General features: G+C 40.9%; 2 protein-coding genes and 2 pseudogenes across 2 annotated transcripts; 2 read left to right on the plus strand and 2 right to left on the minus strand.

Moving 5' to 3' along the window:
- Positions 1–24578: 24578 nt before the first annotated feature.
- LOC147612710 (T-complex protein 1 subunit zeta 1) lies at positions 24579–68902 on the plus strand. Its single transcript, XM_086783284.1, has 15 exons — positions 24579–24944; positions 25854–25917; positions 26232–26367; positions 36254–36405; positions 36720–36767; positions 37004–37096; positions 59674–59780; positions 66298–66412; positions 66503–66589; positions 66756–66960; positions 67129–67223; positions 67394–67462; positions 67867–67974; positions 68336–68454; positions 68573–68902. Exons 1-15 carry the CDS (start codon positions 24811–24813, stop codon positions 68643–68645), a joined length of 1605 nt encoding a protein of 534 aa, XP_086639410.1. The 5' UTR covers positions 24579–24810; the 3' UTR covers positions 68646–68902.
- On the plus strand, positions 30726–31472 carry LOC147612711 (uncharacterized; annotated as a pseudogene).
- Positions 68903–74454: 5552 nt separating the features above from the next.
- Positions 74455–75021, minus strand: LOC147612712 (pentatricopeptide repeat-containing protein At5g56310 pseudogene; annotated as a pseudogene).
- Positions 75022–141929: 66908 nt separating this feature from the next.
- Positions 141930–142286, minus strand: LOC147612713 (uncharacterized). Its single transcript, XM_086783562.1, has one exon. It carries the CDS (start codon positions 142284–142286, stop codon positions 141930–141932), a length of 357 nt encoding a protein of 118 aa, XP_086639688.1.
- Positions 142287–144179: the final 1893 nt, after the last annotated feature.

Below are 144179 nucleotides of genomic sequence, written 5' to 3' on the forward strand. Positions count from 1 at the left end.
GGTCTTCATGCCTATCATTTCCATGTGAAGTGAATCTACATGGACGAGGAAGTTGAGGCCGGGTGTGGTGCCGTGAGGTCAAGGAAATGATCTTCCTTAGTAAATAGTGTATAATTCACGAGTGGGTGGCACCAAGTGGCATGATTGGAAACAAGTAGATGGGATTCAATAGAGTATAAGAATGTGGTGTGTCCAAGGATGATATGGCTTGGTCAAAGAAGAAAAGGGTGGCAAGGGCAGTTATACCACGTTGTGTTGATGTGGGCTAAGATGGTGTGGACGATGGGGGTTGAAATGGGGTCCAATAAAAAGATATTGAATAGAAGCAAGTTAAAGGGCTAGGGTTTGGTTCAGTATCTATGAGAGACCAGCTCATGGTTGGCAAGGTGTTGAGGTTAGTGGCCCATGAGAGAAGCATGTCTAGCTTCCTTTGGTCATGCCCTTCCAATGGGGTATCATCCCCAAGGCAAGGTTTCCATCTTATGAACTTCGACATGTGCATGGGTAATAAGGGCTTCTTTGTGGTAGAGGAGGTCTTGGTAGGCTACTTCTTAAGCAGTTGCTTTGATGATTGCATGATTGTACTCCTTATGTAATTCAATGAGAGCTTTGGTGGTAGGCTACTTCTTGAGCAATTGCTTTGATGATTGCATGATTGTACTCCTTATGTAATTCAATCAGAACTTTGGTTCATCAATTGTTGTGTGATGAGGGCAACATCACACTCTTTTGCAAAATCAATTAGCATGCACCCACTTGGGCTTCCTTCAGCTTTAGCTTGCTTAAGCTCATCTAGGAATTGGTCTCTTTGGGATTCATGCATCTAGGCTACTATAATCTTGGTGGTCTCTAGTGCTTGGTATTGAAGTCAGAGGAGGTCCTGCTTATGAGTGTTGGGCTATCTCCTCCTTTGAGCTTGGTATTAAAGTCAGAGGGAATCCATGTCCTACTCATGAGTGCTAGGCTAGCACCTCCTAGGTGGCTTTAGCCACCACCATGAGCTCATTCTAAAGATGATGGATTTCACGTGTTGCTCTCTTGAGCTTGGTATCATTTGTCCCTCTCTCCCTCTCTCTCCAAGGCAAACATGCACACAAACATTCACACACACACTCACATGCCTCGAGCTTGGCATCCTTCTCATGGGTGGCTTGAAGCAATTGTTGGTATGGCTAAGCTCTCGGCACTATTCATCACTACCCTGGCTCTTAAGCTCTTCTTACCAAAGGATGTGGCACTAGGAAGTCTTTGAAACATAGCCCAATAAGCTTGACCCACCAGTTGAGTTGTCAATGTCTAAAGTGCTTGGAGGAGCTACAAAGTCATGGGTCAATTTTGGTGGAATGAGATGGTCTAGGAGAGACTAATCTATGGCATACCTTAGTATTACACAGAGGTGGGTATGGGATAGTGGTGATAGATTTGGGGAGGGTGGTGGGAACCTACTCATCATGGTTCACTTAGTGATAGATTTGGGGAGGGTGGTGGGAACCTACTCATGGGTCACTTAGTGACTCTCTTAATGGGAATCTTTGACTTGGGCTCCACCTACCTCTTATGAATGGTAGAAAGCATAAAGTAGACATTCACATTCATATAGATGAAGATTATGCACTAGCAAAACGTCCATATGTTAGGCAACCATTACCTAATTCAACCATGTCCACACTAAGAAATGAGGGAAAGAAGAATGTTAATCTTTAGGTGGATGAGAATCTCTTCCCCTATGATCCTTTGACCTTGTACAGCTCACCATTTTGTGATTTGACTAGTTTTATTCGATATGTAGGTGATGGGAAAAATGAGCTCTTAGGTTATTGTAAAAGACTTTCTATTACTGGTGGTCTTCATAACCAATACTTACACTTAATTAATTTAAGTCTTCAATCAAGTATTGAAGATTTGAAAAAACATTCACATGACCTAGACATGAAAATAATAAACAAGAAACACTCAAAAATAATCAAAGAGATAAATTGTTTATGTTACAAAGGAAAATAAGGAGGTTGAAGCACACACCAATTGGTGCACGTGATGGAATTTTTTGTTATATTTTTTATGTACGTGTTAATTTAAAGGTTTTTCCTGATAGATTTAATGGTGGTTTCGTTATGTCGTCCCAAGAATTTCTTAGCTGATGCATCTGGTGTGGGAGATACTATGCACGTTTTCAAAGCCTGCATGAAGAACAAAGAGATAACATCAATCATCCGTGATCCAAATTACAAGAGAGTCGTTGAGGTGGTTATTACAAAGGACATTATGCAAGACATCAAGGGGCTTATTAGTGCAAGGGATGTACAAGATGCACATGATGAAGTCGGCATCAGTCACCGCAAGGGTTACGAGGGAATTTATAGAGTCGTCAAAGGAGCTCTTCGTACTTGGATTATCACCGTTCATTGATTACCATTGCAATTGCTTACTAAAATTCCATAAACAGTTGTCTTCATCATAATTTCTTACTTGGACATTTTTTCATAACACATTGTATATGCACATGGACCGTACTTTCTACAAAAATATGGGTCCTTGGATATGTTCAGCACCCAAGGCATAGAAAAATCACATTACGCAACCAAAGGAGTAGTGTACTTCAAGAATATTCAACATGGTGGAGGGAAGACAGGTAGCAATTATCTTGTGAAGATATTTAATTGGTTCTATTGCAATAATCTTGCAATAATCTTGCAAGAAATGTTACAAGGGAAAAGGCTTGAATGTTAGCAATTGCTAAAGCCGCACGACTCAAAAGGAAGGAGGCAAATATAGAGAAGTGGAATGGAAGTTCAAGATCAGGCCATGTCGCATGGCATGCCACAATGGCAAGACATGGCAGACATTGGGTTAAACGTGTCTAATTCAGTGGTTTTGTAATTTTTGGCCAGTTTCAGACTATCTAAACACATTATAAATGACTTTATATAAAGGTGTAATAGTGTCATTCATTCTCATTTCTATATTTTAACTTCACTTTTTGCCATGGCTCGCACAAAAAGCACTGCACGTAAGCATCCACCATCACCTCATTGTCCTCCACCGTGCCACCTCCCTCTCCCCCCTCATTTGGACACCACTGACCCGGCCACCACCACTAACCCTGATCAAGAGACAGGGAGTGATAGTTACCCTGATGATGGAGTGCCATGGGCTGATATTCCTATCCCCCAAATACGTTCCACAATTGGGGGGAAGAGCTTGCATCGAGGCATGGGTCCATTGCCAACATGAGAAGAGGTGGCAGCAACAGCTGAAAGAAGCTCCATCAACGTGCACAAGATTAGAGTGCTCATGCACATCCTCCTTGACCACCCACAAGAAACTCTCCTCCTCATGCCCCTAGGAGGAAACAACGCAATGGCATGGCACCTCTAAAGGAGATTCAAAGGTTCCAAAAGAGTGTCAACCTCCTCATCTCGAGAGCTCCTTTTGTATGTCTTGTCAAAGAGATACTATACGATTTAGGGGGCCGAGACAAGAGGATGCAAAGCCTTGCCTTGGCTACAATCCAAGAAGTAACGGAGACATTTTTGGTCACCGTCTGAAGATTCTAACTTGTGTTCAATCCATGCAAAGCGGGTCACAATCATGTGTAAAGACATGAAGCTGGCACACACCATTCGACGTGATAATCTCTGAATATTTTCCCTTATTGTGTACATGATTGGACAATGTAAAACTTCACTTAATATATTCTCTTTTTATTGCTTCTCAAGTTGTCCATCAAGGCCTTGATTGCATGTGTATCTGTATCAAAAAAATTTAAATGTATTTGATTTGTATATTCCATTTACAAGGGTGATTTGTATATTTCACTTGTTAGTATGTATATTCCATTTACAAGGGTGATTTGTATATTTCACTTGTTATTATGTATAGTTTGAAGGCTTAAAAAAGTTAAAAAAACCCTAACCTAAACAGGGCGACTTTTGCCTAGACAGGAAGCCTATCTTGGTGGCAAAAGTCGCCCTGTTCACGTTGGGGGTCTCTTTACCTTTGTAAACCTTCCTCTCGACCATATGTACTAATATTTTTTTGTTTTAATATTATTTAGTTGTAAATTGCTTGGTGATAGCAAAACTTGCAATGTATGATAACTAGGTGATATCAGTGTGAAGGCACATCTTTTATGATCTTAATACTACTTTGTAAGGCAGTGTATATCTTTAATTTTAAGTACCTAATTTATAATAAGGTCTATATAAATGCTTATACATGATAATTAAAGGCTTAAAAATGCAAATAGAGCCCTAACCTGAACAGGGCAACTTTTGCCTAGACAACAAGCCTGTCTGGGTGCAAAAGTCGTGTTGTCTGGGCAAAAGTCGCCCTATTTAGGTTGGGGCTATTTTTGTATTTGGTGACCTCTAATTGTCATGTACAAACATTTATATGTATTCATATTCACATATACATAGGCCTTACTATCAATTAAAGCTGAGTATTGGACTAAATTAGATAAAACTATTTTTGGTTGGGGCTATTTTTGTATTTGGTGACCTCTAATTGTCATGTACAAACATTTATATGTATTCATATTCACATATACATAGGCCTTACTATCAATTAAAGCTGAGTATTGGGCTAAATTAGATAAAACTATACTCATGTAAGAACTACACTCATGTTAAAACTCTCTCCTTCCATGTGTAAGAATTCTCTCCTTCCATGTTAAAACTCTCTCCTTCCATGTGTAAGAACTCTCTCGTCATGTAAAAGAGTATCTTTTATGATCTTAATATTACTTTATAAGGCACTATATATCTTTAATTTTAAGCACCTAGTTTATAGAAAATCTTATATGAATGCTTATACATGACAACTGAAGGCTAAAAAATACAAAAGGAGCCCCAACCTGAATAGGGCGACTTTTCCCCAGACAGCAAGCTTGTCTGGGTAAAAGTCACCCTGTTCAGGTTGGGGCTATTTTTATATTTGGTGGCCTCCAATTGTCATGTACAAGAATTTACAAGTAGTCACATTCACATACACATAGGCCTTGCTATCAATTAGACTTGGGTGTTGGCTAAATCAGACAGAACTACACACTCATTATGGTCAGAGAAGAGAGGGGGGGACCATGGGAAGTTGGCCCAAATTAATCATTACTGATACCTTAAACTAAACATGCATGCAATCCAGTGTTACATCCACAATGGCTCTCACTCTCTCACTCTCTCTCTCTCTCTCTCTCTCTCTCATATCATGAAAACTTACATTATTCAAACTTTATGTAGACATTATGTATAAAAAAGCCCACTTGTATTAATAAAAAGGATTTACATTAATTGTCGAACACAATATCTAATGATAAATTTTCAAGCTAGCTCATAATGTTCTTGAGATGCCTAGCTACAATCTTGTGCCTCTTCTTGCTAAGTGGAAGGGTCCCTGACAATATGGTATTGATGACACAATCTGGGTCCTTATCACCAATATCTCCGCAAATGCAATGTGTGAGAGCATTTTAGAAGCGTAACCCCCTTGGCAGGCAGTGTACGCTGCAGCCTGATGTTGAGTACTACCTTGTTAGCGTTTCTTGGAATCATTGACAAGCATAGGACCTTGCTAAGTGCTTTGAGGGCTAACATGTAGAAGCTTGCCATGGGGCTGAATGCATTGTGCACCACAACAAGGTGTTGAGGTGCAATACGACCCATGTAATGGGCCAACGCAGCATCTCTTCCAAAACCCTCACGTGTGCCACCTTTACGTTGAGCCCAAGCATCTATAGAGACTATATGCTACACATAAGAAAGAGGATTAGTGGAATTCTAGTAGTATTATCAATTATATTTATTAGATTTATACATAATTTATCTTACCGTGTGTTTGAAATCAAAGCTAACCATCTCAGGCTTGCAAATGTCAATGGAGGACTTGTGTTCCTCCAATGACACTAATGTAGTGTCCTCAGACTCTCTAGTGGGCGACAATTGTTCCTAAGCTTTTCATACTCCTCGTCAGTCATCACAAGGCTTTGATTAGCCTCTGTAATTGTGCTGATTTCAGGATCATCACCACTGACTCATGCACACCACCCTGCACCAGAACAAGCCATTGTTGCAAAACCTCCGAGCCCTTGTTGTCAATGGGAAATTCATCATTCAGCTAACAAGGAGAGGCACTCGGCTTGGTTGAGCTTGTAGACCTTTTATAGGTCATGTAAAAAGAGGAATTCCTTCCCTTCAGTCACCACACAAGCTGATCTTACTAAGCTTAAGCTCCGGCATCTCATGTGTAGCCTCCTTTCCCTTGCCCACATCTGGTACATCTAGGGTACCCTCTATAGGACCCTCCTCCACCTCTTCTCCACCCTCTATTGTGGCTGAGGCACTTGTCTCTCTAGAGTATGGCACCAGTGCCTTTGATGAGGATGCTTTGCTAGATTGATGTGCCTCAATTTGGAGGAGGAGATCTTTGGCCATAATGGCCTCAACAAGCTAGTTCAGGGCCTCGGGTTTAGGATCCTCCTCCTTGCCTTGTACCATGCCTCCAATTGAGACATCCTCCACCTCTACCTCTTCATCAGAGTCTTGCTCACCATAAAGGTATATGAAGGTGGCAACCCAAGAGAGGAAATCAAATCCAATCTTCCCCCTCAGAAGTGCAAGCATCTCCTCCTTGGTGATCTGCTTGTAGTGACCATCAAGGAGCACAATATCTTGGAATTTTTGCAACCTCCTAAGGGCATTTGTGTAATTCTTGTTGATGTATCATAGGAGATCGCATGGCACCCAATCACCCTCATGTCTTGATAGTCCAAGGCCTCATGTACTCCTCCATGTAGTCAAGAGTACCTCTGTAGTCCTCTTCTGCCACAAGAGGATGGTTGTTCCAAAGTCAATCTCACGAGAGAAGATGAAGAAAAGTTCCTCTCTGTCAGGCCACTCGGTCGTCTTCAAGAACTCGAGAAACCTCTCGTATGCCATGTTTGGGTTCATGCTAGAAGGGAGTGATGAATGCTAGAAATGGAGAGATGAGTGGTGAAATAGAGAGGAACTTCAAAACAAAGTGTTAGAAAATGAGAGAGGTCCTATATTTATAAACCTCAAAATTAAACATTGGGCATTTTAGACTATAACATAAGTGACCAAATAACCCCAAATTTATATAAAAATATAAATTAAATCAACAAGACATAACACAAGTGGTCATTCACAAGGAACCATCATTTTATAATAGGTTTGATACAAAACGATCTTAATTTTTTTTTTAAGACAAATAGCCCCTCGAACGACTTGCGACACTAATTCTAAAGTCTAAATTTGCATCCCCATAAGCTAGGGCAACCCCAATAATGCATGACCTCATGGGTGAGCAATCGATGTGGGTGGTGAGCCTACCTTCTCCAAGCCAAGTATTAGAAGGAGTACTACTATGCTTCAGGGTAACTCATGCCTCTTTACTTCCCAATCGAATTTAGATGGGCTTGGGACCTCTTTGAGCAAGAGTTGGAACAGAACCCAAAGCTATGATTCAATTTCCCTTGGATATACCTCTACCACCACATCCACCCATCCTTCTGAATGAAGAGTGGATACTTCACACAATGCGCATATCATCGAGAACTAATAATGTAGTGCCTGACCCAGACATGGAGTTCCTTGATTGGAATGCATTTGATGAAGGACAACAAGGCATGGACTTTGACATCAAATAAGGATCTAACACCACCAAATCCTTGGTTACTATAAGCAAGTATAGTGGATATAAGGGTGGCATATGCTCACAGTCTCAGCCTTCTAGACATCCTACAAAGCCTTTCATCACACCACCTAGTTCACAAAGTCCTACATCAACTTCTACTAGAGCTTCACTAGCTTTAACCTCCCACTGAGATTCACTATTGATTTCAAGGAAGAAACTGTGATTAGGGAGGGGGTATGTTAACCACATTGCCTGACATTATTATGAACATGTAGCAACACTTTCAACCATATTTTTGTACCGCACAATACACTTGGAAATCTTTGAGCTTATGATTTGTGTAATGCCGAAAGATATCCAAACACCAAGCTTATGACTTGTGTAATGCTGGTAATGTACAAATAGACTAGCAAATTAGCCTAGACTAACTTATTAGGCCTTCGAATATTATTTGGGTGGCTGGGCATTATATAAATGAGCCTTTAAAAAAGACATTTTGACAAATGAGAAAACACATAATCCCATTCTCACAATCGAGTTTGAGTCTTCTTGCTCTTGTGGTTGAAGTTGCTTGCATGCTTTCTCTTCTTCTTTGTTGGATGCATGCTTAGGGATTGTGTGGGTGAGTGATGGTGTTGATGTATGTTCTCTTCTCCCTCTCTCCTTCTCTGGTTTACTCTCTCATGCTCACATTCATCGTGACATCAAAGTAGAGGTTGAGCTTTCCATACTGTCCTCTCTACCAATTGAAAAGCTCCTTTGTGTGGTGACAACAATGAAGGAGGCAGGGTTGAGGACCCTAGCTCTCTACAAGGGAGGGTTACTCTACCAAGAGTGGCAAGAGGTATAACCAAGAAGAAGCAAGCATGCGCGTAGAGAATCAATAAAGCATTTGGCAAACCATCATCATTCTGGCATGCAAAGCTTAAAAGCAACACCGATGCTACCATTCTTCATAACAACCCAATAAGTGAAGCTAAAACATTTCTTAACCCTCTTTTTCCTCACTGTGTGGTTAGAGTGCTCCCCCCTACAGAGGGTAGAGCACTCCTCAATAAAGACATCTAGGTTATCTTGTAGATACCTCTCTGGGGGAGCACTCCCCACCATGGAGGGTAAACATCTGAGTTAACTTGTAGGTACCCTCAAAGAAAGTCCAAAAGTGTACCTAAAAATCCAAGAGAGCTTACCTAAAAATCTAGAGGAGCCACTTGGACCCCATTTTGAACCTAACCAACTCATCTTGTCACTTCACACAAACCAGGCACTAACTTAGCACTGCCCACATAATAATTATGCAGTTACTTAAAACAAAGGATTTAATCCCTTGCACAAGGAACATGCACACACACACCATGGTTGCAGAGCCACATCCACATCATCTTCACCACTATGTACAGAGCATAGAAAGAGGTATCTAGTTCTTCCAGATCCATTCAACAAAATGTCGCTGATAATAAAGGACGATTCCTACTCCCTAGATGCTGACATACTCTCAATGCATGACCACCAAGACGGTCTCCATTCTAATGGGGCTAAATTTGATGATATCATACTCCCCAAATGGGTGCCCTCGACCCATGTCCTCGCCTTTTTCTCACTCACCAAAAAGGCTTGGGACCACCACAAAAGGGTACCTTACCATCCTCACCAAGCTGCTTTTTGGCCAACTAGCAAATTGGGTGGAAGTCTTTACCACTAAACTAGCAAATTGGGTGGAAGTCTTTTTGGCCAACTAGCAAATTGGGTGGAAGTCTTTACCACTAAACTCCAAAGCTCTAAGAACCTGGTAGGCAAGGTACACTACATCCATATGCTCACAAAGATCCTTTGTCATGCCATTGACAAAGATCTTCCACCCACTGTGCCTCATCCAACTTGTTCCTAGCTTATAGCATAGTAGTGTCTCACGACGATAACCCCAGGCCCCAAGCTCCAAGCTCCAACCTTCTCTAAAGAAACATAAATAGGATACATTCTGCAACCCATCTGTGTCTTCCCTAAACCTATCCATTAGGGAGGACTATAAAATGGGCCCTTTACTAATGAAAAAATTAGTGCTAATCGAGATATCCACCAATGGGAAGGGGGAGAGTGCACATTCTATCCACTAGCTTTAGCTATAAAATATAGGGTAGTTATTACATTTCTTAGCCTTGTCCCCCTATCTTTCACCTCTCTCTAGAGGTCACACCAAAGTTCAAGGCAAGGGTCAAATCTCCTTTTTGAAATGACACGGGCCAACATTTTTAAATAAAAAAGTGCAGCTCGGCCAAAAGAAACCCTAAAAATTTATAATTTTGGTTTTCCTTCCAAAAAAGTGTTTTTACCTCAAAAAAGGCTATCTAATTATATTCTATGGTGGAAAACCCATTTTTCAAGCTCATTTCAGCTCTCTAAGGTCTTAATCTCTCTCTAATCCTCTTCTACAAGCTTGTTTAATATTCTATTATTGCATAATCATCTCTAAAACTACTGTACTCTCCCTAATCTCATCTTGCTCTCTCTTGCTCACCCATACCAAACTTTAATCTTCTATTTCTTCATAATCTTCTATTTCTTTAATCATTTCTTAAGCTGTTGTGCCCTCTCTTTTCCTCACTCTTCTTCACCCATACATCTTATTATGCCTACCTCTAGTAAGAGACCAAGTGATTCCATCTTTGAATACCTTATCTACAACACTACAAATGATGAAGGTGAGTGGATTGAGCATCCATTTAGGGTGAAAGATTGGGTTTATATGCAACCAAGTGCCACAGGGCCACATCAAGTTCTTAACCGTGGTGTTTTGGAACACCATTGGAAGGGAAGGATTCTTTATTTCAAGAAGGATAAGAATGGATAAATCAAGGCAATAATACAACATGTCTACATGGATGTAGACATGTATCTTCCTCCTTTCATGGAGAGGAATAGGCTCCCTTGCAACTGTAAGTATGTGGTTGTAATTTTTTTTTGGAAATGGCTTGTTTTGTTTGGGTTGTAGACATTTTCCCATCAAGCTATATTGAAGAACAACCTTTGAGAAGCCTCACTGGTGTGTTTAGTGCTTTTCATAGTACAATAGGTGAGGTTATGTTTCTAGGCAGGAATCATAGATCCCTCTTCAACAAAAATATATTCTTTTACACACACTCTTACAAAGTCCCTTCTCGGCCTACAGAATATGGTAGCCTTGAGGAGATCCCCATGGAATCTTTACATAGTGTAGAGTGGCGAGTTCCGAATAGGTGGAGTGTTAATGCTTTCAAAAACAAGATGTATTTTGACATACACTCCTCTTTAAATTTCTCTAAGGCCTCTAAGTCTGTGGGGCTTGGATGGTTTGCCCCAATCCATCTATTTGTATTTATGTTCTCTAAGCTTTCTCCACAACCCACCCCAACAATGTTCATTTGCAAGAAATTACAAATTGAACAAATTAACAATGTCTTGGGAATTGGATGGAATATTGTGGAGGGGTTTCACAAAGGGGACATCTACTCATGTAAAGTGGTGCCTTTAAGTGTGACCTTTCGATACTTGAAGACTCTTTAGAGCTTATCCATTCGATTTTTCTATAAACGATGGATGAAGAAGAATGGGGAGTGGGTTCCCTTGTAATCAAGTGAGGGTGTAATGTTCCATGATCCTAAGGGCTCTATCAATGTCAATCTTGTTGAGAGGATCATGCCAGATGGAATGGGTAGCCGAGGGGATGCATCTGTGGTTGCTCTCTGGTAGGGGGTGCTGGGTCTCGCCTTCTTCTAAGATACATGGTGGGAGGGAGGGGTAATCGGCTTACAAAGTTGGATGCCTTGGTGAGGACATCCTCTAGAGGTAAGTGGTAGGGGTGACTTGTGAGACAAGAAGAGTGATGTTAGCATAGAAATGCAGGGGGGTAATCCAAGGACGAGTGGCATGTGGTGAGGAGAAGGCGACAACAGGGGGAGTTGATGTTAAGGGTTAGTCTAGGAAAAGGGAGGTCGAGGCATGTTTCTTTCCCTTGCCCCCTTTGGTGGGAGCATCTAAGGCATGTGGAACTAAAGACGGGCCTGATGATGAAGGGTCACGCGGGAGGCCGCACCACGAGCATCATCATCATCCTTGTTGTTGGCAGTGTCGGTTGTATCTTCTTCATCTTCCTTCACAAAACAAGCATGGACTCGATGATGACGGGTCACGTGGGAGGCCTCACTTATTAGGCCACCACCAGCATCATCATCATCCTTTTTGTTGGTAGTATCGGTTGTATCTTCTTCCTCTTCCTACACAAAACAAGCATCGGCTTCATGGATTGATAAAAGGCATGCGCCTCCATATATTCATCTCATCTAAGATGTCTTGGGGGTAGGCCACAAGCACAATGTCGAAAAGGTGGCATTTGTTGGTGCTCATAAGTTACATCTACTTATAAATTCTATGATACAGTATGAGGATGCCAATGGGCATGTAGACAATGCTAGCCTCTGCGCGGTGAGACAGTGGTAGGCCTCATCCATAGCATGCCAACTATGTGTCTGCATCGAGTGAAGTGCTCTACTTGTGCTAATGATATCCATGGATTTAAGGGGTAGGGAAAGAGCTTAGTGGGAAAAAAGAGCTTAATATAGTCGCCCCCGTCTAAGCAATCATAGAAAAGTTAAGGACCTGGCACCACCAAGCCTAAAGGTTTAAGCATAGGGCTTGGTGGGGAAACAAAAGATGGTGGAGGGCTCAGTGAAGGAGATTGTGTTATAAAAGAAGAGCATTGTGAGAGTGGTGTGTGCGAAGCATACAGAACTTTATAGCGGACTATGGAACAAGTGGTGGTGGTGGGATTCTCCTCGTCACTCAATGAAGATGTTGTGTTGGAGGAGGTTGGCCTGAAGGGTCTGTTGTGCTACTACAGTTTGAGGAGGCCTAAGGGTGGTTGGGGAGGGGTGGTGAGGTTGGTAGGGAGGGGTGTCAAGGTTGGGTAGTTTGATAGCCGCATTCATCAAGCTATCCACCTTCCTCTCTATTATAGATGCTCTTATTGGGACCTAGCCTTTAGCTCTGTAAAAGTTGTTCGAGTTAAGCAATGGTCAAGTCCTTTGCGTCGATGGCCTTGCAAAAATCCTTATTTACGGTGCTCAAACATCTTTTTGTGGACCTCATCTATTATTGACTGGTTGTGGACCTCATCTATTATTGACTGGTTGTGGACCTCATCTATTATCGGCTGCATTACCATGGTCTCAACTCTCAGGAGTGCTACTATGGTAGCTAAAGTGAGTTCTTCCTATGTTTGTGCTCTAGCTACTCTAGCCCCCTCGACTTCAGTGTGTAGTACCTGTAGCTCTTGTTGTAGATGAGTGATTTGGGAGTCAACTTCAAGGGCTTGCACTTACAGCCTATCATTGAGGGTGATGGTGGCGACATTCTTCTGAGTTTCCAGCTAGGCAATGGCAGTATGCGGCTAGGAGGAGTGCTTGTTGGGCCGCATCCACATGCTCCTTTGTCACTCCATGAAATTGGTCATGTGCCTGCTCTGCTGGCAGTATTGTGGATCATAGAAGAGAAGGCAATGGAAAATTTTGGAAGGTGATCTTAAGAGTTTAATATGGCCTTGAAGAAGCTTTCAAGAGAGGTGAGATTTCTATCCTAGATCCACCAGTGGTTTTCCACAATATTATGGGCTTCTTATGTACTAGAGAATATGCTGCCCTCAAAGTGAACTACATGCCTAGTACTTCCCACCGTGTCATCCCTAGGGAATGATCCATGGGGGGTAGCACCAAACTGGCTCTTCTTTGGGGTCCTAGCCTTCCACTTGTGCCAACTGCATATCCTATGGTCCATCATGTTTGTTTGCCAAAATTATGCAAAGTCCTTTGTGGTAGTTGTCTCCTAATCTAGTCTTTACTTCTTGGGTCTAGGAGAGTACTATACGAGGGTTGGTTGCTTACTCGGGTGGCCAAACCCTAGTATGGTTCAAGAAGCTCTTCTCGCATGGTAGCATAATACAAGACCTTCATGAGAACCATGGCCGCTCCAAACATGCCGATTCGGTGCGCATAGACACTATGGAGTTTGTGGTAAAAATGGTTAGCCCAGTTCACTAGCAACCGCTATTTGAGACGAGTGAGGGAGAGGCTACACATGTTGTACCTAGTGAGGACTCGAGCTAGGGTAAGCAAGTCAGGATCAGAAATATTATCCCATTTGACCCCGTCCTTGTTGATTGGGCCTCTAATGATGTCTTTGACCATGCTGTGTGCTTTGCTTAATTTCTAGTAGGAGCACCTATGGAATTGCAGACTATGCCAGTGTTGAGGTGGGTGTCATAAAAGGAAATGAATCTAAAGTGGGTGGTGAGGTCTGGTCCCCAAGCCCAAAGAGTGGCTAGCCCCCCAAGTCCGAGTCTGTCTAGGTGTTCCATGACTTCTAGTCTCTTAGCAACTTGGTAGCATTCTTGTGTGTGATAGGTGAGCTCGTGGTCCACCTTCTTCTCGGACTAGATTTTTTTGTGGATCATGTGGCCTCTGACTTTCCAAAGCAACTCCACTCTCAACGGGAAGACATCAAGATCTTGTCTACCTGGTGGCCTTCCTCTTCTTGGTGGGTGTGAGCAAGAGTATATCTGAGGAGGTCTGATACACCCCTGCTGCAATTGCCCATGATAATAGTGAAGGTGGCAGAGGGTTGGGAGAGGCAAGGAGGATTCTATAGAAAATTGGGAAGATTTTGGCTAGCTGGAGACTGATTACTAGAAAATAAGAGGAGGGCCCCCTGTTTATATAGTTTTTATGTAGTGACATACGTACGTAAGTGGATACATATGTTTGTAGACCATTCTTGGGAATGTGCATATAGTGTACATTCATTCATAGCTGTAAACAAGGGTGTGGAGATGTGAACATGGAAACATGTATACATAGATGAGAATGTGTAGATGAGAACACATTGAATCCACATATGAGAACATGGAAACATGCATGCGTAGATGAAAATATGTGTGCACAAATGAGAACGTGGAAACAAGCATGCACAAATGAGAATGCGTGGGCATCTTGTACAAGGTTTTTTTGTGAGAATAATGGAATGCCTTAGTTAGTGGTGTTCTTATCAATAGCAATCAGGGTGATGGGTTGTACAATGGACCATGTTTTCACTCACCATGGCCCCCTATCCTAAGATGTACCTAGAAGGCCAGTGATTAAAGAACCATTTTAAATAAATAGTATTGGCCCCTCCTTGTGGGCTCTTCTTCACAAGTCTCCATCTTTATGCTTTCTTCTTTGCTCCCTTCTCAACTACTTTGCTCAACTCTTTTTTTGGCTTTCTTTGACATTTTTCATTGTTTTTTCATTGAGACCCTTCTTCGTCTAGCAAGGGTGAGGGATTGTTTTTAGCCCATTTAGTGAGGCTTAAGAGGGGGATGACAGTAGTTGGGCAAGGAAATGGGTGGTTCATGGCCTTCAATGTATCATAACCTTCTGAGTTCAAGGTGGAAGTAATATCCTATGCATGGTGTGTTTGTTAGCGGTGGTCATGTGGCTAGGTTGACCTTGCCTAGGCAAGGCTTTTAAATGGAGCTTGGTCACTTACCCCTGTGGTTAAGTATAGAATAGAACTCTTTTTAAGCAGCTTGGTTGGAGTGTGGGGTAGTACCTTTTGATGTTTGATAGGTCGAAGCACTTGTTTGATGGGAGAATTGTTTTCTAGTGTTGAAGTTTGACAAGAAATGGGCTCCTCATATGTTATTAGGATAGTTACATGTCCAATAGTAGTAGTAGTTCATGAGTTCTATTCTATTTGGCTTCAATTATGTCCCATCCATCCTCATCCAAGAAGCACTTCTTTACTCATGGTACCTACAACCATAACATAAAACTTCCCTTCCAAGGGTTTATGTCCAATGTGAAACATAGCAAAGAACAAACCTATCCATAAGGTTTTGAATTGTTTACTCCTTCAACTGTCACTTTTGTGGATGTCAACAATTGTTTTTGCATAAGAAGTTGCATGGGACATTAGGTTATGGTGGCTAGCACCCATGTCGACGAGCATGAGCTTATGTTCTAGACCATTTTCATGGTCATGCGCAGAGTCTAGTGGGATTCACCTTCCAATCCTCCTCTTCTTAGTCAATGAGTGACGGGCCATGTTAACAGAAATGTGGTGGTTATTGTTGCAGTCTAGCCTTAGCTTCACCTTCCAATCCTACTTTTTCTTCTAGTGAATGGCCTTTAAGGCATTCACAGTTAAAGGGCCATAGTAGTATCTAAGTTTGCTACCATTTAAGAATCTTTTCATTTCCACTCTTTATATTTCAGTAAGGCCATAGTAGCATCCCTTTATACTTTAGCTTGCATTTTTGGTTCTTTGTGCTATTCATGAGAACCATGTCCCCAACTTCAATATCGTTGTCTTTATACTTTAGCTTGCACTTTTGAGCCTTTGTGCTATTCATGAGAACCATGTCCCCAACTTCGATATCTTTGTCTTTAAGGTTTTCATCTAACCACTCCTTGTGCCTCAACTTTTCATCTAACCACTCCTTGTGCCTCAACTTTTCATCTAACCACTCCTTGTGCCTCAACTTTTCAACCATTGTTTCATAGATAGTGCATAGTCTAGCTTCTTCAAGCATTCAAGTTCAAACAATCGGTCAATCAATACATTTCCTGTCAACATCTCCTTCACGATAATTCTTAAGCTTGGTACTAAGAATTCCATAGGCATGATGATTTTTTCCATATGTTAGCCTCTCCTTGACGACTATTCTTAAGCTTGGTACTAAGAATTCCATGGGCATGTTGACATTCGTCCCACATGTCCAGTTGAAAGGTGTCATATGGATGGCTACCTTATATGCTATTTTGTAAGCCTAAAGCGTAGCTAGTAACTTCTGTTCCTAGTCATTCCATGAGGCTTCCACTATGTTGGTAAGGATAGCACGCATAATCTTATTGGTGCTCTCAGCCTAGCCATTGGCTTCGAGGTAGTAAGGTGAGGATTTGTGGTGCACTACCATGAATTCAGTAAGAACTTGATTACATCATTGATGAAGTGATCCCCTCTCTTGCTTACTAGCTTGATGAGTGGACACCCAAATCTAGTAATTATATTTTCGTAAAGGAATTTGGTTGTTACCTTTGCATCAACCTTTTTAGGGTAGCACAAGCCTCAGCTCATTTGGTACAGTTGTCCATAGCAACAATGATAAATTACGTTTGAGTTCCTGAGCTACTGGACTAATTGGTTCCCAACAAAGTTAATTCCCCATTTCTTAAATGGTTACAGAGACACTATAGGGTGTAGGGGCATTTTGTCATGATTGTTGTTTGAGACCCCAACGAATCGCTAACACTCATCATGTAACATTTTACAAATTTAGCTGCATCTTCGAACAATGTAGGCCACCACAAGCTTGGTAATAGAACTTTTTTAGCAGGTGATGTCTACTGAGAACCGCCACATTGGAGTGGGCTTGCTCAAGAACATCGACATATTCGAATTCCTAAGGATAGCTCCTCATGATCATGTCTTGGTCTAACTTGTACAATCGCTGCAAATCAATTGGTAAGGGACTACCTTTTTTTATAAGGCATAGTGCTTTATCTCAATTGAGGGGTCACTCTTTGGAAAACTTGTTAGCCAAATAATGGGGAATCTCTTCGACCCATTTTGAAATAATACAGAGTTTGAATAGTGGGGCATCAGCAGCACAACAGGTAGTTCATCCTCCACTCTGACCGATGGTTCTCTATTGGGGATGCATGATAAGTGATTGTCATGTACATACTCAAGCCTTTTTGCATAATCACCAACATGAAATCAAACTCTAGTAGGATCAAGAGCCATAGGCTTATCCTTCCCATGGTGTAAGGCTTATTAACCAAGTAGAGAAGCACCTGATGGTCTATAAAAAACACAAATTTGTTTGCCAAAGAATAATGTCAGTATTTCTTTACCGCAAATACCATTAAGAGTCCTTCTGTTTCTGTGGTGGTGCAAGCACTTCAGGACCTTCAGAGATGGCCGATCGTTTTGTACAATATGACTCGGCCCAAAGAACCCATGATGGAGAGCCAGGGACCTCTTATGATGGTCCACCCAAAGTTAAAGAAGTTAACCTAGCAAGCCCAGGTGAGGATCCAAGACCCATCTACATAGGGGAAGACCTCTTAGGTGAAGAAGAAAAAGACATGGTCACTCTTCTCATAGAATTTAAGAATTGCTTCGCATGGAAGTACACGAACATGAAGGGTGTACCTCCAAAAGTGGTCAGTACGAGAGAAACTCACATGAAATCTCCTGAGCTGTCGCCTTTTCAAACTTGAAAAGCTCGATGAAACACGCCTTCTAGCTATGTACAATATGATTGTGGAAAAGCTAAGGCGTAAACAGTGGTTTGACGACCAACTCAAAGACAAGGAAATGAGTGAGGGCGATATGGTCATCCTCTATAGCAAAAAAACCACAAAAAGAAACTTAAATTAAGAGGCCTAGGACCTTTCCTAGTCACTTAAATAACCTCGCAAGGCACAGTGTGCATAGAAACACTCGACAACGTTAAGATGGTGGGATATTTTTTAATGGTAGCAAACTAAAATGCTACTATGGCCCACTCATTGAAACCACATTAAGAGCCATTCATGCCAAAAACAGCAACAGCACAAGATGATGGGATATTTTAATGGGGTAATAAACTAAAACACTCAATGGAGTCAAGATGGCGGGATATTTAAAACTAAAACACTACTATGGCGCACTCACTGAAACCACATTAAGGGCCATTCATGGCAAATGAAAGAAACAACCCAACACAAAGCAAAAGAGTGGTAGGCAAAACTTAGGGGCAAAAACATCATGGTAAACATGGCCCAAGTAGTGGCCTCGAAGAAGAGGACTGGGAAGTGAAACCCGTGCGGTTGTTAGGAATGACCACCCTGACGAGTTTCACACAAAAATTGGCTCTCATTAATACATGAGCTAATTGGAATTTGATGTCCTTTGACATGTGGCACTCCCTTAGGAGGTCACCATTACTGAACACCCCGGCCACGATCACTATTGTTGCTTCACAAAATCGGTCCAATGTTTAGGCACAATTAAAAGTTTGTTTCACACAAGAAATAACCCCTTGGAAGGGAAGTTTTATGCGATTCTTGCAGGAACAATAAGCAAAGAGATCCTTCTAGGGCGTGGATGGATGGGACACAATCAATGTCAAGTTAATTGGGATGCAAGGATGGCAACCCTGCCCAACACAACTGGCCTCCAGCCAAGTTATAGTCTTGATAACTAATGAAGAACCCTTGTCATCCAATCACCCACCCCAAGTCGATCATTCCCTTCCACTGACTAGCACAAAACATGCCACCCAAAAAGAGGTCTCTCCCCATGGTGAATACCCAATTGCCTCAACAAATCTCACCTATACTAAGCTCTATCACAATCCAAGCCCACATCAAAGACACCACTTCTACCACTACTAACCCCACTAATAAGACTAACCTAACCCACGTATAACTTTGGCCCCGTTACACAAAATCCAAGACCCCTCACACCTAGGTGCCCAAGAAGCTCCTTGTAGCCCAAGGCTATTATGTGGGTGCGACAACTATGTGGATTCCCCGAAGAACCACTTCCCCAACTCACACCCCGGCACAACCAACTCCTCGTACCGTGCACTGACCTCCAATTCGACAACCACAAGCCCATAGGATACAGGAGAACCTCTCGCGCACAGACCTTCAATGTAGCCCAACCATCATTACCACCAACCTTGTCCTCCCCCCGCCGCAACTACTTACGGGTTGATCCCTAAGCCTCTGCTACAAGCTCAACACTTCTATGAAGGTAATTGGCATATATGGGTCCCGCGACAACCAAGGTACATCATTCCTACTCTCCTTTCCCCCTTGACTTCTGCCCCCCTAGGAAGCTAACGACACTCGCACCTTCTTCTACTCAAAGTGCCCCAACAACAACTCTATTGACGAGACGACAATGATGATGGCAATGACAGAGGAGCCGATCCCAGCAATCTCCCCATCGATCCACCTGCACCGTTGTCCCCTCCTCATCAACCTCCACCCCCTCATCTGTCCTAACCTCGCACAAGCTCTCAACCTCCACCAACCCACCACCTCTAAGTACCCAACATTGTACCTCGGCACCCCCCCCACCACCTCCACCATAACCCTTTCCCTATTTCCCCCACCATCCTCTACACCCCCTCACACCCCCTCACACCCCCTCTGAGTACCCAACATTGTACCTCGGCACCCCCCCCCCCCACCACCTCCACCATAACCCTTTCCCTATTTCCCCCACCATCCTCTACACCACCTCTAAGTACCCAACATTGTACCTCGGCACCCCCCCCACCACCTCCACCATAACCCTTTCCCTATTTCCCCCACCATCCTCTACACCCCCTCACACCCCCTCTCCTCCTCCATCACCAACACCTCCTTCACCACCCACCCTCCATCTTCGTCTAGGCCTCCCCACAAACCTTAAAGATATACCCTCGACATCGACAAGGCCCCCACCTTCCTCGATGCCACCCTCTCCCACTCTAAACTCCCCATTGAGGATTGCTCCTCTCCCCCCAATCGCAATCACTGCCTGACCTTCCTTCCCCCACACCTCTGGAGGAAGGAGAGATTCCCTTGCCACCACCACCGTAGGAGCACGAAGAGGTGGACACCCCCCTCAACCCCCTCAACTGGCGTGACCCCATTGGATCGCATGGAGTTTGAGTAGGCCATCAATATCCTGCTCGGTCAACAACTCCAACGCGCCCTAATCAGCATGATCACAGACCGACTGGACATCCATGTCCTTCGCCCTTATCTGCATGCCAAACACAATGCCTAGAAGTGCTAACACCCACCTTGACATCGTGGCAGTTACTAGTGGCCCCCCCCTCCGGTGCTCGCCCCATAACCTTTGAGCTCATGGGCGAGCAACCTGTTTGGCATCGGCCTTTTCTCCCGAAGTCATACATTTGGGAGCAATATTGCAAAGCACCCCACCACCTCTGTGGGATAAACCCCACATACCTACCTACTTGCCTGCAGACACTAGGCTTGGGACCTATTCCAAAAGGAGTAGACCGTGAACCCCACATACCTACCTACTTGCCTGCAGACACTAGGCTTAGGATCTATTCCAAAAGGAGTAGATCGTGAACCCCAAGCTACATTACAACTTTCAATGGTTCACCCCACTGACATCCCAGAGCCCATGCACAAAGGCCACCATGTTGACCAGGATGCATGCCTTCATCTCAACAAATACGATTTGGTCCCCGACCTAGCAATTGTGGCCACCATCCGCTTCTTCAACTTGATTATCACACTTATGGAGGCCTTCTTGGATTGGAACCACTACCACGAGGGCAGCCAAGGCCTTCCCTTTGATTTCAACAAAGGCTCGACCTTGAAGCAGTTGTTTGGCTACTACAAACGCATCCAATGGATGTCTGCATGCCTGCAGACTTTGGAAGATATGATGGAGACCACCTTTTGGACTAGCTATAAGGTCTTCCATCGATCCCCTGTATATCAAAGTGCAGTACGACTTCATCCCAACCTACTCCATTTACTACCGCTGAGTCTCCTTTGCCAGCTCTGAGGACGGATCTAAATTAAGGAGGAGGGTATGTTAACCACACTGGTTAACATTATTTTTAACCGTGGTTATGCTTCTTGTAACTCATTATTATGTAACCACGCTAAGCACTTTATGTAAATGATAAATGGGATGACCGAGCTTATGACGTGTAATGCTAGCCCACCATAAGAAAAGCCTAGGTGTACATAAAGCTATGAAATTAGTTTTGGGCCCCCAATTGTTAAATGGGTGGCCGACCATTGTAAACCACACTGGTTAACATTATTTTTAACCGTGGTTACGCTTCTTATTGTAACTCATTATTATGTAACCACGCTAAGCACTTTATGCAAATGATAAATGGGATGACCGAGCTTATAACGTGTAATGCTAAATTAAGGAGGAGGGTATGTTAACCACACTGGTTAACATTATTTTGAACCATGGTTACACTTCTTGTAACTCATTATTATGTAACCACGCTAAGCACTTTAAGGAGGAGGGTATGTTAACCACACTGGTTAACATTATTTTTAACCGTGGTTACGCTTCTTGTAAATCATTATTATATAACCACGCTAAGCACTTTATGTAAATGATAAATGGGATGACCGAGCTTATGACGTGTAATGCTAGCCCACCATAAGAAAAGCCTAGGTGTACAGAGGAGGGTATGTTAACACACTAGTTAACATTATTTTTAACCGTGGTTACGCTTCTTGTAACTCATTATTATGTAACCACACTAAGCACTTTATGTAAATGATAAATGGGATGGCCGAGCTTATGACGTGTAATGCTAGCCCACCATAAGAAAAGCCTAGGTGTACATAAAGCTATGAAATTAGTTTTGGGCCCCCAATTGTTAAACGGGTGGCCGACCATTGTAAAAAGAGAGCTCGTATATATAAGTGACTTATGAAATATGAAAAGGGATAATCCCATTATCACAAATGAGTTTTGCCTTCTCTCTCTCTCTCTCTTGTGGCTATGGTGGTAGACTTGTGTTTGTTGATGATTGCTTGCTTGATTGGGGTTGTGTGCATGTAGTTGATGGCTCTTGTCTTGCTTCCTCTTCTTCCTCTTCTTGTCTTCTTCTTGAGATCACTCTTGCACACACAAAGGCATGGAGTAGAGGTTGAGCTCTCCATAGCTGCCTTTCTCTTTGCTCTCTACCTAGCTCATGGAAGCTCCGTTTGAGTGACACGAGTTAAGGTGGAGTGAGCCCCTACTAGCCTCACACAGGGGCGTTAACCCTCATTAGTGTTGGATATTTGCTAGTTCTCGAACTGACCCTTGCATGGTCTTCCTTCTCTTGTGCAAGGTAGCATGTTGATTTGGTCAACAAAGCGTTAGAAGGTGGCGAGGGCTTTGATCAAGCCAAATGGTAGGTTCACGTCTATAGTCTCACCTGAGAAAATTTCATGCCTCATGTATCAAGGTTTACGTCTCTAAACTCACATCTACAAGCTTGGCGTGAACTTTTGCATGTATTACTTTGGTGGAGCCCAACTTTCTGATGGTAGAACCTGAGTTCTTGCTTGTTACTCAAGTGGAGTATGAGATACTTCTTGTTAATTGCATGGAGGGGGATTTTCTACTTGCTTCTTGGGTGGAGCTTGAATTTCTCCTCGCTGGACCCTAAGATTTTTTGTTGCTTGGGTGTACCTTGAGTTTCCCCTTGTTACTTAGGAGGAGCCTGAATTTCTTCAAGTTGCTACTTCTTCCCCTAGTTGCATATACATTTAAAGTTTGCTTGTAAATTATTATAACTAAATATCTCTACCACACCTTAGATTGCTCTCGCTAATTTCTAGGGATTGGGGGGTGCTTGTTGATGCTTTACATGGACGCTTCATCACCATGTAATGTATTGTTAAATCCATTCTCATCACCAGTGATATTTTCTCTCCTCTCCTTTAATGTCTTCCACATTATCTTCTACTATCACATGAATGGTGAGCGGGATGGCTTTTGACTTCAGAGCTTCTTACCTTAAGCAAATTATAGAAGATTATATATATTAATATCTTAAGGTGTGAAGTGGAGATGCACCACAATATATTCCTTTCTCACATTGTTAGCCTCCCTATTATTTGCATGCTGTTAACACCACTCTCTTGGTTAACATGGTTTCACCCGCCGGACCTACCATAAGGTGCTTTGCCATCTTACCTACTCGAAGAATAGGCACTTATCCTTTATAAAATTGTAAGATAGTGTTGGAATATATAAATTGGCCTTATCTTGTGCTTAATGTAAATAGGGAAAGTCTAAGGACTCTGTGTACATACTTGCATAAGACTAGTAATAGAGGTCAGACCGTTTTTAAGTTTAGCCGATCTAGTGTTAAAATTAGTCACTTGCAATAGAATACTTATGAGCTCCCCAAACAAAATGTACAAAATAATTTTACTTGAAAAGTACAATGTATGATTGGCATATCCAACTTATGAATTCAAATACACATTTATGAAATGAAGTATTCGATAGATAGTTGATTATATACTAGAAATAGGGAAGGGTATATGCATCCAACATTTGCAAAGAAGCTAATTTAATAAAGAGTAGATCTAGATAGAATGTAACCCTAATTTATCCATGCATACACTCAAAATCTCTCCTACTGCATCACTTGCTTTAGTTGTCCCCCACAAAGAGAGATCTCTAGCTATAGTCTAAAGAGTTGGATAGAGCAGATGACCAACCTAACCCATGCATGGCACTCAAAGGATAGCCATAACTTGGTTCATACTGATACTAACATAACGACCACCCATCCTCAAAGACAAACTATGCCTTCTTAAGGGAAGCTATAGATTCAATCTTCAGCAATTGGCCCACTTAGTGCTCAAGGGGCAAGCCATTGATTGGGAACTAGAGAGAGATGGGATGGGGACATACTGGATTGAAAAGATGGCATCAAAATGGCAAACCAAGGACCTGATCTCTGCATGGCTGTTTGGAAAGTAACTCACTCGATACAATTTGTTATTGTGAAGAGAATTGCAATATAAGCTCCATTCAAAATTGCATAAAGGTTCAAACCCTCTCTCCATTGTGCAAAATTGACTCGTAAGTGTCTTCCACCTCTTCGAGAAATGCTAGTTGGCCCTATATGAAAAGGGGTTCAAAGTTGGCTCGAGAGTAGGCACTCAAGAAGTTGTAAATTGGAACAAAGCTTTGTTAGGAGACACATAGGCCTCTAGTATAAATACTTTAATGAATTATTTATTTAGTTCAAAGTTGGCTCGAGGGTAGGCACTCAAGAAGTTGTAAATTGGAACCAAGCTTTGTTAGGAGACACATAGGCCTCTAGTATAAATACTTTAATGAATTATTTATTTAGATTTGAATTCTAGGGTACACGTTTTACAAAAAAAAAACAGAAATAAAAGTTACATGTGAGAGGTTTGGGGTTTCTTTCCCGCATCCCCGACAAAGCGCGCGAACTCTCCCGAACACACACGAGCACGCTGTGTTGCTCGTCTTCCTGTGTGCTAGGGTTAGGGTTAGGGTCTTCTCATTCGTCTGTGTTTCTGTTGCATAGGGTTCTTCCGACCTTTCTGAAGCAGCAAGAAGATGGCGATCCGGCTCCTCAATCCCAACGCAGAGACTCTCAACAAGGTTGCTGCCCTCTCCATGAACATCAATGCTGCCAAAGGCTTGCAAGAAGTTCTCAAAACCAACCTAGGCCCCAAGGGCACCATCAAGATGTAAGTGCTGTTTATGTCTTTTTTTTTTGGAAATCTTTCTGGTATCAATTGATGTGCTGCTTTTTAGCTTCTGGATGTTGTTTTTCTGGACCTTACGATGTGCCTGCTTTCTGGCACTTGCTTTTTTAGTTCTGGTGGCCTGACGTGCATATGGTTGTTATGAGAAGCCTACATATTTTTACCTCAAACATGTTGGGTCTTATCTACAACCTGTGAGCATTTGCAACTGGTCAGTGTTGTGATGATGACGGATGTCCCGAGTGGGTCGATCCTGAGCATGCGAAGCTTTGTAAGAGCCTGCAATAAAATCTCCACATGCAAGTGATAAGATCAGCTTTAGATCTGCCATAAAACCCGATTTTGAGCAGTCCAATTCAGCGAGTATAATGCCTCTGCGTTCATGACAAAGAGACTAGTATTTGAAGCTTCTCAGCTCTTATTCTGATGGGAGGGAGGAAAGCAGCAGTTTAGAAGGACAAACAGAAGGCACAACAACCACCAGGGTACAGAAGCCAACACCAGAATACCTACCAACAGAGTGTCAGGGCACCAATTCCACTATATGAAAACCCCAGTTTTTAAGCACTTTGTGAACCAGAAATCGCATAGAGCTGCTGACGTCTTGGGAGATCCTTGGCTTAAATCATATGTTTAAGCTGGCCCTTACTTCTCCTCCACCTATTGTCTTCTATATTGGAGCCATCACACCATCAGACTTGCTAAGTCTGCAAAACAGCTGTCTGCTATGCATGTCAAGGATCGTAATGCGGGCATGGCTGAGTTTTCTAAAGCTTCACCATGCATTTTTACCATTTACGATTGTTTCTCAATTGTTGATTTAAAGGTGCCTCGTCATGGTTCAAATCTTGTGAAGCCCTTATGGTTTTTATGGGACACAATTTTTTTCAGGTTAGTTGGAGGTTCTGGAGACATAAGGTTGACAAAAGATGGAAACACACTTCTTAAGGAAATGGTATGAAGCATTGAACTTTCAATCTTTATCCACCTGTCAAAAATAGGAGGTTTTTAGTCATTTGTGTTAAAGATGGACTTCATAGAAGTTATAATTTATGATTTGTTTGGAAATGTATTGTGCTTCTTTGGAACCTACACAATTTTTAAAAAGCTCACAAAAAAAGCTGGGGTGAAAGAACTCCTGAACAACATTGTTTTGTTGTGACACAACTCTATTTTTGCTTTCTTTTGGGATGTCATGATTGGTGTTATTTTGTGTTGTTTTCTCTTTGCTATATGTTTGGATCTAAGTAGATTTTGCGCTACATGCAGCAAATTCAAAATCCTACAGCGATAATGATTGCCCGAACTGCAGTGGCACAAGATGACATTAGCGGAGATGGGACCACCTCGACTGTTCTTTTCATTGGTGAGCTTATGAAACAGGCAGAGCGCTACATATCAGAAGGTGCACTTTCCTTCTTGAGTTCTGCCTCAGAGAGCCTCTGCAGTGATAAGATGTGTAAAATTTGTTATGCTGAACGGACTTGTTTTTTGATTAGCATATTTAACTCACCTTCTTGATAGCTATCACAAGCTTTTCTTGAAGTGGTATGATATTCCATGAGTGGCTTGAGAAAGTAGTTTCACATAAAATCTCCCTCTTTTTCCTTTCCTTGTATTTTAAACTGATAACAAAGATTTGCTAGTCAACTTCACCACTTAACTTGTGTCAGAAGTGTAGCACATGCAAGTTGGTTTGGTATATTGTCAACAAAATTGACATATGAGTATCTTGAGTATTTTAGCATCTGAGTAGACCCCTTGATGCATTGTAAGGAAGTGAGTGTGAGTCTTGCCTTGTTTCTGAAATTAAGAGGTGGACTCCTTTTAATTTTGGTTAGTTTCTCAGCACATCACCTGGTTAGGGGGAGGGAAGCGTGTTTATGGGGTGCACGCACCCCTGTCAATCCAACTATCAATCAATCAATCTATCTGCTCGCTTGCCTGCCAATGTACTTGGGTTTAAATCTATGGTCCTTGTACTTCTGATTGGGCGATGAAGACCAAACCCTTTTATGAATAGATACTGTAAGTGAAGATACAGCCGAGTTGATATTCGTCCGAGTTGCGGCCAGTTGATATTGTGCTTATTCTTTCTATCTTTAGTGGTGCATTTGCCCTATCAACTACTTATTTGCTGCACTAATTTTTTCTATTTGCTACTTCCCTTAGTACTAGGCTTCATTATGGTTGAGTTTGCCCTGCATCTCCGGAGGTTTGACAGAAACTCAGTATGAAGGCCTTTGTGTGAATATATGCTCTTATGTGTGTGTGTGTGTGTGTGTGTGGAGTGCGTTTGTGATCGTATCTTGATACAGAGTTCTACACCCACTATTGGGCATTGATGACGTTAGTGGGAATGTCGTAGTATCTAGTCCATACTATGCATAATGGAGTTGATAGTTATATAGTCTTGTGGGTTGACTACGATGAGTATATAACATGCACGTTCCTAAAAGGTGAATTTGGGCATGTTCTTGGATTCATCTAGGTATTTAATTCAGCCGTATTAGCGGACATGGAGATTTCACATTGTGAAGTTTTCGTCAGAGTTGTGGCCAGTTGATATTGTGCTTATTCTTTCTATCTTTAGCGGTGCATTTACCCTATCAACTACTTATTTGCTGTACTAATTTTTTCTATTTGCTACTTCCCTTAGTGCTAGGCTTCATTATGGCTGAGTTTGCTTTGCATATCTGGAGGTTTGACAGAAACTCAGTACGAAGGTACCATGAGTATATAACATGCATGTTCCTAAAAGTTGGATTTGGGCATGTTCCTGGATTCATCTAGGTATGTATATACATGCTCAAGTCTTAATTTCTTCCATGTCACATACCTTGCATAATGAGAGAGAGAAAGTTCTATTTAATGTTTACTAAAGACCAAAGGGTCTATGAGACCAAAAGCATTACAATGTGTCCAGGAAGCGTTAGGAACAGGAAAAAACATGATTAAAAAAACCCAACTAGAGCTGAGAGAAGAATCAACAGCCTTGTAAGCGCCGTTGGTACATATTGAAGTTGTTATAAGCTTACTGTCTTTGTTGATAATTCTTTGGGACATATAGTTATAGCTTATGCCTCTATTCTTCCTTGTGTTTCTGAGACGCTATATAAATGACTTCTTTGTCCTTTGCATTCAAGATTTTCATCAATTTATATGCAAAACTCTCTTGGTGGTTGAATTTTTTCTTTGTGAATCTTATGAGCTTGTTCTTTTATCTAGCATAGTCGCAAGAAATGTTTCGAGGTTTCGAAGGCTTTTTTTTCGAAAGGTTTCATCTGTTGCTAAAAAAACCATAGGTTTCAAAAAATTACACACACACACACACACACACACACACGCACACACACACACACACACATGCGTGCATGTGTATACATACATACATACATACATTCTTATAAGGTGAATTTGGGCATGTTCATCTAGGTATATACATACATACATACATACATACATAATGGAGTTGATAGTTATATAGTCTTGTGGGTTGACCACCATGAGCATAGTTCATAACATTCGCGTTTGCTTCATGAAGCAAACGTTTGCAACATACGCGTTTGAAACTTGTCTTTCATACTTACTTTATTTAAAAAATGCTTTTCTAAGGTTTTACGTTTTTTGAAAGTTGCTACGTTTTTTTAATCGAAAATCGGTCCACGCAATGAGCATTTATGTAACTTGTAAGCTGTAACTTTGTAAGTTTTTATAATGGAACTTGGAGAGCTTGAGTTGACAATGTATATTTGTATCTACTTGTCTAAATCTCGTCCTTTCTATGAGGTATTATATTGGTCACGTATGTTACTCGGCCCGGGATTGAAACATACTCAAAACATTCTTGCATACCAGAATGCGTATATGTTTGCTAAATGTATGTTATGAACTATGACCATGAGTATATAACATGCACGTTCCTAAAAGGTGAATTTGGGCATGTTCTTGGATTCATCTAGGTATACAAAACCCCTATGTTGTGGAAAAGGCATCCTAAACAACCTTCTCATCCCTTTCCTTCCTTGACCTTTCCTAGAATTTCAACCTTAGAACAAGTCAATACTCCTAGCATAGAAATAGCAAACACTTCTAACTCTAGGATAGACGAGGTTAGTTCATCTAACAATATAATTTTTGTTTATAGAGACTATAAACGGAGATTGGTGTTCTTAAGTTTGGGCAAGTTCTCTTTACGAGTTTTTGACATGTATAATGTCAAAATTCTTTTTAAACTCCTTTATACCCTTGAAAACTTTTCTTTTATTGATCTAGATATTAGTAGTTTTCATAGTACCCAATTAAGATTACTGTTAGGCAAGTTTTTGAAGTCTAAATGCTCTACCCTTAGCCATTCCTTAGTTATTAGGAAAGATTTATTGATTACTATCTTTACCTCTCTTGATCTAGATAAAATCGGATTGAGCTCTATTTTATAATCCCTTGAGGTTATGGAAGCTCTTTCCCCTTGTGTTAGAAAAGTTTGGAATCATCCTTTAGTAGCTTTCAAATATGTAAAAACCTTAGGTCAAAAAGCTTTCAATTATAGTGATATTGGGAGAAACTTGAAAGAGGACAATAAATCAGCCATTCTTAGAACTGAATGCCCTTGTAGGAAGGTTGTCTTCTCTTCAGTTGTGGAGGAGTCTTTAGGACATGTGGTCATTGCAGATTGCTCCCGTCGTCCTTCTCATACGCTCGAAGAGCTCTTTTCTAAAGGCACTAAATTTAGACTTTCTTCTTCAATCGACTCTTGTCTTCTTAAGGCCATAGAAGAGGGCATATCTAGTTTTGTAGTCAAGCTAGAAGAATCTTTAGGAGTTCAAGGCATTTTTTCTCATTGGAAAGCTACTATTTTGAGAAAGGTCTCTAAGAAACTCACGAAATTTTGTTCAAAGAGTACTCCCTCTGTTAGCAATTGTTTATCTTCTAGTGATTTAGTTGCTCTCAAGAAATTTCATCGAGATTTTGTTATTTCCTACGTAGAGTAGTGTTCTAACAATTTTGTTTTTACTTGTAAAAAGTTTTACTTAGAATGTTTGTTAAGTGAAGTGAATTCTTCCTCTCAGACTTATTCTAGATTCTAGCTGTTCACTTTCTTCTCAAGACGTTATCTTGAAACACCAAGATTTTTGTAAATCGTTTGGTTTCAAGTGCAACCCTACTTTGCCTTTTTTGTATATAGTTTGGAAGTTTCATAAGAATCCTATAAAGCCTAGGTTCATAGCTGCTTCTTGCAATACATCTCTGACGGATGTTTCTAAATGGCTTAGTCATTGCTAAGCCATTTTACCTAGTGTCCATGACCTTTGGAAAACTCTTCTTAAAGATGTTGACGTGCCTACAAACACGAGTTGGGTCTTACAAGACTCTGTAGGAGTAGTTCCTGTCTTGAAATTCTTTAACTCCTCTCGGAGCTTGGCTGGAAAGTTGTCTCCTTTATGCCTACAAACCTTCGACTTCATGACCTTATACACCAAACTAGACTTAGAAGACTTACGTGTAAGGAATAGATCCCTTATGACGAAAGTTTTTGCCTATAGATTAGAAAAGGATAGATGCAAGGCTTTATTAGTAGAAAAGTCAGCTTTGCATTTTGATTTTTCTTGGTTAAAAAGTACAAATCAAGATGTAGATGAGAGAAAGAAAAGATTCACCAAAATTGTAGACCAAGATGACATTTGTACTTGATTAGATTTTCTCCTAGATAACCTTTATATATCCTTAGGCAACTCTTTATTTAAGCAAGTAATTGGTATTCCCATGGGTACCAATTGTGCCGTCTTTCTTGCTAATTTTTATCTTTTTACTTATGAGTTTGATTTTATGGAACACCTTATTATCCTAATACTTGTCCAGTCTTTCTTCACAAACTTTGTCATGTGAGATGTTTTGTAGATGACCTCTTTGTTCCAGACATTCCTTCCTTTCAAGAGTTTTTGTATATCAGTCCAAATTCCTTAGGTGGAGGGATCTATCCCAAGGAATTTTGCAAAACTCGAATAGCGATAGTTGTGCTTTTTTAGACCTTAAGATCACTCAATCATCTTCAGGCTTCATAGTAGATATTTATGACAAACGCTTACAACTTGAATATGCTAACTTAAAGATCATTCGGATGCCACACTTTTCTTTCAATATTTCTGATATAGCTAAGTATGGTGTTATCTACTCTCAACTTTTTAGATTCTCTTGTCTTTGCTCTACTAAATTTGCCTTTATCTCTCAATCATGCCATCTTATTTTGTTGGTTATCGAAAAAGGTTATAGTTTCAATAAGATTTTGAAAAAGGTTCGTTCTTTCATGAATCGTAGTAAGTTTATCTTTGGTATTTCAGCTTTTGGAATGTTTAAAATGATAAGGAGTAAGTTTTATAGGAGTGGGGAGCTGAAAAGCCCACTTAATTCATAATTCATTGCTCTTTTTTGTAAAAGTGGCTTGTTCTAGCTTAGAGTAGGGTTTGTTGTTTTAACTTAGAGTAGGCCTTGTTTAGTCTTTTTGTAATTCTTTCTCGCTTTAGCTTAATATAGACTTAGTTTCATAGTCACATGGGACGCGAAATGGGGATGGGGAACGAGGACGGAAAAGATTGAGAATGGCCATTCCCTGTGACTATAGAGTGACATGGGACGGGAATGGGAACGGGAAGATGCTGCCATCCCCAACATTCCCGAGTCTAGAAATGCCCATTCCCTGTGACTATGCTTAGTTTGGTTCTTTTCTATGTTTTGTGATTCTTCGTTGTTATACCTTAAGAGCAGACTTTGAGTGCTAGTCTCTATCATGGTTGAGTATGTCCATCACCTCCGGAGAGTGATAGAAACTCAGTTCATTGGTTTTATAAAGCACGTTCTTTTGGACTAACCTTATACAAACCTGCACTTACTCTTGGGCACTGAGATGAAGACATTGGAGTTAATGGTTGCACTTTTGTGTCGAAGTCGTTTTTAAAGTTTAGCTTAATGTTTGGTTCTAGCTCTTAGACAAAGAAGGAGAGGAAGTGGAAGAAGGGAGAAAGGAGAAGAAGAGGGGAAGGAAGGAGAGAAAGAGGAGGAGAAGGAGAGGCCCCAAGTTGCTCTACGAAAGGATCTCTTGAAGGAAAAAAAAGCAAAAAAAAAAGTTTAAAAAATGTGGATTTTTTTCCTTTTGAAACTTCTTGACCAAGAGATTTCAAGTGATACAATAATGTCCATGGCATATCTCATCATGGAACATAAAATAAAATAAAAGAGAAAAATCAAAACTTCCTCACTGGAGTGATACAATAATGTCCATGGCATATCTCATCATGGAACATAAAATAAAATAAAAGAGAAAAATCAAAACTTCCTCACTGGAGTGATACAAAAATGTCCATGAAAATCTCATCATGGAATGCAGGGAACATGAAACATGAGAGGAGCATCAGTCCCCAATAGATGGTCTGCCACTCTCCAATATATCAAGCATGGGGCTAATGAGTATGGTTGAGAGGTCTCCTTGAGCCATTACGTCACGTGGAAAGGTAGCTCTATGGTGGTGGAGCATGTCTTGGATTTGGAAGTGATGAGTGGATTGTGGTTGTCGTCCGGGGGGCCATAGGCGCCGGGCACGTTGAAGTGTGCATGCCAAGTCCGAGATAACTACTCTCCAGTGAGGTGGGTCCGCAATAACTCTAGGTGGGTCCGCATGATCCATTGTGTGGGTGTCCTCCTCACGGGTTTGGAAGAAGTTGGTGATGGATGGTTGGCGAGGGAGGGGGGGGGGACCAAAGCTCTCTCAAGAATGCGTTCTTGTGTTTGCGGAGCTTGAGTAGAGAGAGCCCGAGGCAGCACTGGTCTAGGAAGTCAATGATCCTTGAAAGTGGGCCGAACCCCTCACTCATGGAACACAAGGGAAACCTTCAAACCTCCCGTGGATCTCATAGTATATTGCGCAACGACGCATGTAAAGCTCCTTTGTCTCAACCTTTGTGGTATAATGAGCAGGTCCTCTCCTCCTTGGTCTCTGTATGAGCTCCCCGGCTCTGAAGATGTGTTGAGCTCTCCTTGTCTCCACTTTGAGGTGGTGGGATGAAACTCGTATCTTATTAATGGCAATCCACATGGCATGGGACATGTGAACACTCAAGTAGCCCAGTTGTAGGATGGTTTCATCCTCAATGAGCTTGAGGAAGTGATCTCTGTAGAAGTGCATCCTTGGTGGGAGATCCAAAGGTGTGATCCATGTGCAGTGGGTGTAGAGGATGAGAAGACCTAATCGGATAACCCGGTTGGTGTCCTCATGAGAGAGCTGGAGAAAAGGGGAGTTCAAATTGTGTTGAAGGGGTGGGAGGCGGTCCATGTGGAGCCCATATCTTGAGAAGTAGATGGAAACTTGGGGATTCCACATTCTAGGGTGGTTCTCAAGTGCTAGCTGTCTGGAGCACTCCATCGGGGTTGCAACAAACTCTGTCAAGATAATCTTGTGTGGGATTGTTGGTTTGTTGTGGATCATACGAGAGAACATCACGACTTTGTGTCTCTCAACTCGCTGCCAATCCTCATCAAAGATAAAATTGGCCCCCAGAAAGCTGCTCCATACATCTAGGTTGGTGTGACGAGGGTGTCAAAAAGCCAACCCTTCATCCTGGGCTCTTGGAAATGTGCTTGAAAGCACGGCTGCCCAAGTAAGCGCAAGGCTGCATATCTCCGTCACTCTGGCATGTGCTGTGGGGACTATGGTGAAGCGTGGGCTACTAAAAGTGTCACCAAGGTAGATATAGAATGAGACAATCCCCATAGGATCCCCTCTATATTTGAAGCTCAATTTGGATGTGAAGGGGCAGGAGGTATTGAAGACCATTACCTTGGTTTTACCAAGGTTAACAGTGAGGTCTTGTTGAGTGCAAAAATCCGGTAAGGCATCCAAATGTCTCTTAAGCCCCTCGGCTGAATTTGAAAGGATGACAATGTCATCTGCATAGAGTAGGGATCAGTATACTTGCCAATGTGGAATCAGCCGTGCCTAATTTGTCAATAAAGCTTGAGATCTCATCTATATAGAGGAGGCCAAAAAGAGTGGGTGATAGACAACCGTGTTTCCCCACTAGCAAAATCATAGAGTTTGGCCAATGTGTGGCCAATCATGATTGTCTTGTGGTTATTAGGATCAAGTGGATCTCCGGTTTTGAGGATGGGGATGATGGTGTTAGTGGGCCAAGAGGGTGGAACTCCTTCACAAAGGGCTCTATTGGACATGCAGGCTGGTAGGCACCGGGGATATCATCGGCACATGGGAAGTACTTAGCAATGAGTCCCTCCTGATCCTAGGCCCACTCATTACCCAGTCTACGGATGGCCTTGAGGACCATGCCCTTTGTGAAGAAGGTAGAGGTGGCTAATGGGGGATATGATAGAGGAAGCGCTGAGGCGCTGAGAAATCTGTTGTGGTTGGCACTTCGTGATTTGCCCAATGCGTATCTCATGTGTAAGAAGACGGGAGGGTGTGGCTCGACGTTCCAACAGATCAATTGCATAAAATTGGCGGTAAACCGACATGTGCAGATGAAAGAAGTTGACATGTGTGTGGAGAATGTTGGTGAACTGTGATGAGTGGGCAGGTAGGGGTCCCAAAGGACTCACATCCTAGAGGTGGCGGTGGATGTGGTTGGAGTAAACAGGGTCAAGTTCATGATCAACATGGATGTGAGTGTAATGTGAGATGGGGGGTGATGACAGGGGGATGGGTGGCGTGCAAGTAAGAGTGAAAGAGAGCGTGGTCTGCTTCAAAGGGGGGTGGCGGGATTGAGAAGTCGGGGAGGTGTGCCAAAGCCGGAGATTCCATCAAGTAGCCTCGGTGCTTGTACTTCTTGAGTACGTGAAGCAATTGAGGGCGATGGAGGAGGGCCATCGTGACATCCCGCTATAGATAACAAGACCATGTGCACCTTCTAGCTCTAGGAATTGTCTCCCATATACCGTGACCTCACGGTCCTGTGATGTTCTCTCTAACCCGAGTCAGCGGTGTCCAGCTCTTGTAGCTTGATAGGGTCGTCCGGATCAAATAGTGTCACGTGGCGACTCCTTGTCCTGGCGTTGAAGTCCCCGAGCAAGAGGACTTCCCCTGGCTGTGAGAACTCCATAATACCCCCATGTAATGGTAAGTACAGTGATTGGCTATGCTGCGCGGCGTAACAGGAATGGATTGGTGTAGAATAACACAACAATGTAGATGACTCTATTCCCAATAAGGCTATAAGCTGTAGCCGGTGATACAGGATTTCCTCATCCTTCCAGAGGATGCTAAGAATCTGCTAAGAGGTTGGGTCTAAAAAGGAGAGCTACTCCTCCTGAGCCACGTACTCTTGATGTGCGGGTCTTGCCTTGGAAAGTTGACTCCCACTCGAACTCGGCTATGTATGATAAACCCCTCTCAGGGCTCTGATGAGTCTCTGTATAGAAAATGACATCCTTGCTTGTGAGAGCTTGCTCAAACCTCTTGGATCTGACGGTTGACCATTGGGTGCCATTGCAGTTCCATACTGCTACCCTCAGGTGTTTGTCTCATAGGCCCTGTGCCCCTATTTGGGGTGATGCACAGTGATAATGATCCGATCATCTCTGTACAGAGCCCACTTGCCTGCTTTGCAGGCCCCATGAACTGTCACCATCGCTTCCTTCTGGTGTGCCACCTGAGCCGGGGTGACACCATCCCCTATATAAACTTGTGTGCCCTTGAGGCAGCCTGCCTATCCAAGAAAGTCTGTCTGCTAGTGACGTCGGGGAAACTGATGATGATATGGGGCTGTTCTCATGTCATGTCCTTCCTTGTTGTTTGTGTCTGTGAAGGGGGGGGGGGGTGGTTCCCCTATACGCCCAGCATTTGGTAGAGCATCTGCCTTGGGAGAAGTTTCCACTGGCAGTCCGCGTACCTGCACATGAAGGTACCCGGTTTTCCTGCATTTTTCCTCCTCTAGGATCTCATGTATAATGCTTTGCAGGGGTTTGTGTCTCTTCACTACCTCCACCCAGTCTTTTTTAGAAGTATGCAGCTCTTCCTGCTCCATATCCAAAAATCTGATCCTACTATGCCAGGTATAGGGTACAATAAGTGATGGGATATGGGAGAGCTGAATAAAAACAGTCAATCAACCTTGTATGCTAGGCAAGGGCCCACCTAGGATGTCCATCATGGGTGATACAAGAAGGCTAGAGATGTCAATAGTTTGCTATGAGTAGAGAGAGAGAGAGAGAGAGAGAGAGAGAGAGAGAGAGAGAGAGATCTCTTAGAAATTATAACATGATTTTTGATTATTTTTTCTATTATGCAGGGATGCATCCACGTGTACTAGTGGATGGTTTTGAAATTGCAAAAAAGGCAACTTTAGAGTTTTTGGAAAATTTCAAAACTCCAGTAGTAATGGGCGACTCGCCGGATAAGGAGATATTGAAAATGGTTGCTAGAACAACCTTGAGGACTAAGGTAGTCTTGCCTCTACACCAAGGCTCTTGGATGCCATTGCGTTGTTGCATTCCTATTATAAGCACTTTACCACCTAGTACAATGTAGAATATCTTTTTGAGAGCTGAAAAGATTTTAAGGTTCTGTGACCTTTCAAACCCCAATGCTTCTCTTTTGATCTATATAAAGGTTTTGAGTTTTCTATGCAAGTTGGTTGCTTCTTCTTTTTGGCTGCAATGTGATGCTTTAATGCCCTTCTTAATGAATGTGTTTTCACAGATGACGAAGGTGGCACTTGTCAACTTGAATTAACACAATTTTGTTTTTTTGGGTAGGTTTATGAAGCTCTTGCAGATCAATTAACAGACATAATTGTGAATGCGGTAAAACTCTGCAAAAGACCCGACACTGCTTAGAATGGTTCTTTCTTTGTTTTTTTTTTTGTTTCAGATGTTGTTCATTGTAAAGTATGCTTAAACAATCTGATCAATTAGTGATTTTATTTGATTGCAATATGAGTCTTTAGTATTTGTTTTTAAGAGTATTTCTATCATCTGTGTATGATGCTAATGGGAGGAAGGGAGGGATGTTCTTGATGTGTATGTGGATGTTATGACAGGTCCTTTGCATTCGCAAGCCAGCTGAGGCTATAGACTTGTTCATGGTAGAGATAATGCACATGAAGCATAGGCTCGACACTGACACAAGACTGGTATTACACACAAACTTCTTTTAATGTGATTGTTGTAAAATTTTAAATGGCATGTGGGAATCTTAAGTTAGAAACAAGCATGGTTTTTTTATGTCGTTTTGATTATGCACTTACTGTCCTCTAGCTTTGAAAATTCCAAAATGCATTGAGCATCTATGCATCAAAGGTTACCTTCTTTTCTAGTTAAAGTTAGTTGAACTAGAAAGTTCGATTACTTTTTAGGTTTTTTATAATGTAAATGTTTGGGAGTTTGATATGATCCCAGTTGCTTGTGAAGGGTGTGTTAATTTTAGGTATCCTTTTTTTTGGGGGAAAAATACTATTTATATTAGATGCTTTGCCCAGCACCATAGAGTTATAAAGTTAAGTTAACGAAAAGCCCCACAAAGGAAGGTTTACAGATCTGGAGTTTACAGCAGAACATGAATCTATAACTTGGCTTCATCAGTATCTGAGGAGCCAGGTAATGCAAAATGGGAGTGACGGTCTTGCTAACAGAGGATAGCTTTGGATTGCCTGTATTCAATTATGAGTAATGCCACATCAAAAGACCCATAGCTTACTTAAATAGAGTTAAAAGAAACACAGTCCAGGTCATACACGGGTGGCACCAGTCTGGCTCCCGTCCATACGACACCATCCTGCTAACACATGGGTGGCACTAGTCTGGCTCCTGTCCATGTCAGCAAAATACTGGCCTTTTCATATGAGACACCGGCCTGGCCTCAAGTGAACGAGATGCAAAAACTGGAGACGGACCAAATGGTCGGCCAATTGGTGACATCTTACTTGTGCATGTGAACCACCTCTTAGAGAGGACACTTGTATGTTTGTGTATGTGTGTGAACCACCTCTTAGACGGATCGCAATAATATGTGTGATGTGACAAGAAGAATCTTTGGGCCTATAAAGGTCTTGTACTTTCATTGAAATAAACACTCGACTATCCCATCATTGACTCGTGCTAGTCTCTCTCTGTAGAGTGTATTCTAACATTTCTCTCCTTAAGCTTTCATTGTCTATGCTTAAGCTTCAGCCATGTTTGTTTTTCAACCTCCATAGCCTGCAACTCAAGCTCCACCATATCCAACATGGTATTAGAGCATGGTTCTATCCTCCCAATGTTGTCCGCCATTGCATTTTGTTGCAACCCTTGCCATTTGATGCGCATGCTGCTGCCCCCATCTATGCGTTGCTGTCCACCAACAAGTCGGTACCCGTGAAGCTTTGTCTAGTCGTACCTCCTGTTGTGTTGCAGCCTGACGTGTAGAGAGAGAAGAAGAATAGTCCAAGCAAGCACTTGCAACTCAACATTCTGCAACATTAGTACAAAGGTGCAAATCAAGTACAAATATCATTGCTAAGGTACATTTGGGGCTTCAAAGCATTAAACCCTAATACTTCATTAATTTTCAGAATTGAGGGTGCATTCCTGTTAGAAGTCACCTCCTGTCTTAATCAGACACCAGGGCCTCTGTTGTGGGTGTGCCCGCCCTGTATAGGTGTTTTATCATTTTTCCTCACTCCCCGTATTTTTCCCCCTTTTTTCCATGGTGTGGGTGGATGCCACAGGCTGGCAGGAGCCTTTGATGCTGGCCGACTGCACTCTTGTGTACCTGGAGCTGGCCGACTTGATTAGGAGGGGTCGTGGTGTTTTTCTCTGCTGGCCGACTGGCTGTGCCCAGTCATCAAGGGCTGGTGGAACATTATGCGCTGGCCGAGTGCACTCATGAGGCCATATAAATAGGCCCCATAATTCCCACATTGTATTCATTTAGTTTTCCTCGGGATCTTGTGTATAGAGAAGAGTTACACACCTATGTCTTTGTCTTTCTTGTGCTGTCTATTTTCTGCACTCTACTTGCTCTTGTGGTCTCAAGTTTGGTTATCATTTCCGTTGCGTATTTTGACATGGTATCAGAGCCCTAGGCTCTTGATAGATCTTGGGAGTTTTTTGAGCAAGAGGGGGATAGTTACGTTGCTGATTGGTGGACTGTTTGGACTGTTCGGGAAGAGAAGTTGCAAGAGGAAGGCAGGCTAAGGTACTGGACAGCCACTTGCACAGGTTTAGAGTTTTTTTTCCCACCCACCCACCCTTTTTCAGTTACATCCCCGCGATGGCAGATTTGTTAGAGGTGGCTGAGAAGCATGTGAAGATCCCGACTCTCCCCATGTTTCTAGTTCCCAGTAGACCGTTAGTTGGACGGAAACAATTACGGCATCTGGAAGGTTATGATGGAGTTTGTGCTGGAGTCATATGACCTTGTTGATTTCATCGTCCATCGGGGTTTCACGGCCGGAAGCCGAGGAAGGGGAGTTACTGTCGATGAAGAAGGACCGAGAGGCACAGGCACAGATGTGGGATCGTGTCAACGCCAGGGTCCGGTCATTTATTTTCCTCAATTGCACACCACAAGTGATCAATCACGTAAAGCACATGACGCTGGCTAGAGGCATATGGCAGCAGTTGGCTTCTCTTTATAACCAGGTATCACCCATGAAGAGGATATCCTTGGAAGTGCAGATGCGGTTTATGAACCCTGCAAAGTCATCGACAATGCGGGAGCACATTAACAAGCTGCAGGCCCTTCAGTAGGAAGCCCTCCAAGCTGGGAAGGAGATATCATCTGAAGACATGGCCATTACTTTGCTGTCCCACTTGCCTGCTCAGTATTCCGCTTTTTACTCCTCTTTGATTACGAGTGGTAGGCTCAGCATCATTACCTGGGAGGAGCTTGTGCCCATGGTCTTGGACCAAGAGGAACGTTTCACGAACCCTCCTCACAGCGGAGGTTTGAAGGCCTTAACTGGCCAATGGTCGAAAGGCCGGAATAACAACAAGGGCAAAGGGAAGGCTTCACCGGAGGAGTCCTTTGAGAAGAAGCCCGACACAGAACGAGAGAAGCTGAAGGCCGAACGATCTTGCAATGATTGTGGCGAGAAAGGCCACTATTGGAGGAAGTGTCCTAAGCGGACTAGGAAGAGTGCTAATTCTTCAGCCTCAGTTGCAAAGACTCTTGCATTTGTGCACTTAGAGATGATGGACTCCGATGCTTCATCATCTTCGAGCGAGGAGGCAGTTGGCTTCACTGCAGAGGATACCCGGGAATGGATTCTTGACAGTGGTGCTTCCAGGCACATGACTCCGTCCCGTGACTTCTTTTTGGATCTGAAACGGCAGTTAGGTCGCATTTTCACTGGCGACAACTCCACTATTCCGATACACAGTGAGGGCCGGATGGAGATTATTCCCGACGGCAAGGGGGGCAAGCATGCTTCCCGTGTTCTTTATGTCCTTGCTCTGGGTTTTCATCTTTTGTCAGTGCATGAAGTATGCAAGATTGGCTTTTGGGTGGAATTTGAGGAGCATTTAGTTGCTCTACGGGACCGTGAGACTGGCCAGGTTGTTTGGGAAGGCGGTGTGGAGAATGGTATCTACAAGCGCTCTGCACTCTCCTCGTTGATAGGTTCTCAGGTCGGAGATCTGTGGTGCTTTCGTTTTGGCGACTTAAATGTGGATGCACTGCGGCGAGCCTTCCGAGACCAGATGGTGGTTTGCTTGCCAGATGTTGGCAGCAGGCAAGGATGTTGCAGTTCTTGCATACGTGGGAAGCAGCACAGGGAATCCTTTCCTAAGCAGGCTAGTAGGTTGGCTTCGAAACCATTGGAGTTGATACACATTGACTTGTGTGGACCTCAGCAGACAACATCATTGGGAGGATCTCTCTATTTTATGTTGCTTTTTTGATGACTAGACGAGATTCAGGTGGGTCTACTTTCTTTCATAGAAGGACCAAGCTTTTGCACGGTTCAAGGATTGGCACGTGATGGTGGAGAAAGAGTCTGGATTGCAGGTAAAGACTCTCAGGGCTGACAAAGGAGGTGAATTCTCCTCGACTGTATTTCTTAGATTTTGTGCAGATCATGGCATCAAGAGGCAACTTGCCAATACAGGATCGCCTTCGGAGAATGGAGTTGTAGAATGCAAAAACAAGACTGTGGTGGAGATGGCGAGGACCATGCTGGAGCATCGTGATCTTCCTCGTCCACTTTGGGGAGAGGCTGTGGCAACGGCTGTCCATACCCTTAACCGATCTCCGACAACTAAAGTACCTAATATGACTCCGTTTGAGGCATACTTTGGCAGGAAACTTGATGTCTCGCACTTCCCTGTTTTTGGGAGTGATGCGTATGTACATACTTCGAAGAAGCAGAGGGGGAAGCTTGACTCCAAATCCCGCAAGCTTATATTTGTGGGGTATAATTCTCTTTCCAAGGGATACAGATTGTATGATCCAGACAGGAACGAGATTGTTGTCAGCCGGGATGTGGTCTTTGATGAGCATGTTCTAGTTTCCACTGTCGAGGAGCCGCCACTTCTTGGAGATCCAGAAGAGTCTGATGATGATTCCCAGACCATTGCTCCAGTTGATCAACCTCAGTCAGCACAGGAGGTTGAGCCCACAGCTAGAGTAGAGCCCCCGCAACAGCAGGAGGCTCCACGATCTGTTTGAGTACCTAGGTGGTTGTTAAGACACCCTTCGGGAGTCAGGTGTCACGGAGTTACCCTCCGGGTGGACCACAGAGGACGGCCCTCGAAGATCACGCAGAGTCCCAGACAAAAGCAATCCAGCGGAGCTTCTTGAGGTAAACTATGCTCTGATGTCTCGTATTATGCGGGACAATGAGCCCACTTCCGTCAAGGAAGCCCTCTCATAGGATACTTGGAGGAAAGCCATGTAGGTCGAACTTGATGCCATCGAGAAGCACAACACATGGGAGTTGGTACCGAAGCCGTCGAAACGGTCAGTCATATGCGTCAGATGGGTCGGTGGACAAACACAAAGCCAGACTTGTGGCTAAAGGTTATGCTCAGCGGCCAAGCATCGACTACGAGGATACCTTTGCACCGACAGCACGGATGTCCACGATTCGGACCGTTCTTGCCCTTGCTTCTTCTCAGAGGTGGCTTGTGTATCAAATGGATGTAAAATCTGCGTTCCTTAATGGTGACCTGCAAGAGGAGGTGTATGTTGAGCAGCCAGGCTTTGTTGTTCCAGGATCAGAAGGGATGGTTCACAGGTTACGTAAGGCCTTGTATGGTCTTAAGCAGGCTCCCAGGGCTTGGAATCAGAAGATTGATTCCTTCTTTGTTCGGACTGGATTTCAGTCAAGGCACAACTCTCGGATTACATTGGACAGAAGGGGGATTTTGGCAAGGATGGTGCGACGGATGACATGCTTAATCTCTCTCTTGTTGCATTGTGGGAGAACTACGGTGCAAGTACTCCCGAGTTGTAGAGGTTAGCCATCAGGCTCTTGTCACAGGTGTCGAGTGCCTCAGCATGTGAGTGCAATTGGTCTACATATGGATTCATTCACTCTATCAACCGCAACCGGCTAGGGCACAAGAAGGCTGAGGACTTAGTGTATGTGCATAGTAATCTCCGGTTGATTTCTAGGAAAGAGCCTTCCTACATCTCAAGGCCATGCGAGCAGTGGGATGTTATTAATGAGGATGCTTTAGAAGAGTGGATCCAAGAAGTGATTGCTGTATGAAGATGTATCCAGCATGTAACTGTTTTGTATTATGATCAATTATTGATTAATGAAAACCTCTCATGTTTTGTCTCAATCTACTTTGGTGTGCATGTGAATTTGTATTTTTTCAAGTATTATGTCAGCCTACCCTCGACGTTTCCTTGAAGTTGAGTTTGCCGTTTCCTCCCGTTTCTTGGGGTTTACCGTTTCCAAACCAGAAACGTTTCATGCAAACCTAGGTGCAAACATTGTGGGAAAAACAACCACAATGAAAAGTACTGCTTCTTCCACAAAAAAGAAGATGCCAACATCATTGAGGAGATGGAGCTTTCCACTAGAGGAAGCAAACTATTGTAATGATGAATGGGCTTTTTAAATGTCCAAGTTTGTGTTGTTTTCAGTTGTGTGTTGTGAGTTTGTGACCTAATCCTGTGTGTACTCTACCCTTTGGATCCCATAACTGGCTTGTGAAACGAAAGCCATGTGATTTATGATTTATCCTTGACCAGGAAAATTGGCATGAGAAACCATGAGCCTAGATTTATTGTGGACACAGTATGAGGTAATCCCTTGAGGGGGGGGATTTGTGGGAGTCAAGGTCTTACATGTGCATGTGAACCACCTCTTAGAGGGGTCACTTACGTGTTTGTGTATGTGTGTGTGAACCTCTTCTTAGCGGGGTCACGATAATATGTGTGATGTGACATAAGCAACGATGTCAAGAGAAGAACCTTTGGGCCTGTAAAGGTCTTGTACTTTTATTGAAACGGACACTCAACTATCCCATCATTGACTCGTGGAAGTCTCTCTCTCTAGAGTGTATTCTAACACTCTCTCTTACCATCTACGCTTGAGCTTCAGCCATGTTTGTTTATCAACCTCCATAGCCTGCAGCTCAAGCTCCACCATATCCAACATCCACATACTCCTGCTGGCAGGGCATTCCCAGAATGTTTGGGAACAAGCTTGATGATTCCTTCCTTGATCCTATTCTCTAGATCTCCTGTTCTGAAAGCCTTGATGTTGAAAGTCACATGTTGCTTAAGGAATGACCATAACTCTATAAAGAATTCTACATATCCCACCTTGGTGTTTTTCCTTCCTTGTTTTTTAAATGCCAAGAGACGTTCATCCTCTTGTATGGGTTTCTCAATCCAGTTAGCTTGCTCATGAGTATTAGTCCTTGGTATTATATCTAGCAGCCAACATTCAGCCTGGTATCTTTCATTGGAGATATCCTCCTATAAGCGCAGTGTTGCCTAGAAAGTCCACCCATTTTTTTTGCCATAAGCTGAGGGTCATTAATAATGTTCTCTTTCCCTCCCTCCACTCGAGACATTAGTTCATGTGTTCTCTTGCAGCGTAGGGCTTTATTGAAATGTTTGGAAGGAACCTGAGAAGTTTTGAAAAAAAGTTTTCGGGATAGAATTTTTCCAATTTGTGCTTTTTTGCTCTCTAGCATATCCAAGTGTTTTTTGCACCAAATGCACCTCTCCATCTCTTCTTCCCGTAAGGTTGCTTTCCTGTCTCTTTTCCATCAAAAAGTTCCACTCTTTCTCTATGTTTATGTAACTCGCGGCGGCAATGCCCGGGGGACTAGGGCCTTTGACACACTTATTGATACCATCGATGCATATTAAAACACTTAAACATGGCCACAGCCTTAACACATATCCATCATCACTTAGCATAAAACATAAAGCTGGACAAAACATCCACAAATGCTGAAAATGGAGCTTGCACGTGTGACACCGCATAGAGGCCAGAATGGGCCGGTCCCCCGAGTATTTTATTACCCAAGGAGAATAATATCATGTACAAGCTTTGAGGGCCTTACTCCCCCCATGGGAGATGCCGGATTATCCCTATACAAATGCCATAACACAGCCCAACACAAGGCTACCAAGCCGGAACATAGGCTGTAGAAATGCTGAGCCAACAATATAATCCATATACCTTCGTGTGGGTATTGATTCTTCCCCAACAACCACGGGTCTTCATGCAATAGAGTTGGTACAGCAAGTACAACCCTCCATTCGATCGGTACAGCAGGTACAATGGTTGGTACATCAAGTACGGTGGTTGGTACAGTCGGTACGGTGGCTTGGACAGTAGGTACAGCAAGTACAAATGTTGGTACAGCAGGTACAATGACTAGTGCAACAGGTACAGTGGTTGGTATAGCCGGTACGATGGTTGGTATACTAGGTACAGCAAGTATAAATGTTGGTGCAACAAGTACAATGGCTAGAAATCATAATAAATGATTAAATACCCTTGCCTTCAGTATTTCTTCGCGATGGAAGCCTCCAAAACAGTCCCCAACAGCCGGTATTCTTCATGGGCAACCTTCAAGAGAGAGAGAAAGAGAGTAGCCATCATTAGGGCAGCCTTCAACAGTGGTAGAGGCTAGTGTGCAGCAAGAGAGCCTCCATTAATGAAGAGAGAGAGGGCTCCAATTTATAGATTTGGGCCTCCCATGAGCTAAAATGGCAAGAGAAATGTCAGGCCACTTGTTTCAGGTCCACCTCCTTGCCACATGTCCCAATCTTAGAGATGGGTCCTTCCATAAACTTCATCTCTAAAAATATCCCAAGTGGTAGACATTCTGTCATAGGCTCTTTGCCAACTCTTGGTATCTGCTCAATTGCAGATGTAATGACGCGAACATAATTTCCATCGGAGTCGGGCCAAAAATAGCAACTCTCCTAAATTTTAGGAGTGTGGTCCTTTGTATTCTAGGGGAGTCCACTAGACCCCTTTCAGATTGGGAAATGTCCAGGCTGGTGACATCCTCCCCAGCTTCTTAAAAGTTGTCCGCAACTTTAAGCTTTAAGCCATATATTCAAGATATAATCATGTTCCATCGAGTCGGCGAGACGAGACAGTCTCAAAAATCCAATATAACTGAAGAATCCATGTCCCAAAGAAATGGGCGAGACTAAATAAGTCTCCATAATACCAATATCAAAATCATGTCCCAAGATAAATGGGCGAGACAAAAAAACAGTCCCATAAGTCCAAATATCATAATCATGTCCCAAGTAAATGGGTGAGACAAATCAGTCCCATAAGTCCAGATATCATAATCCATGTCCCAAGTAAATGGGCGAGACAAAACAATCCCATAAGTCCAGATATCATAATCCATGTCCCAAGTAAATGGGCGAGACAAAACAGTCCCATTAAAGGGAGCCATAAACAATGTTTCCCTGAAACCATCTCAAGGCAAACAACAACACCTTTCTCCTTGCATGGCTATACAAGGGTTAGTGAACATCAAAAACACTTCATAGTAAATAACCAAAGCACCAACTTTGCAAACTCAAAGTATACTGAGCTTTTCTTTGCCAGGTTGGTCATGAAGCCAAAAGAAATATCTCCTCACTATATCCTTAAGATATCCCGAGATATATCTCCATATAGCTTGCCTGTAAGCTTGATAATATAATCCACAATATCCATATGGAAAGAGTGCTAAACGTGTGCACATAAAGCCAACTCCACACTTCCAAGATAAAATTTTGTGAATTCATAAATCCTTAGATCAACAAGTTGTCTATTGCGCATGCTCTTGCTTCATAAGTTATGAAGTGGCTGGCCATGCTTAACAGCAATGATGGTAAGTGTGGTCCCCACTTGAGATCTTTTCTCTTCCTTATTGATAGAAGGAAGCCTCCGCTTCCAAGAAAGTCTATGCTCTGATACCAATGTAACTCGCGGCGGCAGTGCCTGGGGGACTAGGGTCTTTGACACACTTGTTGATACCATCAATGCATATTAAAACACTTAAACATGGCCACAGCCTTAACACATATCCATCATCACTTTGCATAAAAGATAAAGCTGGACAAAACATCTACAAATGTTGAAAATGGAGCTTGCACGTGTGACACCGCATAGAGGCCGGAATGGGCCGACCCCCCCCTTGGAGTATTTTATTACCCAAGGAGAATAATATCATGTACAAGCTTTGAGGGCCTTACTCTCCCCACGGGAGATGCCGGATTATCCCTATACAAATACCATAACACAGCCCAACACAAGGCTACCAAGCCAGAACATAGGCTGTAGAAATGCCGAGCCAACAATATAATCCATATACCTCCGTGTGGGTACTGATTCTTCCCCAAAAATCACGGGTCTTCATGCAATAGAGCTGGTATAGCAAGTACAACTCTCTATTCAGCCGGTACAACAGGTACAATGGTTGGTACAATAAGTACAATGGTTGGTACAGCAGGTACAGTGGCTGGTACAGCCAGTACGGTGGTTGGTATAGCAGGTGCAACAAGTACAAATGTTGGTACAGCAGGTACAATGGCTGGTACAGCCGGTACGATGGCTGGTATAGCAGGTACAGTAAGTATAAATGCTGGTGCAACAAGTACAAGGGCTAGAAATCATAATAAATGATTAAATACCCTTGCCTTCAGTATTTCTTCGTGATGGAAGCCTCCAAAACAGTCCCCAACAGTCGGTATTCTTCATGGGCAGCCTTCAAGAGAGAGAGAGGAAGAGAGTAGCCATCATTAGGGCAGCCTTCAACGGTGGTAGAGGCTAGTGTGCAGCAAGAGAGTCTCCATTAATGAAGAGAGAGAGGGCTCCAATTTATAGATTTGGGCCTCCCATGAGCTAAAATGGCAAGAGAAGGCTACGATGACAAGTGGAGAGCCACACAATAGCTGAAGTGACAAGTGTGAGGCCACTTGTCTCACTTTGATCCACTTTCTAACAAATGTCAGGCCACTTGTCTCACTTTGGTCCACCTCCTTGCCACATGTCCCAATCTAAGAGATGGGTCCTTCCATAAACTTTATCTCTAAAAATATCTTAACCGGTAGACATTCTATCATAGGCACTTTGCCAACTCTTGGTATCTGCTCAATTGCAGATGTAATGACGCGAACAGAATTTCCATCGGAGTCGGGCCAAAAATAGCAACTCTCCTAAATTTTAGGAGTGTGGTCCTTTGTATTCTAGGATAATCCCTTTGTATTCTTTATTGCTTTGTGTCATTTAGATTAGGTTCCTTTGTAACTTGCGGTACCCGGGGGACTAAGGCCTTTGACACACTTGTTGATACCATCAATGCATATTAAAACATTTGAACGTGGCCACAACCTTAACACATCCATCATCACTCTGCAGAAAACATAAAAGCTGGACAAAACATCCACAAATGCTGAAAGTGGAGCTTGCACATGTGACACCTCATAGAGGCCGGAATGGGCCTCCCCCCCTCCCCCCCGGGAGTATTTTATTACCCAAGGAGAAAATATCATGTTCAAGCTTTGAGGGCCTTACTCTCCCCGCGGGAGATGCCGGATTATCCATATACAAATCATAACACAGCCCAACACGAGGCAACCATAAAATTCAGCCGGTACACAAGCTGTAGAAATGCCGAGCCAACAATATAAACCATATACCTCCGGGTGGGTACTGATTCTTTCCCAAAAACCACGGGTCTTCATGCAATAGAGCTGGTACAACAAGTACAACTCTCCATTTAGCTGGTATAATAAGTACAATAGTTGGTACAATAGGTACAATGGTTGGTACATCAAGTACATTGGTTGGTACAACCGATACAGTGGCTGGTACAGTAGCTATATCAAGTACAAGGGCTGTGCCTTCAGTATTTCGTCGCGATGGAAGCCTCCAAAACAGTCCCCAACAGTCGGTATTCTTCATGGGCAGCCTTCAAGAGAGAGAGAGAAAGAGAGTAGCCATCATTAGGGAAGCTTGTAACAGTGGTAGAGACTAGTGTGCAGCAAGAGAGCCTCCTTCAAATGAAGAGAGAGGGCTCCTATTTATGCCTCCCATGAGCTAAAATGGGAAGAGAAGGCTATAATGACAAGTGTGAGGCCACTTGTCTCACTTTGATCCACTTTCTTGCCACATGTCCCAATCTAAGAGATGGGTTCTCCCATAATCTTTATCTCTAAAAATATCCCAACTGGTAGTCCATTTGTCATAGGTACTTTGAGAACTCTTGGTATCTGCTGAATTCCAAACGTAATGACATGAACAGAATTTCCATTGGAGTCGGGCCAAAAATAGCAACTCTCCTAAATTTTAGGAGTTTGATCCTTTGTATTCTTGGATAATCCCGCATTCCCAAAGCTTGTTCTTTCTGAATATTTGGACGTCCTGGAGTCTACCAAACCCCTTTCATACTAGAAATGTCTAAGCTGGTGACATCTTCCTGGCCTTTTCAAATAGTTGACCACAACTGTGATAGCTCCCTTGCGAGAAAGCAAGGTTGTTCTCATCCAAAAGGATGAGTCTGGATCTAGTCATACTAGAGTCCTCAAAGGAAGGCCATCTAGCCATAAACGACGACTATACGCCAAATAACTCTCAAGTGGAAATCTATCACACTCTGCAGAGAAAGAGTTGGGTTCAAGGCAAATGTCAAAGTTACTGATCATATCAGTACTTACTGATCACATCAGCACTACTCACTGATAACATCAGTGAAGGACGACGACGACTATATATGAGGTAACTCCTAGGTGGACATTTATCACACTCGGTAGAGAAAGAGCTAGGCTCAAGTCACATGTCAAAGTTACTGATCACATCAGTACTACTCACTGATAACATCAGTGAAGGACGACGACGACTATATATGAGGTAACTCCTAGGTGGACATTTATCACACTCGGTAGAGAAAGAGCTGGGCTCAAGTCACATGTCAAAGTTTTTGATCATATTAGTACTCACTGATCACATCAGTGAAGGATAACATTGGTTGTGGAGCCTCTAGGAGTATTACCCAGTCTCACCACGCAAGCCTTGCTTGAGTGGAACTCTCAGGTCAATATCCAGTCTCATAACCATACACCCAAGCTCTTCGCAAGGAAAATAATATAACAAATATTGTAGATATAGCAAGGTAATATCTTGGGTTTTATCTAAACCCATGTACATCCTCCCCAACTTTTTAAAAGTTGTTCGCAACTTTAAGCTTCAAGCCCATCAAGTGGGTGAGACAAGACGGTCTCAAAAATCCAATATAACTGAAAGAATCCATGTCCCAAATAAATGGGCGAGACTAAATAAGTCTCCATAATATCAATATCAAAATCCTGTCCCAAAATAAATGGGTGAGACAAAATAGTCCCATAAGTCTAGATCATAATCATGTTTCTCTGTCCATGCTCCAAATCGAGTCCAACTCCAAGGAGCAGTTACTCGTTCTCCAATCCTCGGTGACGTCAAACGCATGCTACTCTCCACTGGGTTCCACGCCAACAAGGTGTCGGTCCACAATCCTTGGCGTAGACATAAGCCCCCTTCCAACCAGGCGTCATGTCCACTCTACCACTTGCACTCCGTGTTGGTGCTCTAACCACACTCCTTGGAGGAGAGGTGGGCTCAAGTTTGTAACATAAGATAAGAAGCAATATAGATATCCTCGTGCTCCATAAACATTTCAGCTACACATAATTTATAGGCATTTTGGCCACCAATAGTTTAATAGGCATTTCGGTTGCCAATAGAAATCCTCGATCCATGAGAAAGACATGAGTTTCATAAGTCCAATGCATCTCTGTCAAATCCCCATAGGATCTCCTCGTAGAACACTCTTGGTACAAGACTCGAAACCTGCAAACAACCAAACAAACATGACGGGGGTGCAGGCCTGACTCACCTCCCAACCTTGACAGCCGTGGGCAAGCTCACAAGTCTTGGCTGTCCCCACCGAGCCACGAGCTGAGCTAACTAGTTGAACGTATCGACCAATCTCTACCTCGTGACGTCCCATACCGCCACGAAGCTACCCTTGCGGGCCTCGAGACTGCTGCCGGCCTCGGTTGCATGAAGCAGGTGCACGTCTGTACTAGATCCAGGCTCTTGACCATAGAGCTCTCACAAAGACACGCGAGACTCTATATGACTAATGACTAACCTTGGCTACCCTTTTATAGGCTCTTGGCCGGTCATCGGGCATCCACACTTGGGTGCATGCTCGTCCATACTTGGGTGCCCGCCCGTTAGTCTATCCCTAACTCAGCTCGCCAATCAGTCTGCCTAGCTCCAAGTTTCCCCAACCTTGAAGCTAGTCTTGTGTGCGTGTAACACACGGTAGATACACACTGTGCACATGACATACTCCCCTTCCTCTAAGAGCTCACTAAAAAGCCAGGATAATCTCTCTGAAGAGTAGTCAATGTCTCCCATGTAGCGTCCTCCTCAACACGATCCTTCCACTTGATCTTGTATTTCGTGATAAGCGTATTACGCAATCTTCTTTCACGAAATCCAAGAATCTTTTCAGGTTCATGTGTGTCAAATCCCCACGGATCTCCTCGTGATCGACCTCGGTTCGAGACTCGAAACCTGCAAACAAACGAACAAACAAACAAACAAGCAAGGGGGTGCAGGCTTGACTCACCTCCCAACCATGACAGCCGTGGGTGAGCCCACAGTCTTGGCTGTCTCCACGGAGCCACGAGCTGAGCTAACTAGGTTGACGTACCGACCAATCTCCTCCTCGCGACGTCCCATACTGCCACGAAGCTGCCCTCGCGGGGCTCGAGATTGCTGCTGGCCTCGGCTGCATAAAGCAGGTGCACGTCTGCACTAGATCCAGGCTCCAAGACCATAATCTCTCACCTCAATCGGTGAACCTTATTCTCCCAATTATACATGACATACTCCCCTTCCTCTAAGAGCTCACTCCTGAGCTCACTAAAAGGCCAGGGTAATCTCTCTGAAGAGTAGTCAATGTCTCCCATGTAAAGTCCTTCTCAACACGATCCTTCCACTTGATCTTGTATTCCGTGATAAGCGTATTACGCAATCTTCTTTCACGAAATCCAAGAATCTTTTCAGGTTCGTGCGGAACAAATGTCATGTCCTCGACATCTATAATTTCTTGAGGAGTAACTAACTGATCTGCTCCACCCAGTACTTTCTTAAGTCTACTGACATGAAATACAGGATGAACTTTCACATGAGAAGGCAAATCCAATTCATATGCAACTGAACCAATCCGTCGTGTAACACGAAATGGTCCACAGTATCTAGGGAATAATTTCGGAGATCTACCTGTCCGTAAAGTCTTGGAATCTTTCGGAACTCGCAAATACACCATCGTTCCTTCAGAGAACTCTCTCGGTGAACGATGCCTATTAGAATAAAACCTGTCTCGGTCTTGAGCACTTCTAATAGATTCCTTCGCAACTTGTAACATTTCCTGCATATCTTGCAAAAAATTACGTGCTGCATCATGCTGAAGTCCTGAGAATCCTATTGTACCAGGTGATCTTGGTTGAAAACCATACATAAGCATGAAAGGACTAAAACCTGTACTCGTATGCTTAGTATTGTTATATGCAAATTCTAACATAGGAAGATAATCCTCCCATGAATTCTGTCTTTTGGATACATATGCCCGAAGCATATCCTCCAAAATCTGATTCACTCTCAGTCTGGCCATCAGATTGAGGATGATCTGAGGAACTCAAATTCAAAGTTGTTTCCAACTTCTCAAAAACAAGTTTCCAAAAATCACTCGCAAACTATCACTGACTATGTCCTGCGGTAACCTGTACAGTCTAAACATAGTAGCACGAAACGGCGTTTCCGCCCCCTGGAAACGGTTCGGGCGTTTCTGGAAACCGCAGGCCGGCAGAAACGCCGTTTCTGTGCATTTTTTTTTCCAGGTTTAACGGCGGGGGGGGGGGGGGGGGCGTGCGTTTTTTCCATTTCGCTCTCCTTTCCTGCGGCGCTGCGCTTCTTCGAACCTTGCGCCTATTCACCACAAAGGGCCAAGGCTCAAGGCCAAGGCCCTAAGGCTCAAGCCTTTGCCCCCAGTGCCCCCACAAGGCCCCAAGGCCTGTACTCTGCAGGCAGCCTGCTCTCCAATCTCACAGGTGGCTGCCGGGCAGCCCATTCTTCAAGGCTTCAAGGGCCAAGGCTCAAGCCCAACTTCCAAGCCTCCAAGGGCAAGTGTTCTCGAGGGTAAGTGCTTTCAACTTCAAGTCTCACTATGCCTACAGATCCCTATTGGCAGTATGCAACAAAAGGGGATGGATATGTCGGAGGTGGGGGTTCCCGCAAGTGGAAATGTAATTTTTGTGGATATGAAAAAACAGGTTCAGTGACCCGGGTAAAAGACCATTTGGGGCATGTCCCAGGCAGAGATGTCGCTTTATGTCAAAATGTGCCGCCCGATGTATTGGCATCACTTGAGGGTTGGAGAAAGCAACGCCTTGGTTTGGATGTTGGTGAGCAACATATGGCAGCACATGCAACAGGTGAAGCATCCTCGAGCCAAGTGGCCTCTTCAAAGAGGACTAGAGTTGAGAGCCAGATAGATGTATCTTCGAGTGTGGGTGAGGGCCCTAGTGCAAAGAGGACACCTTTACCTAGTGTGGAAGTGCCTGCAAAGGGTTCATTGCAAAGAGCAAGCATTACAGCAGGCTTGCAAAAGCAAGCCATGAAGGAGGCAACAAGGGAGGTCACGCGCTTGTTTATACGGTGTGCTATCTCTTTCAATGTGGCTCGCACCATACAATGGAAGAAGACCATGTGGGCCGTTAGCCGCATTGGCTGTGAGTGGGAGGGTCCCTCGGCTGAGACAATCCACACACGAGAATTAAAGAAGGAGAAACTCAACGTAGAAGGCTAGCTTGAGTTTTTGAAAGAAACATGGAAGAAATATGGCTGCACTATCTTATGTGATGGATGGTCAGATGCACGCAAGAGGAATGTGTATAATGTGCTTATCTCCTCTTGCAAAGACACCATGTTTTACAAGGCCATTGATGCATCGGCTGCGGGTCTCACCGTTACAGGTCTCTTTATTTGGACACACATCAAGAAGGTGATTGAGGAGATTGGCCCACAAAATGTTGTGCAGGTTATTACGGATAATGGAAGCAATTGTGTCTCCATGGGGAGTATGTTGGAGGATGCATTCCCAACAATTGTGTGGACCCCTTGTGCCTCCCATAGTCTTGATTTATTGATTGAGGATTTGGGGAGAATTTTTTGGGTCAGCGAAATCTTTGCCACTGCGAGGAGCATTGTCAAATTTGTGACACAAAGACCAAAGGTTTTGAGCATGTACAGGGCTAATAGTATCTTGGAGCTTCTCAAGCCATCCACTACGAGGTTTGCATGCATGTTCATAGTGCTTGAGCGGCTTCTTCGTGTGCGGCCAAATCTGATTCGCACTATTAGTTGTGATGCATGGATCCAGTCGGGTAAGAGTATGACCCCAAAGTTTGTGGATTTTAGACGCAAGATCCTCAATGAAGCATGGTGGGAAGAGGCAGAGGCATTAGTGAAGACCTTAAATCTCATCTACACGGTCTTGCGCATCACGGACATGGAGGGGAGTACACTAGGTCTCATTTATGAGTACATGGATAGGATCGGGAAGGCACTAGACAACAATGCCTACCTATCTGTAGAGAGGTACGTACTTCTTCGCTCATGACTCATGGCTCATGAGCCTTTGCCAAATTGCCTTTTTGTCTTGGCTCTTTTCTAAGTTATAACTTTAAAGTCTTTCTTTGGTTTTGTTTGTTACTTGTAACTTGTAGAATCGCGGAGATCAAGCAGATTTGGCAAAACCGTTGGGTTTGGTTTCATAGACCAATCCATGCTGTGGCTCATGTGTTGCATCCTCTATGGCGTAGCGAGGATCAGCTTGAGTGTGAGGAGCTAAACGATAACTTCCAAACCTATGTGGAGAAATGGTGTGGTGGCAATTTGCAGATGTTGCGATGCTTAGAGGATGATCTCCTTGCTTTCCGCAACAACACTGGCTACTTCACAAGACCTACTACAAAACTTCGAGAAACGCAGCTTCAGCCGGTCTCATGGTGGGAGAAATATGGACATGGTGTGCCTACGTTGGTGAGTAAGAAGCCCCTCCGCTTAAGCTTTAACGGCGACACCTTATTTGTATAATGTACTAATCCTAAATCTGCTCTTTGAACAGAGACGTCTTACCATTCGAGTCCTCTCACAAGATTGCAGCTCTGGAACTTGTGAGAGGAATTGGAGCACATGGGCGCTCTACCATACGAAGAGGAGGAACAAGTTGACTACAGCCCAACTTGAGCGTCTTGTTTTCTGCAATTGTAACTTGAAGCTTCTTGAGCGGGCAGCTATGGGTCCTGAGCCAATGCAAGTGAATGTTGACAAGATTGACATTGAGAAGGTGCGGGATATTCCCACAATTCTACAAGAGGACCGAGATCTTTACACTTTGCTTTACGAGGAGGCCACAACACCAGTTCACGACACACGTGGTGGTCGTCGTAGGAGAGGGAGGCCGGCTGCAGCTAGTACTAGTGCTGCTAGAGAGGAGGCTACTGGAGAGGACTCATCTTCTTGCAGTGAGGACACATGCGAGAGCCATGAGGACTCTCAGGAGGATTCAGACTCCTCGGGTGCTTCAGATGAGGCTCAGCAGTGATCACTCATTCATTGATGTTCCATGTTTTTTGTTTAGTTTTACTTATCCTTAGGGATTATGGACAGCCGGCATGTCGGTTATTTTGTAGTTTTTGAACCTCTGACTCCCAAGTTTGATGATCATTGCTGATATGTATGATGTATTATGATCACAATTTGCAGCTTGCTATGTATGCTTCGGCCTTCAGCCTTTAGTTTTTTATGGTTCACATGAACTTGCCGCGACATCATACATGTCCATTATCTACATTCTGTTAAGTGTTATGATTCTAATGTCCACTTGAGTCTTTGATGTGTCTTGTTTGAGGTCTCTATGCATGTTTTTTGCATCTCTTGACATAAGTTTATTTAATAGGATGTCTCTATGCATGTTTTTTACATGTCTAAAATAAATTCAAAAGAAACTCCGTTTCTTGCCGTTTCCGATCTCGCGGAAACTCGGAAACTCCGTTTTCAACCCGGTCCGAACCGACCGTTTCTGCCGGTCCAGGTTACTATGAGCCTAAACAATTGCTCGATAAACTGCCGAGCTAATTGCGTAGCTGTAATAGTCCTCCGGGTTGGTAAAAATCTAGCCATTTTTGTCAAGCGATCTACCACAACCCAAATAGAATCGTGGCCTTGATGTGTTCTTGGCAATCCGGTAATAAAATCCATGGAAATACTTTCCCATTTATTACCTGGGATTTGCAAAGGATGCAACAACCCAGCTCGTCTAAAGCGTTTAGCTTTATTTGCTTGACAAATCTGACACTTGAGAACATAATCTTCTACACACCCTTTCATCTTTGGCCAATAAAAAGTGTGTTTCACTAATGATAGCGTCCTGTGTACCCCAGGGTGTCCAGCAGAAGGGGCGTCGTGACACTCCTTAAGAATCTTGGACCTAATGTCCGGGATCTGTTATGGGTGGTCAAGGATTTGCATCCAAAGGTTATGGAGGAATGTCACGCCTCCACCTTATGCTGGTCATAGAGGTATCATGTCCACTACACGTATGATTGAGAGAGATTTCTTTTGGCCAAGCATGCGTAAAGACATTGAGGCTTATGTACGTGCATGTATTACTTGCCAAAAGGTGAAATTTGACAGGCAAAAACCTCCAGGTTTGCTTCAACCATTGCCTATTCCCTCGCAACCTTGGGAAAGTATTACTATGGATTTTATTATGGACTTGCCTAGATCCCAGCTTGGGAATGATGTATTTGGACCATTGTGGACTGGTTTAGCAAGCAAGCTCATTTCTTGCCCATCAAGAAAACCATTAAAGTTGATCATATGGTAAAGCTTTTTCTTTTTAATATCTTCAAGCATCATGGTATGCCTAAATCCATTGTTGGGGATAGAGATCCTAGGACTACGAGCCTCTTTTGGAGGGCTTTATTTGATAATATGGGCACTAAACTTGAGTTTTCATCAGCTTATCATTCCCAAACGGATGGCCAAAGTGAAGCTCCAAATTCAGCCGTGTTGTATTTGTTGAAGTGTTATGTGGTAGATCAAAAGACTGCAAGGGATAAGTATCTTTCACTTGTTGAGTTTGCCTACAATAATACGATCCATGTCTCCACGGGAAAGGCTCCGTTTGAGATTATTTATGGCAGAGTGGTATTGCCATCCATCCTTCGTACAAAGGATGAGATTTTTGCAGCTGATGAATATGTTTGTGACTTGGATGTAGCCTTTGCTGAGGTGCGGACAGCCATTGCAAGGTCTCAAGATGAAATGGTTGTTGACAAGCATAGAAGGGACATGCAAGTCAAAGAAGGTGATTGGGTTTTGCCGAAATTTGAGAAGGCTAAGCTTCGGAAGAGGCCAAGACGAGAAGGATCATATCCTAAGCTTTCTCCTCGCTATTATGGACCCTTCAAGGTGATTCAAAAGATCAATGAAGTGTCATACAGGCTTGCTTTACCTAGTCATTGGAAGATTCACAATGCATTTTATGTGAGTTTTTTTCAGAAATATGTGGGGCCAGATCTTGACGAGCCTGTCACAGAAGATCCGCCAGAGATTTATGAGCTTGAGGAGATTCTCCAGCCAGAACAGATTGTCTTTCACAAGGAGCGAAAGCTACTTGCAGGAAAGCTTTTCAGGAGATACCTTGTGAAGTTCACAAATTATTTGCCCATTGATGCAAAGTGGGTAAATGAGGATTATTTTATTGACTACCCACAGTTGTTGTAGGCATATCTTGAGGCTTTTCAGTTGAGGACAACTCTTTAGAAGCCCGGGGGGATGTCACCAATTGGCTGACCATTTGGTCCATCTCCAGATTTGTGTCTCGTTCACTTGAGGCCAGGCCGGTGTCTCATGTGAAGGGGCCAGTATTTTTGCTTAACATGGACGGGAGCCAAACTGGTGCCACCCGTGTGTTAGCAGGATGGTGTCGTATGGACGGGAGCAAGACTGGTGCCACCCGTGTATGACCTGGACTGTGTTCTATCCAGGGGATTGTCACGCCATGGAAGAGCCAGTATTTGTGCCGTGTCTTGTCTATGGGATTGTCACTCCATAGGGAGGCTCGTGCCTGGATTTGTGTCTTACCTATGGGACTGTCACTCCATAGGAAGATTGGGATTTATGTTTTCTGTCGTGCCATTTTTGTGCCCGACAGATGTTTTGTACTTGTTCCATGAACGGGAGATATGTCCATGATACTATTTGCACATGCATTCATGTTTTGCATGTTTGAAACTGTTTTCGCATGACTTGTATTCTTGTGTTTGCCTGTTTGACGTGCCACTTATTGAGCGGGGACGCCTGCCACAGTGAGTCGTGAAGTTTGCTCTGTCTTCTGACGAGTCTTGTTGCATGTGAACAGGTGGTAAGTGTATTGCACTTGTTGGTTTAATAGCTTTCCTTTCTAACCTTTAATTTTATATTTCATTTTCAGTTGTTATTAAGTTGTCCATTCAAATTGTGATATTTAAGTTGTGCAATTATGCGTGTGGGTGTCCAACGGAGTCTATTCCCACTTGACGGGATCGGTTTCACCCTCTCCCTTAGGAACCATACATTTCCTTGCAAAATGTCGAAATCCTCCACATTGGAAACATGCTCCAGCAAAGGAGCCAAAAGATAGTTCGATTTCAATAGTCCCTGTGGTCCTCAGATTGACAAGCATTGATTTAGGGGTTTACTTGAAGGTGTTCCAAGGTAATGAAACTTTATTAGATGCCCTTCCCAAGGATGGATCAGTGGGGACATACAATGATCTTCCTACTTGTCCTGCCAGTTCTCCTATGATAGGCCCAACAAGGGTGGGAGATGCATAAATTCCACCCAAACAGGACAATCTTCCAGCAAGCTTTTGTTTATATCAAACAAAGGGTCCCATGGCAACACATGAATGAAGTTATGGAGCATGAACACAGGGGATTTGGTCATAAGCTTAGTTACCCTTAAGGGTTCAGTAAACACAATGTCGCAAAACCTTTTCCAATGTAGAAGGTCTGAGAGACCACGTTTGCACACAACTTCTTTCTCAATCGATGAAACTAGATCATTTTAAAAGGGTACAAAACATTATCACACTGCTTGCAGCAAAGAGACCGATTTGTCTATCAACAAAATCTTGTTGTAAGTAGGCCGATACCTGATCAGAGCAGGAACCATTATTTGTAGCATTGGTTTACTGGTTTCTGTCTGTGGAGCAATCTGCAATGCGAGACTTCGCCCAGGCAATATGCTGGTCTGCCTCTGGATCTCTTCCCAACGCGTCTGCAAAAAAATATTGCGCTTAGACAGCCCAGCTTCATCCTCTGGTTCTTCTGCAATGCACTATATGTCCACACCCAGAGGCATATCATCTGCCAAAGGCAGGTCCTCCCACCCCATCTCCATAATTCCCTCTTCCTCTTCCCCAACCTCCCACACGCTCTCAGAGCAACACTTCATGGCCAAACTCCACGCAGCCTACCTCTGCACAGCTTCTCATGCAAGCACCAGATGTACCAATTATTCACCTCTCAAGTCACATATCTCACTCTGCTGCAGCAGAGTGACTGCTGATTTGACGGAGATGACAAGTCCGCCACTGTCAGATGCAGTCAGCCAGCGAGTCAATCCTTGCTACTGGCCCACCAATTATTCTTGAACCTTATTGCCATTCCCATTTGACCCTCAGAGCATGTCATTGTTCTTTTACCTTTGCTGGCTGGTCCAGCTGAGTTGTGAGCCAAGAATGCCTGGCTGAGTATATCCTGTATAGTCTGTTGCTTGGCTCCTCCGCCTTCTGCCCACTCTTTTGTGGCCAATGCCAGGTTTTTGGGGCAGTTTATCCTTGTCCTTGGGTGGGCAACCCCGTTTGTGCTCCCCACTCTAACTAAGCACTGTGTATCAGTTTACTATTCTGGGGTCAGATCAGGGTCTTTTGATCTCTGCCTTTTTGGCCATAGCTGAATTTGTCTACATGCATCTGACAGGAGGTACTAATGCATGTGACTATGCATGCTGTTTAGAAACATATGTTTTCCAATGCTGCTTTGTCACACTAAGTTTTGAAAGGGTGAGCAGAATGTAAAGTCATTTAGAGTGTTTGTACTTTACATTTTTCTGAATGCATGCTTGCTGTTTTTCTTGTGCAGGTTGAAGGACTGGTGTTGGATCATGGAGCACGTCACCCAGATATGAAAAAGCGGGCTGAAAACTGTCACATCCTTACCTGCAACGTCTCACTAGAATATGAAAAAAGGTGTGGTTCACATAACGTTTTATCTACATCTGTGTTTGTCTTGCGAACCTCAATTTGTGGAGTCATTAATCAGTTGTAAGGAGTCTTTGACCTACTTGATTAGATCCATGATATGGTGGTGCCAAATAGGCATAAATAGTCAGTGTACACAGTATCCATACTTGTAGTTTGGAATGTATGACATGAGGATAATGCATCTTGAGCACTTCAAGGGCTGGTTGCTGGCACATGACTGCTGCCTTATCGTGGTCAGTTGGGCCAGCTGCCCAGCCCATATTGTTTGCATGAAACAATGAGATATTTGCTTCACTGTTGTTAGGGTTTTCCTGGTTAAACAGTGAAGCAAATATCTCTTGAAGGTGCTTTTGGCGACTGCAGCACCATTGCGTGCAGTGGTGTGGTGTGTTCTACTGTATTCGACCTGAGTTGCAGTTGTATACTCTCATTCTGTGATATCTGATGCAAGCCAGCCATTTGTAGGCTATCAATGCCATCTAGCAAAATAGTCAATGCTGTCTTCCTTTTCTATGGAGACCTAATTCATAACCAAGGATGTTAGCCAAGAACCCCAGCACTCAAAACTGGAAACTAGTGTACGACATCACTCTCTGACGATATTGTCGAGTTCACGCAGCTAGGTGAAGTTCTCCTACTCGCCCTGGAACACACTAGGAGGCCCAAGTGATTGTGGATGCACTATTGCAATGGAGGACTTCAACACCAGGACCAAGAGCAAGCAGTTTGAGAGAGATGATTTTGAGGATCCCATCTAGCTCCGCACCCTCCACCAGGCAGACACAGGAGGCCAACGCTTTTCTCAAGATCACGGGGCTATTACAAGATATGGGAGACATCTGCTTGAGCTGGGATCGAGACATCGTATCGTTATTTATTATGGGATGACACGATGGCCACATTCGGGAGAGCTTACTTGCTTTCCACATGGAGGGGGATCCACCATAGTTGACTACATTTTGGGATCCATGGAGATGGCACAGCTCATATCAGCCTTTACCAATCCAAGTGTCCGTAATGGGTGCCTTAAGGAAATCATATCGGAGCACTTGGTTATGGTCCACACAGGAAAGCCTGAGGTATGGTGGTCCGGTTCATATGGTAAGAAGGGAGCTGGTTGATTTGAAGCCCATGTGCTGTAAACCATGTGATAACAGAGCCATACCAATATGTGCCTCTCACAGCAATCGCTTGTGAAGACTCCAGGGCTAGGTGATGGAGTCGTGTGGGGTCCATCTCTCTCTCTCTCTCTCTCTCTCTCTCTCTCTCTCTCTCTCTTTGTGTATATAGGTAACTGTCAGGAAGAGTGCCTCTATAACCATGAGGGATGTGGCAAACTCCGCTTGTAGGATATGATGTGTAACAGATGGTTTGCTACGAATCATCTGTGATAGCATGAGGGCTAGGGGAGGGAGTCATGATATGATGTGTAACAGATGGTTTGCTACGAAATCATCCGTGATAGCTTGAGGATCAGAGGTCGCACAGCTTGTTGCCAGTCTACCAAGGATAATCCCGGTGCTCATACGTCATCGCTTGAGTGACCAAGGTGTCATAGAACCACCCCTTCATCCGGGTTTCGTGGAAGTGAGACTGATGGCACTGGTGTAACGGCACAAGCACCCGAGTAGTACCGATCCTAGATCGAACACAATTGCAAACCAATGAGAAATTTCACACTGAAGAAAAGTTAACCTCTCTCACCCGTCTCCACCGCTTTCTTGACTACACTTGACTTGCTTTTGCTCTTGTTGCCTCCAACCTCTATTGTCTTTTCCAGCACCTCCTCCACCCACCTCCTTGCGTGCCATCTGTGTGTGCGCGCAAACACACACACACACACACACACACACACACACATAGAGAAGCTTATCTGTCAATCCCGTTCGAGGCCGCCGTAAGCTATCACCTATCCAAAGTGTACCTCCAACTGTTCACTTCTATGGTTGCCTCGCTCAAGGCAACCACCATGATTTGGCAGCAGAGTAGCCGTGACCTCGTGAGAGCAAGGCACATCGTGGATGTCCTCTTCATCAGCAATGGCTACATTCTGCTCGAGCTCGACTTGCCCTCCTTGGCTGGGAAGGCCTTGGCATCAGGCTCGCTGGAAATGAAGGGCTCCTAAGTGTACCTTGTCTAGTCGAGACACGTCTTCCCTTTTGCAATTCTCTCAAGCTTCTTGGTATTGGCTTACTTCTCGGGTCTCCCCAAGTAGTATCACGTCCTTCTTCTAGTGGTTGGCTGCTCCTTGGGGCAAGTCTTGAGCACCCCCCCCCCCTCCCTCTCCCAAAAAAAAAGGAAAATAAAAATAAAAAAATCATGGTAATTGCCATTGTGAGGGTAGCTGTTGGGCTCCCATGCATTTGAGTACTTGTCTCGTCCTCAAAGAATCTCTATCCATGTTGCGATCCCCCATCTTGATGTTTCTAACTTCTTGCAGTTGGTATAGAGTTTTCAAAGCTACCTGGGCAATGTTTTGTTTGTTACGAGATGAGCCATCTTGCGCAGGCCTGCCCTTGATGCCATACAGGTTTAAGCTAGCCATAGAGAGCTCTAGATTATGGAGTGCTCGATATGTGACCATGGTTGCCCGCCGTTTTTAAAACGAGAAGTATTATACGAGTTTTATACTTTTAAAAACGTTTTTTAATTTCTGGAGAAGTTTTTAAAATAGGTTTTTTATTGATTAAGTTTTTTAAGCTGTAATTATGGCATGTATCTATAGTTTTTAAGCCTAGGATGTTGGAACTACATATTTCATGTATAAAAGTTAACCTTGTGCATGAAAACAATGACCAAGGAACCACAGATTTCAAGTCCTTCTCGTATTAGGAGAAGTTGCGTCTTCATTGACTTTAATATTGATTTACCAATGACCATTCAACGTTAATCATTCATGTACATTGTAAACTTTAAAAATCGAAAGAATGATAATAGAAGAACTCAGAGGCTAGAGCTAAGAGACAACAAGTAACATAATCCACCATTCATGATCAAAGTCAAATCAAAATGCCAAATTTCAATCACAAATGCCAAGTATAAATGAAGTAAAAATAATGTCAAGACTCAAGACTAACACTCTAGAGTCTACACATCCATCGCAACATCATGATCAAATGCCTTAGCTTCTGAATTTGTAGTGTAAGTAGATGAATTATCCGAATCATCTAGATCTGCCTCCTCTATTTGTGTTGTAGTACTCTGACTCGTGTCAGCTTGAGCACTAGATCTCACCGGCTGATGAACCGGTCGTGGCCTGAACTTGGGCTCTGACACTCGAATGGCCGCGCATGGTGCGAATCGGCTGCATGGTCTTCTCGTAGAGAATAGCATGTATGTCTCGCTCATCTAGTGGGATCTCTGGAATTTCCTTCACCTTTTCGATGTTGATCAAGTCAACATTCACTTGGCAAGGCTCAATGGGGTTTCCTTTCTCCTCAAGAAGATGAAGGTTGTAGTGGCAATACACCAAACACTCCAATTGAGCGGTAGAGAATCTGTTCCTCTTTTTTTTTTTGTGAAAGAGGACCCAAGTACTTCAGTTTCTTTCACAAGGACCCGAGCTACAGTCCTGTGAGAGAACTCTCATGGCAATGCTTCTCTGCCATTCAGAAATTAGAAGAACTTAGGAGCTGCTATAATAAATGAAGATTCAAGAAGTTGAGGAAAATTTACTAACACTCCATCACTTTAGGACCAGAAGCAACAAAGTTCCTACCAAACAGGGAGCACCAATGCCATATTTCTCCCACCATGACACAGGCTCAAGCTGGCACTCTCGTAGGCAAGCAGTGGGGGACCCAAAGTGTTTTCCTGTTCCATTTCGAAAGTGTAGGCGCTCTTGCTCTAGTATCCTCAACTGTTACACATCTCTACTAGTCAAATCATCAATATACTCCCTCCAGCCATCCTCCAACTCCTCACACAAGAATTGCTTATCATTTCTCCATAAAGGATGGAGGATGTGTGCAATAACATGAATTGGTCTATGAAACCAATCTCATTGAGTGAGCCACGTATTGCGAAGATCCGTCACCCTAATTGATTCATTAAAACATTACACATAAAACATTAAAATTCATTAGGGGTGTTATGCATAAATGATACAACTTACAAGTCAAAATTACAAAGATAACTTATAAGGGTGAATGTTCAATGCAGTAATGTACTTACTCCTCTTCTTCCAAGCCTTGTGTCTTGTTAATGTATTCACCGATCTTGTCCATATACTCATACAATAAACCAAGTGTGTTGCCCTCCATATCGGTGATGCGTAAGACACTGTAGAATGGCTGTAGAATCCTCACCAACACTTCAACCTTCTTCCAAAAGGCTTTCTCTCTCATTATAGTGGTTTCAAACTTCACATATTTGGGCCTTCTTTCTGTCACCTCGTTCATCTCAAACCATGCACGTGAAACAACTGTGCGCAAGAGTCCAGCCCTAACTCGTAGTACCCTGTCAACTAGAATAAACATATAGGCAAATCTAGTGGAGGAGGGTTTTTGGAGCTGCAGCTCGTTCTCTACTCTAAAGATGTTCAGCACCTTTGGTCTCTTTGTCACAAATTTGACAATAAACTTTGAAGTGGCCAACACTTTGGCAATCCACGACATCTTTCTCTCATCCTCCATCAACAAATCCATCAACAATTTTACTTACATTTGACCATCCATCACATAGAAGTGTGCATCCATATTTCTCCCATGTAGCTCTAAGTGGTTGTATGTCCTCTACGTGCATACGCTCTCTCCTAAGCTCACGGGTGTGCAAGGCCTTGTATGAAGGTCCCTCCCACTCATAGCCAATGCGGCTCACTGCCCTCATGCAACTTTCCAGCGCTTTGTCTTCAATATGTGGAAGGATAATGCACATTGAATGAACAATTTGGTTATCTTCCTTGTAGCCGTTGCCACAGCTTGCTTTTCGATGCCTACTTTCACACTCCCCCTCTTCAATGCATTCACAATGGGCACTTAGGTGGGCATGACGGTGCGCCACTACAGGCATTTGCATGTGCACCGAACTTGAAGCCACATCTTGCCCAGCTTGACCCGATCCTTCACTTTCCTCTTCTTGATCCTTTACCCTTTTGGTCACACCTTGACCACTGCATGAAAAATCATCAACTCCCTAATCTTGAGACTTTGTAGCCATGTGTGCTCGCACCTGATTCACATCATCTTTGGACACTCTAGGGCATATAGCAATGCCCTTTCCCTTTAACCCGGCCAAGTGGGATTTGATACGGGTAGCCTTCCCTGTGTAAATGTCACCACTATATTTGCATCTCCACCTGCCTTGGCCACTTTCATTGTAATTAGTTACGTCCTCTACATGTGCATTCACTGGATCCGGAGTTCGGCCCATTTCAGGACTCAGGAGCAAATGGGGCAAAGGCGGGAGAAGAAGAGGGGACAAGTCACAAAAGGCGGGAGCAGATGGTAGGGGGGGCAACTTGCATGGCGGGAGCAGAAGGGGCAGGTGGCCTGTGGGAGCAGTAGAGAGGCAGGAGCAGGATGCTGCCTGCAGCAGATGGCAGGAGCAGGCTCATAGAGCGTGCAGCTTGCAGGGCAGACTCCGACAGAGGCTGGAGCAGCAGGCAGGAGCAGAGGGAGCAGAGGCTGCAGCAGGTGTGAGCAGAGTAGCAGGTGGCGGCAGCTGCGTGGAAGGCAGCAGCAGCAAGATCGAAAAGAAGTACCGGCGGCGGCAATCGAAAAAAAGTAATGGCGTACACGGTACGAATTCAAGGGTTTTTTTCATTAAAAAAATCACCTACCAAAAAACGCATTCCTAAATAACAAACGTTTCAAAACATACATGTTTTTATTCCTCCAATAAACGTGTTTTTTAAAAACTATGTACGCGACACAACTCCCTGGAAGCCTCTCCATCAGCTCCTCCATCGATAGGTGGAGTGTCCCGTCAGGTCCCACAGGAGGCTAAAGGGCAGAGTTGTGGACATCGCCACCACTGCCATTGGCCCGTTGCAGTAGGCACATTGGGGACCACACCACATGGACATGACAGCCGAGGTAACCATTTTGACGTCGAACCATCATGCACATTTATCCCCAGGTCTTCCCAGGGATGCAAGAAGATCCTTTGGAACAAATCCCCCCCCCCCCCCCCCCCCTCCCGCTTTCATCTGGCGGTTTCCCTTGCAAAACCTTGTTTTTAAGTGGATATTAGCTGTTTTTTTGTTCTTTCTTTACATGGATCTCCTTGTTTCTAGTTTCCAGTCATATACTCTTGTATCTCCATCTATTTCTGTTCTCGCTCTTCTTCTTTCCCCTCGCCCTTCCCCCTTGCTGATGTGTTTTTCCCTGTTTCATCCCCCCCAAAATTTCCGGTTCCCTGTTTCTGTTAACTATGAAGGAAATAAGTGGTTTAAAATGTTTCTTGGAAAACAATTTCTAAGCTAAAAGGAACATCATGTAGCCCTACCTTTCAAAAGGGCCTGTGGTTGCTGTAAGTGCTAATCAACCTTGAAATTATCCAGTGAGATAAATGCTGGGTTCTTTTATCACAATGCGGAACAAAGGGAGCAGATGGTCGCAGCCGAGCGAAGAAGCGTAGATGAAAAAGTTCAGAAGATCATTGACTTGAAGAAGAAGGTAACTTAGCTTTGCTTGATTAGCATGCTAGCTATCTTTTTGTGAAGTGTGTTGAGTGTCTGAATCACCTTGGATGCTTAAAATGTGCAGGTGTGTGAAGGGACTGACAAGAGTTTTGTGGTAATCAATCAAAAAGGCATTGATCCAATGTCTCTTGACTTATTGGCAAGGGAGGGTGTAAGTCTCTTATTTTTTCCCCCCCATTCCTTATGGCTTGCCCTTTTATTATTTTACCTTTTAGAAAGGAGTTACTGTGTCCTGTTGTTACAGATGCTGTTAGCCTGTTTGAGGTGAGAGTGCATTGCACAGTCTGAGAAGTGACACTGTAAATTGCTTGCTGTAGATTGTGGCCCTTCGAAGGGCAAAGAGAAGAAATATGGAGCGGTTGGTGCTAGCTTGTGGTGGAGAGGCGGTCAATTCTGTGGATGATCTTACTCCGGATGTTTTGGGATGGGCTGGCCTTGTGTACGAGCATGTGTTGGGCGAGGAAAAGTACACTTTTGTTGAGGAAGTAAAGAACCCACATTCGTGCACAATCTTAATAAAAGGTTTTCATGCATTATCATATCTTTAACCCTGTCATTTTGTTGTTCTGGTGCTTGTGTCTGGGGTCAAGAAGTATTTGATAAGCTTTGAAAAAAGGCTGCTCATGGTTGGACAAAAGGTGTTATAGTAACTTTGCATGACTTCATTTACTGACTGCTTTTTCAATGTAGGTCCCAATGACCATACCATTGCACAGATTAAAGATGCAGTACGAGATGGGCTGCGGGCAGTAAAGAACACACTTGAAGATGAGGCTGTTATTCTGGTTGGCATTTTGCAACCTTTATCAATGTATCCCGGGTCTATGAGAGGGATATAGGTTCATTAATGATTCAAGGATGTTGAGAGGTTTTGTGCTATCATCCAAGCTGATCATCTTCAGCAAACACGAGAAGCCACAAAACAGTGTTCAACAGCTTTCTCTTCTTTTCTCAGGGAGCAGGAGCCTTTGAAGTTGCAGCAAGGCAATATCTTGTGAACGAAGTGAAGAAGACTGTGAAAGGGGTAAGTGTCATATTGGCAACAAAATATAATGATGTCCTCTCCCAGAAAGCTGTGGCTTGTGCTGAGTGACGGATTTGAAGGAATTGGACTTTTTTTAAAAAGCTTGAGGACATAATTTGAGTTCCCATAGGTTGGCATGGTGGCTGTGTGCATGATATGTGTGTGTGTGTTTGTGTGGCACATGTGCACGATACACTCTTTGTGAGTGCATCGTTTGCTTGCTATTCTAGACTCAGGTGCCCCTTGTTCTGAAGAAACAGTCCTGCAGAACTTGCCAAATTATTTTTCTTGAATCCCCCCCCCCTCCCCAGAAAAAAGATAAATAAAATTCTACCCTCACAAAAAATCCAAGTGACTTGTCAGACATGGTCTGCTTTTTTTAACATTATGACTGCATTATACAGAGATCACAACTTGGAGTTGAAGCATTTGCGGATGCACTTTTGGTCATTCCAAAAACTCTGGCAGAAAATTCGGGATTGGACACCCAAGACGTTATCATAGCACTGCAGGTGACTCATTGTCTGCTGCCCAAGATTCTTTGTTTTGACAGATAAATATTTATGTTGGATTTTGAGTATAATACGTGGTTTTGTTGCTAGAGGTCTTGAAGAAATAGGAAAAGGCTGCTGTCGTAATAAAAAGTAGGCAGGTGGCCATCTGGAGGCCTTTCCCATAAGGAAAATGTGTGGGTGGCTATAGCTGTGAGCCCTTTTCAATAAGGCAGTCAGTCTGAGCCCCTCTTTTTGTCATGGTTGTGGGATGTGATGTGTTTCCTGAGTCTGCCAAGTGAGCAAAAAACTAACTCAAGGGAATGTTGTCCAAATTAAATCAGTGTCATCAAAATTAAATCTAGCTGCTTGACACTTTCAGAGAGAGCATGACAATGGTGTGGTGGCTGGCTTGAATCATCATACGGGTGAGCCCATGGACCCGCACATGGAGGGGATATTTGACAACTACAGTGTTAAGCGGCAAATTATCAATTCAGGGTGAGTAACCTCAAAATTTAATTGTGCTTTGATCTAGTTGGCTTTTGACATGTTCCACTAAGCAAGATGTGTATATCAAAGCCGATTCATCTGAGCATGAACTCTTTCGTGCTTTCAGGCCTATTATCGCATCGCAATTGCTTCTGGTGGATGAGGTTATCAGGGCTGGGAGAAACATGCGAAAGGGTTGATTTGGTGCTTTTTCACCATGTATCTAATTTTTTTAAAACACAGAGATGATGCCTTCATTGGCATTGTGCGGCCTTCAGGACAAACATAGAACAATTTTGAGTGATTTTTATTTGTCATTGAGCTTGTGGTCTGATGTGCTGTTTTAAAGTTCTTGGGATCAAGTCTCTATTCACGTTGGAACAGGTGGCTAAGAAGTTTTTGCCAGGAGAACATTAAAGATGAGTTTTCTTTATAAGAGAAGCAAATACCTTGTCCAGACCAGGAAATTCAAGTCATAGGTGTAATGTAGAAGTATAACTTACACTTTGCATGAGAATGTCACATGCAACGAATATGCCCGTTTTAAAGTTCTTGGGATCAAGTCTCTATTCACGTTGGAACAGGTGGCTAAGAAGTTTTTGCCAGGAGAACATTAAAGATGAGTTTTCTTTATAAGAGAAGCAAATACCTTGTCCAGACCAGGAAATTCAAGTCATAGGTGTAATGTAGAAGTACAACTTACACTTTGCATGAGAATGTCACATGCAGCAACGAATATGCCCATATGCATATCTTGTGTCAGACGGGATTTGAGTGAGTGTATGTATGATGGCAACGTTGGTAAGCAAATGCATTAACTATGGTTGACGAATGTAATCAAACACTCTTTTCAAGAGCAATGTTTGATGAATCTAAATGCCATTTTGCAGAGCAATGTTTGATGAAATGCCATTTTGCAATGTATTTAAAGGCCAAGGTTATTGTGTTAAAGTGGATTTCACTTATGGTTAGTCCCAAAGCCATTGAAATTCCTCCACAGAGCAAGCGCCGCCCCCCCCCCCCCCCCCCCCCCCCCCCTCCCCCCCCCCCCCCGCCCGCCAGAGAAACTTGAAAGGCATCCATGTCCTGGCAGAAATATGTTGCACCATGCATTGCTTAATTTATTTTGAAGGCAACATGTAGCTTTTGGGATAGATGAGAAAGTGTGGGTGACAATTATGTTGCACCATGCATTGCTTAATTTATTTTGAAGGCAACATGTAGCTTTTGGGATAGATGAGAAAGTGTGGGTAACAAATATGTATAGTATTTTGAAGTGGTGATATTGTTAGTGCTGTACGACTGGTTATGATGGGGTTTGGTGTGTGGTGTATCTTAGAAAAGTGTATTTCAAAGCTTGCTCCCGGGTGATATGTGAAAAAGTACTCATGTAATGCTTTTTTATAGATGATAGGCAAATAACATAAAACATAATAGAGGAGAGAAGCGTCCTAAGAGCTTGCAAGGGTTAATCCATTTCTACAAGTTTTCAACCATCCTCACTAGTGTAAGACTTACACTTTTAAGAACTGTTAGAACGAGAAGTACAAGAGGATTTTTGAGAGGCCTTATTTTTAGACACGCTGAAGTAGACGCAGGTAATGAGATCGAATTTTAAAAATATTGGGTACCTTGCATTTTTTTTAATTTTTTTTTCTTTGCTAAGTATATTTCCATAAAGGGAAAATCAAGCCTCTCTCTAGAGTATACATCAGATGAAATTCAGATCAGGAAAACTGTAATTTCAAGGAAGATTATAAGTGCACAATGTCGAGCACGAGAGGGACTTACAAAAGTTTGGAAACCTCACTGCAAAGAGGATACATTTTTTTGAGTGCCAATCTGAGAAAGAAAAGAAGCACAAAGAGAATTGAAAGCCTATTACCAAATCTCTCAGAGAAAATGTCTTCTCAGACTCCAATGAGAAGGTAGGTGTACGTCTCTAGATTAGATTTAGGTTTGCTTAGATTAGAGAGGAGCTTAAAACTACTTTGTAAGCAACATACACACACAACATAGGCTTAATCTAGAGACATAGACTTATAAGCCTCAATCTCCTCCTAAGGTCCCTTTATACCTAATAGAAAACTTGGATCTAAGCAAACCAATGAACTCATGGATCCGTCTTTTACATATCTAGAATTCCACAGCTATCTCAGCTCTTTCTTATTAATATTTGTATCAGAATTAGATAAAGCACTCTCACTTTCTACACCACTTTCGACATACGACCTTATGTTTTCCCTAAAATTGTCTTAGTATGCTCTACCATATTCATCTCCCAATGAAACTCACATGATATCTCTTTGCCCACCACCATTATATATAGTTCTTACTATAAGCCTATCAACATTGGTATCATCAGCAATAAGCCTGTAAACTCCTTATTAGATAGCCAAACACTTAACAATCTCTAAGCATCCTTTCCTTTATTCTAAATTCACATGTGATTGTTAGAAGCTCTCTTAAGGATCGTATACATGAGCGACCATAAATGACCATCCTTTCACGTGATCAAAATGTACCCATTGCATTCCCAAGCTTCCATCTGGCCTCATTTTTTTGACAGTGTCAACTTTTGGTGGATATCTTGAACATAGGGGACTTGTGGCTATGGTTGTGTCTTCAATGCCTTGCCTTGTACCCAATCCTTTTTAATCTCATGTTCTCCCCACGGAGCAATTAGCCTTTTTATATATTCAAAGGATTTCAAGATTATGGTGTTTACGGTTCGGCTTCAGTGGTGCGAATGACGGCATTGCTCCATTTAGGTTATTCCTCAAGCTTACTCTCCTTAGGAGCTCACTTTTCTCCCACCATCCAATTAGGCTCATTTCACAAAGAGAAGGAGAGTGCAAGTGGCTTGGCTTGCACGTTGGGCACCCCAACTTCCTCACCTTTGTGAACACAAGTAGTACTCTAGTGTGAATATGATGTGCCCCTTGCAAGCCCTTCACACCCAACCCTACACCCTTTGAAGGCAAAAAAAAAGCCTACTACTACGTTGGAAGGACACAATGTTGCATTCTCTCCCACATAACAGTTGCCTTTTTTTTTTTGGTCTTTTTTTTTTTTTGGGTCTTCAAAGGGTGCAAAAGCATGGCTAGAGGGTGATGTCTTATAAGACAAAACAATGCATGCCAAATCTTGATGATGAAGAGGCAAAAAACAGAGCCTTAATGCTATGTGTTCTTCATGCGTCAACTTGAGTCCTTAGGCATGCATCAACACCTAAAGTCATACTATTCCTTCGAATAAATAATAAATAAATGCAACTAATTTGGTCTTTAAATGGTGCATAGGCATGTTGTTATACAGCCATCATTTGTGAACATGTTTGGGGTTATTGTGCCCAAGGGTTAAGGGCCAATGTGCAATGACTCTCATTTAGTATAAATGATTTAAAGCTAATTGATTTTATGTAAACTAAGGCCTTGTACTGTTTTTTACATCTTAGTTCTATACACACACACTAGAATACTTCTCATTCTCTATGTATTGTTGTGAACTCCTTATTTTCAACGTATTCTAATATGCTAATGCATTCTAGTATATGTATCCTAATGAATTTTGATGTATATAATTCATATTTCTTTAGATATATATTGTATGCAACTATCTCCTAATTCTTTTATGTATACTTACAGTTCTCTTTCTCTTTATGTGTACTTATAGTTCTCTTTTTCTGTGTGTATATTAATAGATTGTTATGTAAACATATTGATTGATACGCTACTTACTATATTAATCATGTATGTGGCCTTATCATGCCTATCACATGACTAGACTTTGTATCCTCTATGTGACCCATCATGTTTACTAAGTGACCCTTGTATTATATATATAGATTATAAAGTTTGCTAGTACAATATATAGTGTATTTAAAAGAGTTGATGATGGAAACAAAGAGAGTTTTACATGGCATAGTGGAGTAAATTATGGACTCTATAACAAAAAGAAATGACAAGAAGAAAACATAGAATAATCTTATAGTTCCAAATGGAACTCTATAGATCCCATCAACCAACTTGATCTGGGATTTGACTATCCTTTTGCCATCTTAGGCACCTGATATAAGTCCTCAAAATTTGGGGTGGAAATAATATGGAATAATTAATAATTAAATGATTAAGGCTTAAGTAAGAGAGGAAAATATGGTATTGAAAACTCCTCCATATGGAGATACTTTAATTGGGCCAACACCTAAGCAAGTGAATTTTGGAAGCAAAAGCAAGAGGAACCATCTCTCTACAAGAAGAGCTTCAACCATTTTCTCCATGGTTTCTCAACAATAGCCAAGTGCGCTACTACCAAGTAGAAAACTTAGATTTAAGGATGACCAAAACAAACCTAACTCATGGATAAATAATGTGAATAATTAAACGGGTTATGAATCTGACACAAAGATAAGTTCCAAATGCATCAATTTATAGTTCTCAAGGGAACACTCTAGATCCCACCAACCACCACCATAAAGACACCTAGCTACATGGCCACCCTATACATTCATTCTCATCCATTCAACAACAAATTTGACATTGCCAGTCAACCCCAAATTCTAATACTCCTCAAAGAGACAAATTGAAGAAAATTAAACAGAACTTCATGCTTTATGGCTTATGGCCACTAACGCGTGTAGGTTTAAGGTTCTGTTGCATACACTTTAAGGTGTCTAGAAGAAAACAGGAGTCAAAAGACCTCATAATCCTCCTCCTTGTTGCATTGCTGACATCTTGCACACCTTTTAAGTCCATAATAATGACTTTCCCAATGCTATCATTTTACCACAAGCACATGCATCACAACGGAGAAGGCCACATCAACCTTGAGATCCCCACATCCTTCCTATACGTGCGGTGGTGTCCAAGCTAACAAAGTACAAATGGTGTGAAGACCGGTCTTAAGATTAAAGGGAGTATACAGGATGCAAACAACAAGAGAATTAGGAGCTCTCTTGACTCTTAGTAGTGAATGCATTCCAGATACCTACAAGTGAATGCAACAAAACTGTAAGTGTGGTGTTAGAATTTGGGATTAATTGGCACTGAAATTGTTGTTGTGGACGAAGATAAATGTGTGACACATGTAGAGAGGCCACATAAGTGGTGGGTGGAATTCATAGTGTTCCGTTGGGAACTATAAATTGATGTAATTGAAACAACATACTCTTGTGAGAGATTTAATGAAGAGATTGATGTGTCTGAGTCCTTTATCTTGCTAAAGCCTTGATTAATTAATTATCCATAATATTTATTCACGAGTCATTTCTTTGCTTTGATCCTCGTAACAGCTAGGTTTTCTATTGGAAAGCATCCAGACAAGGAACCGAGATCAACTGTGAGAGGGTTCTCCTGGGATGGGATGACCAGCATGAGGGATGGGAGTCCAGTGGCCCACTCTCACTACTATACACCCCTCACACAAGCCCCTTCACTTGTATGCCACACCTGTCGCACCATGGATGTGTACCACACCATTTTTACCACACCACCACCACCTATCACCATACCACACAATTTTGTTGCAGCACCACCACTTATTCATACCACATCCACACATTTGGCTTCTCACCATGAATACACTGCCTTGGGGCTATAAATATCCACTACCAACCTCTTCACTAACATGGCTCACATAAGATCCGAGGAAGAGAGAACTGGGCAAGTTCCCAGGAATAACATTGGGACATTGGGTGGATTGGGGGATATCAATCTTCGGGGGCACGTGCCTTTAATATTGATCTCCACATGCCATCAATGAAGTGCTGAATGCAATATGCATCCGTAACGATGATCTCCCACCTTTCAATCTGAGAGATTAATTTTGTGGCAAGGTGGCAGTCAGCACATAGCCTTAGGTTTTTTGTTACTCTGGTACGTGTGCCCTGGGGTGTATTTATGAGCCCAAAAGCTATGGCCAGCTTCTCACTATGTCCACACAAGGCATCTTCCTTGTCCTGGTCTACAAAATCATGTGGAGGTTTGTACCCTTCCACCTCCATCTGTAAGTTTAGCGCCTTATCTTTTCATAGATACTGCTACTTTGAAGGTGTGTTTTGTCACCTACAATGAAGCTGTGCACTTGATTGTCAATCTCAATGAAAGCTCTAGCCGGTTTCTTCCAAAGATTAGCACGATGTCTGAGCTCTTCTATTTTCTTAGCATCCTCTTGCATGGTAGCATGCTCATAGATGTCCACCATAAGTGCGTATGCAGCAGCCTTTCTAGACTCCACAGCTACAACTCGATTAAAGCTACGCCTCCCTACATCCACAATTCCATGTTTCTTGCATGAGCTCAGCAATGATGTCCACCCGACAGCATCAGATTGAAATGGGATAGTTTCTAGCAGATCCTCTGCTGCATTCAAATCTCCCACATGTCCGAGAAGGTCTACAATGGCATTCTGATGCTCGATCAGGGGCTTTATTCTATACTTGGCCCTCATTGACTTGAAATAATGGCAGCCCTCATCCTGAATTCCTACACGACGGCAAGCTGAAAGAAGGCATAAAAAGGTGATATCATTTGGCTGTATGTCTACTTGTTGCATGCCTTCAAACATGAGAGAGGCCATCCAATAATTGCAGTGTTAGGCGTACTCAGCAATCAATGCATTCCATGCTCCAACATCTCTAGTATGCAATCTGTGAAACACTGTGCGTGCAACTTCTAAGCACCCGCATTTGCTGTACATGCCAATCAAGGTAGTGCCAATAACTATTTCCATTTCGAGCCCAATGTTAATTAAGTGAGCATGGAGCTGTCGTCCCTGTTCTAACGCTCCAGTACTTGAACATGCTTTAAGAACACAAAGGAAAGTTATATAGTCTGGTTTAATTCCATTCAGCTGCATACGCCAGAAAATTTGTAGAGCCTCCTCACAATCACACTCATCCTGGGTACTCCCAGCAATCACTGCGTTCCACACGACACAACATCCCGCTTCGGTAATCTTTCAAAAACCACGAGTGCATCCTTGACACTATCTAACTTGCCATACATGTCAACCAGGGTGTTGCCAACAGATAAGTCCAACTCAAACCCACTTTCATTGATGTGAGCATGAATCTGCTGGCCCTGGTCTAATGCTGCTAAGTCCAAACATGCTTCACAACGCAGATAAATGTGACCTCATTGGGCTCCACGCCATCACGCTGCATTTCTTCGTAAAGTTGGAAAACCCTTTGGCAATGCCCATGTTCAGCATACCCTGCCATCAATGCACTCCATGTGACAATGTCACGGTTTGATTGTCTGTCAAACACAGACTGTGCATCCAAAAGTTTCCCCAATTTCCCATACATGTCAATCAGGGTGTTGCCCACAAACACATTCAGCTCCAAACCAGCCTAACAACAAGAGCATGCACGTCCTTGCCTTGATCCAAGGCTCCTATGGTGGAACAGGCTTTCAGAACAAAAACAAATGTGATCGGATTTGGCTCTAAACATGTCTTTTTTAGTCTACGGAGACGTGAAAAACTGGATGAACTTTAGAGCTTTCAGGTAAAGCTAACTTATAAGCAACACTATGTACTTTTTTAAGTATTGTGAATGGACCACAATACCTTGGAGATAGCTTTGGACTTCTCCCCGTTTTCAAAGATTCGGAGTGTTCGAGAACCTTTTAAAACACTTGGTCACCTTCTTCAAAGATGATTTGTCTACGATCTTTGTTTGCATAATGTTTAGCATGGTCATGTGCTCTATTAACATTATCTTTTGCGATTTTCGTCATCTCGTGGGTGGAGATCTTGAAGAAAATCTTTAACTTTTTGTATCTTTTCTTTCTCGAGTCCAACGGAGCTCACGGTTGAAAACCATACATCAACATAAATGGACTAAATCTTGTTGTTGAATGTTTGGCTACTATAAGCAAATTTCAATATGGGTACATATTCTTCCCAATTGGTTTGCTTTTTGTTTACATATGCTCGTAGCGTGTCTTCCAAGACTTGGTTGACTTTCTCAATTTGACAATTGTTTTGAGGATGATTAGCCGTACTCATACTTAGCATGGTGTCCAATCTCTTGAACACAACACACCAAAAATGACTATTAAACTTTGTATCTCTATCACTAACTATATCGGCAGGTAAGCCATATAGTCAATATATATTTTCAATGAGTAGCCTTGATAACTCAGGCATAGTCACTGTCGTTTTGTCAGAATAAACCGACACATTTTTGTCAACCTATCTACGACCACCCAAACTAAATCGTGGGTGGCCTCTGTTTGTTTTAGGTAATCCAACTATAAAGTCCATTGAGATACTCTCCCACTTACTTAAGCGAGACCAATAAAATCGTCTCTTAACTAGTGCATATGTCTTTTGTATTCCAGGATGACCAGCACTTAGACTATCATGACATTTATATAAAATATGGCACCTAATGTCTGAGTTCGAAGGTATACATACTCTACCTTTGTAAAGTAGGTAACCATTATTGATGGAAAATTTCTTCCAACGATTTCTTTCATCACTTGTAAGTGACATGTCTCCTTGAAAAATCCCTCGAGACTTACCCCACTAGTGGAAGTGTCTGTCTCGGTAATGAGGCTATCTTTATTTATAGTCAAGGGATCCCTCTTCTCTATGACATTCCACATGTGGGCATAATGCGGATCATCAATGCACTTCCCCTTAAGTGATTCCAAAAAATCACTCTTAATTTGAGTAAAGCTCAGCTATTAACCATGGGCATGCGATTCACTGAATTAGCTACCACATTGTAACGTCCTTTTCTATATCTTAGTTGAAAGTCAATCTCTTGGAGCAACTCTTCCCATCGAGCTTTACGTCTTTTTCAAATTTCTTTGACTAGACAGCCATTTGATACTCTCATGATCAAAGACTATCTCAAATCTGGCACCATATAAATAATGCCTCCACTTCTTTAAGGCATGAATTATAGCATATAACTCCCTTTGATAAGCTGAATATTTTGTTGAGCTGTGTCCAACTTTTTACTTTCAAATGCAATAGGTTTCCCCCCTTGTAAGAGGACTGTGCCTACTGCATCATTACTAGCATTCGTGTCTACCACAAAGGGTTGATTCGGATTGACAACTTGGAGAATGGGAGATGTAGCTCTAGCTACCTTAAGTTTTTCAAAACTTCTTTGATGGGAATCCCCTCAAACGAAGGTCTTTCTCTTTCCTTTAAGCTGAATCATCATCAGAACAGCTATCTTAGCATAATCTTGAACGTACTTTCTATAGAATCCAGACAAACTAAGAAAATTTACAATTCTTCTAAGTTTGTGGGATGTGGCCATTTCAATATGGCTTCAACTTTCGTTGGATCCATACGAATGCCATCTTCTAAGATTATGTGGCCTAAGTATTGGATTTCTTTCATGAAGGATTCACATTTACTCTCTTTGGCATAAAGTGAATGCTTCCTCAGTAACTCAAATACTTGCCGTAAGTGTTCAAGATATTCTTTCTTAGTGCGACTATAGATCAGAATATTGTCTAGGAAAACCATGATAAATTTTCCTAAGTACGGTTTCAAGACACTATCCATGAGTGTCATGAATGTGGCCGGAGCATTAGTCAAACCAAAGGGCATGACTAAAAACTCATAGTGAGACCAAACTTAGTTCGAAAAGTAGTCTTTTGGACATCAACTTCCATAATTCTCACTTGATGATATCTGGATCATAAATTGATTTTCATAAAGTACTTTGTCCCTTGGAGTTGATTAAACAACTTATCTATTTGTAGCAAAGGGTACTTATTCTTAATCATGATTGTATTTAAACCATGGTAGTCTAGTCTACGCATAGTCACATAGACCCATCTTTTTCCTTCACCGATAGAATTGGTGAAGCCCAAGTTGAAGTGCTTGGTCGAATAAATCCACTTTTAAGGTATTCCTTCAGCTGTCGTTCTACTTCTTGTGCTTCCTTAAAACTAAGACGATAAGGAGGCTTACTTACTGGCTTTGAGCCAAATATTACTTTGATTGGATGCTCAACATCACGGACACGAGGGCCTTCCGGTAATTCATTTGGAAACACATCTTTAAATTGTTGTAACAATTGCTTTAAGGATTCATTAACTTTTTTATTGTTAATATGCTTTGATTGAAAAGAAGTCATTTAAACTCTATGCTCACTCAAACCACTTATGTTTTCATTTTTTGCAGAAAAGAAAATGACATCATCAAACATCATGTAACACAAAAAGATGTTTTTTACTTCATTAGATTGTACAAGGAAATTGAGTTTCATAGAGCATATAAGAGGCGAGGAGGGTACATCATGTTCACCTTGCAAACACACTTTCTTACCATCTACTTCAAACTCAAAAGAATTATGCAAATAACTTCTAGACAAATATGGACCAATGTTATATAACCACTCACGACTTAGAATAACATCCGCTCGAGTAATATGCATAACTTAAAGATCCAAATGCATCTCATGAGCTTGAATGACTAATGGGACATCATGAACTAATGTATCCCATACATCTTTATCATAGCCGTTAATCAAAGAAACCACATACTTATGATCACTTGAACTTTTCGGCAACTTTAATTTCTTGACTAAAGTATAGTTCAAGAAATTATGTGTGGCACTATCATCAATCATAACTCATACCTTGTGACCCTTAACGTGACCATACATCTGAACCAACTCATGTGGTCCAAATGTTGGCACCCACATCGGTGATGTGACACAGCACACATGAGTAGAATCAACATGATAAACTTGAACCTCTTTAAACTTAGGAGAAGTCTCCTAGAGGGAGCACTTAAATAGAGTGCACTTGCTTATCTTTACTTTGATCACCGCGATTCTTCTCATTTTCTTTAACTTTAGGGCATTGTAGTTTACTATGACCCTTTCCCATGCAGTGAAAACATAAATTTTCTTTTTTAGCTCTTTCATAATCTTTATGTTTCAAAAATTTGTGTGGTCCTTTAGACTTCTTAGATTGGTTATTGTTTTGTTTAGGTCCCTTTATTTTATTTTGACCTTGTTGCTTGGAACCCTCAGACACACTAGATGTCCGTTGTACATTCTGTGCATGCTTTTTCTTTCCAACAGTGTCATTGAAAATCTGAGCAAACTTAATTGCTTCTTCTAAAGTTTTCAACTTATTTGGCTTAAATTGATTCTTATAGTCTAAGTCTAATCCGCGACAAATAAATCCACATTTTTTTGAAAGTCATCCGTTCCTTTTAACTTGATAGCAATTTCTCTATAATTGGAGATATACTAAATGTGATATTTCTCATCTCACAATTATCCCCCATGCTTCCCAATTACGATCCATCTCATTGTCAGTAGTAGGAAGAAATTCTTTCACGAATGTACTTTAAAATGCAACCCATGTAGTAGGCTGATTTTTGGACTCCAAGCGTATCCACCATTTGTATGCTGGGATGCTGGAACATTGGGGCTCTGATACCAATTTTAAGGCAAACATGACTGCATGACCTTCTTCTCCAAACGAGGATGCTGAGAGCTCCTTGGTTCACTTCCCAAAACCACCACCAAAAATGAGGATTATAATATAGGGAGCTTTTTATTTAGAGCTTTTTGAACAAACACACAAAAAAATAGAGCCTTTTGCACACATGATGTTATTGCAAACAAAGCTCCCTGCTTTCATTAGTGGTAGTGATAAACATATAGAAAGAGGATGTGTACCAAGTAGAGAGATAACTAGAAAGACATATAGAGAAGAATGTGTACCTAGGAGAATAAAAGTAGAGAGAGAACAAAATAACATGCATATTAGTGAAGAGAGAAAAATTATCTCATGAATATTCTTAAAGACTGAGTAGAATATTAAAGTTAAAAATAACTTTTATTCATAAAAATAATCACCCTCTCTACATTAAAAATTAGTAACCAGACATTACATAACGCCCTTCAGTAAATGAAAGTTGTGCTAAAATGCCATTCTCTACATTTAGAAGTAGCAACTGAATCAAAGAGAGATACATTTCATTAAATCCCAATGCAGGCCTACATTAGCAAAAAAACATTGATATCATCTCCTATGAAGACTCTACATTAAAAAGTAGCAACTAGAACAAAAAGAGATACATATCATCAAATTTACTGGCAAGAAACCTGATTTGTCTCACTTGAAAATTTTTGGATGTATTGCACATGTGCATGTGCCAAATGAGTTATGTACCAAGCTGGATCTAAAAGTAGAAAAATGTGTGTTTATTGGGTATTCCCTTGATCAAAAGGGATATAGATGTTATAATCCTGCTACACGTGAGTTGAGGATAATCAGGGATGTTGTATTTGATGAGATGAGTAGCTCGTATGCTGCTACATGTGAGTTGAGGATAATTAGGGATGTCATATTTGATGAGATGAGTAGCTCGTATGCTGCTACACGTTTCTGCTACATGAGTTGAGGATAATCAGGGATGTCATATTTGATGAGATGAGTAGCTCGTATGCTGCTATAAAAGATGAGTAGCTCGTATGCTGCTACAAAAGATGATGTTGGGGCTGATGTAAGTGGAAATGTGGTTGCATAGAATGCAATTCAGCAATCACAGTCATTGAGTGGACTAGGAGAGTCCTCATCCATCGGTTCTGTTTTGATAGACTATGGAGTGGCAGGGTGTGTCATAATACTAGCTGAAAATGTAGTTGGTACATCACATAAAGGCAAAGAGAAAATGGTTGAGCCCCTTGGTATGCTTGATATTTCTACAGGGGGCATTCTCTTGTTGATGGAGATTCTAGTGGCTTGGAGATGAGCCTTGATGAGGAGCTTGGAATTCCAGCAAATGAGGACACCTGGTGTGAAGAAGGCTATGGAAGCCCAGCAAATGAGGACACCTGGTGTGAAGAAGGCTATGAAAGCCATGAATGCAAAGTTATGAAGATCTAGAAGAGTCAAAAACCCTGTGCAGAGGTTGACTTATGATGGTTATGTGACACATTACTATGCTTATATGGTAAAAGTTGTGTAGGTTGTAGAACCCACATGTTTTGATGAGGCTATTGGAAATGTGTGTTGGTAGAAAGCTACGGATGAGGAGATGGATGCATTGTATGGAAATGAGACTTGGGATTTGGTGCCACTGCCTGAAGGCAAGAAAGCTATTGGCTGTAAGTGGGTGTATAAGGTGAAACATAACAGTGATGGTAGCATAAGCAGATACAAGGCTAGATTGGTAGCCAAAGGATATGCGCAGACACATGGGATTAATTATGAGGAGACATTTGCCCTAGATTTGCAAAGATGGCAACTGTGAGAGTTGTGATTGTGGTGGCTATAGCTAAAGGCTGGTTTTTACATCAGATGGATGTAAAAAATGTGTTCTTGCATGGTGACTTGCAAGAAGAGGTGTATATGGATCAGCCCAGGTTTTGAGGATACAGGTCACCCAAAGTATGTATGTAAGCTTCGTAAGGCCTTGTATGGGCTGAAGCAAGCTCCACGAGCATGGCATGACAAGATTGCTGAGTATCTTGTCATTATTGGTTTTCATATGGTAGATACAGATCACTCTTTGTATGTATGCGCAAGAGTGATAAGGGTATTGTGATCATCACCATCTATGTAGATGATCTTATTGTTGTGGGTGACAACTTGGAAGAGATTGAGCATGTGAAAAGTCTTCTTAAAAGGAAGTTTGAGATGAAAGATTTGGGAGATCTGCGTTACTTTTTGGGAATTGAGGTCATTCGCACACCTGAGGGTATTTGGCTGTCACAGAGACAGTATGCATTGGACATGTTATCCAAGTATGGGATGGCTGATTGTAAGCCGATCTTGGTGCCATTAGATCAAAATGGCAAGCTTAGTGGGGATGCAGGTTATGTGTTGGAGGATCCCACTATGTACAGGAAGATTGTGGGGAGTTTGATCTATGTCATGATCAGCAGGCTAGATTTGAGTTACACTCTTGGCTTAGAGAGCCAGTTTTTGTTTTATGCAGCAAGTGTACCATTGGAGCTATATGGGTACACAAATGCAGATTGGGCAAGTAGCATCTCAGACATGAGATCTACTAGTGGATTTATGTTTTCATTGGGGAGTGCTGCTGTGACATGGAGCAGCAAGAAGCAGCCCACAATTTCCTTGTCGAGCATAGAGATAGAGTACAGAGGAGCTGCGGTGGCAACGTGTGAGGTAGCTTGGTTACGCAAGCTACTTGCTGATTTGGGGTTGCATGTGGAGAGAAAGATTGTCATATAATGTGACAATCTTAGCAGTATACAGTTGGCTAGGAACCCAGTTTTTCATGCGCGAACAAAACACATTGAGGTACATTACCACTTCATCAAGGAGAGAGTCTTGGCAAGTGACATCAACTTGGCCTACGTCAGCACATAGGATCAGGTTGTTGACATATTCACTCACGAAAAAAACACATTGAGGTACATTACCACTTCATCAAGGAGAGAGTCTTGGCAAGTGACATCGACTTGGCCTACGTTAGCACATAGGATCAGGTTGTTGACATATTCACTCACGAAGGCCTTGGGAGAGCTGAGAAGCTCCATAGATTTTGAGATATGCATGAGCTGGAGTTGAGCTTGAGGAGGAGTATTGAGATATCAAGCTTAACATGAGCTGATGCTCATGAGGCGCCTGCATGTCCGTTCGACATTTATATCACTGGTAGGTTTGGTAGCTGGCACCGACATATCTTTGCTAGAGATTCGACGGACTACACCAACTAGTCCACATCTACTCACTACTCTTAGCGTGTTCACATTATGGACTACTTGTATATACTCTATTGTGTGTGTTAGTCACTTTATCTTCTTTGTAGACCTCTTTTGTTGTGTGAAGAAAAATAATAATTTTCAGCCTCTCACCTTGTGTGTTCTCTTCTAGGGTTTGTGTGAGTGTGTGCGTGCTTGCAACAAGAGCTCAAGCTCTATTCTCCCTTGCATCTTTTCAGATACAACAAAGCTTAATGAAACACAAAAAATATGAACCTATTAGCCAATAGATTGTGTCTACACTTTTTTTCACTGGATACCATGGCTAGTCCTTTCCTCTCGGTTGTGGTATGATTTATCTTAGCTTCATTGAGCTATCAACTCGTAAAGCAAATTGGGTAATCAAATTTATGCTCTCCTGGCTATGCCAAAACACACCTAATTGTGAAGTTTCATGCATTGATATGCACATAGAGCATGAGATCCCAATCTGGTGGTCTTAAAGTAGGCACACTAGCTAATGCCCTCTTCAATTCATCGTAAGCTTGCTGAAACTCCTCAATCCATTTAAAGACAATCAAATACATGTGTCCCATAATTGGCTTTCAATTGCATAAATTTATTTTCCAAGTGAGCAATGTTGCCATGATGCTGTGTGGCTACTTTTACCACCTTCTCTCTAGCTCACCTAATCCTCCTTCTTACCACTTTTCCAAAGAACTCATGGTAAGGAATATTCATGAAAACACTCTCCTATGGCTCCCTCTTACTCCTGTAGCCATGGATACTCCTCGTCCACATACTAGATTCTAGTTTGAAATGTAGAGTATAATGAAATGTTGCTTCAAAAGATAGAGTCAAGCCACTTACATCAAGTGCGTGAACTCATGCTTATAATATTCCCATTGTATCATTATCTTCCATAACTCCATGTTTCTCATCAAAATTGACAAATCCTCTTACCACCAATAGGCTTAAAGAAACAAAGGATAATAATAATGTACCCAACTATAAGCCACATTGTGTGTTGCCACTGTAAGATTCCTCCCTCCAGCTTTTGAGGTGTAAAGGTGCCTTCTGTTCTTGTAATTATTCCCCTCTCTAAAATAGAAGAAAGATCTTGTTTTACCCTATTTTAGCCTAGAGAGAGATAATCCAAAATTGAGATATCTTTGGATATAAAAATCCTCCTAGTGTCTAAAATGAATTCCCCTGAAACAAAAGTTCAAAATGAACTTTCCAATGTGCATTAGGAATTAATTGAAAATGGTATAAGGGACCTTAGCCTAAGGGTCTACATTTTCAGAAATTTTTGGATTATGGTCCAATTAAGGTTCCAATGGGCCAACTGGATTAATCCAAGTGTTGGGATGAGATAAATCCAAGAGAATAAAAGAAAATACCCAAAAATGAGTAAATGCTCACATAAGATGAAGAGTTGACTGAGTACAAGGTTTATTAGTAAAAAATTATGAGATATTACTAAAAAAATGAGATATTTTGAAGTAATGATGCATTTTTGACACTTGGTAAGAAAAGGGAGACTCTTGAGGTAGGCACCTCTTTCACAAATAAAATAAAATAAAAAAGAAATCATGATTAGCAAACATAGCTTAACGAAGTATACCAGACTATTAAGATGGAAGAAAAAAGAGACTGAGAGAAGAAGAAGAAGAGATGAAGCAGTTATTGCAAAAATAAGTGACAATGTAAGAGAGGCGGGAAACAAAGAGACTAAGTTTAAATTATTGAGAAAGTCTTCAATCAAACTAGCTTTCAATCAGTCTGGCTCTTTTCCTGATATTCCTTTTGACATATGTTTTGGTAGGTGGTATTTAGACCTCACATTCTTTTATTTTTTAGTTTTATACCAATATATTGTATTCCTCTTTTTTGAGCTTGAAATTGTGGGGACCACTCTGACAAAAGAGATCCATGTTACATGGATCTAGAATCCAAGCACTCTCATTGGCTGGTCCTATATTAGTTTAATGGGATTTAAAAGGGCCCATTTGGAGCCTGAATTTTTCCTAATGTGAGTACTTAAGCAAGTACTCAAAAGACTTTTGACTTTTGCAAGTCCTTTGAGTACTTCTACAAGTACTTTGAGTTCTTAAGCAAGTACTTTGGGATTTTAAAAAAAATATTGAGTACGTTTGCGACGAGTACTTTGAGTACTTCTGTAAGTACTCTGAGTGCTTCTGCAAGCACTTTGAGTACTTCTGCAAGTACTTCTATAAGAACTTTGGGTTTTTGTGAATACTTTGAGAACATTTGCAAGTATATTATGTTCTTTTTTATTTGCAAGTATATTGTGTTCTTTTTTATTTAATGTATCAATACTTTAATGTTATATTTATTTTGTAAGTACTTTAAGTACTTCCACAAGTACTTTGAATACTTTTTCAAGTACCTTAAAGTACTTTTACAAGTCCTTTGAGTACTTTTTCAAGTTCTAAGATTATTTGTTATTATTGGAAATACTTTTTTATTTTCAAGTAGTTTCTATGTATTGTAAGGCTGATGAATTCAAAACATTTATTATTCAGAAGAGGCACGAGACACTCCTAGTCAAGGAGAAAGAAGATTCACATCATTTCCAGTTTGTTAATGATTTGGTACAAGAGCTGAAGCGGGGTGCGACATTCACCATACTCCCTACCCCTCATGAGAAGTGCACATCACCATCCATTATACCTTTCCTCGGAGACTGTGTTGGATGTGATTTAGGGTTAGCAATTGTAGAGGTTGTTGGGATGTACATGCTTTCATGCAGACACAAGTACCACCCCATGTGCTTCTCAATGACGAGTGCCAGAGCCTGCACTATGCAAAACCTAGGTGCACGGTAGAAATTCCTAATATAGCAAGGCCATGTTTGTCTGAGCATACTCATGTTTTGGATAGGAAAGGAGGTATGTTTCCTTGCATGCATTACTTATTTTATTAGTGTTAATAATCTATGTATAGCAAACCGATTTAGGCTTGATTCTTTGCTTTTGGTTACAGGTCCACTTGAAAGGGAGAGAACAAAGCTCGTCTTTGTCTTCACTTCCTTCACCCACTTCATGCTCATAGTCTGGATCTTCCTCTTCCTCTTCCTCTTCATCCTACATATATGTAAACAAGAGTAAGGTATGTATAAAACAATAAAAGACAACTACATTATAGATAAGAGAAGGGCTTAGTAGCTACTTACCTTGTCAGCTTAACTCCCCAAAATGTACTCGTTCAAGCGTACACCTCATGTACGCATCCAAGCCCACAATTGTGGACGAGGGGGATCTATATCCATAATTGTATTCCTCTTTTTTTGGGGTCAAACCCAACAACCTCCATCTATTAAAAAAAAGAAGAAGATACAATTAGCTAAAGGAAACAATATAGTTTAAAACAAAATGAAAGAGGGGAAGGAAAATAGTAAAATAGATACTTACAAAGTGAGCAATGAAGGAGGATTTTCCTCCCGAGCCAAAGTGCGATGCTCCTTGCTTTTGTAGTTGTGAAGCACTTGCCACCACTTTGCTGAAAAGCACATGGATAATTTCTCACAAAGCTTCGTGCGTGCCTCCACTCCTCTTGTGAGCAAACAGCTTCCATGTTGTTCTTTGCCTCTCTCTTAATGTTTGCTCTCCTATTAGAGAGCAAACTCTTTATCCTCGACTTCATCCAATCATCCAAGAAGGCGAGGCCTGCATGTGGAACAACAAACTTAGTCTTGAGCACATCAATAACATATTGTTTTGAGAGAACATCTTGGGATTTCCACTTCTTAAAGGAGTTTGTGAACTCTAGGTTAGCAAGTACATGCATGCGGTTGATAACTTGCTTCCTTGGTGTATCATGATAGTACCATCAACATCCACATTATATGGGAGGATTCATGGATCAAATGGTGGGGTGTCTCTCCTTGGGGGGTGGCTCAAAATGAGTGGATAAAGAACCCCTATTGGAGAGATGACTCGGGAGACCTAGTGTTGCTTTTGCTAAAGCAAAAGCACTCTGCTCCCCCCATTACTACATCTACTAGGTGAAGATGGACGTGAGGGAGAGAGGGTGGGTCTAGTCGACGTTGGTGGTGTAGGCTTATCACACCCATAGTGTGATGGGCCTGCAACCTGTGCCTATCAATGGCATGGACTGTCCCCATAGAGACAACTGGCCATATAGAGTAGATTTCTTATATGGAGTCCATTGGCCTAATGGTATATTGTCCTGCATATCATTAAATGAATTGACTTACAAAATTCATAAAGAATAAACTTTGTGTATGTGAAAAGGGATGTCAAACCATACCTGTATCTATGAGAATTGAGTCCATGCCTACTGTCCATATCACTTGGGAAGGTTTGTGACATTTGGGTCCTACGTGGATCGATTGACATTGCCTATACATATAACCCAAACTAAATACATGTATAAGAGTCAATTTCTTGAAGCATAAAATATTCATAAATAGCTATGCATAAAACCTATGCATAGAGTCTATGCATAAGGCTTTACATAGAGTCTACGCATAGAGCCTATGCATAGTCTCTTATGCATAAAGCTCTTATGCATAGGCTTGCAAGCTTTATGCATAAGAGCCTATGCATAAAGAGTTATGCATAGACTCTATGCATAAAGCTCTTATGCACAAGCTTGCATAAATCTCTATGCATAGGCTCTTATGCACAAGCTTTATGCATAAGCACCTATGCATAGAGCATACGCATAAAGCACGTATGCAAAGATTTATGCATAGAGCTCGTATGCATAGGCTTCATGCACTAAGCTAAACCTAAACCCAGCATAGGCTTTATGCATAGAGCTCATATGCATAGGCTTTATGCACTAAGCTAAACCTAAACCTAGCACCCAAGGGTGCAATAAACGTATATCTTGTATTGAGGACTACAAGAAAAAGAGGGCTTATCTTTTTTTTGAGAAGCTAAAGGAGAGGATTAGTGCAAGGTCTACAAAACATAAGATTAAAAAAAGTGATTAGTAGCACATCTAATAAAGCTTACATGGAGCCTACGTATAAAGCTTCATGCATAGAGCTCTTTGCAAGCTTCATGCATATAGCTCATGCACGCTTCATGCAAGCTTCTTGCATATACTTTATAAACATTATCTCCACATGATGTACAAGCATTCGGGTTCTTATCATCATCACTAAATACTTTCCACTTCGTTCTCCCTGTCTTTATCATCATTTTGTTGGTGATGAGATTCCGAACGCTTGTAACATCATGTAGACTTAATGCATTGAGTCATATGCAAAAGCCTTATGCTTAAAGCCTATGCATAAGCTTTATGCAAGCCTATGCATAAAGCATATAAGCCTATGCATAAGATTTATGCAAGCCTATGCATAAGCTTTATGCAAGCATATAGAGCTTTATGAAAGCCTATGCATAGAGCTTTATGCAAGCTTATGTATAAAGCTTGCAAGCTTATGCTTAGGCTTTATGAAAGCTTATGAATAGAGCCTATGCATAAGCGAGGCATACCAAACAACGAGCGGGCAGGAACGAGCGAGACAAAGTTCGAGTAAACCCCATCATTTCAAATAGAATGTACATTGCATTTGGCCCATTGTATCTCATATGAAAACGATTGGCAGACTTTTGTGTGTATGTGTGTGCGTGTGCGTGTGTGTGTGAGAGAGAGAGAGATCAAGAGAGAGAAATTTAGTTCATATAGGTTACAATGTGCAAAACAACGGAGGCAAAAGAACACTCTCAAACACAAAAGCTACATTGCCACACACAGTCCTACTCAGAGCTACACTCATCATCCACAAAAATGGACCGTTGTCGGTGGACGGTCTCGACTCTGCTACTCATATCTTGCATCCCCCATCATTTGTCTAGCCATAGCCTCAACATACACTGGCAAAGTACTTTAAAAAATGGACCGCTTTCAGTGAGGGTCTCGACTCCATTGATCATATCTTGCATCCCCCCCCCCCATCATTTGTCTAGCCATAGCCTCAATATACATTGGAAAAGTACTTTAAAAAAAACATGAAACAAGTCATCAAATGTAAGATTCCTCCCTCCAGCTTTTGAGGAGTAAAGGTATAAGAACCTCCCCTTCTGTTCTTGAAATTATTCCCCTCTCTGAAATAGAAGAAAGATTTGTTTTATCCTATTTTGGCCTACAGAGAGAAAATGTCTAGAGAGAGATTATCCAAAATTGAAATATCTTTGGATATAAAAATCCTCCTAGTGTCAAAAATGGATTCCCCTGAAACAAAAGTTCAAAATGAACTTTCCAAGGTGCATTAGGAATTAATTGAAAACGTGTATAAGGGACCTTAGCCTAAGGGTCTACATTTTCAAAAATTTTTGGATTATGGTCCAATTAAGGTTCCAATGGACCAATTGGATTAATCCAAGTGTTGGGATGAGATAAATCGAAGAGTAAAAGAAAATACCTAAAAATGAGTAAATGCTCACATAAGATGAAGAGTTGATTGAGTACAAGGTTTATTCGTTAAAATTATGAGATATTACTAAAAAAAATGAGATATTTTAGAATAATAATGCATTTTTGACACCTTGTTAAGGAGAGGGGGGCTCTTGAGGTAGGTGCCTTTTTCACATGTGTGGAAGGGTTTTTAATTCAAAAAAATTGTGATAATTTTATCTCTCCTCTCTCCTGGATCACACCAAATCAAAAAGGAAGCCAAACTGTTCCAAATCTTGTCCATGTAGTAATGAGAGCGTATCCCCTCTCTCTTGCACTGGTATCAGAGCTTGGCTTTTGATGCATGTTTAATCCATTCTATACATGAAACCCTAATTTCTAAAATTTTCCTAATTTTTTTAAAATTTTCTTGAACCATTTGTGTAAGCCCTAGCTCTCCAATGCTTTGGAGAGCAAACCCTAACCTTACGGTTACCTAATCAAAGCCTAATCAAAGGCCTCAATAAGATTATTATGGCTATTATGTTTGTAATGATGATAATAAACTTGCAAGATTGAGTACCAATAGCTTGATTAGAATTTGATTTGATGCTATGTAAGGGAGCTAAAGCAAGCATGGAAGTAGTTGCAAATGATGCTTATGGATGGCAATTAAAGGGTGGCTGAAAGATCCCTGCCCCCTCCACGCAACGAATTCGGGGGTGCTAGCAGTGGAAGTAGCACTTCTTGCACAGGGCAGAGCCTCTCACTCAGGGCCTCACCCACGGATATCCGGACAAGAGACTAATCCCTCGGTTCTTCCAAAACCGAACCCAGAAAAACTTCCCTCGCCCAGCAGACATAGGCGATTCCTCCGGGATAATTTATTCTAGCGTAGTCAAGGTCTTCACTAACGAAACTAATCTAATCGAACCCGTAAGTGTCATGGTCAGATCAAGGAAGAGACTTGCACTTGGATCATAGAGTCCAATGCTTTTTTCCTCATCTCAAGAAGCACAGTCGTTGATTCTTTTCCATAGAAAAAGGGTTATCTGGGATTTACTTCAACTATTATAACTTAACATAACTGAGTCTCATTTTAGGGATCCATCAGTCCAGCCTAACCCCATCCAATCCCATGGGTTAGCCAACCGCCCAACCACTATAGTGATAGGATCCATTTAGAAATTTGGTTATGTTTTGCCCCGGGTACCAAGGAAAAGAGTTGCCAGGCCCCCTAGTCGGCACTTCAAGCAAAGTTCAAGATAGTCACACCACTTACACACCCAATATGAAATTTGCCTTTTTCACAGATTCAACTGTCTTTAAAACAATCTTTTAATGAAACCATAGTATCACTGATCATAATCCTCCAAAATATCTAGCTTGAATTCTAATTTCCAATCATTCCTTCATCGGTGTACCTATGGCATCATTAGCACCAGAACGCTCACCACCTGCTCACTCAGGGGCCTTTTCGATAGTTCCTAGCTCATAGTACCCGAAAATATAATCAAGTATTACATTAATTTCTTCCCCAACATACCTATGGTATCATTGGCAACCAGAACGCTCACCACTTGTTCACTCAGGGGCCTTTTCGATAGTTCCTAGCTTATAGTACCTGGAAATATAATCACATAAGAAAGATCCAGATGGACTCTCCATTGAAGATCAACCAACAAATGGACTCTCTATTGAAGATCAACAAGATCAACCAACAGATCCGTATAAAAGAGCCATGGACTCATCCGTTTTAAAGACAAGCAAGGCCAATCAACTAGAAAGATCCAGATGGACTCTCCATTGAAGATCAACAAGATCAACCAACAGATCCATATAAAAGAGCCATGGACTCATCCGTTTTAAAGACAAGCAAGGCCAATCAACTAGATCCATGCCAGAGTTCAGAAAACAACTCTAACTCCTTGTTCCATTTTCTTCCTCGACGCACATGTGGGTATTTTCGGCGACCCAGAGCCCGAGCACCGTATGGTCAGCACCCTCTAGGCTCCTTCACGGGTCACCTAGCGCTTCACTCATAAGCCACTTCCTTGGTCCCTCATCCACCATACCAGAAGCTCACCATTTAAATTGAACCGAGGTTGGTCTTCAAGACCTCGGCCGACCTTGCTATGCGAGACGTCCTCCGTTGACTCTCAGTCAGCTGTTGCAACTTTATCACTTAGGTCTCCATGACCTCATTCACAAGATGGTCAAAATGCTTCCCCAGCAATCTTGAGATAAAACAATAATTTAAAAATAGGTTCCACATAAATACTGTTTCAACGAACTCTCATCTTTCCACATTGTTCCATATCATTTCTCGTTATTCCACATTCTTCTACATCAATTCACATTGCTTATTCCACATCCAGTCATATGTATTCCCATCGTCTTCATCCATTCTCATCCAATCACATTATATTACATCTCATCACATCTATCCTCATCAGATCCATCCTCATCACATCTCATCCATTCACATCTACCCATAACCACATCACATCCATTCACATCACATCTCATCCATTCACATCTACCCCGATCCACATCACATCTCATCCATTCACATCTCCCTAGATCCACATCACATCACATTCATCCACCTTACATCTCATCCACCCATTCACATTACATCACATCCATTTATATTAATTCAGATCCACATCTCATCACATCACATCCATTCACATCTCATCATACCCATTCATATCTCATCATACCCATTTACATCTCATCACACCCATTCACATCTATCACACCCATTCACATCCATCACATTCATTGCATCCACATCACATCACATACATTTCATCCACATCTATCCTTATCACATCACATTCATTCCATCCATATAACATCACATCCACATCTATCCACATCCATTCACATCTCATCACATTCATCCACATACATCCATTCATTCACATTCACATCTATCCACATCCATCCATTCATTCACATTCACATCTATCCACATCTCATCACATCCATTCACATCTCATCACATTCATCCATTCATTCACATCTCATCACATTCATGTTACCATATTATAGTAGTGATGTGTGTGAACACACTTAGGACCGCCGGGGCACTTTTTCCCTCACTAGGAGGTTTTTTCCCCCGTGCATTGTATATACGCCCATTATCTTCTAGGGCTTGTTATCTTTCATTTTTGGCACTCATAATACACTACTGTGTTGTGCTCAAGCTTCCTCATCTTCTTGAAGTTGTGTGTGCATTCCTGCAACCCTAATTCCAACAATTGGTATCAGAGCAGGCTTCCTCCTCCCGGGCAGCATCACCGGCACCTGCCGCTTCATCTCCTCCGATTGCGACGAGGTTTCACGAGCGTCTGCAGGTTAGTATATGCCGTGGGGAAGCCCGTAGGGATTGGTCGTTTCAGAATTTTGATCTGAAGTCATTTCGCCCTCCGTTTTTGCATTCCAAGTACTGCGCAGGCAAAATCATCCTACTGTGCAGATTTTCTGTCAAGATTAAAATCTGCAGGACAGGTGCCCATTCGTCTGTTTTGGGCTGTGCTACATAGCACAGGTCGATTTTATACAGGTTTACCTCTTACAGACAGCATTTACATCTAGTAGTACAGTCATTGGCCATGGCTGACAACAATGATGTATTCCGCATGTTGGCTGCTGAGGATAAGTTGGATGGCACCAACTATCCATTGTGGGCATATATGATGCGACATGTATTGGTAGCAAAGGGGTTATGGAACATTGTGCAGGGTATTGATGCACGTCCTATTGTGGCTGGGAATGCTGCAAACACATCAGAAACAGGTACTGTAGATGATGGTGCAGGCACAAGTGCTGTAGCAGCTGTTCGAGAACCACCACTTTCAGCAGAGCAGATTCGTTGGGATGGTAGAGATGCGCAGGCTCATGCCTTGATTGCGCTGTCTGTCAAACGTACCATTATCCCACATATTCGCTCCTGCAGGACTTCTAAGGATGCTTGGGATGTACTTGCCACATTGTATCAGGCAAGAAATGAGGCTCGTGTTGCTTACCTCCGAAAACAGTTGGAGAGTGAGCATATGAACGAAGGTGATTCTATGGATAGCTTTTTGACAAAGATCAAGGATTTCAAAGAGCAGCTCATTTCTGCAGATGAAATCCTGTCAGACAGTTCACTTGTGCAGACTGTTTTGAATGGTCTACCAGATTCTTATCAGGGTTTTGCTTCCACTCTTCGCTTGATGATGAAAGGCAATCCCAATGCCTTATCATTTGAGGAGTTAGTTTCTGTTTTGCTGCAAGAAGACCAGTCAAGGCAAAACAGGAATATTATGCGTGTCGCAGATCAAGCTTTCGTTGCTAGTCAGAGAAGCGGGAAAGGTAAAGCTGGCTTTTCTTCTAGTAAGCAGAAATCTGCAAATGCTGCGCAACCAAAGAAGGAAGACAAAGATGAGAAGAAGGGTGACAAACAGAAGACATTTTGCAAGTACTGTAAGGGAAATGATCATGTCATCAAAGCTTGTCCTAAGCTGGCTGCGAAAGAGGCTAAGAAGAAAGAGGCTGGTATGGCTGTTGCAGATGCCTCTCCTTCTAACAATGAATCTGCTAATGTTGTGCAAGATACAGAATGGGCATTCAATGCGCAGTGCAGTTATGACCCATCTTTGCATGACACATGTATGTCTGCAGTAGATTCAGATGTATGGTACTTTGACAGTGGTGCCACTAAGCATATCACCTCGCAACGCAGTTTATTCACTTTCCTTGAGTCTGCTCCCACAGGGAATACTGTCACTTGTGCCAATAACTCCTCTTATCCCGTTAAAGGAGTTGGACAGATTGTGCTGAATGTTGCAAATTGCAACACCTTTACACTTTTTGATGCATTGTATGTGCCAGGGATCAAAAAGAATCTGCTGTCAGTCTCCGCATTTGCCAAAACAGGTTTGGTTGTAAAATTTGTGGATGACAGATGTACTGTTCATGATCTCTCTTGTGGTGACATCATTGTAGCATCTGGTTCACTATGTCGAGGGCTGTATAAGCTCAATATGGATGGCAAATGTGTAGAGGATTCAGCATGTGCTATTATGGATACGCAGGCTATTTCAAATGCAAAACTGTGGCATGCACGTTTTGGTCATCTGAATTTTGCAAGTTTGCTGCGCCTGCAGAAATCTGAAATGGTGTCTTCTTTGCCTAAGCTTGAGGCACCTGTCAAGCATGTTTGTGAGGGCTGCATATTGGGTAAAATGCAGCGTGCTTCCTTTCCCAAAGATGGATCAGTGAGAGCTGAACGCAGATTGCAGCTTGTTCACAGTGATGTTTGTGGTCCCATGCAAACTCCATCATTTGGAAACTACCTTTACTTCGTGACTTTCATTGATGATTTTACCAGGCATGCATGGGTATATCCTTTGAAGGCAAAGTCCGAAGTGTTTTTGCGCTTCAAACAGTTTTTGGTTATGGCTGAAAATGTGTCAGAAAGTAAGATGGGCACCCTCCGTTCAGATCGAGGGGGGGAGTATATGTCTTCAGAATTTAATGCATTTCTGGCTGAGCGTGGGATAAAACACCAATGTACAGTGCCGTATACACCACAGCAAAATGGTGTGGCTGAGAGAAAAAACAGGTCTCTCATGGAAATGGCAAGATGTATGGTTAAGAGTCAAAGTCTACCACATGGTTTTTGGCTTGAGGCTGTCATGTGTGCCACTTATGTACTAAACAAGTGTCCCACCAAAGCATTACAGGTTGTCACTCCATATGAGGCTTGGCATAGCCGCAAGCCATCTGTTGGCCATTTACGTGTTTTTGGTTGCCTGGCATATGCATTAGTGCCTGTGCAACATCGCAGAAAATTGGATGACAAAGCTGTCAAATGTATTTTTGTTGGATATAGTGCTGAGAGCAAAGGCTATCGTTTGTATCATCCACAGACAAAGCGCATTTTGGTTAGCCGTGATGTTGTATTTGTGGAAGATGCAGTTCAGCCCTTGGTTTCATGTACTAAGGAGACAGATATCAGCTCACGTGATGTCTATGATACATTATTGCCTCTTTTCAGTGGTGCACAGTCAAGTGCAATACCTCATGAGGCAGTTTTTCAGCCTATGCAGGTTTTAAATGATGGCACAGATCAGCCTATATCTGATGCAGATGTGCATGATGCACTTGAGGATGAGAGACAAGAGATTGAGGGCTCTAGGAACATGCCTAGATGGCTGGTGCAGACTTTGCGTGACAGCAAGTTGGATGCCCCTTTGTCTAGTCGCACTCGTTCTGGCTCTCATGGTGCCTCTTATGCGTCAGATTGTTATGCATTGGCTGTTTCTAGTATGTGCGATGAAAGTGAGCCTGTTTCATTTGATGAGGCACAAAGTTCAGAAAATTGGATGGCTGCTATGCAAGCAGAATACGATGCTATTATGAAGAATGGTACATGGTCTTTATGTGACTTGCCCCCTGGCAAGAAGGCCATTGGCACTAAGTGGGTATACAAATTGAAGCGTAAGCCTGATGGCACAGTGGATCGCCATAAGGCTAGGCTTGTTGCAAAAGGTTATGCTCAAGAGAAGGGCATTGATTTTGATGAGACTTTTGCTCCCACATGTCGTATGACCACTGTTCGTAGCATCTGTGCATTAGCAGCTCATAATGGTTGGAATGTACATCAGCTGGACATAAAGACTGCGTTCTTAAATGGAGATTTGCATGAGGAGGTGTATGTATCGCAGCCTCGTGGTTTTGTTCAAAGAGGGCAGGAAAACAAAGTGTGCAGGTTAAAAAAGGCTTTATATGGTTTAAAGCAAGCTCCACGAGCTTGGTATGAAAAAATACATGCATATTTGACTGCACATGGGTTTCAGAATAGTCCAACAGAAAGCACTTTGTATGTTAAACGTGTGGATGGTGTACATCTAATCATTGCTCTCTATGTCGATGACATGCTGCTCACAGGACCAAATGAGAGTCATATTGCTGATTTTAAGGCTGATTTGAATGCCTCTTTTGAGATGTCAGATTTGGGGCATTTGCATCATTATTTGGGGATACAATTTAAGCAGTGTGATGGAGGTATTGCTTTGTGTCAGACAAAGTATATTGAAACATTGTTGCGGAGATTTGGCCTTGAAGACTGCAAGCCTATTGCTACTCCAATGGAGACAGGTTTGAAGTTGAGTCTTCATGATGCTGGAGATCACTTTGATGTCACACTCTATCAGACAGCTGTTGGTTGCCTCATTTATGTATGCATTACGAGGCCAGACATTCAGTTTGCAGTCTCACAGGTGAGCAGATTTATGCATAGCCCAGGCATTAAGCATTGGCAGGCAGTGAAGCGTATCTTTCGCTATTTGAGTGGTACTCGGCATCTTGGGTTGTTTTATCCCAAGGGGGGATCATTGCCGCCAGATTTACATGCTTTTTCAGATTCTGACTGGGCTGGTTGTTATGACACACGCGTGTCCACGAGTGGTTTTTGCTTCATGCTTGGAAGCTCATGCATATCATGGTTGAGCAAGAAGCAGCCTACTGTGGCCACTTCTAGTTGTGAAGCTGAGTACAGGGCAGCTTTCACAGCTACGGTTGAGTGTGTGTGGCTCAGACGCCTTATGGCTGATTTGGGTGTTGGGCAGCCATCTGCCACCACCATCTTCACTGACAGTCAGAGCGCATTGGCAGTTGCGCGGAACCCAGTGTTCCATGCTCGTACGAAGCACATTGAGGTGCACTACCATTATGTCAGGGAGAGACTCTCTGCAGGAGAGATCAGTTTGGCTTATGTGCCAACACAGGATAACCTTGCAGACCTTTTCACAAAGGCTCTGCCTCGTGAGAAGTTCGAAGCTTTTCGCAAAGCTTTGGGCTTACTCCCTTTTGTGGATTCGTCCACATAGCTAGACACTTCCCTATACATGAGTGCTAGCTCTTGTTCACCGCATCACTCCAGGGGGGATTTGTTACCATATTATAGTAGTGATGTGTGTGAACACACTTAGGACCGCCGGGGCACTTTTTCCCTCACTAGGAGGTTTTTTCCCCCGTGCATTGTATATACGCCCATTATCTTCTAGGGCTTGTTATCTTTCATTTTTGGCACTCATAATACACTACTGTGTTGTGCTCAAGCTTCCTCATCTTCTTGAAGTTGTGTGTGCATTCCTGCAACCCTAATTCCAACAATTCATCCATTCATTCACATTCACATCTATCCACATCCATCCATTCATTCACATTTACATCTATCCACATCCATCCATTCATTCACATGCACATCTATCACTTCACATCTCACCCATTTATGTCACATCACACCCATTCACATATCATCACATCACACCCATTCACATATCATCACATCTCATCACATCCACATCCACATCCATTTACATCATATCACATATCATCCACATCTCATCACATCCACATCCACATCCATTTACATCATATCACATCTCATCCACATCCATTTACATCACATCACATCTCATCATATCCACATCCACATCCATTTACATCACATCACATCTCATCACATCTACTCACATCTTATCACATCGCATTCACATCTTATCACATCGCATTCACACCTTTTTCACATCTTATCACATCACATTCACATCTTATCACATCACGTTTACATCTCCTCTTATCACATTCACATCTCATCTAATCACATTGCATCCATTTACATCTCGTCATATTCATTTACATTCATTCGGCTCTACATCACATCTTATCATATCTACTTTTAGTATTGTTTTCTACTTTCGATACCGATGGGACTTTTCTAAGTTTCTGCCAATTGCTTGGCCTAGTTAAAGGTACTTTTTCTTGATAGATATTTTCATATTCTTTCTCAAATTTCTCAAATGAAATATATTCAATATTCTTCTTTTGAGTAAAAGATTCATGGGATTTACAAAAATCAATTCTACCCATATTTTCCAATAAAATTAATAATGCTCAAAATTTTATTTTTGATAAATACTCATAATTTGAATTATGCCAAAAATTTCTCTTTTACCATTTAATTACTTGGATCTCAAATATCATGGAAATTTCTCTTTTTTCATAAAAATAAATTTACCAAAATTTTCTCATAATCAATTAATTATGCATAATTACAAAAATATTTTTCTCATGAATATGATGAAAATCATTCTTTTTGCATAGGATGTCCAATCCTAGAATATGGTAGGAAGTCCTCTTTTAGCATTATGCATAAAAATAAGCTATGTATTATTTTTTGAAAATTTTACCATAGCTTCGTCTGCTATTAATGATAATTCTCAATTTTTTTCTAAAGAATAAAAGCTTGTAATGAAAATATGATAGTAGTTCCTCTTTTATGCTTAAAATCAAACTATGCATTTAAATTATAATTTTAACCATAAAATTAAACATAACTATGATTATCCCACTAGATTGATCTAATTTCAACATTCCTCTTTTTTCAATTTGTTAGGATAATCCATTTCTCATTTAGAATGAATTAGAGTAGTTTTTCACTACTCATAAATAATCTAAAAGAATTTACCATTATTTTAATAGCACAAAATCATGAAAATATCATTTTCTTAATCTCTAGCTTATCAAGCCTAGAGTTTAGTTTTGAATTAAGAGACTTTCATTGAGAAGCATCCTTTTCTAAGGAATTTAGCCATAAAGATGGCTATTCTTTTAGAGAGAGAGAGATTTACTTAAAGAAAGCATTACAATTACGCATAAAGATTAACTTTATCTTAATTAAACATTAAGACTTTAAGAAAAAGCTTTATTTGAATTAAAATAATTATTTAGAAAGCTTCTCAAGCTTGAGAGGGGTTGAGAAGAAGAAAGTTATTGAGAAAATTGAAAAAAACCATAAAATTTGATTTTACCTCCAAGTTTGGCTTGATTCTCTAATTGCAATGAAGTTCCCGACCAATCAATTGGTCCACCAAGAAGAGAAGAGCAACTCCAAGAGTTGTTGTAGAGAGAGAGAGCTCCAAGCTCCCAAGAGAGAGAAAAATTTAAGGGATAATAGAAAATATGATTGTTTTAATATAATACTAGAATGGTATAGCTCTAATATTTTATTAAAAATGACTGAGGATCAATTTATAGGTGAGCGAGGCCGCTAACCAAGTCCAATTGTTGGGGGTTCTAGAATTTTCCAGGTTCAGTTTGACTCAATTTGGACAAGATTTGAACCAATTTGGCTCCCTTTTTGATTTGGTTTGATCCACGAGAGAGGAGAGATAAAAATATCACAATTTTTTTGAATTAAAAATCCTTCCACTTTTTTTAACCTTCCTGACCATGATTTTATTTTGTTTGTTATGTTTGTTAACCTTCTTGACCATGATGTCATTTGTGAACCCTTACAGGGTTATTTATCAACTCGACTACAAGAAAAATAGAGTGCAAGGTTCACAACATTTCTTTAAAGTTTTATTTTTGTTATTTAGATTGTTGAGTCCAACGAAATGGTAATAATGTTTTGTTTCCACTTTATAGGTGAGCTCTAGGAGAAATCACATCTGTAGCATTGAAAGTGTGGAGCTTTTCAACATGAAGGATGATGATGGTGGTAGCTAGATCCCTCGTCGTCGGGAAGTCAGACTGGATCACGAGATGAGACCTAGCACTCAAGGAGAATTCAAGGTAAAATGAAAAGACATTGGTGATCCTAACAATCATTGGAAAGGTAGGATTGTTGAGTTCTAGAGGTAGGCAAATGGTGCAATCAAGGTCCTTGTGCAGCATATTTATATACAGTACAAGATCTAAAACAAACAATAAGATCTTTGTTTTTGTGTTCAATTCCTAATTGTTTTGTGCTCTATAGTAGCTAAGCATTAAAATTTTATTACAGCTTTGTATCCATCAAATATGGAGGAGTGGTAGATGCAAAGTGCATCAATGGAAGAATCAATGTCTTCCATATAGAGATAGACACATTGCTATATGATAACCCATCCAACCATTTAGTAGCACATGGAATCTTCTTTTATAATTTCGTATATGTTTTGGCTAATGCGAACGATAATGTTGGTAGACTTGATTCTATCCCACTACCACCATTATCTAGCCAAGAATGGGTTTTTTCTTGCACAAACATGATTGTTGCAGCATACAAGAATAAGATAAGAACAGATATGCATACAGCAAATCATCAACATGTTCTAAGGATGTCCATCTGAGTTTATTTATACCATTTAATGCCTTTGCATAGATTTTTGCATCATGTGAGGGTGTCAAGAAAACAAAGTTAACATATCAAGTGAGGTCCCTTGATAATGATTAGATGAACCAATTTTTGGGGGAGGGATGGGATGTAAAGAAGACCTCTATAGAAGATGCTATTGAATGCAAAGTAATAATGCCAGATATTATATTCGGGTGAAATCAAAAATTAAGTTTGTTTGTATTTGTAGTAAATTCTATTAGGGTGACATCTGTTACTTTTTAGCATTGATTGATTTTATGACCAGGTATTTCATTGGGAGGTAAATATTGTGCATGTGATTTCGTTATAGAAGATGGCGACTATGGAGAGGCGTCTAGCAAATCTTGGATAGAAAGACATTAGCTTTGCTTTTCTTAGGTAAGAGATCTAATTGATGTGTAGTGATGCACCAAGGGATTTCTATTTTAAGTTAGATGGTAGGAAAATCGAAAGTAGTAGGAGTGAAGCTTCCAAAACGCTCTGTTTTGTCGAACCACAAATCCTAGAGTTTGTGAAATCACCTTGAGATTGTAACCTTTCCATCTATAACAAAAATATCTTTGGTCTATATATTGTTGTATAAATGTTACTTCTTTCTTCTTTTTACATTTTTTTCTTTCTATTTGCTTTAATGGCAACCACACGTCATGGGCATCCTTGCTCCTCTACCTTGAAAATGTCTTTCTCTTCAAGAAAAGAGCTTCTATCCAGAATCAAGTTGTCGACACACACACATCGCAAGACAACATACGTATTACCTTGGGATGATGATGATGCTAGCCTACTCTATATAGAAAGTCAAGTAATTTCTCTTGGAGGAGTCTTTACAACTTCATAAGTTTCTCCTCAATCTAGAAACAGATCCATCTACAAGCAAGTATTGATGTCATGACTATACAAATACGTAAAAAAATAGTCAACAAAATAAGACAACTACCCTATAAGGACCGGGAGGCTTGAAGAATTCAATACAATGCGATATGAGGCCAAACTTGTAGTCACATTGTGTTGATTTCCTAACAAAAGGGCTAATAGTGTATAAATAATCAACATTTAAGAGAAACTAGCCTTCAAGAACACTAATAGGACCATGCATCTTGAGGGATTCAATACAACGCAATGTAGGGTCAAAGTTAAAGAGCAATACTACATATCGCATTGTGTTGATTTCCTATCAAAGGGGTCAATGATGTACAAATAATCAACAATTACAAGAAACTAGCCTTGAAGAACACTAATACCACAAGATGACAAAAGGAATTCAATACAATGCGATGTGAGGCAAATTGAGAAAGGAATGGCACCTATTGTGTTGTGTTGATTTGGACCTAAAATTGTCAGTTGTGCTAAAAAAAACAACACACAAGCTTTAGATTTGTATGAACGTGAGCCTTTTAAGAGTTGTTCCAACACGATTTGTGTCCATGGTTAACAAGCACTGATATAAATGTGTTGATTTCCTAAATAAAGGTCAATAGTCACATAAACGATCACAACAAGCTTTGCGAAGCTTAACAAACTCATTACAACATGGTTATGGGTGACTTACGTAAATATCAATTGCATATCACATTATGTTGCTTTTAATAATCGAAAGATTTATGTGAATTGAATACAACAGGATGCGAGGGTGATGTCGCAAGCAAAGAAGACCTTGATGACAAAGAGTAGGTGATTTCGTGGACAAGACATGCAAAGAAGACCTTGATGACAAAGAGCAGGTGATTTTGTGGACAAGACATGCAAAGAAGAAAGGCAAGATGTGCAAAGGAAACTATTATGAAGAAGAGATTATACCTTAAATAGAGGTGATGTAGAATGATGACATGAGTAATAATGACTCACAATGGTCTCCAAATTAGTTATATATCACGATTGATTCTCTCGGTGAAATTTCTAGGTTAGTTCTCACATATAGTTTGTTTCTATTTCGGGCTCGTTTATGTTTATATGTTTTAAAATAATTCCTTCTGCAAATCAATATAGTGTGATGAGAGCCATGGTCTACTAGTTGTGGTCAAAGAGCTTCCACCATATGCATGATAGTTGTGCAGGAGCTCTATGACGATGGTGACCATGCCAGCAAGTGTAAACAGGCTAGGCATGGTGCTATAGCCTTCTATTGAAGCTTAGACAGGGAAGTGTTTTCAACAATGCGATGAGAAACGAAGGAGAAGAGGCAGGAGCAGAGCCTCACTACTCTAATGTGGCGTCAATCACTACATCTTCATGTTGTATTGAATCAATGCAATACAACGCGATGAGTAGGTCTAGCAAGTTAGGAACCCCTCCTTCTCACATTGTATTAAATCCAGCAGCGATGAGCATGCCTACCTTGTGTGGTCTCCCTCCCTTCATGTTGTATTAGCTCACAATCCTTTTCTGAACCTTCTTCATCCACTCCTGCACTAGCAGCACAACAGCCACTATTTGGAGTAAGTGCATTGCAGTATGTTGGAAGCCTTCATTACCTAGAAGCCTTAGTAATAAGGCCGACATCAAGGGCTTCTATGCCCACGTGCATAATGCAAGAGCTCTACAAGTATGTGCTACAGTGGGTCTAGATGACAACGGGAGAACCGCCATGAAATCTCTCACACACCTAGCCCTAGCGTAGTGGAATTGCCGGTAACGAGTGTTAAAGATGACAACTCTACACTACATAAAAATATGCATTTGCATAATAGATGAACTTCTATCTCCTTCATGAGACACCATTCCAACCGAGAGTCCTCAATGCATATGCCCACAACCCCCCAAAAAATACAAAACAAAACAAACCCATAAAACCAAAATTATTAATGATAAAAAGTCTGAAATTTCAATCTTTCATCTTGAAATGGTACCATCATACAGTTGTATGCCATCCATGGAGCCCTTGCTAAAGGTAGGTGGAACAATTGAGAACTTTGGCAAAGGGCCTCATATTTTACAACATGCTTCTGGAGATGACAAACTCGACAATGTTCTTGCGCCATGGGTCAAAAAGACGAGTTGCCAAATTCTCAAGGGGACCCATGCCAGGGTATGCAGCAGCCTAGATTGAAAATCCAGGGAAGGCGAGGAGAGCTACACAGTTGCAATGATAGCAAAATCATTACAATGCGAGTAGGGGGCCTTGCATACCAAAGGTTCCCCTTACTCGCATTGTAATGTATTGAGCCAGCACAACACGCGAAGCATGCCTTATACATGATTGCCCCCCTTTCTCACGTTGTGATGAATCAAGACATATTTTATATAGCATACTCAATGCAATGTGAGAAGTGTGGGGTCAAAGGTAACCCCTCCTTGCATTGTAATGAATCTAGATGCCCTTCATATTGAATCAAAATCAATATACCTCAAGAAGGGTACCCCCAAAAATTGTGTGCCAACCTCCTCGCATTGTAGTTATTTCACACTTACAATAATCTTATATTATGTAACTTGCAACAAATTAGTATAAATAGAGAAGGGGGGCTCATGTGATCAATACATTACAACGCGAGTAGAGGTGGGGCCACATCATAGGGACCCCCTCCTCACGTTGTAATGCATTGAGCACATGAAACCCCCCCTCCAATTTGTACTAATTTGTCGCAAGTTACATAGTATAAGATTATTTTAAGTGTGAAATTACTACAACGCAAGGAGGGTACCCCCAACAATTATGTGTTGACCTCCTCACATTGTAGTGATTTCACACTTAAAATAATCTTATATTATGTAACTTGCAACAAATTAGTACAAATCGAGGGGGGACTCATCATGTGCTCAATGCATTACAACTTATATTATGTAACTTGCAATAAATTAGTACACGTCGAGGGGGGACTCATCATGTGCTTAATGCATTACAATGCGAGTAGGGGGGGTCACATTATAGGGACCCCTTCCTTGCATTGTAATGCATTAAGCACATGAGTCCCTTGGTAATGAAGGGGGCTTGGAATTAGACTCAAAGAGAGCCCATGGGCATGGATATGACCAGGAAAGTATGGAGGCCTAACATTAATGAGTGTGAAAAGGTGGGCAAGTATATAAGTGAATATTGTAACTAGGGGCATAACACACTTTTACTAATGAAATCATACTTCTTGGAGCTTCATACTTCTATGGCTTTGAAGGTACTCCCTTGAGTGCATGTGGTACTCCATCTTGAGTGCTTGTGGTACTCCATCATAAGTGTATGTGGTACTCCATTATGAGTGCAATCTTTCTTTCTTTCTTTTCCCCATCATTACAGTGGTATTAGAGCCTTGTCTTTGATTCATGATTTCTAAAAATTTTCAAAAATTTTGCATTCTCTTGATTTTCTTGGAGCTTCTTGGGAATTTTCTTGATTTTGATTGATTTCTTGATCAAGAGCGAAGCCTAAGAGATTTTCACATGGCTCCTCACTCTTTGGAGCCTCACATCTTCTCTTTTCTTCAGTCTTCTTGTTGTGGCAGCATCTCTCCACGCATCCGTCTCTTCTTTCAGTCTTCTTGTGGCAGCTTCTCTTCTTGTGTGGCAGCTTCTCTTCTCGTGTCCATGTCTTCCTTTAGATCTTCTTGGTGTGGATCTTCCTCTTGGAAGGAGATGTTCTTCTTCTTTCAAGGCTGGGGCCATGAGCTTGTTCGTCAGGTCTTCTTGCTCCATGTGAGCAACATGTTCAAATGTTTTGCTGACAAGGGCAGTGTCTGATCCCATATTTACATTGATGAAATGTACCCAATACATAATGCGTATAGCATCCATTCTTATGCACATTCCCAAATGCAACTCTGGCTGTGAATAATCTTGAATTTGAGTGTAATTTATAGACATTAGCCAAGGGTTAAATGCAAAATGATGATTTTCACAAATTTATCAGCACAATTTTACCAGAAATTACATTAAATCAAGGGTAACCAATTTGTACGGGATGGTTGGAGTATCAAACCAACTCCGAATTGCAATATGAAGTTATAGGGATCTGTATCAGATACCTAATGGTTAATTTGAACCCTCAATTGCACTAAAATACAATGATTAGTACTGATTAATCATTGATTAGCAAATTAATCCACTATTTTGTGTGCAAAAAATAGAGTATGTGGGGAGTCCACATTTGGTGCCTTAGACTTCAAATGTGCTCAAATGCTTTCAAATCCATCAATAGTAATGAGTCTATTAGAGGATTAAGCTAATAAACATAAGATTTGACCAAATATTGAAAGCTTAATCTCTGTTTTACCAAAGTCACCTGCAGATTTGATGAAGAGCTTGGATCTCACTGTAGACTTGATGAAATTAAATTTTGTCTTCACCAGCTTGTAGAGCATGCTTGAAAACCCCCGGGGTTAAGAGGAATTAGAGCAATTTGATTTGATGAAGTGGAAATTACTGATTTACTGCAGAAAAATATAGCTTGATAAAAATGCGATTTCTCTTCATCCGGTTGGCGGTTTGCGCTTCTAGTTTGACTGGCTGGAGTAGCAAGGAGTTGGCTATCTATGGCTAGAAGGGTTTGGGCTAATTTTATGTATGTGTACAAGGAGAGGGAGCTCCTCCACTAGCTGGGGGTACAAAGGTGAGTTGAAAAAAAGAGGAAAAATTATAATTTTCTACTAATCCTAATTAGCAAAATAATTAGCAAGATAATGAGCTCACAAAATGATGGATTCTAGGCATGGCTCTGATACCATGTTGAAATTTGAGCATTGTGATGAGCTATGGTGGATCAAACACTAGAATCAACATCATTAACAAAGTGATTAGCAAATAAGACATAATTAGTTAATTAGCAAATAGATTAATGTAGGCATGGATACTAAAAAACCAGCAAATTCTCATTAGGGCAATGCCTCAATTTATAGAGTTTACATCCAAGCATCTAATCCCACTGATTTCTCCATGATTCACTCCACCTCTTTTCCTTGATTCTCTCCACCTCTTCACTTTTCCCAGAATATCTCCACACTTCCCAGAATATCGCCACACTTCCTAAATCTTCTCATGCTACCCTTTATTCTCTCCCAGTAGATTCTTCTCACCTTTTCACAGGTTCTTTCACATTTACTCATTCTCTTTTACAGCCTCTAACCAAGGGCTTGTTCCCGCACACACCCTATTCACTTGTATTTTCAACACCTCTAGCATCCTTTCCAAGTATGTTTACAGGTTCATGTTCATTTGATCACTTCAAGATATTTATAAGTAAAAATGCATGGTTGTATGTTTCTTCATTTTGAACTTTTCCTTTGAGATATGTCAATCAAAACTGCCAATGATGACAAGAGGTCAAGTGCAAGTGGAAATGTGCCATGCAAACCAAGTATTGGTGGAGCCAAGGCTAGAAATTTTTTGTCACCACCAAAAAACCATGAAGGTCATTTATAAGTTCTTCAACCATGGGAGTATGAGGCATGGAGGAAGTTACACATGGTTGTCCCAGATCGTAGTAATAATGGTGAGACTAGAATTGCAAAGGCTAGTGTAAGGATTGCCTTTAATAAGGTTGCTACACTTCTACAGAAAATGACATTCAACGAAGAAGATGCCGATGACTTTAAAGAAGATCCATTTGTGATACTATTGAATAAAAATCAATACAACGTGGAAAGGGAACCCCCAACAATTGCATGCCAGCCTCCTCATTGCGTTGTAGTGATCTTACCCCAAAACAATCTTATATCGCATAACTTGTGACAAATTAGTACAAATTGAGAGGGGGGGGATGTAATGATAGGAAAAAGAAAGAAAGAAAGATTGCACTCATAATGGAGTACCACATACACTCAAGATAGAGTAGTACCATATGTACTCAAGGGAGTACCACCAAAACCATAGAAGTATGAAGCTCCAAGAAGTATGATTTCATTAGTAAAAGTGTGTTATGCCCCTAGTTACAATATTCAGTTATATACTTGTCCACCTTTTCATACTCATTAATGTTGGGCCTCCATACTTGCTCGGTCATATCCATGCCCATGGGCTCTCTTTGAGTCTAATTCCAAGTCCCTTTCATTACAAACCATCCCCACCCAAAGGTTTCGTCCCCTCGAAACCATGTATGGAGAAATGTATGGGCTTTTGGGAATCTTCTTGACTTCCCTCATGAATGTGGAAGTACATTTGTTGCAACTCCAAAAGTGCCTCACACAAAAGAACTCCACATAGAGCTGTCCACTTATTTAATGTATATATGGACTGCTCTCTATGATATCCATAAGCTGTCCACTTAAACCATGTATGGAGAAATGTATGGGCTTTTGGGAATCTTCTTGACTTCCCTCATGAATGTGGAAGTACATTTGTTGCAACTCCAAAAGTGCCTCACACAAAAGAACTCCACATAGAGCTGTCCACTTATTTGATGTATATATGGAGTGCTCTCTATGATATCCATAAGCCCACGGAGTCTCGTTGAGCATTGATTGATGAGTGGTAAAGTACACCAATGGCCATGGCTGTCCATACAATAAATTTGTAGCAATGACACCTTTCATGCCATCATCCCGTTCCATGCATATAGCTGTCCAAAGACACCATACAACTGTACTTATTTCATGAAGACTCAAGCATAAGGTAATAGGTGACCCACACCAAGTCCCTATCAATAAGGTTGACTTCCAAAAATGCCCGATTCAAAAGGAAACCCATCCGCTTCAAATGGCAATGCATAGTATCCACTCGAGTCATATGGAAATCCATCCGCTTCAAGTGGCAATGCATGCTATCCACTCGGATCATATGGAAATGAATCCACATCAAGCATCTTTCCATGTATACCGAGATCAAATGGGTATGAAATATCATGGTTGGAAGTGTCATCACCAACCAATGATCCGCCCCATCAAAGTCCACTTCCATAAACCAAAGCATCATCATCATCATTACCCCAAGCATTTTCCTCATAAATGTCATCATAAGGATCACAACCACATTATTACTTTCATCCACACCATAATTTTTTGAACCCACACCATGTGCCACATCTTCATGGTACCACAAATCTCTCATGCAATGCAACACCATGAAGATCTTCATAAGAGTTGTCTCCTTCATCAAGAAAAGTTTCATTGCATTCATCTTTATCCATACAATTCTCTCCAAGAAGAGGTCCATGCATTTGCTCTTCATCTTTCCCATCAACACTTGCATCTTCATGGCTGTCCCCACCACTGGTTCATTTTCAGCCATCCATACATGTATTGAAGCCACTTGACATAAATCATTAACATCACCCTCATCACTTGAAGTGTCCCCAAGGCAATGGCTTCCAATAAGAGATGTGGACTGAAGTGAACTCCTAGAAATCCCATGTATAAACAGGGTAGGCTTGTAGAAGAGCTCCACTAACAAAATGATCTCATTAGAAGCAATGTCATTGTCAATATCCATGATGCATTGGACCACTTGCATGAACTCCTTACCTAATTTTTGCACAAATCCACCTATGATCTCCTTCTCCTCAATGTTAGGCACAAAGAAGGAAAGATACCAATATTCCTTAGCATACTTAGGCAATGAATCCACATGTAATAATGGCATGCATTTTTTCCTAAAGCTCCATTGCTCTTGAGTAGCCACAAAGTTGTGTACCACTTCATAGGCTAATTTTTCCCAATCCCATTTGTACTCATGCATTACTTGCAGCCACCATTGTCTAGCTTTGCCTCCAAATTTGCATGTCCCTTGCTTCACTTTGTCTCCCTCATTGCATGGAAATGCACAAAAGTAGGCATCCCAATTGCGAATCCATTCCTTGAGCTATATACAAGTGACTCCTTCCCCATCAAAAGAGAGCAAAGCTTCTACAAATGATTCACCATGCTTGAACCATAAGCTTCCAATAGGAGTAGAAATCATACGATCCACAAATTCATCCTTTGTCAAGGACTTTGGTAACTTGGAGTGTATGACCTCATCATACAACCATGCATACCTATCTTTGTCATGTTCATCGAAAATTATGGCTATTTCCTTTTGTTTTGACTCCATCAAATCTTGCCTATGATTTTCTTCCTTTTCATAGGGCTTTGACAATGGCGATTCAACATGAGAAACATCTTTTGGGTTCTCTTGAAGTGCTGTCTTCATACTTTGAGTGTTCCCATTGGAAGTTCCCACCTCAATTTCAACATTTCCATGCCGACTAAGCCCACAAGATGATGGATTTGGAAGTGACCTTTGTGGTTGTGACCAGCCTATTGTCCTTTCAAGGGAAGTGTCAATCTTTTTCACACACCTTTGCACTTCATTTATCCCATCACCAAGCTTCTTGAAGCCCTCATTCATAGCATTGAGACATTTGCTCCATGAGAACATTGCTTTGTTGCATATGCTCACTGTTTTAGAAGCAAATATCCCTTTGTGCATCCTTCATAGCTTTGGTGATAGTAACCTTTAGCATATCTAAAGTAATGTGCTCCAAAGAAACTTATGAACTTCCACTTGTGTGCCTTGATATGCCCTCATTCACCATGTGATCACTCATGTTATGTAAAGGCATTCCCTCTTGTTCACGGTCACCCATGGTACCAAATTAGGGTTTTTGGTGCTACCAATGTCGGAATTGAAAGATCAAAGGCTTGCCACATTCGTCTCGATGATAGGAACACTTCTATCACCCTAGATCACCACTTTGAGCACCCCTATACCTCTCTGTTTTGACTTTTAGCTCAAAATAAACTATGAAGGATTGACCATCCAAACGGTCATGGAATTGGGAACTTGTTGGCTCATTGGGAAGCTCTTTAGTAGTGTTCTTAAGCTATGTAAACACCTTCAATCCAGTCTATACTATTTTTGATTGAATCAGGGTTTTCAGCCTGACAGAATTGTCCACTTTGTACCCTGAGAGATGGTGTCCAAATCAACCATTTGATGGCTAGTTAGGACCGCCTTAAGACACTCTTTTAAGACTTCCAAAGACCCTTGAGAGATCTTGAGCAAGTTGGGACTGAATTGCACTTCTTTACCTACTGCTACTACAGAGTGCAAAAAAATCACAAACATTTTGCCATAGTTTCCCCACAATTTGGCCCAAATCTCAATCAAAATGCAAAAGCAATCGCCCAATATCCACTCATGATATAATGCTCCAAATGATCATCATCAAAAGCATATGCTTGCTCATGTAACCCTTATGCTTCGACCACTAGCAAACATACATGGCATATCCAATCAAGTGAGACCGATGGCTTCCATAGCCTCAGCATGCTTGCAATATAGTCGATTGTGTGTCGAAGAAGAGCTTTATGCTTTGCCGATATCCCGGCCAAACCTTCCCACCCTTGTACCTAGTTCGATTCTAGGCACAAGTTGGGGCCAAGTCTTCACATCCAAGTACCTAATCCCCTTCCTTGCCGCTTTACCAAAAGCACTCACGACAAGGAGAGTTCATGCCATGCTCCCCCTGGGGGCCTCTCTTCCAATGCCCAAGGTAACCTCGCAAGCATACTAGATACTATGAATTGAAGTGGGATACAAGTGAAGTGTATGTAGATTTAGCTTTAAAAGGATAAGATAGGAGCACTTACAATGTTTTTAGCATGACTCATGCTCTTTCATTTCATCATTACAAAGAGCATGTACTCATGCTTTCCCATTCATCCAAAGTAGCTCCATCACATCAATCACCACAAAAAACAACATCCACATAGCATCCAAAATCATGCGATTCACAAGAACAACTCACTGATTTGCATCACTTCAACCCCTTTGCCTTTACTCCATGGCCCTCATCAATGCACCAATCAATCAATCATATGGCATGTAGACTCCAATTGGTTCAATGAACACTAAAGGAGTGATGTTTGCTTAATGCGTAAGTAAATCAAGGGCTCATATGATGCATCCGAAAATCCTTTCAATGGTAGATGTAATGGCTATGCAAGAGCGTCAAAGTCTCATGAGCATTCCCATCATTGCAATTAGCATGCAAGTAGGCAAAGTAATGGCATTCCAAGCATTTAAAATGCAGCCATAAGCATCCCATATATTACTTGTAAATGAAGCTTCTTAGCAATGGCATTCAAACATTTAAAATGCGACTTACTCCATGATTATTGCTTGAATGTTGAAGCCTTGAGACTTGGGATGGTTGAAACATGAAGAGGATGATCAAAGCTTGGTAAGCATCTCCTTCCACACCTCTTGAATGGACTACTCCTCCCGGAAGCTTTCTTCTTTCCATGCAGTAGATTTGTAACCCCTTTTAGTCACTTGTTGTTGCTAAGCTTAAACCACAAGCCAATGTAACCTGCCCCAACAAAGTAAAACCACCTCTGAGCCACCGATGATGTAGGCCACGTGGTAGATAGATGTATGTGTGAGCACTTTAGTCAAGGTCGCGGGCACTTATAGTAGCCTTGGACACATAGAGAGAGAGAGTGTCAAGGACTATGGAGTTTAGGGACTTGAGGCACTGGTCGCAGGATATCAAGTAAGAGAGAAACTTGGTACAGGGTCCAGGTGTGCTAAATTAACTTGAGGGGAGGAGTAGACACTAGTCGCGAACTATCAAGTAAGGGGAGGCAAACTTGGTATAGGGTCTAGGTGTTCTAGGAGTATTCACTTGAGGGGAGGTGTTGAAAATACAAGTGAATAGGGTGTGTGCGGGAACAAGCCCTTGGTTAGAGGCTGTAAAAGAGAATGAGTAAATGTGAAAGAACCTGTGAAAAGGTGAGAAGAATCTACTGGGAGAGAATAAAGGGTACAATGAGAAGATTTAGGAAGTGTGGAGATATTCTGGGAAGTGTGGAGATATTCTGGGAAAAGTGAAGAGGTGGAGAGAATCAGGGAAAAGAGGTGGAGTGAATCATGGAGAAATCAGTGGGATTAGATGCTTGGATGTAAACTCTATAAATTGAGGCATTGCCCTAATGAGAATTTGCTGGTTTTTGAGTATCCATACCTACATTAATCTATTTGCTAATTAACTAATTACGTGGCCAGTCCTCTAAAACGATTATACCCTGCCCAAGAAGGGTGTAAAGGATATCTTTGAGTAGAGTTGGATCTTCCCATATACAGATTCTTGGGGAGGCCTAGTGGAAGCATGGGTAGATTGATATCTAAGCCATCTAAAGGTGGCATGGCTCTTTGGTCATCCTCTCCCCATAATTCCTTGAGACAAACCGTTCTAGTTTGAGTTTTTTGTAGGCACGGCTCTTTGGTCAGGAGCACCCAACAATGCTATAGTTTCCCCTCTACCTCTCCCCATATAACTCCTCAAGACAAACCATTCTAGTTTGCATTTTTTGTAGGGAGAAGAGGTGAATAGGAGGGAGTTGAGGAAGAAGGGGTGATGGGGATAAATTCACGAGCATTAGGGTGACCCCAAGAGGCTGGTGTATAATGATGGTAAAGAGACGGCCTAAGATGGCAAAGGAGGAGGGGCAGCTAAGCATGAGGAGAAGGCAGAGGTGGCACGATTTTCAGCATGGGTGCGAAGGTGGAGGTGGTTGCATGGCAAAGACAGCCGATGGAGGCTTGCAAGATCTACAGGTTCTGAAGGTGCCCATCAAAATTTGCTTGCAAGATCTGAAGGTTCTTCATGCGCTCTCGTCAAACTTGCAAGAGGGTTTTTTGATGGGTTGCTGGCGCTGCTTCTCTCCCTTTTACAAAGTCTATTCCCCATTTCTCAAAAGGTTGTTGTACAATGATTAGAACCAAAAGCATTATGTCTTGTCCATGGAGAACATTAAGGCATTCGTATTCATCACAATGCTTGATAAATTTCATGGCATCACCACCATAATCCTGCTTGCAAGATCTTTCTCGCTATTTCTTTGCCTGCAAAATGTCCACCGGTGATGCCAATGTGAGCTTCTTCTAAAATGATTAGGAACTCGTCCTAATATACCATCTCACCACGTGATCTTTGCCTAACTTATATAATTGACTAGCGATCAATTGGTAAGGTGTTACTGACTTAATAAGTCGTCTCGCATCGTGTTCTTGTTCAATGGCTTGTCATGTGGGAATCCATAGGCAAGATACTCAGAAATTTCTTCACTCCATGCCGGTACCAGATCTAATTTGAATAACATAGGTAGTTCATCATCAACAACAGTGGGGGGCAAGTTCTCTAGTAGGTATTCTCAACATGTGGTCTACCAATACATGTTATGAATCTTTCCTTACTATGACAGTAAGGAAAGGTTCTCCATTAGGTATTCTCGACATGTGGTCTACCAATGCATGTTGTGATCCTTTCCTTAATGTGATAGTAAAGTCAAACTCTATCGATAGTAATAACCAGCAAAAGTATTTTGCCACTTGTCATGCAAGGTTTATTTTGACAAGATACAACAAAGCTTGATGATCCACAAAAAAGATGAACCTATTAGTCCCAACAAATAGTTTCTACACTTTTTTTCATTGTATACACCATGGCTAGTCCTTCCCTCTTGGTTGTGGTATAATTTATCTCAGCTTCATTGAGTTGTCGACTCACAAAGAAAATTAGGTAACCCAACTTATGCTCTCCTAGCTATGCCAAGACATACCAAATTGTGAAGTTTGATGCATTGATATGCACATGGAACATGAGATCGCAATTTGGTGGTTTCAAAGTAGGTGCACTAGCTAATACCCTCTTCAATTCATCATAAGCTTGCTGACACTCCTCATTCCATTCAAAGACAATCAAATAGTTGAATAAATGTATTTGCCATGTGAGTAATGTCGTAAAAAAACCAATGAAGAAGAAGGTTGATGCCATGTGGCTACTTTCACTACCTTCTCTCTAGCTCACCTAATCCTCATCCTTACCAAATTTCCAAGGCACTCATGGTAAGGAAGATTCATGAAAACACTCTCCTATGGCTCCCTCGTACTCCTCTAGCCATGGATACTCCTCTTCCACATACTAGATTCTAGTTTGGAATGTAGAGTATGATGAAATGTTGCTTCAAAAGATAGAGTCAAGCCACTTACATCAAGTGCATGAACTCATGCTTATAATAATCCCATTGTATCATTATCTTCCATAAATCCATGTTTCTCATCAAAATTATCAAAGCCTCTTACCTGTAAGATTCCTCCCCAGCCTCTCAGGATGTCCAGTATCTTCCCCTGTAGTCAAATCTCTCTTCAGAAATATAAAAGATCTTGTTTCTACCTGTTTTGGCCTAGAGAGAGAAAATATTCTAGAGAGGTTATTCAGATTTTGGATATTTTTGGATGGAAAAATATCTCTTTGTATTTAAATAAGTTCCCTCGAAATAGAAGTTCAAAAAGATTTTTAGAAGGTGCATTTTAGAAATCAAATATAATCTGTTCAAGAGGCCTTATCCTAGGGGTCAAGAGGCCTTATCCTAGGGGTCAAGATTTTTTCAAAATTTTAAATTAAGGTTCTTTATGGACCAATAAGATTCATCCAAATGCAGGGAGGAGATAAATGAAATAATAAAAGGAAAATCCTCCCAAAAATGAGTAAATACTCACATAAGATGAAGAGTTGACTAAGGACAAGGTTAATAGTTAAAAAAGAGAGATATTTAGAAGAAATGATGCATTTTTGACACCTCAGTATGGGGGAATTTCCCTCATGAAGGAGGCACCTATTTCACATGTGTGGGAGAGTTTTAAACTCCCGAATAATGAGATATTTTTATCTCTCCTCTCTCTTGTTTTAACTAGATCCAAAAAGTGGACTAAACTGACCCAAAAATGGTCAAAATTTGACCAAACTGATCTGGAAAATTCTAAAATCAGTTTGCTTGGTTAGAGGCTCACTTTTTCCTATAAAAAGAAGCCTTCCCCTTGTTGAAGCTTAATAGTGTTTTTTGCACTGTTACCCTGCTTCTCCCAAGAGCCAAAAACTGTGAATTTACTCATAATTCATTAGTTTTTGACCTTTCCCTCTTTTAAAGATTGGTGGCCACTCTTGTTTCAAACAAGAGTAGATCCCTCAAGCCATCAAGCCAAAGGAAAGCTCTCAAATTCTCCTTGTAAGTTGGAGATTCTTCTCTTTTCTATTTCATTTTATGGTTTTTATGATTTTTGTCTTCTCTAAAATGAATATGATGTTATGCCTCATTCAAAAAAGGCATTCCCCTCTCTTCTTTAGTAAATCCAACCATTCTTTATCCTAGATGAATGAGTAATGGATAAAATCAAGTTCTTCATAATGTTTCTCTTAAAATAAGTAGAAAATGTTTACATTAGAATGATTTAAATACTCTTGGTGAAATTCTAATTAATTTTAGAGAGTTAAAAATTAAAAAATGGTCAGCCATACAAAGGAGGTTATGGCAAAATTTTCTAAAATTGTGTAAAAAAAGTTTTGCTTTTTTATTTTAAAAAGAGTAATTCCCATCGTATATGTATTCTTAAAGTGTTATTTTTTATCCTAGGTATAGAAAAATGCATACTAAAAATATTTTATTAAAAAAGTGTTACTTTCTTTAGAATTAAATTCTATGCCTAGAAGGAAGCATATTGAAATTGTTAATTTGATTATAAAAGTGTTATATTCATCATACATGATTTTATGCATAAATGGATGTATAAAAGATAATTTTTATATTAAAAGTGTGATTTTCATCATAAATGATTTTTATGCATAAATGGATGCATAAAAGAAATTCTTTTATATTAAAAGAGTGATTTTCATCATAAATGCTTTGTATGCATAAACATATGCATAAAAGATTTTTTTATATTAAAAGTGTGATTTTCATCATAAATGGATTTTATGCATAAATTAGATGCATATGAGAAATTCTTTTATTCTAAAAGTGTAATTCCTACTAAATTGGATTTATGCATGGAAAGATGCATAAAGAATTTATTTTAATCCAAAAGTGTTATTCTCATCAATTTTGATTTTATGCATAAAAAAATCTATTTTTATTTCAAAAGAGTTATTTTCATCAATTTTGATTTTATGCATAGAAAGATGCATAAAGAAATCTATTTTTATTTCAAAAGAGTTATTTTCATCAATTTTGATTTTATGCATAAATAAATGCATAAAGAATTTTATTTTTAATTCAAAAGAGTTATTTTCATCAATTTTGACTTTATGCATAAATAGATACATAAAGAATTTTATTTTTAATTCAAAAGAGTTATTTTCATCAATTTTGATTTTATGCATAGAAAGATGCATAAAGAAATCTATTTTTATTTCAAAAGAGTTATTTTCATCAATTTTGATTTTATGCATAAATAAATGCATAAAGAATTTTATTTTTAATTCAAAAGAGTTATTTTCATCAATTTTGACTTTATGCATAAATAGATGCATAAAGAATTTTTATTTTTAATTCAAAAGAGTTATTTTCATCAATTTTGATTTTATGCGTAGAAAGATGCATAAAAGATTTATTTTTATTTCGAAAGTATTATTTTCATTGAAATTAAATTTATGCATAGATAGATGCATAAAAGATTTATTTTTATTTTGAAAGTGCTATTCTCATTAAAATGAAATTTATGCATAGTAAAATGCATAAAAGATTTATTTTTATTTTGAAAGTGTTATTCTCATTAAAATGAAATTAATGCATAGTAAAATGCATAAAAGGTTTATTTTTAATTCGAAAGTGTTATTTTCCTTTAAAATTGAATTTATGCCTAAATAGATGCATAAAAGGATTTTTATAAAAGTGTTATTCCTACTAAAGTTGTCTTTATGCCTAATTAGATGCGTAAAGAATCTTTATATCAAAAAATTAGAATTCTCTTACATTCTATAAATAGATGTGATGAGTTGTGATAGGAATTAGATATATGTAAATGGATGGATGGAAGTGATATGAATCAGATAAATGAAAATGGATGAATGGATGTGATGTCCTGTGAATTAGGATGTGAATGAACGGTATAGGATGTGAAGGAATGTGAATCGTGATATGAATTAATGATAAGGGATGTGAATGAATGACGGCATGTGAATCGGATGTGAATGGAAGATGTGGTTTGATGTGGGTTGATGTAGATGGATGAATGGATGATGTGGATGTGGATGTATGAATGTGGATGTGGATATGGATGTGGATGTATGGATGTGGATGTGGATGTATGAATGTGAATGGGGATGTGTGGATGTATGAATGTAGATGTGGATGTGGATGTGAATGTGGATGTATGAATGTGAATGGGGATGTGGATGTATGAATGTGGATGTGGATATGGATGTTTGAATGTGGATGTGAAAATGGATGTGGATATGGATGTTTGAATGTGGATGTGGATATGGATGTATGGATGTGAATGTGGATGTGAAAATGGATGTATGGATGTGGATGTGGATATGGATGTATGAATGTGGATGTGAAAATGGATGTATGGATGTGGATGTGGATGTGGATGTGGATGTGGATGTATGAATGTGGATGTAGATGATGTGGATGTAGATGTATGGATGTGGATGTAGATGTATGGATGTGGATGTAGATGTATGGATGCAGATGTATGGATGTGGATATGGATGTGTATGTATGAATGTGGATGTAGATGTATGGATGTGGATATGGATGTGTATGTATAAATGCGGATGTGGAATTGAATGTATGGATGTGGATGTACGAATGTGGATGTGTATGTAGAATAATGAATATGAATGTGTATGTGAAATGATGTGATGTCGATATGAGTGAATGGATGAGATGTGATGACATGTGAATTGGGATGTGAATAAATGATATGTGATGTGAATAAATGATATGTGATGTGAATGAATCTGAGGTGATGAGATGGAAAATGATGTGATTGGATGACAATGAGTACACATATGAATGGAATGTGGAATAAGTAATGTGGACTGATGAGGGATAATGTGGAAAGACGAGAGTTCATTATAGAAACTATATTTGTGACCTGTTTGTAAATGACTGTTTTATGTCAAGAATGCTGGGGAAGCATTTCGACCATCTTGATTAAGGTCGTGGAGACCTAACTGATAAAGTTGCAACAGCTGATGGAGAGTCAACGGAGGACATCTCGCGTAGCATGGTCGGCCGAGGTCTTGACCAGCCTCGGTTCGATTTAAATGGTGAGCTTCCGGTATGGTGGATGAGGGACCAAGGAAGCGGCCTATGAGTGAAGCGCTAGGTGACTTGCGAACTCTGGGTCGTCGAAGATACCCACACGTGCATCATGGAAGATATTGAATCAAGGAGTAAGAGTTGTTTTCTGAAACCGGGCATGGATTTGGTTGATTGACCTTGCTGGTCCTCAACGGATGAGTCCATGACTCTTTTATATGGATCTGTTGGTTGATCTTGCTGATCTTCCACGGAGATTCTATTTTGTTATGTGAATATATTGCAGGTTACTATGAGCTAGGAACTATCGAAAAGGCCCCTGTGTGAACAGGTGGTGAGCGTTCTGGTTGCCAATGATGCCATAAGTACACCGATGAAGGAATGATTGGAAATAAGGATTCAACTAGAGATTTTGAGGATTGTGATCAGTGACACAATGGTTTCATTAAAGGATTGTTTTAAAGATAGCTGAGAAAAAGGCAATTTCATATTGGGTGTGTAAGTGGTGTGACTAGTTTTATGTTTGCATGAATATCCGGCTAGGGGGCCTGGGAACTCTTTTCCCTGGTACCCGGGACAAAACCTAACCAAACTCCTAATTGGATCCCATCACTACAGTGGTTGGGCGGTTGGCTAACCCATGGGACTGGATGGGGTTAGGCTGGACTGATGGATCCGTAAATCGAGACTCAATTTCTGTTTAGTTTGATAGTTAAAGTAAATTCCGGACAAAAATTGTTCTATGGAAAAGAATCAACGGCTGTGCCTCTCAATGAGGAAAAAAGCGTTGGTTTCTATGATCCAAGTACAGTCTTTTTCGCTGAATCACTATGGGACTTACGGGTTCGGTAGATGAGCTCAGTTAGTTAAGGCTTTTGACTACGTTAGGGAAAAGTTATCCTGGTGGAATCGCCCGTGCTTTTCGGGCAAAGGAAGTTTTTCCGGGTTCAGTTTTGGAAAAACCGATGGATTAGTCTCTTGTGTCCGGATATCCGTGGGGGCGAGGCCCCGAGTGTGGGACCCTGCCCCATGCAAGAAAAGTGCTACTTCCGCTGCTAGCACCCCTAAATTTGTTGCATAGTGGGGACAAGGATCTTACAGTTGGTATCAGAGCTATTTGGCTAATGAGGATCTTACAGTTGGTATCAGAGCTATTTGGCTAATGAGGATCAACCGAGAAGCCAAATATGTCAAAAATTTATCAAGAAGCACTAAAAGGTTGTAATTGTGTGATAAAATTCATACAATTTGATATTCAAACTGAAATTCGTAAATTGGTAATTGGGTCTTCAGATGGAAGTACCGCAATTGTATGGAATCCTTGACTTGCTTGAGGCCTAGACATGATGGTATTTACCTTATAGTTCCAAGAACCATGACTACCCAGGGTATAACTGTAGCTCTTTACTGGCAGTACGAGTAAATCTAAGACTTGAAATTATAAGCATTAATGCTATCTAGATGATGAATTCGAATGTGGTTGATATGATTTTTAAATTCTGGTTGAGAACTGATAAGTTGATTTGGATTCTGATTAAAAAATGATGATCCTTGAAATTTGGTTGAAATGTAATAAGCTCAGCGAAACCGCAATGAGGATGAATGGGACGAGTCCCTGCTCTGTGATGATGTTCTTAATTGGAATGATGTTAATGACTTCAGCCAATCACTATGAGATTAGTGGATTGTGCTGCTGGGGCAGATTGCTACTGTTAACTTTTGTCCAGTGGATCAAGTTAAGGGATGATAAATTAAAAATCTGAAAAATTAAAATCCCCATGGAGGACTGTTTAGATGGGAAAAATTAGTCTGATGGACCATTATTGTGTTAAAGATATGAATAAGATATTCTAAATTATTAACTGATAATGCGTTCTATATGAGTATCTTTATCCCTTGATTCTGTGGGGAGCCGACCTATTTAGAGTACCTCGGAATTAGTTGAATCAAAAATTGGATTGAATCATAAATAAAGAGACCTAACAAGAATTTTCGTATTGATAGGAACATGGATCAAGGTCGTCGTGGTAGAAATATTAACCCCCAACTCGATGAAGAAGAGCTCGACCTGGATGTTCGTAAAACTCTTCATAGTTCGCAGCCTGGACCTTTCAAGGGTGAAGGGAAAAACTTGGGCGAGGCTGTGGAGAAGTGGATCGAATCAATGGAAGAATACTTCGATGTCACCGGGTACAATGAGAAGAGCAAAATGGCTCTTGCAAGGCTAAAGATAGTGGAGACAGCTAGAGTGGCATGGAGAAACCACTGTGAGACAAACCATCTCGACCGAAATACCATAACCTGGACTGATCTCAAAATTTACCTAAGGACGAGGTTCTGTCCTCCCGGCTTTTTAGAAACAAAGATAAACGAATTCTTAGAGTTAACCCAGGGGGACAACCCTTGGAGGTTCAGCATGGAGACCAAGTGGCTAGCCATGGTGGGAAGGAGAAAAGGTCCGAGAAGGGTTTAGCCTCTGTCTAGTTTATGGAGGATTTTTGGTACGATTTGGAAGAGGAAGCTCTTGCTCATACACATGCAAGTGCCCAAATAGAGACACCCAAGATACTCAGAGTTACAACTGACATTCATTGTGAAGTTCATGATGTTCTTGATATTTCTTTGTATGTTCTAGCTTTAGATTCTTCTTCTTTGGATAGTATCAATCTTTTGATGTTGGATCTCTATGTCTATATGATGTGGATCTTGTTGATGATTCTGGGGATCTAGCTTTGGCTAATAGTGATGCATATATGTTTTCTTATGAGGATTATCTTCATGAGATGATGGTGTAGTGATTATGCAAAAGAGAGAGATTTCTCTAGAAGAACATGATTTTGACACACAAAAGCAGTCAACATCTATTCGTACGAGTTGCTTGTAAGGAAAAGAAACAAACAGAATATAAACCAAAAGGAAAATGTTAAAAGCATAAGAAAATTATAGAGGAAAATGATGTAATGATTTCTAGAATGTAGTTACTTGTTGGGTGTTGTAACTTCAGGACCCAAGGGGGGACTCACTTTGTGGACTTCCGGAGATAAAGCTGACCTCTCGAATACATGGAGAAGAAGCAGATGAAGCTTCACCGACATAGATGGTAGCACACTTGAGTGTCCATGGACAAGATTCTTCATCATCATATGCTTGTGGATTCTTCATTGGATTGGTGGAAATCCTCTTTCCACCATCTTGTTGGTCTACTATTAGTTTTATGTGGTTTTACATGATTATATTGTATGACTTGAAATGGCTTGCATTGTACCTTCTAGCAACCACTTATTCTTATATTTTTTGGATGTACTTGGCATTGATAGGAGATAGTACACTCCTAGTTAAACAAAGGGGAAGAGAGATGTTGACAGTTGTGAATAGCTCCTAGCATTTTGGCATTAGCTTGGGTGTAACATCCCTTAGAATTACTAGTATTAGCTTAGGCTAATGAGTTATAGAAGATGTCATATAAAAAAGTGGTTACAACAGGGCTAGTGGGGAGTTAGGATCTTGTGGAGGTTATGGGAGATTAATGAGTTGTAGGATCTGGTCATTAAAAGATGTCATATCAAGAAGTGGTTACAAGAGGGCTAGTGGGGAGTTAGGATCTTGTGGAGGTTATGGGAGCCTAATAGTCATATGGGTATCCCAAGAGTCACATGGTTGGATGGCTATATAAAGCCCCTCTTGTATGTAATTGGAGACAACAATATGACGGATATGGAATACACTATGATGGTTTTTTCTTGTATCTTTTATTTTGTTCTTGATCCATGTCTCTTACACTATGCTCATGTGTACATATGTACTCCATGGCCATGATGTGTTTTTTCCCATGTTAGTAAGCCTATGTTAACAAACAATATACAATGCTCGGTCTATAGTATGAACCCAACTATATGAGTTGGCGCTATAACTATACCATGACTCTAATACTCCAAAGTGGTTGTCACATAGCTTGGCATCCACTAGTGGCATATCGACCATAATCTCACCAACTATGCTAGTGGCATAAGTATGGAAGCTATCACTCAAGCGGGTCATCAATGTCCGCACTAGTTGGGCTTGATATCTCAACACTCCCCCTCAAGCTCAACTCCATACACTGCACTTTAAGTAAGCTCCTAAACTTGTGGAGCTTCTCTATGCCCAATGCCTTCGTGAAGATGTCAGCCACCTAATCCTTTGTGCCCACATATAGCAGATCTACATCACCTGTGCTAGAACCTTCTCCCTCACAAAGTGATAGTGCACCTCAATGTACTTTGTTCTATCATGGTATACTCAATTGTATGCTACTCATGTTATCACAATAAATGACAATCGACTTATCCATGAGCTCACACATATCACCAAGTAGCTTCTAAATCCAATCTACCTCACAAGTTGTCATGGAAGCACCCTTGTACTATGCTTTTGTACTCAACAAGGCAGCTGTTGGCTGCTTCTTAATACTCCAACTCATAGCAAAACTCCCAAATGAGAACATAAAACCATTGGTAGATCTCCTATCTACAACACTACTAGCCCAATCTTTGTACCCATGTAGTTGTATCTTTATATACGAGCCTCATAGAAAAGTACATAATCAACTGTGGACTTTATGTACTACCTTAGAATCCATTTAGTTGCATCCAAGTTTGGCTTCCTAGGGGCCTGCATAAATTCACTCACAAGTCCAATAGCATAGCTCAAGTCTGGCCTAGTAATACTCATGTAGATTAAGCTATCTACTATGCACTTATATGTAGTGGGGTCCTTTAAAAGCTCACCTATATTTGTGGATAGCTTTGTGTTCTGCTCCAATGGAACTGAAATAGGCTTACAACCTAGCATACCATACTTGGACAACATGTTTAAGCCATATTGTCTTTGCAATAACAAGATGCCATGAGGTGATCTCAACACTTCTATGCCCAAAAAATACAGCAACTTACCTAAATTCTTCATCTCAAACTTCTACTTTAAAAGCCTCTTGGCATCATCATGTATGTCAGCATCACTATTACCAGTGATAATCAAGTCATCCACATAGGTAACTAATAGCATGATCCCTCTATCTATCTTTTTTACATAAAATTAAAAATTTACATTGGATATCTGAAATCCAATGGTAACAAGATACTCCCCGATTTTTTTTGACCATGCTCTGGCCATACAAGGCTTTGAGTAACTTGCACATAAAATCTGGGTGTGCATCACTCTCATAACCTGGTGGCTACATTATGTATACTTCTTCTTACAAATCACCATGCAAGAAGCATTCTTTACATCCATCTGATGTAAAGACCAACCCTTTGTTATAGCCATCTGATGTAAAGACCAACCCTTTACATCCATCTGATGTAAAGACCAACCCTTTGTTGTAGCCATAGCAATGACAACTCTCATGGTTGTCATTCTTGCAACTAGACTGAATGTCTCCTCATAGTCAATGTCATAAGTCTACACATAGCCCTTGGGAACCAATCTTGCCTTATACTTGCTTACTAAACCATTAGCATTATGCTTGACTTTATACACCCACTTACATCCAATTGCCTTCTTTTCCTTAGGTGAAGGCACTAACTCCCATTTTATACACCCACCTACATCCAATTGCCTTCTTTTCCTAAGATAAAGGCACTAACTCCCATGTTGCGTTGCATCCAGTGCTGCCATCTCCTCATTCATGGCATCTTTCCATTTCTTATTTCGAAGTACCTGCCCAAAACAAGTGGGCTCCAACTCTTGTATTGCTTTACTATGTAAGCATAATGATGTAATATATATCCATCATATCTCAGCCTGTCTTTCAACAGGGTACCTAACCCTCGTAGACCTATGTACACTTAGATCACTACCAGGTGTCCTCAAAATAGCCTTGGTTCTCCTTATACTAGGAGTAACTACATAGACAGAATGCCACGTTCCTCATTAAGACTCTACTTAGAGCCGTAAGAATCACCATCCACATATGAGTGACCTACTAACAAATCAAACACAAAAGGTTGATCTAGCTTTTCCTTCCCTTTATGTGAAACATGTGTACCTACATCTGTCCTAAACCTACTTGACCATGGACTAACATTGGATCCATTGCTAGAGGACTCTCTAGGTCCACTAAGCACCTGTGATTGCTGCTATACATGTGGTGCAACATCATCACTTCTTACATCTGCATCTTCTGTTGCCTTCACCCTCTGTGCTGGTGCATACCAGCTACTCATCTCGTTCTAAGACAACATCTTTGCTTACTTACATCTCAGTTATAACATCTATAACCTTTTTGCTCTATAGCATAACTAATAAAGATGCATTTCTCTACCTTTGGATCCAACTTTGTTCTTACTTCATCTGGAACAACATACATAGATGTAATACACCCAAATACTTTCAAGTGAGACACATCCAGTCTTATGCCTATAAACTTTTGTTCAAGTGTCATACCATGAACAGTTGCAGTGGATGTCCTATTCATAATGTACACAAAAGTTCCTACTATTTTTGCTAAAAAATAATGTGGTATATTCTTTTCAGCCATCAAGGCACATGCCACTCTGCAATGTGCCTATTTTTTCTTTTTGCAACACCATAATATTGCAGAGTGTATCTACATGTAAACTATCTCTTGATTCCCTACTTTCTTTGGAAATCATTGAACTTATTGGAGAAATATTCTCCCCCACCATCTGATCTCATGCATTTTATTTGCATGCCTTTTTCCTTCTCAACCAAGGCTTTAAATCTTTGAAAGTGAGCAAACACCTCAATTTTCTTCTTCATGAAGTAAACCCATACTTTCCTAGTATGGTCATTAATGAATGTAACATACTACCTGTAACCTGCAATTGTTACAGTCTTGAAAAGTCCCCATACATCTGAATGTATAACATCTAATGACTTGGCCTGATTATCAAGCTGGCAAGCTTCACATACTTTATGTATATCATCAACCTTCAACTTTGGCAAACCTACAAAATAATATTTTGGGCTTGCATAGACTTCAGTCGTCACTTTATATTCATACGAACAATGTGCTTGTGCCGTATATCAATATCTACAATGACACCTGTTCCATGTGCAAACATATGCCTTTACCTTAGACATGTTCACATCCAAAGTAAACATCCTACCATTTTTGTTATCCTTTGCAATCAAGCGACACTAATTTTTGAAGTCTTCCACAAAACATCCTTGAGGATTAAACCTCACTTCTTGCAGACCCAACTCAACCATCCATCCAATAGAATCTAGGTTCTTTGTAATATTTGGAATATGAAGTACATATGCTAAGTACTGCATTTTGCCATCCTTCATAGACAATGGCACTTTACCAACATGCACAATGGGATGCGCAATATCATTACCTGTTTTTACATAACCTGGTTTTTTCATTTTCTATGTCTTTAAACCACTCACCACCATGACTGGTCATGTGGTTAGAGATGCTAGAATCCACATACCATATAACTTGAGATCTTGACACATCTCCTATTATGGAACTAAGCATGTGTTGCATTACAAATAACTACTCACTTCTTTTATCACCACCACGTTTACTAGATGATGCATAGTTGCCTTGCTATAACTTTCCACTTTTAATGTCATTCTACTTTTTATAGCATTCCTTTCCCATGTGCCCTCATTTGCCACAATAATAACAATCTATGCTATTTGCACTCTAATTTCTTTGCCAACTACCTCGGCCTCTTTGGCTCCCCTTGCCTCTAGACTGGCCTCTTCCACATGTGCATGATTACTATTTGCGAATCATTGGACTGTTTTTGTCCAGAATTCTAGTTTCCTTGACGGCCACCACCTTGGCCTGGACCATGATCTCTATCTCTACCTCTATCTAAATTAGAGTAAAAGTCCTGTTCTGATGTGTTCTTTCTTTATGAAGAAGAGTCCTCACCTAGAAACTTTCCTTTTATGATCAGCATAGACACCAAGTCCCGAAAGTTGGGAATATTCTCTCTGATTGGCAATCGAGGTCTTGAATGGCTTGTACTCTTTGCTAAGCCTATTCAAACAGACACTCACCAAATCATCATCCTCCACCAATACATTGATAGACCTAAAGGATTCAACAATGTCCTTAATCTTTAAAGCATACTCATTGTTGATAGACATGCTTTTTTTTTCCAATGTAAGTAGTTCTTATTTTAGCTGCAGTTTCCTTGCCTTTGTATTGGTTTGGAACATTTGCACTAGGTTCCACCATGCAATTGCTGGAGTGTTGGCATCCTATATGTATCCTATCGCTGTTTCTTGTGACACTGTGATCAAAAGCCAATACATGACTTTCCTTGCACCCTAATTCTAATCCTTGAATGCCTTTATACCTGCTAGAGTGGCATTCTCTTCGGACAACTTTGAAGGATCCTCATTGTCTCCTTTGACATAGTTCTAAAATCCTTTACCCATCAAGAAATTGGTCATTTTGAAATTCCAGGCATGGAAGTTGTTCTTGTCCAGCTTCTTATTGACAATCTGATTGAGTCCGTTAGTAGACATTTTTGCCTGCAATAATCAGAAACCTGCAAATAGACAATTTCTGTATGGAACCTATAATACAGCAGTATCTTCTGTGTAACTACTCAGCGGTACTTTAGTACAACCTATATGTCACCAAATCTGACCAGAGTACAATACATGTGCAAACAATCTGCACTTCCAAAATGCACTACTGTGCTACAATAACCAAATTTCGACCAAAGACAGTTCTCCACCTGAACTTTTCCCAAAACTACCAAAAATACCTTGCAATGACAAAACGGAGATCAAAACGCGTATGAAAAGCGATTCTAGCTTAAACTTCATTATAAAGTACTACATACCACATAGGTACCTCTAAGCTTGTGAAGATAGCTCCTCAATCAAAGATGTGTAGCTTTTAGAGCTACCGAGGGGGTGTTGTACCACCTAAACCAATAAGGGAAAGAGATGATAATGCTCTTACTCGTGTACCACTTCCTTACTTGCTCGTTCTTGCCTCTTGCTTACCTCCTTAGCTCTTACACAAATCGGAGCTTTAATACTATAAAGAGAATGCGGGGGAGAGGGAGAGCTTGAGTTCCTTACAAGCAAACATACACACACAAGAGAGTTCAAGACACAAGAGAGAGAAGGATAGCTAAATTTTCTTCTATGTTCTTCTCTTCTCTATAACCATATAACTAAAAGATAAGAGTACATATATGAAGGGAAAGTACTCTCCTACACAACAATATACAATGGTTGGTCTATAGTGTGAACCTAACTATATGAGTTAGTGCTATAACTATGCCATAACTCTAGTACTCCAAAGTGGCTATCACATAGCCTATCATCCACTGGCGGAATATCAACCATAATCTCACCAGCCATTCTAGTGGCATAAGTGTGGAAGCTATCACCTAGGCGGGTCATCAATGTCCATCGTAGCACTACTTGAGCTCGATATCTCAACACTCTTCTCACCATTTTGTACATCCACCAAGGCCCATCAAGGACACCAATGAGCTTGCATTATTAACCATGAAGAATTTATAATTAAAAGAGCCAAAGAAAGTAGTGTGTTGGAGTTTTCATCAGAAGGAGTTTCCCCACAAGCACACCTTTAGTTCCATGTCCATGCACGATAGTTGCAATATATATATATAGAATCAGTGTGTTGTTTTCACATTGAGGAAAAAGTTTCTACATAGGCACACATTTAGCCCATGCCCATGTATTACACTTATAATATATACAAAATCTTTGTACATGTAATAGACACAAGCACCAATACTATTTCTAAAACCTGCATTAAGCCTCATCTTCGAGTTATCTAGGTATCTATATAGTTGGGGGGACCATGTTAAGTGCAAGACTACCCCATGGTATGTTGTTATTAAGGCTCACCCTAACCCTCCTTGAAACACATCTAAAAAGAGATTACTTGGTGAATCGCAACTATCATGAGGATCTTTCCAATGGCCGAGCTTGTAATCCTCAAGGTCTCTACGCTCTACAACTCCTTGAGAAGCAATTCCACCATGTCTCCCGTGAGCTTTGTACACCACCGCATTGCACTATGGGTCCTCGTCCCTCCTCTCCTCTCACTTCACTCACACACACACTCACTAGCATGCATTAGGAGAGAGATTAGCAAGAGGATTAGCAAGAGCAAGACTCAATTGGACAATGGGAGAGTATGTTGTATTATGAGAGAAATTCACTTATATACATGGCCATAGGTGTTCACACTCACTTAAACTATGGTTGGTCTGGCACTTTAGGCTCATAAGAGGCCTAATGCTATTACAATGACTACTCTCATAATATATCCATTAAGCACATCACTTAGGACTTCATCTTAACTTTCTACCACACGCTCTTGAAGAGGGAATTGCCATAAATACTCCGTCACACCATTACGGGCACCCATCCAAGTTGTAGCTTTGGACACTATTGCTTCATATCAAGAATGTATGACCCTTTGGTGTATCTACCGTGACTCCTTGATGTAAGGTAATGGCGGTAGCTCTTGTTAATCCTAGAATTGGATTAACATTCCCCCTTTCTGAGATGACGATCGCGTCCTCGTGATCGTGTTAAAGACTGTTGTGTGAGGAGAATGAACAAGCTTTGTCGATGGCTTTGATGTTGAATGACATTCAATGGTCTATGTTCCTCCGGAAGGAATAAGAAAAGGTTATTAATGAATGAAGAGGTTAGTGCTGTATTAGGAATTCCTAACGCGGTGGGAGATTTTTGCGAATGATTGCATTTTAATATTTATGTGAGCATCTTTTTTTTTTGGTTTTTTTGTTTGACTCACTTTGTTTTTGGCAATCATTGGCAAGGTTACATGTGGTTTTTGTTAGTGGGGACACTAAGAGATGTAATAATGGGAGAGAAGAGAGAGAAGGATCCGGAGGAACATAGACTTTATCATCAGAATGAGATGGTGATTCCCAATTCCTCATTTGATTCATTGAAGCGACATTCATCATTTGAAGTATGGTCATGACATGAAATAGCAGACGTGAAAGTCCAAGACGTGAAAGTGCAGACATGAAATAGCAGACATGAAAGTCATGATGTGAAAGAGTAAATGTGAAAGTTATGACGTGAAATAGCAGACGTGAAAGTCATGACGTGAAGACCCGATAAGTTCTATGTCGAAGAAGAAAGAAGAAGAAGAACAGCACGTGAAAGTGCAGGGACTGACATGGGCCGTGACTTTACAACAACTGTGTTTGCACTTGCCTTAGGATGGATCATTTATCATTTCCAGAGGGGTGACAAGAGCATTGTTATTTTGTTCTTGATGTGCTCTTAAGTCTCCATATTTGATCTTGAATTTGTTGCTGAAATGATGTTGAGGCAGTAGGGAAGACTGCTGATTGTTTGCTTGAACAGACAAGCTCTTGTGTTGGTGCTGGATTTACGAGAGTGGTTGATGGATTTGCTTGCTGTTTCTTGGGCCTCCATTCTTGTCGAACTATAAGTGAAGTTGTTGGGGTTGAAGTTGGTGGTGAGGTTTTCTTCACGTTGTTCGATTTTGGCAACCGTATGATGGAATTACCATCATAGTATCCTTGTTGTTGAAGTACATGCACATGCACCCATCTTTGATGAACATTGTAATTTGATTGCCGATGTGCTTGGTGTTGAGGCTTTCTTCTTTGTGCGAGCTTAGGGGACTTTATGATGCACTTGGGGACCCAGGATCTGGTATTTCTTTGGTAGTACCCTTGTGCTTGCAGCAACGTTTTTGGTACCCACACTTGTTGCATTGGTGGAGTTCTTTGAGGAACTCGCATAGGCTTTTGTGGATGGTGTAGTGGAGTACTTTTCTTCTTCCTTGGCTTTCGAGTGCTACGTTGAGGGGAAGAGGTTTTAACTGTCGAGGCACCCAAATTTGATTGGCACCTTCATAGTAGCCTTGAGCTACAAGTAGCTACTTTTCCACCCACATTTTGATACTATTAAGATATCTTGATTGTGGTTGTCGTGGTGGAGTTTTCTTTTGGGGTGATGTGGAAGGTTTGGAGCCCTCCTTGCCTTTGGTTGGTGCACAGAGGCTGCAGGTTTGAGAATCATGGGCATTGTTGATGATGATGAGGTTAGAGTCTCTTGTTGAGTGGCTGTCGATGACGAGGCCTTTGAGCATGTGGTTGTCTCCCTTGATGAGTTTTGTCGATGAAGATGCATACGATCCGGGGCCTTTCCTTTGAGTTCCCTATAAGAGATAGATGGTTTGGCTATGGGAATTTCTTCAAGAATAGATGTTGATTGCGAGGTCTTGGCATTGAACTTTGTAGGTGAGGATGGGATTGAAAGAGTAGAGGCTTTATCGGAGTTGGTCGTTGTTGATGCAAATGGTAGGTCATGGTGTAGAGAGGCTTTTGTGGAAGAGGTTTGTATCCTTTTGTGTTCAGCATCATAGATATCCATTAAAGTTGGATCTTCTTCCTCGCAGTATGGTACTGTCAACTTTTTGTCGTTGACCATCATGATGACTCTATCGCTAGCTAAGCACAGTGGTGCTTGGGCAGCAACAACCCATTTATGCCCCAAGATTAAATCTGCTTCCAACACATACTCAACCACAAAAACTTGCAAGTGAGGGGGTTAGTTTCAATATACATTGTATGTTCAAAGTACCCCAGACATGGCATGTTCAAGTCTTGTGTCAAGGTAATCCTTTCAGTATGGGTCGTGAGTGTTGTTGACCTAACAAATCCCATAGCTCTAGGGTCATGAGGTTGTGTTCTTGTGTTAGATAAAGCTGTGCTTGAGCTGTGGTGATTTCATTTGCAATTTCCAATCCAACCAAAATCCTAGGGATCTTTTCAGTAAGATATGTTGGAAGTTCAAGCTCCTGCAAGGTTTCTTCCTTCCGTTAATAGCAATTGTACATTGCATGCAGGAGTGTTCAAGGTGACTGTTTGCATGGATTCATCTAGTGAATACAATGATTCACTTATCCAAGGTCCACCAATGATGACATCATACTCAAGGGAATCTAGGTGACATGAAAGGTAAATTCCATATCGCCATTGATTGTTCGAGTAGTGTATTTAAAGTAACCTGGAACTTTAATGTTTTTTTCATTGGTTCCTTTTGCAAGAACATTGCTTGTTGGGGTGAGTTCAGGTTGTCCCAATGACACCCAAGTGTCTATTGTCATGATGTTATGACTTGCTTGAGGGCTAATTAATGTGCGTTTGCGCTGAACATCATTTCCTGTAGGGAAATCCAACCATACCATGATAGAGTCTTCCAAATGAACCATGGGTGTTTCGGTTAGTGTTACAACTTCAGATCATGTGTCTGTTTCATATTCCCATTCACTTTCATTCACTGTTTGGGTCTTAGCTTTTTCAAGAGTACCCAATACGTACAATGGCACACTTGGCCCTCTGACAATTCTTAATGAGGGTTGTTTAGAAACTTGCAAATCCTCACTGTCCTGGTTTATGTAGTTCGTTATGTCCTTGTATAACTCCGGTTGAACCATTAAAGGTGCAAGTGTTGATATGATTCTGGCTTTATCATGAGAGAAGAGCATTCCTCCGTATGCGGTTTTGAGAGACTGTTTTAATCTTGAAAGGGAATTATCAAATTCTGTACGTGCTTTCTCAAGCCCATAGTTCGTATAATCTATCTCAAATGACTCTTCTGTAGAGAGTATGTCTTCCTCTTGAAAGGGAAAGCAGTACTCCTCTAGGTTTTGTATCTTGGTTGCTATTTTACTTTTGGCATTATGAGGCTCAATCACAACCGGTGACCCTGTAAGACATTTAACCATGCTAAGCATGCACTCTTGAGCTCATTTTTTGTGTTCTGCATATGTCATGTGATCATTATTATCCATTTAGGGTGGTTGGGTGGGTTAAAGTTTCTTGATTGGTGTATGTGGTGCACTGAGCGAAGAGTAAGAATTTTTCTCATCCTCACTTAGTAATATACTAGAACCTGTTTCATTCTCTGACTTCCTTTGGTTTGTCAGTTTTTTACTATGTTTACCCATGCGACGAGATCGAATTTTCTTTTGGGTTTTTGTATCTTGTGTCACACATATGGGTGTTGAAGTTTGTGTGGTAGTCTTTGATGTGGATGCTTCTGCATCATGTATAGCTTTTGGCTTTGTCTTGTTTATGTCTCGTTTTGGGTTTATGTCCCGTATAGACTCCTTTTCCTTGTCTTTTAATTCAACCTTGGTTTCGACAGTTTGTTGTCCCTTATTTTTCTTGGTTTTAGAAGGTTTTGTTTTCTCTTTTAGGTTGTGTTTTAAAACATGTTCTTCTACCCATGTTGAGATATTGTCTTTTACGTTCTTTTTGACTGTTTGTTGTGCCTTGGCTTGTAAACATGTAAGCACATTCAATGGCAATGTGGCCAGTTGCCCATTTTGTACGCTTAAGATGTTAAGAGTTGTATTTTGTGAGACAATTTGCATTGAAGCAACTCATCTTGGGCAATCTTGGAACATGTGATCAATGCCACATCGTTCACACATGGGTCGCAAGGTGTTAGTGACTATGGGCATGGAAGTATTCCAAACTGTGCAGTCTACCACCTTGTGAGGTCCACGACAATAGAAACACTGAAGTGTCCAATTAATTGCTTCTTGAGCAGTTTCTACCCTTTAGACTATTTATGTTTTGTGCACGAGAAGTTTTAAGTCCATCGTGGATGAAGTAGGGCACTTTTTAGTATCATGGTCAAAGGTTTTACAATAGATGCAATATAGAAAAAGAGGTGCCTTGTATGCACAATGAGGATTGGGATGGTCACAGTAATTGCATTCAACACAAGGCATTTCACTCATCCCTTTTATAGGCATTAAGGATGTCTGGTTTTAAAGGTTCATCCTCTCTTCGAGATGTTGGCTGTAAGGTTTTAAGCAAGGCTGCATAAAATTCTAGAAATGTCAATTTTGAGATCAATCTTTCTTTTGCCATTGCTTCATTTGGTTTAGATGAGTAACATCTCGTAGCATGATCATCTTCTAGCATGTTGTCATCTAAACGTATTGCTTCTTTGCAACATTGATCGAATGTTTTCGGATTGGATACAATGATCAAGTTATGTAAGCTATTATTCTTTAAGCCCATCATGAAACATCTCCTCAATTGAACATCGTTTAATTTTTCCCATGACTCACAACGTGAGTCCAAGAGTTTTATCCGAAGGATAAAATCTCTAATGGATTCATTTGGTTGACGTTCAATTGAATAGAGTTCTGTTGCACTCCACCGATCACCTTGTCTGGAAAAGCCATGTATAAAGAGTGATTTCAAAGTTCTGAAGTTGGTTTTGATCATCGGCATCAATGCAATGAACCATCGACTAGCTTTTCCCTCTAAGCATAAGTTCAACGCATGTACCTTATTGGGGCAGTTGGGATTTCCAAAGGCTTCACATCTCTGTTCAAACTTTTGAATGAATTGAACAGGGTCTATTGTTCCATCATATTTTTCCATTATTTTGGAAATTTGTATGGCCGTATTTCTGTATGAGTCATTGAGACCGTATGTGAGTTCTCTTGTTTGGAAGAGACTTACTGAGTCCTTGGGCCACCCCCCTTCCTAGACTAGTCAGTATGTCCAAGGTGTGGGCATCTAGGAAAGGGTTGGTACTTATAGAATTTGTAGTAATGTTAGGCAAGGAGCCAAAGCTTGGTGGAATCGAAGTGACAGGGGGTGTAAAACCCGATGACACGCTTGTTATAGGCATGGTCAATGGCATGGGGAGGTGAATTGGCGGCATGGTTCTCAATGGCTCGAAGATGTCAGCCAATGGGTTCAGTCCTTGTGTAATTGCAGGCAATCCCTCTATTGTGGCCATGTCAGAGTAGTGCCTAAATACTCCTTAATGAGCAATCACAGTTTTTTTTTTGCTTTTTTTTTTTTGCTTTTTATACCTTCCCACAGCCCGTTATAGCCTCAAGAGGCTTGGCGTACTCTTCGTTGGATCAAACGGGTGTTCGTTTGCCCTAATTAGCTTAGGCGCTATACGCACGTGAACCTCTTTTTTTCAAAAAAAGTGTATGCTAGGAACTTTCCAGATGGAAGCGGAGGTCCTAGAACCTATTTTCCATCACTGTCTCAAGACGAACAATTGTTCCAAGAAATTTTTCCCTGTTTTGCAGCACGTTTTTTAGGGTGATCCAAAAGGAATTTTAAAAATTATGTATGAGGGAGTTGTAGTATTTTTGGAGTACTACAACTTTGTTTCTCTGATTCGTCTGTGATTTTGTTGTTTAGACACTCAAAAAGTAGCTCGAATATGGCTTGTCATTTTCGAGATGTTTTTTGCGATTTTTCGTAGATTTTGGGCTGTTTTTTGCCTCAATTTCCGGGTTGAATTTTGAGGGTGCTGGTCAGAGGCCAAAATGATCGATTTTGACTTCGGATGACCAAGTCCAAAGTCGAAGAGCTCAATGTCAGCTTTTCGATGAGCCCTAGAGCGCCTTCATCAGATATACGGTTTAGGAGATACGAGCCTCCAAACAAGGGTGGTTTCTAGTGTCTTTTTTTTGGGTTTTTTTTATCGCGTTGTGAACTTCTGTTTCACGCCGTGAAACACTTTTCACGCATGAACCGGACTTCACGTGGGATTAAATTTCGATTTTTATTTTTATTTTATTTTATTTTTACCGCGTGAACTGTTTCACGCCGTGAAACACTCCACGTGTGAACCAAACTTCATGTGGGATTAAATTTTGACTCTTTTTTTTAAATTATTTATAAATTTACTGCGTGAACTACTGTTTCACGATGTGAAACACTTTTCACGTGTGAACCGGACTTTACGTGGATATTAAATTTTGATTTTGATTTTTTTTGTTGGATTTTCAGTCACGTGATTTTTTCGTTCACGTGAGATTTTTTTTTCTTTTTTGGAGTCATGGGAAATACGAATTTTTCTTTTTGGGAAAAATATTTTTGAATTTAGAATGAAATAGATATGGGCATTTTCCCAGAAAATGTAAGTGGAATCAAAAAAGTCAAACAGGGGTGATTTCCAGAGTCTCTTTTTTTTTGGGCCACGTGAACTTCTGTTTCACGCCGTGAAACACTTTTCACGCATGAACCGGACTTCACGTGGGATTTAATTTTAATTTTAATTTTAATTTATTTATTGTCGCATGAACTACTGTTCATGCCGTTAAACACTCTGTACGCGTGAACTGGACTTTACGTGGGATTAAATTTTGATTTTGATTTTTTTTGGCCGCGTGAACTTTTGTTTCACACTGTGAAACACTTTTCACGCGTGAACCGGACTTCACGTGAGATTAAATTTTGTTTATTATTATTATTATTATTATTATTATTGGCCGCGTGAACTGCTATTTCACGTTGCGAAACACTCTTCACGCGTGTGAACCAAACTTCACGTGGGATTAAATTTTGATTTTTTTTATTTTGATTTTTGATTTTTTTGGTGCGTGAACTGCTATTTCACGCCGTGAAACACTCTTCACGCGTGAATCGGACTTCACATGGGATTATTATTATTATTATTATTATTTTACCACGTGAACTACTGTTTCACGCGTGAGTCGGACTTCACGTGGGATTTTTTTAAAAAAATCGTGTGAACTGCTGTTTCACACCGTGAAACATGTTTCACACGTGAACCGAACTTCACGTGGGTATTAAATTTCAATTTTTTTTTTTGTTGGATTTCTATTCACGTGATTTTTTCGTTCACGTGGGATTTTTTTATTTTCCTTTTTGGGGAGAATATTTTTTGAATTTAGAATGAAAGGGATATGGGCATTTTCCAAAAAAAAGGTAAGTGGAATAAAAAAAGTCAACCCTTAAATGACACACCTTACACCCTTCATAATTGACCCCCAAAATGGACAACTCATGAGCATCTTCTCACTGAATGCTCATTAGCCTTAAAATGAGCTATGTAAAAAGGTGATTAAATATTAATTCATGATTAATCTTTTCATTAATCTTTCTCTCTTTTACACTAATCAAGGACTCTAATTAACCACTAATCCCTAATTAATTCACACAATTGAGCACAACATTGGATAGAGCAAGGAAAAACTAATCTTTATGCATCAACAATTGTGTAAATTAATCTAAATCGATTAATTAGGCTCCTAATTATAGTCTCCTCTTTAAGGTAAAATTAAGCAAAGAGAGTCAAATTTCTCCAATTGATCAAACAATTGATGTGATTAGGTGTTTTGATGCATCTAGATACTCTCAAAACACTCAAAAATCCCAATTTCTATTACTTATATGATCAATTTAGACCCCAATTAACATAATTTCTAAATTTTTAGCCTCTTTGAATAAGATTAATCACTCTTAATGATAAAAACCAATCCATTAAGAGAAATTAGTCAAATTCAAGGGTTTTTTGATGGTTTTAAGAAATTTTTTGAAAGATTAAGCTACTCCTAATGCTTGCGAACACTCTAATCCAAACAATTTCAATAAAATACACACAATTAAACTAAAATTAATGATCTTAGATCTATGTTTAAACTAAAGAGAGCTAACATTCACTAAGAAATGCATTCTCTTGCATTGTTTGATGCAATGGATGCAAACTAAGCCTAATACAAACTATGTGCAAACCCTAAGAACATGGAAAACCACAAAAACAATAACAAAAACAACAAATCAATCTAAAAATTAAGCAAAAAGTATTCTTTTCAAAAACAAAAAAGAGAGCTATTCTACACCAAATCTCACACAAATCACCATTAAATCCACATCTTTTTCATGGAAAACCACTACTCAAGATAATGGGCAATGGGTTATGCGTAGAATCGAGACAAAATGATGGAAAAAGCCAAGGGATGGCTCCCTGGCAGCAGCAGTGACGCCAAAAATGTTAAGGCTCACCTTAACCCTCCTTGAAACACATCCAAAAAGAGATTACCTGGTAAATTGCAACTACCGTGAGGATCTTTCCAATGGCCGAGCTTGTAACCCTCGAGGTCTCCAAGCTCTACAACTCCTTGAGAAGCAATTCCACCACATCTCCCCACAAGTGTTGTCACACCACCGCATTGCACTACGGGTCCTCGTCCCTCCTCTCACCTCACTTCACTCACACACACTTACTAGCATGCATTAGGGAGAGAGATTAGCAAGAGCAAGACTCAATTTCACAATGGGAGAGTATGTTGTATTATGAGAGAAATTCACTTATATACATGGCCATAAGTGTTCACACTCACTTAAACTATGGCCGGTCGGGCACTTTAGGCTCATAAGAGGCCTAATGCTATTACAATGACTACTCTCATAATATATCCATGAAGTACATCACTTAGGACTTCATCCTAACTTGCTACCACACACACTTGAAGCGGGAATTTCCATAAATACAAATACTCCGTCACATCATTACGGGCGCACGTCCAAGTTGTAGCTTTGGATACTATTGCTTCATATCATGAATGTATGACCCTTTGGTGTATCTACCGTGACTCCTTGATGTAAGGTAATGGCGGTAGCTCTTGTTAATCCTAGAATTGGATTAACATATGCCCGAATCCTTCTTAAATCAGTAGGAACACTGGTCGCCTCGTATTTGACCACACCAACTCTTGGTCCACCTTATCTTTGTCCATAGTGCTAGCTAACTCCAAATCCCTTAAGACGTGGAGGCCACCGAGCTCCATTGTCGCTATAGGCAAAGCCATTTCCTCAACTATATAATGATCTTGACTACCTAAGAAAAGGGACATCGGGTAAATGTTAAAGAAAGAAGCAAAAAAGAGAGTCAAAGAAAGAAGTTAAGCTAGATAAATCTTTGAGTTGGAGGAGTACACATATAGGGGAACACCTTCCACCCATTTCCCATGCACGTTGCGTACATATTTCACTATGGGCATTATAAAATTTTCACATCTTGTATCTCTCAACACACATAAACACCGGTACAACCCATCATCTAGAGAACCCTCTCGAGTACGTGAAACCATGTTAACATATCCCCTTCCTAATGGTGACCACATCCTCATATCACCCAAGATAATTGTTTATTCTCATGGGTAAAATGGCAAAGAACCTTATGGTAGTTCGAGCTAGTGAAACCATGTTAACATATGGAGTACCCCCTCCTAATGGTGACCGCATCCTCATATCACCTAAGTTGATGGGGGTGAAGCTAGGGTGTGGATGGTCCAGGATACACCGTGAAGGCAGCATGCAAAGTTAAGTGGTAGATTTAGGATCAATCCACACTTGTAGGTAGGGCATGCATGTAGATGTTCTTCATGCGAGGGGCCTTCATTGGTTGTGGAAGTGTCATGGGACCTTCAAAATTAGTTGGTAGAAGTGGTCCACACCCTGTGATTAACAAAATGGGTGCCATGACCACCAAGGTGTATCGTGTTGAATTAGGAGTCAAAGCAGACATTTTTGGCAAGACTTATGTTTTTAGTCAAATTTTTATTTTTAAAACTATATATCAAACTTTCAAAAATAGATCTCATATTCTTAGTACTAAAGTCCTCAAGTCTAAGTTCCAAAAATAGAACTGATATGCTCCATTGCCAAAGTGCTCAATTAAATTTATATTTTTAAAATCGTGTATAGGCTCCAAGGAAGGGCATGTTCCTTGGCTCTTGTAATTTTTGGAGAGAAGTCCATCTACATCAAACTATGATTTTAATACTTATATATCAATTTATATATAAATACTCATGTGTTTTCATGGAAACTGATTTCTAAAATCATAAATCAAAGTTCTAAAAACATATCTCTTATGCTCAGTACCAAAGTGCTCAAATCAAAGTTCCAAAAATATATCTCATATACTCAAAACCAAAGTGCTCAAATCAAAGTTTCAAAAATATATTTCATATGCTCGGTACCAAAGTACTCAAATAAAGAATATATATATATATGTATATATATATATATATATATATATATATATATATATATATATATATATATATATATATATTTCCAAGTTCAAAAGTATCAAGATTTGTTATCTTCACTTGAGAATAAGCTCCCTTTGCATTCTAGTTACAAAGTTTATATCTCATATGCTATGTACCAAAATGCTCAAATTCCTAAGATTATATCTTTCCAAGTTCAATGGTATCAAGATTCATACCCTATCTTTACTTGAGAGCTTTGAGTTGTAGTTACAAAAAGGAATGAAAGGTTAGTGAAGTAAACCTTTCAAGAGGAATTTTGGGGCCACCCTTCAAACTCTAAGAAATTCTAGTTACAAAAAGAAATGCAAGGTTGCAGACCTTTCAACAAGTGGAATTTTATAGTCACCCTTTAAATTCTAGGAATGGATGAAAAAGATTCTTCTAGAAATAGTGGGTGGAGAAACGTTGTCATGCTAGGGGCTGAGAGCACTTATATATGATTATGTATTCACCCTTCAAATTCTAGGAATGGATGAAAAAGATTCTTCTAGGAATAGTGGGTGGAGAAAACATTTTCATGCTAGGGGCTGCGAGCACTTATATAAAATGTAGCATAACTAAGGTCTTTTGCTAATGCATGCAGAGCATAACATACTATCATAATCTATTGTTCTCCCATTAATTGTGTTAGCAATTATTCAATCATCATCCAAGTTGCTATAGCCCTTGCACCAGCCACCATAAGGCCTTGTGAAGCTGCCACTGAAAAGGAAGAGACGGCTTAAGAGACGCTCCTACTATTGTCCCTACTTGAGGTGAAACACAAAGGAAAAATCCATAACAATAATAAACTCTTTAATAAACTCTTTGGAAGTGCATTTATGTAACCTTGCGCACCTTGTTCAACTTGTTAAACTTACTTGAACAAGGCCTTAACACATTTGATGGTAGCATGCGTAGGGAGAGAGAATCCCTATCCACAAGCTTGAGAGTGGGGAAGGTATCCACCAGCTTGAGTGGGGGAGATCTCTCTTGATTTCATGAATTTTTAAACATTTTACCTTATAGAAAGGTAAGCACCCAAAGTGTGTAAATCCCCTAATTAGAACTTATCTACTAGTCATAAGTTGTAAACATGATGTAGTTAACCAACAATAACATTAGGGAGAGACATGATGACTCCTTTTTTTAAGCACTCCAAAAAATAAAAAATAAAGTGAAAGTAACTATGCATCTTGTGCTATGTCTTACATGTTAGGAGACAACACATAACTATCTCTTATATCCATAAAATTTCAACCATTTAAGTTTTCTTTATTCTAAGATAGTGTGTTCATTCAAACTAAAGAATATTTGGCCACTACCACTTTGTAGGCCGAACTATTTTAGGGGCCAATGAGAAACATCTCGGTGGATAGGGTCGTTTGGGTTATGTGGATGTGGCCACCCAAAAGGGTCACTTTTTATATTTTTCCATGTGCATAGAATCTAAAAACAACCCTTCATAATCTATCTAAAAAGCATTAAAAGGGGAGACCCCTTCACAATCTACCTTGAAAGCATTAAAAGGGGAGACCCATTCACAATCTACCTTGAAAGTATTAAAAGGAGGCATATAATGAAATTTCATACCTTTTGTATGATTCATATACGCATTGACTTGTATGCTAGAAGTGAAAGCTTCCATATAATGAACTCCACATTGGAATGAAACATTGATGTTACAACTAGAGGTGCATTAGGATTCACCTTTCACAACTCGGAAGCTAAAATGATAGTTGTTGATGATGGACACTTGAATAAGGATAAAAAGCAATTTGTGTACAAAGCTTGAAAATATTTAATATTGTGGAAGCTTGGCATATATTTAATATCTAATAGGATGCCACTCTAAAGAGCTAGTCACACATGTAAGTAAATCTTTTTAAATGATTTGCAAGGCTTTTATTACATGAGCAAGAATTTTAGGAAATGGATGCATGCTTTCTTTTAAACCCTTTAGTTAGTCTATGTAGATGGGGTTCAAAAGTAGACCACTCAAACTCAATGGATAAGCAAAATTAAGGTAAGAAGAGCGTATGATTTACATATAATGGGTTCATGGTTATAGTTGAACGCTTTAATTAGTGGGTTGAAAAGCAGACCGCTTAACTGAATGTATAAGCACAATTAAGGTAAGAAGAACATGATTTACATATAATGGGTCTATGGTTATAGTTGAACCCTTTAATTAGTGTTGTAGGTAGATGGGGGGTGGGAGAAGAAAGCTGCTTAACTCAATGTATAAGCAAAATTAAGGTAAGAAGAAACTATGATTTACATATAAAGGGTCCATGGATATAGGATATATAGGGCAGATATTGTTATTCACATTTGTCATTAACATATGTATGGCTATTTGTTGCCATGTCCAAAAGAAAAAGACTAGGGGGGGATTTACTTAAAACCATGGACAATCACATTGTATTTGCCTTTGATCCAGCGGCAGCTTTTCTTGACGGAGCTCTTCACTTTGCCTTCGAAGTTGTAGATCTTGTAGGAGGCAAGGCGCTTCTTAAGCCCCAGCTCTGAGTCGTTGCTGAGGTCCCATGAGACCGCCCTCCTCTCCCTCTCCCTCTGGACTACTATAGGTGGGAGTGTGTAGGCTTGCCCGGACGCCTGCCCCCCACTTGTGAAGAACTCCGATTGGCTCCTTCTGTGGTTTGCATAGCTTCTCAAACCCTCCATTGGCCTCTTGAATTCATTGCAATCCTCAAAGCTCCCCCATGAGTCACTTGCAGGCGCCTCACCCATTCTTCTTAATCAATCAACCTTTGCTTGGAGCAATGCTTTGTGCCACTAATTAGCCCTAATCCCCACCCTAATCAAGGGCTAGATCGGTACATGAATCACACAAGAGACAGAGGGAGACCTCATCCATGAGTTTATTGGTGGCTTGTCTACACAAATTGAGCTTGGAATAAGGCCCAAATTGATATTCAAATAATGTGCAAGGTTCACTTAGGGGATGCTTAAGGCAAGCCCAAAGTCATCGGTTGAAATGGGCCTTTGGAAAGTGCATGGGGGGAGTGGGGTGTCACTTTGCAATGAAAGTGATCACCTACCCACCTCCTCACATTCTTCCTGGCTTGGCTTGTAGGGCATATTACATTATTATACATATGGAACCCTCCAAAAGTGTACGGAAGTTGGCCCATTCCTTCCAACTCTGAGAAGAAAAGATCACCAACCCCAACCCCATAGTTCCTTCAATTAAAGCCTTCCAAAAAGATTAAAAGTTGCACCACCCCATTGACCTACACATGTAGTTGAGTCACCTCCACTTTCTCTTTTGAGTCACCTCCACTTTCTCTTTCATACGTGACGCACATAAGGCCCCCACAAAAAAAGCATGCATGACTCACTGTTGTTTCATTTTTGGATCATGGGTTTCAATCACTTCCATTGAATTCTTTCTCTCTCTCTCTCTCTCTCTCTCTCTCTCTCTCTCTCACACACACACACACAGCAGAGATGAGTGTTTCAACATCATAGCCAAGCCAACGACATGTGATCCATATGATGACATCAAGTGTATGTCATCCAATCAAGTACATGCATGTGAGCATGTGCCCATGCACATGCACACGCACATGCACACGCACACGGACATGCATGTGAGCATGTGCCCATGCACATGCACACGCACACAAATGCATGCAATTGGTTGCTATGTTTTGAACTTTGAAAAGCACGGGTTTTGTTGTTAAAGCTTTTGTATTGGATATGGTTTTTGTGCTTAAAGATCAAAGAGGAAGTTTGAGCTACTATTTATGACTCTGGAGCAAGAGATGCAAAGGAAGCTGCAAAGGAAGGGGACGGGAGGGAGAGGGGGGGTTTTATTTTTTAAAGGATTCTTTTCTCTTATTTTCTTTATTCCTGAGTAGGGCCATCTCTCTCTCTCTCTCTCTCTCTCTCTCCATTAAAGAAAAAAACAAGCCCATGTTTTAATTAAAAAAACCTCTCTAGTATATTTTATTTATCCCCTTTTCCCTACTAACAGTATACGTACAAAATTATAAAGCCCCCTCCCCCTTCAAGCCATAAAAATGGAGCCCTATTAATTTCTCACTCCTGATATTGTACACATAAAGTTATAAATTGTAAATTCGTACTTAACATGAATTTATAAAATTAACATTATATATGAATAGACCAAAGCTGTCTATTATATATCTTAATAATATATGTATAATACATATAGACCATTACTTGTACATTATATATTTTAATCATATATGTGTAAAATATGTAGACCATTATATATGAATAGACAATGCATTAGCTGTATATCATATATCTTAATCACATATATATATATAAACGCTGTATATTATATATCTTAATCACATATATATACATAAACGCTGTATATTATATATCTTAATCACAGATATATACATAAACGCTGTATATTATATATCTTAATCACATATATATATAAACGCTGCCAGTAAAACGGTTTTCCACGACATCAGGACCATTTGTTTGAATTTCAGCAAAAATATATGCTAAGCAGCCAAACACGCATGCTACCTTGCATATAAAGGCTCACGCATGATCGCCTTCTTGACAGCTCATTTTTATTACACATACACACGCTTATTTACATAATATTTCCTTAGGTTAAAACCTATATACACATAA

The sequence above is a fragment of the Cibotium barometz genome, chromosome 45 (genome assembly GCF_041138505.1).
Source record: "Cibotium barometz isolate CiBa-2024 chromosome 45, ASM4113850v1, whole genome shotgun sequence".
Taxonomy (NCBI): Eukaryota; Viridiplantae; Streptophyta; class Polypodiopsida; order Cyatheales; family Cibotiaceae; genus Cibotium; species Cibotium barometz.

What these genes read in the sequence shown, in the direction of transcription:
- LOC147612710 (XM_086783284.1), top strand. Translation starts at nt 24,811, where the DNA reads ATGGCGATCCGGCTCCTCAATCCCAACGCAGAGACTCTCAACAAGGTT. An exon ending in TCACTAGAATATGAAAAAAG is followed by an intron (nt 59,781 to 66,297) that starts GTGTGGTTCACA and finishes GAAATTATCCAG; the next exon opens with TGAGATAAATGCTGGGTTCT. An exon ending in GTGCACAATCTTAATAAAAG is followed by an intron (nt 66,961 to 67,128) that starts GTTTTCATGCAT and finishes TTTTCAATGTAG; the next exon opens with GTCCCAATGACCATACCATT.
- LOC147612713 (XM_086783562.1), bottom strand. Translation starts at nt 142,286, where the DNA reads ATGGGTGAGGCGCCTGCAAGTGACTCATGGGGGAGCTTTGAGGATTGC.